Genomic DNA, 123,540 nt, shown 5'->3' with positions numbered 1-123,540 from the left:
GATTTAAAAAACCATTAAGTATCCTAAAATACTGGAAACAATTATTTAAATGAAACATATCTCCCACCTATGTAATAATGCAAAGAAAATACTTTTCCTAAAATATCCATCTACAAGGATTAAATCAGGGCAAAACCAAGCAACAAGCTCCTCTAACTGAAATCCTCTAAATAATCCTCAAAAAAGATACCAAGAGCATAATAATGTCAATGTCCTGTGATCTTTAATCAACTTTTTAGTATCGCCTTAAGGGCTAAGAAAGGGCTTTTAGCTTTCTAGTCTGGCTTATCTCAAAGTCCTCTTCTTCATGAAAGCATTTTTTAATTAATGAGATTAGGCTCAGATATGACCATTATTCAATTTACAGATTTCAGTGTAACATATTATTAAGAGGAATTCTACACATAGACAACACACAAACACAATTGTCTACATTTAGAAAACTTCCAAAAGTAAAACCAACTAAATATTTCTTACTAATATCATCATTAGAACATCTTTTCTAGCACAAACTCTAAAGTTGCTGACCTGATTTTATTAATATTGATTTTACAAGCTAATGCAGAGAAAAATTACTTCATTAGCCTTAACATAAAATGAAAACTCTAAATTCCGGAAGTCATCTTTCATTAGGAGGCTAAACTCTTCTGACTCACTGAGCCAATGGCAGGTATACACAGCATCACATTTATCTTCCTAATCTCTAGAACTTTCAAAATTTAGGATATACAAAATAATACCAGGACTTTGTCTGTATCCCACTACCTTCCACTGTTTCATTTTTCCTACCTGAATTATGAATTTTTAGAAATTAAATAAATTCTTCTGAAAGTCATTTGGAAGCTTCTGTATTTGCCCTTGAATGATAGCTCTTCATCACGTGAGTTTATTCCACAAATTTCTCTCAGCTTAGAAAATTCTCTGACCTGTTCTATGTATGACCTTGCCTAGATTTCAAAGTACTACAACCACCTATTCACTGCCTAGCACTTATTTGAATGGACAAATGAATGAATGAATGCTCACAATAAATTGTAAATACAACAAACTATTTCAAGGGTACATTCCAGTGTTATTTGAAGACACTTGAAGCAGCAATTAAAGCTCTCATTCACCAATTCTTCTGAAATTCCAGTTTAGCAATGCAAATAGTTGTCTTCTTACAAAAGGATATACTTCTGCATGGTCACAATTTACTACTACCTGGTGGTGGCTAGTAGTAGCCACTGGCATCAATTTTAAAACTAATCCAGATTTCAAAATACTACAATATGAAAAATTCTAAGACTTCAGTATTAAAACTTAATGATTTTATAACTAAATAATCTAAGAGTGAGCAGGGAGGAAGGGAATGACAGAAAATTGACCACATTTCTTTAAAGACAAAGTTATCAAACTAAGAACCTATATGGCCCAAACTCTTAACATAACACAAGAGAAAATGAAAAATATGACACAAATAAACAAATCTTCCATGTCATGTCTTGAAGGTGCAGGGAATACTGGTCTTTAAACTTTCTTGTATATTAGAAACTTTTGATCTTGATCCAAAGAATCTGAGTATCTAGAGGCTGGACTGGGCATTTCTTTTTAAAGCTCCCCCTATGATTTTTAAATGCAGCCAGATTTAGTAGGTTGGGAATCACTGCAATAGTGTCTGCCTAGTGCTATTACCTTTCTCCAACACAATACTGTTTTCTTTAAATTAGCCAACAATTATCCTTTGTAAGAGTTAAAAAAAAATCCTCATTTGTGAATATTCTCATTAATTTTTCTTTGCTACAGAACCTTGGTTGCTATGTGGTCTTTACTAATTATAACCAACTAATTAGCAAGAGATGCAGGCTCTGGTCCTAGATCTATCCCTATGTCATCCTGCTGCTGTTACTCCCCCACCAGCCAGGGCTGTGTTTTTGTCTATGAAATGCTGGTGTTGGATTAAATATCTAGGTTTTTTTCTGATGCTCTATCTTTACAAGCAGAATGTTTAACAAGTTAAAAACACATCAAAACTTATCCATCTTAGTTCCATTTTCCTAACTGTTGGCAATAGCCAGAGAAACTGCACTAAATTCTAGGAAGGTTTTTCCTCACCAGGAACAATTTTCAAAATCATTGTCAATAGCATGAGATGCTGATGAAATGCTAAAGCCAATATTATTCCGGCTTCATGCTACTATAGCAACAAACATATTCATGGGGAAAATACATTTGGTTTCATGAATACAACTAATTACCAACTTGAAAATTCAGCAAGCTGTGTGGTCCCAGACAAGCTATTTACCCTCTCTGTGCTTCTGCTCTTTCTATTATGGACATAGTTACAGTACTGGCTTTCATAGGGTTGTGAAAACTAAATTAAATGCACTTAAAGCATTTGGCAGATACTTTGAAAACATGCTCAAAACTTCAAAAAATCTTTTTCTAGAAACCTTAAGTTATAAAGCCCAACCTGTAAATCAAGAAAAAGAAAGGAACCATTATTTTATTTCTGTTATCCACTAAGAGAAAGGACTAGGAAATGCCTTTCCCATCAGATCATTTGGGGATGAAATAATCCTCAACGATATGGCAGAACTGTCCAGGAAAGTCCAAACTAGTCTAGAAACAAAACTTAACATTTGTTCTTTCAGCATGTCAAGGAATACAATATAGGATAAACTCCCCACAGACTCAAATTCAGCTAGTGTTTACCAAGTGAATGAAACTGACCAGACAGCAACTATGTAAATTCTATTTTATTATTCAGAGTTGCAGAAACATTAAAATAAACATAGGTAAAAATAGCAATATGCAAGGGTCTGCTTTTCATTTTAACATATCCACAAGAAACTAACATAAAAGTAGGCATTTACAAATTTGCAGAAGTCACAAATTGAAGCAATCACCTGTATATAAAACAGCTAGAAATCTACTAGCCATTGTAACATCCCCATGAAGAATCTGGAACATGTTCTATATTAAGAACATATGAAATCCACCAACAAAAAAGTCTTGTTCAAGTGTGTGTTGGTGGTACAGTGGTGAGCATAGCTGCCTTCCACAAAAGCCTGCTCATTAAAAGAGGACACTTCCCCCAAGAACTGTCATGATATAAGCAATTCACTTTCAAATTGTTGCTTAGCAAAAAATTTTTTAAAAATTAAATAGGTATGAGACACAAAGAGATAAGGCAACTATGACAAAATAAATTATTTTTTTTTAAAAGATTCTATTTATTTATTTGACAGAGAGAGAGATCACAAATAGGCAGAGAGACAGACAGAGAGAGAGATGAGGAGAAGCAGGCTCCCTGCTGAGCAGAGAGCCCTATGCGGGACTCGATCCCAGGCCCCTGGGATCATGACCTGAGCCGAAGGTAGAGGCTTAACCCACTGAGCCACCCAGGCGCCCCGACAAAATAAATTATTATGTGATCAACTAATTGTTAACAAGACTGTTCCTTATTGAGTGGAGGATGGAAGATACCGGCTATTTTCTGTACTGTCTTTTTCAGCTTTTCTATGTTGAAAATTCTTAGAATAAAAAATTCGGAAAGGAAGTTTACATACCATTCTAAACTTAGAAGTATAACTGATGTCAGTCTCTTCTTCCCTTAGATATTAAATATATTTCAGTAATAGTCATATTTTATTTGAGGTTTTTCAATGAACTATAAAGCCAATCCACAGATTCAGGATATATATAGAATTATCTTTGAATATGATAGAAGCTCCTGAATGTAAGAGGAAGGGCTTCTAAAATTTGTTTTAGCCTGAATTCATTCCACCAGAACCCATGAGAGTATATAAACCTTGCAGATTCAGTTATAGCTAGTCAACTTAAAGTGAGGGAAGTTAGTTCTTGGCTTTTCCTTTTTTTACAGGGAGTTGACCTGTAGCTTCTAAGTACTTATTGATGAGGTCTTCTTGTGTGGACGATGAACAGGGCTGATATCTGCAGTACTCCATTGTGTATTCTCCCTTTCCCTAAGGAGTTAAAAAACAACAGAGATTTTGTTTGTTTGTTTCGGTACATCTACCAAGACAGGATTTCACACATTTGAGCACTGTGTAGGGCGGTTTCTTAAAGAGCACCTGAGTAAAGTATAAAAATATCTGCTTACCTCTGTGCATGACCTAAGTTCAGTGGAATAACCAAACATATCATTTAGAGGGACCTGAAAACAAACACAGGATATTCTGGTATTGCTTACTGAAAAATATTTGAGTAAAGTACAGAAAAGCCTTAGGCATTTAATTCCTTTAGTCTTAGGTTTCTACTAACTACTCTTGATTTAAAAGAATTAAAAGCCAGAGAAGTATATATTTGTTTTACTGAAAGTATAAATCTTATTTAAAAATAATTTAACATGGCAGTCACAACTAGAAACCAAATCTTTCTGTTTCACAGGGTGGACACCACTCATACCCACTCCACACACTGGCTGCAGCTCAAACATGGAGAAGCGTTTCTTCTGTGAAAATGTTAATATAACTTTCCTCTGGACACCTCAATAATATGCTGATAGTAGTGTCTTTTAGGAGGCCTTATGTAATGTGATATACACTTTCTCCCATGAGATTTAAGTAAAGCACAGGCAATGGAACTCAGTATTATCCAGTAAATAAGAGCTAATGTGATAAAGCAGTTATACAAATGAAACTTATAACAAGAAATAAAGACAACTTCTATACATCTAAGAAAATGATATACTCATCATAAAGGCCCACATAGATCTTATTTTTAGTTTTTGCATTTAAGAGCTGCTCTAACAGCAAATTATAGAAATTGCCACAAATATAATACCCGAATAGCTAGGAAAATGTGTCAATTCGCTCTACATTCTCCAAAACCAAAAACTAGCTCTCATTTCTATCTGCGGTTACTAAAAGCAAGATTGTCAATGATCAATAGTACTTACATCGGCATACAGCGTAAAATAGTCCTCAATCCCATCTTGTCCTGTGATTACCCCATGGCGTCGGTTAATTCCCGCAATCACAGGTCCTTGAAATTCATTTGGGGCTATGATTTCCACAGACATAATAGGTTCAAGAATACATAATGTTGCATTTGCCAGAGCTGGGTTAAAAAAAAATACACAAATTAGTTTATTAATCTTTAAATACATGGGAACTCTCCCCTACCCAGATACACAAAAGAGAGAGTGCTTCCAAAGGTACACGCAAGTGATGAGGCTCAAGTATTTGATCTGGACTCTCCTAGATGGAAATTCCAGTAAGACAACACATGATTACAGTATTAATAGTTCTAAACTATGTTTTTATCCTTAAACATCACTAAGCTGCAGAGAATATAAAAGGGGTATTCAAATGACATTCAATCAAGTTCTTTAGCATCAAAATTATCCAGCTGAGGGTTACTTATTCTCTTTCTCTGAATACTTTTGGGAGTAAAACCTCTCACTGTTAATTAAGTCTTTGTTTGTCCAGGTAAACCAGTTCCTTCTGGTTGGTCCCTGGAAGACAGTTATTTTTAACTGTAAGAGAATAACTTTTATCATATATTTGGAGACAATAAACAAGTCACACCTGAGTTATGTCTTTCCTTTCCTAGGCTAAACATTTTCAACACGTGATTGAGAATCAGAAGACCAAGTTTCTAGTTTCTGCTCTGACCTCAACAAGTTATATATGCCTTTTAGAAAAACAAAATGTGTCTAGCCCTCAAGTTTCTTCACCTATAAAATGACACTGGATGTGAAGAGACATTTAAGCACTGAAACGTGTGTGTCCAAGCTTATTTTTATTCCCCTTAATATATAACCAGAACACTTCTTAAAGTGACAAATGCTGACTGAGGGTTATATTTAACAATGTGGAGAGAACAGAATAACATTTCAAACATTCTTATCGAATTTGTATGTTATGACAGTGTGGAATAATACTTCAGCTTCAGACTGGATGAATCATCTCTAAATAAAAACTTTAAGCAAAACCTAGAAAAGATGACAAAGAAAATATTTTAAGATAATCACAGCTTTCCAGGCATCAATTTGTTTAATCAATTAATTAATTAATTGGCAATCATTCTCATATAGTCATTAAAGCACTTCTCCTAAAGCCACTAGTAGCTTAAGTGCAATAATTATAAGAACAGCAACTTAATATGCTTGGATTTCTTTGAATTATTCTCTAATTCAAATCATAGCTCAGACCTACCTTTGACTAATTAGTCCTCATTAGTGAATTTTGTTCTAAAAAAGAGAAGCAACTGAACTTTGCAGACTCCAAAGCTTCTTCAGCTAAGCCCCCCAAAACCCCGCACAGACGTGGAACGCAGCTAACCGTTTGGGACCGTAGAAACGGCTCTAGCTCCTGCAATGTCTGGGGTTAATCCAACAGCAGAGCTTCCCTGGCTCTAAAGAAATGCAATCCATGCAGAAGAAGACACCCAGAAAGACAGATATGAGCAGATGTATTAAGATTTAGAACACGTTACCTCATGCTTTCAATAGGTCAGTAATATAAAAGAGCGAGATTGTGAAAGGGTCATATTTTAAAGGGAAGAAAGGGCCAGGTAGACAGTGCCCATCACTTAATTGCTGAGGATGTCTTGTCCAGTTCTCAGTTTCATATTCTCTCATCCTGCTCCTTTCCCTTTAAGTTCCTCTTTCTTCCTCAACTCATCTCCTGACTCACTTCCAAAGAAATCATGCCTTCTTCTAAGCTGCTGTGGCAAGACTCTGGAGTGAATTCACCCTGCTGTATTCAACAGTCACACAGCAGCTCACTCCTAAAACCTATGTTTCCTCAAGCAGATCCGTGTGGTCTATGGCTTTTTTAAGATAGCAAGTAAAAATACCAACATCATCACAGGTACTTTTAAGCCTGTGGTGGTGAGAAGAGATGGTAATATTTTTATATCAACCACTAGGAATAATGCTGATAACACCATGCCAGGTGTTGAAGAGGCCGTACGAGGTGGTGTTCAAGGGCTAGGACTCTAGGCTGGTTTAGCTCTCAGCTCCACCACTATCATGTAATCTTGAGCCATTCAATTAACTACTCTGAGTCCTATTTTCTCAACTGTAATGTCACTGTGAACGTAAGATACGATAATTCATCCACTCAGCATAAAACACCACACATAAAAAATGTTGTTATGAGTACTCAGAGACAAGAAGCTAGGGAACAGTGGCATGGCACAGTACCAGGTCAAAGGCAATCTGAAGAAAAGCGTGACTAGCATTCACTGCCCAAGTATGCACGTGCAAGTTTTCAAAGATGTTCCTGTATGGAATTACTATTTCCAAGCAGCCTGCGGGAAGTTTCCACACAGTAAGTATGGAGCAGAGCTGGGATCTAATCCCCAAGTCCATCACATAATGGGGCAGGAGCTCAAAGAAGGGGTGCTGTCAAGTTAATTGAGCTAACTTTTACTTCTAGGGCTTTATTTCTCTTGTTGGGTGGCGACAAGTTTGCAGTTTCTGGGAAGACCAAGCATAGTGCTCTAAAACCTGGCCACAGAAGAAGATGGCAATGGTCGCATTTGTAAGGGGAAGCACGCCCAAAGAGAACATTCAATTTTAGATTCGGTTTTAGTTATATCACTGATTCATCTCAGAGGCAGTTTAAACTGTGACCCAACAGTTCCAGTTTGCATTTGTTTTGGAAAAAATGACAATCCAAACTATTTTTCTTCCAATTTTGAATAGAGAATGGCTAATACACCTAAGCTATTCTGATACTGGGCTCATTTCACAACATTTTTACCCCAAAACTCTCATATGGGATTCAAGAGAGGTTTGCATGAAAAGCTTATTTTCTTACTGAGCTAAGGAAAACTTCCTTTTACCCTATACACTTGTCCTTCAATCATGGATGACTGAATAACAAATGAAGAAACAGCCAAGTAATTCATTTTTCATGCTAGCATCCTGATTTGTACATGATTATCTGGCAAAAAAAAAAAAAATCTCAATTACTATCTAGTGTTTTTCCTTTGCACACCTACGAGGCAGTTTTCATACTTAATGTCTGTACACTTAAATAATTAAAAAGTAAAGCTCACATATTCACCAGTTTAGCTAATATACAGATATACAGGCTGTTTTCATGGATGCACATGTGTAAATTATGTGCATATATGTTCCATTTAGTTATATCTCTTATAGGAGCAATTAAAAAAGAAGATGAGGCTTTTTGTTAACTGAGAACCATACCAATTATCTGGCTTTGTTTAAGCTCTATCTCCAGGAAAGCTACTAATTTCCAGTCAAGAAGCCACATAGAATAATTGGTGATTTCTAATTTGACTATTCTTGTAGAAGGTATCGACATGGATGGAACTGGAAGAGATTATGCTGAGTGAGATAAGTCAAGCAGAGAAAGACAATTATCATGTGGTTTCACTTATTTGTGGAGCATAAGGAATAACATGGAGGACATTAGGAGAAGGAAAGGAAAAATGAATTGAAGTAAATCAGAGGGGGAGATGAACTATGAGAGACTATGGACTACAGGAAACAAACTGAAGGTTTCAAAGGGGAGGGGAGTGAGGGGATGGATTAGCCTGGTGGCAGGTATTAAGGAGGAGAGAGCACAAGCATGTGGAGTGAAAGAGGGAGAAGCAGGCTCTCCTCTGAGCCAGGAGCAGCAAGTGTTTTAATGTGAATCATGCCTTAGAAAATCTTTGTGACTTAATTTCCCTTTTTCCTATTAACACAATCTTCAGATTACGACAAGATTTCCAGATCACAGATTTCAACTGCATTTTTAACAGAGCTGGCAAAAGAAAATGAAGGGCTTTCTCTCCCTTTCACAACTGAGAAACTAATACTCAAATTATTAATAGCTGCCATTAGTTTAAGTATATAAGGAATTAGCAACCTAGTCAAGAAATGAGCAATCTTTTCCAACGACTGCCCCACACCTGGTCACAGATGTAAACAGAAAAACAAAATGAAGTCCAAAATTCATGTAGAATCAACAAAATTGTGATTTACAGAATGCTTAAAAAATATTATGATCAATCTAATCTTTACTGTCCATTTTGACTGCCTCTGATAAAAATGTTTCTGAAATGTTTCATAAACCATAATATAATTCTCCTGTCTAAAGATACTTATGGACATTATTAATAATATGGAAGAGATGACAAAGAGAATACATTTTCTGGGTCCAGGACAGAGGTTTCAAGTTCCTTTGTTGAATAACCCTGATGTCAGATTGCTGTGTTATTTGCTCTTCTCTCTTAAAAGCAAGAATCAGATACACTTGCAATTGTTTAGGTTTCTGGTTCATCAGGGTTTTTAATACACCAGTTATTCTGTGTGGAAAAGGTTGACAATTCCAGCAGTTTATCAAGAGGTCTGCACTGTGAATTAAGTTTACTGAATTCCTTCAAAATATGCTGCCACCCACAAAATGCCTAAAAGCCTAAAATGTCACACTTTACAAAAATTACTTAAAATTTATGGATTTCCTGATATCTGAGTAAGTCAGTAAAAGAGCATGACGGCAATGTTTCTATAAAATATCTCTTAGTACTCCAAGCACATCTATCTTCTTTATTAAAAACACAACAGCCAAAATATGGAAAAAGCCCAGATGTCCTTTGACAGAGGAATGGTAAAGATATGGCATGCATATCTCTATCTATCTATCTATCTATCTACACACACACACACACACACACAAACACACACACGAATATTACTTAGCCATCAAAAAGACTGAAATTTTGCCATTTGCAATGATGTGGATGGAACCAGAGGGTATTATGGTAAGCAAAATAAATCTATCAGAGAAAGACAAATATCATATGATTTCACTTATATGTGGGATTTAAGAAACAAAACAGATGAACACAGGGGAAGGGAGGATAAAATAAAGTGAAATCAGAGAAGGAGATAAACCATAAGAGACTTAACTCTAGGAAACAAATTTGGGGGTTGCTGTAGGGGAGGTGGTGGGCGGATGAGGTACCTGGGTGACGGGCATTAAGGAGGGCACTTGATGTAATGAGCACTGGGTGTTAATGCTACTGACGAACTCTACTTCTGAAACTAATACTACACTATATGCTAATTAATTGATTTTTAAAAAGCGGCAAAAAAACAGAACTTACAGGTTATCTTTAAATTTAAGCATATGACAAATATTAGGTAATTTAGGAGAACAGGTAGGCTTTCAGTTTTGTAAGGAAGAGAATACAGTAAGCTACCCTCACTTCAACTCTAGATTTGCCCATACCTGCCAAGTGCCCCGGTGGGCTGCCTGGGATTCTGGGGCACAAGACTAAAACACAGCACTACACTCAGAGTCTCTGACGATCTGTCAGGGAAACAAACACCGTGCTGCAGCAAACACAGGGCACAGTACCTTGTTTAAGAGCACCTTCTCCTGCACGGATGAAAGAGATTTCATTGGAATCAACCATGTGGTGCGCCCCATCTTGCAGGACAAACCGGAGCCCAGAGAGCTTGTGTCCAGAAAGAGGGCCTTTCTCACAGGCATCCAAAAACCCCTGTTAGTGAATGAATACAACTTATGTAGTCAGTGGATTTCACTTCCAGGTGAATTATCAAAAATACTCACACATTTTACTGTTCAGAAATTGAACATTTTTATGAATACATTTTACTCAGAAAAATAAGTTTTAAAAAGCTGAATAGCTTAACTACTTAAATTTTATTATTGTGGCATCTAGATGAACAATCCCTTGGAAAAGCGTTATCACTTAAAAGTGCGAGCTGGTTTGAAAGTGATGCTGAGAGTGCCGACACTTAACATCTTCAGGAATTACTTACCTCTTATAACCCATTATACAGACAGCCTGCTCTTAATTTTATAAGGAGGAAACAGAGGAAAAGCAAGGAAGAATACTTCCATCAAACTTGGCATTGATTCAACAGCTATGTCCTGAGCTCCCATTATACACCTATCAGGGCTTTGCCTCACTGGCAGATCACTACATTATGGCTTTGGTGTTATACATGCCAGTAAGAACTGGAATTCAAAAGTAAATTCATTTTTCCTGATGCAGTTCTTTTAAAAAAACCCAAAAAAACCAGCTTATTGACGTATGACTGATAAACAATAAACTAAACATATTTTAAAAGTATAATGTGATAAGTTTGCAATCCTTTTTCAGCCACTTCAACATTTGTAGAGCTCCCACAATTCAAGTTAGTTTTTCCTGACAATCACATTGCTGCACATATAGAGTACAATATATTTCTGACTCTGCAAAACTATAAACTCTATATGCTGAAAAAAACATAAACCCTCCTTTACCTACATTAATATTGAAGAATACAAGATAACTTAAAGGTATACGAGTGACAAAATACTCTCCTGAAATAAAGTACAGTGAACGAAATACAGTAATCACAAAATGCTACCACCGCTAAAGCTGAAATTATAATTAGCAAAGATTTCTAAGCTAAAAGGGTAAATGAAAACCTAAAAATCTCAATATAGGAGGACAGTTGCTGAAGGTTTACAACAGTCTTTTTTTTTTTTTTAAAGATTTTATTTATTTATTTGACAGAGAGAGATCACAAGTAGGCAGAGAGGCAGGCAGAGAGAGAGGAGGAAGCAGGCTCCCTGCCGAGCAGAGAGCCCGATGTGGGACTCGATCCCAGGACCCTGAGATCATGACCTGAGCCGAAGGCAGCGGCTTGATCCACTGAGCCACCCAGGCGCCCGGTTTACAACAGTCTTAAAGCCAGTGACCTAGAAAGCAAACAAAACACTAACCTCTTACATGTGCAAAGCACTTCACACTTTACAAAGAAATGTCACAGAGTATTATCTGACCCTCAAGTTGGTAAGGGGTTCAAGTTTAGTTTTCTATTTACTTACACTTTACAAATGAAGAAACTGGCTCTGAACACCATGATTTACCAAAGGGTGCATTAATCAGTAGCAGAGACATTGGGAGAACTCAGATATTGGGAATCTTGGCAAAAGATCATGCTACTGTAACAGTAAACTTAAAGCCTTCATAAAACCCTACTGACTGCTACAAAATTTTAATTGTTGATTGCTATTTACAACATAGGCTCAATTTATCAAAAGAAATAGAATAACTATGATTAAGAAACAGAATGAGGGATACTTGAGTGGCTCAGTCGGTTAAGCATCCAACTCTTGATTTCAGCTCAGGTCACGATCTCAGGGATGTGAAATTGAGCCCTCTATTAGGCTCTGCCCTGGGCACAGAGCCTGCTTAAGATTCTCTCTTTCCCTCTCCCTCTGCCCCTTAGGAGAGTGCTTAAATATGAAAAGTGCTTAATATATATTTGCTAAGTGCATGTCTTTGAAAAGCTGGCTACAATCTGGAGACGGGTGGACTATGAGAAGGAAAATAAGTCCTCTTAGAGAAAGAACTACTGCTTTGTTTTAGAAAAAAGATATAAAGGAAAAGAAACAGAATGAGTTCCCCCCTCATTCTCATAGCATATATTTATAGCTCTTCATCCTAATGAACTAAAGTTCCTAAATCAGATGGAAAGCTTACCAATCAGGTAAAGAAGCAGCACTGTAAATGAAATGAACCACAGAAGACAATGTGATAGAAATAGGATTTGAAGGGCACCTAGCAGGCTTAGTCAGAAGAGAATGAGACCCTTGATCTTGGGGTCATAAGTTTGAGTCCCACGTTGGGTACAGAGATTACTTGGATAAATAAAACTTAAAAAAAAAAAAAAAGAAGAGGAGGAGCATGGTGCATAAACAATGACTCTTGGAACACTGAAAAAATTAAATTACAAATATAAACACACAAACAAAAGAAATACGATTCAATACCACCTAATAAACTGGTTGAAAAAAATGTAATCAAGTCATTTTTGTTGTTACCTTTTCTACTGCAGGCACAAACTGCTTTGGAACATTTGCCCCGAATGTTTCATCTGAAAACTCCAACTTAGTGTAGTTCTCTGGGTCCAGAGGCTCCAGTACACCTATCACTCTTCCAAACTGGCCTGCACCACCCGATTGTTTTTTATGTGTAAATTCAAACCTGAAAGTGATTTAGGAGGGGGGAAAAAAATCAACATGGCATTAACATAATTAATTACCAAAATGAAATAATTCCTACCGATTTAAATGAAAAACCACATTTTACCATTTTTACTTACTTGTTCCTTTGAATTTACTGCCATAAAATTTTACTGTAAAATTTATTTAAAAGGTAATTCTCTCTTTCATGGTTTTACTTGGAGGTGAGGGTGAGGTACAACACCAAAATAATCCATGGTTTTCTTTCATTCTGCCAATTCTTTACTTCACAAGTAGAAACGTAAAAGTGTTAAAAGTCAGTCTAAGGTTCTTGCTCTAGTAACCTACATTCGAAGAGTTCAGCCTCTTCTTTTGGAATGCCTCCCTTCCCTGGGACACAGCGTTCTCTTCTTAATTTCTACAGCCAGAGACAGTTACTTGAAAATGGGAGCTCTGCAGTTAATTTATTCAGATAGTTCCTATCTAAATTAATTTACCACTTGGACTTTATGGAGTGACACAATACAAGAGAAGGGAGTTTCAGGTGGATTAATACCTGAAGAGAGTAATGGCAAAACGGTGACTAACATAAGTCACTCATATAAATAGATACATATACAGAAAATATACAGACATAGCAGTGTTTACTTCAAACCACTAATGGCCACATAAACAGAGTAAGCACTTTCTACATACTTATTAAAACATTAGTAAACATACGCTATTTCCCTGAAAAAAAAAAAAAACAACAAAAAACAAAAAACCATTTCATGAGTATCCACTGCCTGCAAAGCATTTCTTCCTTTAAAGTGAAACCTTCCTCAAGACCTCAAGATGAAAGAGGCCACCTGCTTTCAAAATTATCTCAGACAACTGCAGGTAAATGGACGTGAATGAGCGTGTCCCTACATACAGATGTGTGGTGGTTTGAAATTACTAAATACTCATTTTTGTAGCAGACACCAGCTTGGAGTATGCGGTTTCATAAGAAGCCTAAATGTGAATATGCCTGCTGAACTGCCTATAAACAGTCTCTCTGCCACCAGGAGACTCGGGATGGGCTGAGAGAAACAAAATACTGACAGAGACACTGTTCTGGGAGGGAAAAAAACAGCTATCAGAACTAAGAGAATGAAAGGACTTGCTGCAGGGATTCCATAACCATGGGCCCCTGACAAGTCTTGGGTATGCACAAGTTCTCTGACATGTTTACAGTTTTGTTTTCAATTTGACAATAATATGACATCAATACAAACATACGCTCTGTTGTCTGTAGGGTAATCACTAACCAGGGATGTTTATAGTTAAGTTAAAATTTTTTAAAAATTTAAAATTCAGTTCCTCAGTTGCACTAGTCACATTTCAAGTGGTCAACAGTCAAATGTGGGAAATGGGTACAATATAGGACAGCACAGAGAACACTTCCAGCAGTGCCCTGCAGGACCAGTTTACAAACCAGTAAGTTTCAGGGCTCACGTCTGAATCATAATCAAGTGAAGGCCAAATAATGAAACATGGAGGCACCAGGCTTGTGCTAAGCAGATTTTACGGATCATTTTATTTGTTCTTCCTCACAAACTACGATTGTGTACTACTATCACCATTTTACAGATGAGAAGTAACTTGAAAAAGTAACTTGCCAAATATGATGCAGTTAAATAGCAGAGCCAGGATTGTACTAAAGCCAATGCTCTTAATTAAACATTTTTCTAGAAGGCTAATAAGAACATAAGCTGACATAACCTGCAAATGATGATTTCACTGAAAAAGCTGTTAGATGGCGGTACGTGAAGACAGACTACAGCAGCTTACAAGAGGTAAAAGAACTAAGACATCACTTGGTAGGCAGCTAACAGGAGTGCTGCAGGTAAAAGAACCCAGGCCCCAGTCATGTTGGGGAGGCAATTTTGTTTCGGCAAAACATCATCTCTCACGATAAAATTAATGTTAATTAGAACAGTGTTGGGGTTTTTGTTTTGTTTTTTAGATTTTATGTATTTGAGAAAGAGCATGAATGGTGGGAAGGGGTAGAGGGAAAGGGAGAAGCAGACTCCCTGCCTAGCGGGGAGCCCAGTGCAGGGCTTGATCCCAAGACCTCAGATCATGACCTGAGCTGTAGGCAGCCACTTAACTGCCTGAACCACCCTGGCACTTCATAACTGTATTGGTTTTATCTCTATTTTGCACATTTATTTTGATTTTATAGTTGTGCCAAAATTGCAAGATAGAGATCTTTTTACTCAGTTTTCATTCATATTAGTTTTCATTATCAACCAAAAGCTCTTTCAGCATCATCAGAATGTACTCAGCCACTCTTTCCTGGACACGATCAAAGAAACACATGATTCAAACAATACACACACATACACACACAATGACAACCTAAGAGGTTGGCTGATACATATGAATGACTCAACCTCTCAAGCCCAAAAAGAAAAATCTTTTTTTTTTTTTTTTTTAAGAAAAAAGCCTTAAGGAGAGAAACCCTGTCATCCTCAACTCACTTGACAATTGGTGGACTAATGTAACTAGAAAAGACAGAAATGCTTTATTCCTTACATTAAAATATATATATACTTACTGCAAATAAAGACTGAGTAAATTAAGGGTATTTGAGGGAAAGAACACATTACAAATACATTTTTAAGTTTATTTTTTAAAGCACAACACATATGCCCACCCAAGGAACTTTCAAAGAACCTTCAAAAATCCATTTTGAGGGAAAAAAGCAAAGAATCTCTATTTTCCAAGCCAATGAGCTTGGAAAGTTTGGCCATACAGATAAAAAGGAACCTTTGCTTCCTGAGCTAGAGCAAATCCAAAGCCTAAATTATAGTCCCTTCAAAGGTAAAACAAGGTAATTAAGAAATCTGGAGAATGAAAATGCACTACCTACTAAAAGTCTGTGCTTGCTTAAGCAGCTATAAAAACTCTCATCTTTGTTAGAAGTTTCTTCAATGCAGTGCTTGAAGTTCAGTTCTTAAATGTTTTAATTCTTAAAGTAAAAATTTCAAAGTGATCAGAAGGTCAGAAGCATGGTTTTACAGCAAAATCTTATTTTTCTAAGATCAGCAAAGGGAGAAAGGGGTGCAGGTGTTATTTATTTCTCTTGATCTAAGAAATTACATAGCCCTCCAAATTAATGCTAATTTCTCATATGCTGATTTGAGCAGCATTGGTCCAATTCCACAGAAAAGAGGATTAACCAAGAGGGCTCCTGGACCTCAGAAGGGGAAAGAGAAAAAAGTAACCAACCCACTCGCTACCTGGAGCACCTTTTGCACTTTGCCCTGGGCCTGACACTGTGAGTAGTGTCTGAGGAAGGTGTGCTCTGAAGGGCATGTGAAGCAACCAGATTTCTTCCATGAAGAGGAAACTGGAGGCCCGAGAGGCACGCTCCATAAACGAAAAGGCCAGAACGCCCCTCCCTGCACTTCAGTAAAGGTTAATGAAAGGAAGCACAAAGTCCCAGCCAGCCTAACCCACCAACTCCCTCCCCACACCTCCACCCTCGCCAGCCGGAAAGGCCACCGCTCTCCCCTCGCAGGAACAAGTCCGTGCTGTGGGTGGCAGTGGGGCGGGGCCCCAGGAGCAGCGGCGGGAGCCAGCGCCCTTGCGGCTGCTTCCTGAATCAGAAGGAGGGAAGGAGGAAGAGAAGAAGGGTGGGAGCTGGCGATCCCGCCCACACCCGGCAGACCTCAGCCTGCGACTCTTCCGTCGCCGCAGCTCCCCGGCAGAAGGCTGAACCAGCGGTGCGCTGGGAGCGTCTGGTCCCTGCAACCTGAGCAGCCGTAGGCTCCCACCAAGAATGGAAATCCCCCCGACCCATTTCCCAGCCTCCAGGGCAGCCTCGGTGGCGGAGAACTGCATCAACTACCAGCAGGGGACCCCCCACAAGGTGTTTCTGGTGCAGACTATCAAACAAGCCAGCATGGAGGTGAGTCCGACAGAGGGCAGTGGGCGGGGGCCTGCACCTACTTGCTTTCCCTCCACTCCCGAGGGTCTCTGCCTCGTTCTTCCGGAGATTTCCCTTCCACTCCACCCTTGCCTGTTTTTGGACTAGCTGTTGACGTCAGGTCTAGGGAACTTAACATTTCTGGGGATAGCTGACACTCCAGGACAGTCACAGCTGTTTGTTTTTTCTTGGAAAGTTAGAGACGTCGATACAGGTTTTAATGGGCACTTACAAAGAAATGGAAAAGCGTTCTAAATGTGGGGCAGCATTTAACCATTTTCTGAATGAAACCTGTAGAACCATTCAAAAGAATCTCAAAACTGTTACTGCATTTCTCATCTGCTACTCCAATCTGAGCCAACAAAACATCCTGTCTTCCAAACAATACTTCTTTGCTGAAATTTTAGAACAATCTTTATCAGACCCTTTGACCAAAATGAAAGGGGAAGCAAAGAGCAAAACAAACTGACAACCAAAGTCAGAGAACAAAAGCATTGTGGGCTGAAGCTTTAACTACCCAAACACACTACCGCTGATTCCTGTAAAAGATAATGCTTTCACTGGCGAAGGATTAAATTAAATGCTTAAGGCCACAGCTGTCACTAACTAGGCTTGTTTCTATTTTACTAAAATGTAAGATTTGAGATTGTCGCTTAGTTATCTGACATAAACTTAACAGTCTGTAAGAGCTGATAGGGAGTAGATGTTGCTTCAAAACTGCACCAGATAATTAGGTACACACTCTTAACTCTATCTTGATTCAAAAGTGAAATACCTACACAACTGTCTTACAGTTATAAAATTTGTTAAAGTATCATTTTGCAGGTTCACTAATGGACAAATAAAAACAATATTTAACATCTCTAACCACTTCACAGTAATCTGTCCCCAAATGGACAGTGTTTGGAGGGTACACAGGGCTTTTTGAAAATGTTTTCAATGGTATATCCTGTTTTTCATCTTAGAATCAAAAGGTTTCACAATTTCTTTTGTAGAGAATTCAGGATTACAGATCCAGAGGTTGAGGTCCTCTGATGAATGAAAGTGAATTATAGCTTTTTTTTTTTTTTTTAAGATTTTATTTATTTGTCAGAGAGAGAGAGAGAGAGCGAACACAGGCAGAGGCAGAGGGAGAAGCAGACTCCCTGCCGAGCAAGGAGCCCGATGTGGGACTAGATCCCAGGATGCTGGGATCATGACCTGAGCCAAAGGCAGCTGTTTAACCAACTGAGCCACCCAGGCGTCCCAATTATAATTTATTTTATATATGCTTTTATCCCACTCTTCTATTCCCATCCAAAATAAATCTCTTAATGGACCTCCTAAATTAGATGTTACATATATGGTGACATGCCTTTTTCAAAGTCAAAGGCTTTAATCATTTACCCTCACCAAGTCAGCCTTCTGCCCCAACCAAATGAGAATGTATTTTTCTAAAAACACAAAGAATGGAGTTATTCTTATAATAACTCACCACATTTTCTTAATAGGATATTCCGGGAAAAGGACACAAGTATTGCCTTAAATTTTCTGTGGAAGAAATTATCCAAAAAGTAAGTAAAATGTCCTTTATTATAAAATAAAATTTGACTTTATAAATATTTTAGATCACCTTCCCTAACCAAATCATAGGATTAACTTGTATTTTTTTTTGAAGTTGTTGTGAAATTCCTGCCTTGAAAAAAATAATGAGCATTCAAGGGTCCAATTATACTCTTTTAAAAACATACTCTGAGATACATGAAGTAATTCTATTCAGCTACTTAGAAGAGACTACCCATATCAATTCAAATAAATTCTCTTAAATATATTCTTAGGGCAGTCTGAACTTATGCGTGATATGAACAGATAAAGTAATTTACTCTCCAGTCATTATCACTTTCTTATGTTTGCCTTTCTCATTCTATTTTTTTATTTCTTCCATTTAAAGAAAGCTGGTGCATTTAGATATTCATGAGCAATAAAATGATCAAATGATACCAGTATGTTCATAGGAATCTTTCAGTAATGTGGCAGAGAGATTTTTAAATATTACATACCTGCCAAATTATTAGTGAGACAAACTTAAAAAAAAAAAAAAAAAAAGGAATTGCAGTTTGTACCATAACCATCTTTAAAACTTTTGTTGAGCATAATTCAGAAGAGACACAGGCTAACATAAGAGATTTATTAAGATTATCTGAGCTACTAGACAGCCATCTTTCAAAGCAGAACCAACTATTACTAGCTACTATTTGCTACTATTTTCTAATTTTACATCTAGATACAGATTAATTTATCTGGGCTTGAGGATAATTCTGTTGTTTCAGAAGCAGAGGGTAGAGTAAGACTTAAAAAGTAACCGAAGTCTAGAGGTAGTACATAAAGTCTGACTAAAATCTGGCCTCACAAATGGGATACACCATTAACACTGACATAATAAAGTTTTAAGATGAATTGTAAGATTATGATACTTAATAAGTTATAAAATAAGTTATCTATTTTAGATACCTTCAAGAAAACTGTAGGCCACACCCAATTAAGATAGCTCTGTAATAGACACTCTGAAGTCAAGTTTGAAACATGACTGGGGGCCAACACTTTAAATGTTGCATCTCAACAATGACAATTAGGAATGGATGGCCATTTACATGTAAAGGTATTTTGCAAAATGTTTCAAACAGCAAGTTACACTGAACTGTACAGCGGAAGTACTTTACCCTCTAATGGGACAAGATACTGCACCAGAAGTCAACTTCACATTTGAAGGAGAAATTGGAAAGAACCCAGATAAAGAAGATAACACATTTTATCAAAGACTCAAGTCCACGAAGGAACCACTTGAAGCACAAAATATTCCAGGTATATAAATATGGCATGGAAAATTTTTTTTTCAACTTTAAGATCAGTATAAATTATCTGTGCTCAAAACCGTTAGATGTTAACAATATGTTGGAAATATACTGGCTTTTTGAAAAATATTCATTATCAATCTAATTCAACAAAAAGGGACTTACTTATATTCTGTACACATTTGAAAGAAACTAAAACATGATTTAGAATTTAGATTTCTTAAAGGTTAACACTGTATGTATAAATAATCCTATTTACCATATAATTGTTTCCTCACCAGACAGTTTTGGAAATGTAGCTCCAGAAATGAAGCCAGTTCGACACTTAGCCTGGGTTGCTTGTGGTTATATAATATGGCAGAATTCTACTGAAAACACATGGTATAAAATGGTAAAAATTCAAACTGTCAAGCAAGTGGTAAGTGATTTCTATAAAATATACTATTAACAGGGTTGTATTTTACTGAAAGTGTGATCATTCATAATTGGATAAATAGTGCCCCTTCGGTCATTTTATATTTAATAGTGATGCTGGTATTTTGAAGGAGTGGTCAGTTACAACTGAGGTTTAAAAAGTTGAAGCTACAGTTTCAAGAGAGTAAAGTATTGAGTTATAAATAATTTGGCATTCAGTTTTTGTGCTCAGCTTAATACAGAGTATACCCTTTGGTGATCTAAATTTGGTATTGAAGTCTTTATAGCTATGCAAATGAAACTGCCTCTGTTTTTTTTTTTTTCTCTATTGAAATGGTGGTGCCAGAGCTCCTCAGAGACATGGCTGGCATTTTTTTGCCCCAAGAATCAGCTAGAACATATATCTTAGCATCTTTTAATCTTTGTGAAATTTGCTGTATATCATTTTCTTTTCTAGTCATAATCTACCACCTCATATCTAACTGCTAGCCTGCTAGTCTTTTAAGTCTGATAGGACTAGAACCTCCTCTTTCTAGTCTTTAAAGACATAAAGTGATCTTCACACTTTAGCTTTATTAAGAAGTTAAAAAGAAAAAAAGTCAACTGTTGATATCTAATGGATATGAAGAAAAACAGTACAAAGAAACCACAACAGTTTTAGTTCTATAAGAGAAAAGGACTTTCAAAATGACTTGTTTCAGCTTGCTGGAAACAAACTGCAAGGCAGCTGGAGCACCTTTACTCCACAGGCTTTTGCAACCACCTAGTAGACACCTACGGGCACTGGCGGCCAGGACACCCAATTACAATAATTAGAATATGATGTCAATATCTAACATAAATACAACTACATTTTAAGAAACAGAGCCTTTTTTTGTTCGTTTTTAAAATTTTTAATTAGGCTCTGCACCCAGCGTGGAGCTCAACACAGGGCCTGAACTCCTGACCCTGAGATCAAGACCTGAGCTAGATCACAAGTCAGACGTTTAACCCTCTGAACCACCTAGGCATCCCAACAGAGGACTTTTGTTAATGCATTTCTGCAGACATCTACTTTAAGTACAAATTCCTATTGGGGTAACAAGGCTCAAATAATTGAGTAAAAGGTCCAGGTTACAGAGGTTATACAATCATAATCATGGTTTTCAAGGCATGATCTTATAGCAAAATATGCTCAAGACAGTGCTAGAAGTTTGATGACAGAAAACTCCTATAACCCCTCATCAAAGTTTTAAAGCATTATTAAAATTTCATTAGAAAGGTTGACTGCACATTTATAATTGCTATTAACCGAAGAGGCCAGAGCAGCTCATGCTGCCTCTTGGAGGCCAGGGATGGTTTCAACACATTGATTATAAACCTTAAAAAGCTTTGTACAGCAAATCTCTGGTGAATGCAGTTTTAAACGATGTGGATGCAATATTTCTGGGTAGCTGGTGGTCTAAATACTTTATATGTCCAAAACAATAAGCAGCACAGATCAAGGCTTTAATTGCAAAATCATTTAACTACATTGTTTTCCTATTTTCAGTTTTTATTTTTTTAAAGATCCTATTTTCAGTTTTTAAAAAGAGAATTTCCATTATAAAATTGGTTTCCTTTACTGTAAACACTCATTTCAGTAGTTTATCCCCTAAAGCAATGCTTCTAAAAAATAAAAACATTAAGGAATCAATCTTTGACAAACTTTAGATCGTAATGTTTCTGAAGTAACTATCACAACTCAGGGAACACAACTTTTAGAACAGGTGAAAAATCATGATTTCAAAATGTAGTTTGAAAGACAGCTTTTTTGTAAGAACACAGTTTTTCTTTTTCTTTTGTGTGTGTGTGTGTGTGTGTGAGAGAGAGAAAGAGAGAGAGAGCAAGCATGCAGGCATGGGTATTGAGTAGTAAGGGCAGAGGGAGGGAAAGGGAAGCTCCAGCATGCTCCAGGCCAAGTGCTGGCCCAGTGCAGGGCTCCAGCTCACAATCAGGAGATTGCGACCTGAGTTAAAACCAAGAGTTGGGTACTTAATGGACTAAGCCACCCAGGTGCCCCAGGAACACAGGTTTTCTGATCAGGCTAAATAAATTATAACATTCAATTTTTGTTTTTATGTATTAAATGGAAGTATTATCATCTAGTAATGAAAGCTGAATTTTAAAATGAAAATACCATTTTTGCCAAAGATACTGTTTCAAACACCAGATTTTTATTTTTTATGATAGCAAAGAAATGATGACTTCATTGAGTTAGACTACACTGTTCTACTTCATGACATTGCATCTCAGGTAAAGTATCAGCTACTTTTCTTTGATGAGACTTTGAAAATTGAGACTTGTTTTAGAGCCACAGTGTATCTATGCCTTATTAATTTTGACCCTAAGTCAGAATTCCTGTAAATTAATATAGACACCAGGTTAAAGTATATTATACTTGTAGCCAAACTTTTTTTTGCTATTCTTTATAAGGACTGTTTTGTCTCTAACAAAATCTAAACCAACGTTGTTTTCTTACATGTTTTCTGAATTTTATCACAGCATTAGTTAGTTTCCTTTACTTGCAGGAGATTATTCCTTGGCAAATGCAAGTTCTCTGGCACCCGCAGTATGGTACTAAAGTCAAACATAACAGCCGTCTGCCAAAGGAAGCACAACTAGAATAACGGAAGACCCTCACACTGACGTGTCAATGTACTTACTGATGATGTGTGTATGCCTTCACTGATACCTAGTTTATGGGGTCAAGCAAATCCCAAAATATCACTTTGTATAAATGTCTTCATGACAGTATAGAACTACACAGATTCCATAATAGAGACTCACATGATGTAAAAGTGTCCCAACACTAATAGTGGTATGTATATCCCATAATAAAAAGCTTCAATTCTGGCCTCACAGTATGTTTAATTCTGCTGCATACTTACGGGACGGGGGCAGTAATGGTCTCTCTGAAAGCAACTTTTGGCTTTCCTGTGACACAAGGACAGCCATATTCTCTTTCCATCCTCTAAAAAGAAGAGAGGAGATAATTTTTTGGTATACTTAAAAAACAAACTGAAAGAAGAAAAAAGAATCTTAACTACATTTGAAGCATTCATTTAAATATGATAAAAATGATAAATCTTAAATCATTTAAGTATCTTACAAAGGTTAGATACATGATTTAAGTAATACAAATGATTCTTAAAGATTTTATAGAAATGAATTCTAATTTAGACTGTTTAACTTACACTTACCTCTAATTAATCTATACACTAAAATGTCACCTTTATTTCACATTATTATATGTTCTCTGGAATAGCCTATAAGTCTGTTGTCAGAGTTTCTACTACCTTAATTTCAAAAACAGGATCACAACCAGAATTTTCAATCATAAGTCAAATAGCTTTTGTTTTCATTCATAGATACAGAAGACCATTCCTAGGGGAAAATATAAAGCAATTCTAGTACTGTATCTATCTAAACCTTCAAGTACTGACTTCAGAAGAAAACAGTTAAGAAATGGTTCCAAGAGCAGGTACTGGTGGGCTAACTGCCTCAGCAGGTCTCTCCCTGCAGGTTGTCTCCCTAAGGCTGGCACTGGGATTTGCAATGACCCAACTAACCATGACCTAGTGTTGGATGAACGATCTTACTGCAAATACTTGGGAGTCTTGATTCTAGGAGTCTGCAAATGTTTTATAAATATAAGGATTTAGAAATAATTAATTTTTAAGAGATGGTAACATTTATAACATAGTATACCACATCTGGATACAAACCAGAATGAAGTCTGAAGAACCACTATTAGTTTACAGTCATTAGACTGAGAATTATTGACTTGTAGCAAAACAGAGACATAAATAAAATGAATTTAACTTAACTTCCGTATTATTCATTACCTGAGCATAGATTTCTAAGTGTAATTCTCCCATTCCAGATACAATGGTCTCTTTGCTCTCATTGTCAAAGTGGACTTTAAATGTGGGATCTTCTCTTGTAAACCTGCCAATACCTTTGGAAAATTTTTCCAGATCATTCTTAAAAAAAAAAGAAAGTCATTACACATTTTAGTAAGCATGATAAGCAATAGGATTGTTGAAAGAACTTTACTAAATGAAATCAAATACACAAACAGTTAAGAAATAATAATGATCCCCATCTAGTTCCTAGGCCAGACCCTTTCAACATGTAAGCTTGGACACCACACAGTCAACAGAGCAGGGAATGGTTGGCTGACAGAATTTTCTTTCCATAAGATACAAAACAAGAGTCTAAGGCTTAACTATACCCTTTCCTATTTTATTCTTGGATATACATAGAAATTGTCCATTTGTGGAAAACTTTCTCCATCAAGGGAAAAGAAGAATCTGTGTTACTCTATCACATTTTAGAAATTCTACACATAACCAAAGGAATCCGCATGTTTCCCAAGACCTGATTGTAGAATCAAGCAGGACAGTTAAGACCAAGAGTAAGGCAAATGCCACAGTGAGACTTCTTCCTTTAAAAACAGCCTGCTTGGATGTGATTGCATGTATCTTTATTCTCCTTAGATATAATTCCATGCATGGTAAATAGAATTATGGTCCTCTAAGGATATGCCCTAATGCCCCCAAACCTGTGAATGTTACTTTATGTAGTGAAGGGGATTGTGCAGTTATAATTAAAGTTACAGACTTTGTGATGGGAAGATTACCATGAAGAATCTGGGTTGGCCCAATGTAATCACATGGGCCTTAAAAAGGAAGAGGAATACAGAGGGTTAGGTTAGAAAGACAGAATGAGGGAAGAGGCAGAAGATATCTGAAGCACAAAAGTGACTGATTTCATGGTTGAAGGCACTGAAGACAAGATGACAGGGCCACAAGCCTAGGAAAATGGATAGCCTCTCAAACTAAAAAACAACAAACAAAAAAACCCCCAGGCCCCAGGTGACAGTCATCAAAGAAATGGGGACCCCAGTCCCAACAGCCACAAAGAGCTGAATTTTGCTAACAATTTGAGTAAGCAAAAAATAAAATGTCCCCAAGAGCCTCCAGAAAGCAACAGTCCTGCCAATATCTTGATTTTAGTCAAATAAAAACTTCGTCAGATTTCTAACACTGTATAATAACACATTTGTGTTATTTTAAGCCACCAAGTATGTGGTACTTTCTTCTTATGGCAGTAATAGAAAATTAACATACCATGAATCACTAGTATTTAACACCGATAGGTGTGTGCATGGAACTGTGCTATATGTTTTGAATATGTACCTCAAATTCTAACCAAAATGCTGCAAGACAGAATTACCCACATTTCACAGGTGAGGAAACTAGGTATAGAAAGGCTGAGTGAACTGCTCTAGGCCACAGAGCTAGTGCATGGCAAAGCTGAGACAGAATCCTCAGTCTCTCTCCGAAGTTTTTTGGTCTTTTCCCTACATTAGCCAAGAACCCCCAACTTACTAGAAGATCATCTCTGCCCCCACTATCGAGATTCACAGCTTTATGCAGTGATTTCATTATTTGATTTAAATTTACTCCAACAAACAGACAATCCTGAGATACCAAAAACCTTTTAGATATTGATGCCTTTGATTTTCCTCCACTGTTGTGAACTATCAACAGTTAAATATCTTTAACTTCTCTCCCTGAATATTCAGAAGGGAAAAGCAAGCAATTTTAGCAAAGCACCTGGAACTGTGGCATTTCACTGTATGGTAAGATGACCTGCTCTAGGCCACAGAGCTTTCCTCAAATTTCTGAGATGGAATGACATAATGTTTCTTGCTCCCTCAACATTTTTTTCTATACTGAGAAGGGTCTGGAAAACCTCATTTCCTCAAAACAGAGGAAGAAGTACCTGTTAATGTATCCACAAGACAATACATCAGAGTATGTTTTGTAAATAATAGTTCCCAGATGACATGAGATTATAAAATATTCACTCAATGCATGAATGAGTTAATTTCAATTTACCATATTAACATGACTGTTATGAATGTCAAACCAACTTAACTCAATTATTTGAGCAATGCAAACTAATTCCAGTGGTAGTAATACAAGTAAGAAACTATTCAAGAAATTCTGGTTTCATAAAAAGCTAAATGACTTCAAATCCAACCATAAAACTATTCTATTTGAAACTGACAAAGAGGTGCCTGGGTGGTTCAGCTGGTTAAGATCTGACTCTTGATCTCAGCTCGGGTCTTGATCTCAGGGTTGTGAGTTCAAGTCTCACATCCACACCTAGCATGCAGTCTACTTAAAAAAAAAAAAAAAAAAAAAGTGATGCAGTGCCTGGTAGTTCAGTAAGTTAAGCATCTGTCTTCGGCTCAGGTCTTGATCCCATGGGCCTGGGATCTGCCTTGCATCAGGCTCACTGCTCAGCGGGCAGTCTGCCTCTCCCCCTGCTCCTGCTCCCTCTCCTTCTCTATCAAATAAATAAATGAAATCTTTAAAAAAAAAAAAGGGGGGGGGGAGTCTTGTTTGCAGGCTTTCCATGTTATAATGAGATATATACTTCATAACTACCACAAATCCAGAGATGTATTATAATCCATGAGGCAATTAACCTATGTAGTAATCTAATGTAGTTCAGTGAGGTTTCACTATAACTTAGGATAAATGTCCTATTTCCCCTATTCCGTTCCTTTATGATCTGTATATAGGAAAATATTCTTACCACTTTGGAGCCAATGATACTGTAAAGAGTTAGAAAGCACAGTCTTGTGCCTACTTTAATACCATCAACTTTTTCAGGTATAATGAGAACTAATTACTACCAAGAGACTGGTAGTTTTAGAAGGTGATTTCAATACCAAAAGAAGAAAGAGAGACCATAAGATTGCTGGGTATCACAGGATACTATGTGCGTTGTGTAGAAAGATGAAAAAGGGCTCAAGTTTTTATTGTGCTATACTGAGATTGAAACCAAACTCCTACCTTGTTAGAAGGCTTCATTGCTATTGAAATGACAGGATCAGGAACATGAATTGACTCCTAAAATATTTTTTAAAAGAACAAAGAAGAATTCAAGTACAGTACTATTTGGGTCAGGGATGGATTAATTTTAATGTGCTACTTACAAAAGAACAAAGGACAAACAATAGTCATCATGTTTATGCTAGACAATACATCTCTTTGGTCTGTTTTGTATTAAATATATTAATGCAATACATTAATAAATGAATGCATATACTTACATGATCTCCTCCCTCCCAAAATAACAAAAAAAAAAAGATTATTCACTATTTAAAACCCCTAAGTTTATTGACACATTCATTTTAAATATAATCATAATGAACCCAAATGCCAAAATTTGAAATTCTTATGTAGGCTAGTGGCTACACGTGCTGTTGCTGTCTTTTGCTAAGTTACTTTATTTAATCAAAAATATACCATGACTGATAAAACAGAGAAAGGGCACTAGATTCTTTATGCATATGATATCTCATTCAGTCAGTCACAACTCTGACAAGCAGATATCCCCATTTTACAAATAAAATCATTAAAGGCGTGGAAAGACAAAATAACTTGACAGAGGTGAGACTCTAATCAAGGTCTATTTGCTTCAAAGCCTAAGCATTTCTCACAACCTCCAGTCCCTTACATTACTAATTATAGGTATTTAGAGAAGGCCTTATCAACACTATTTGTTTACAAACTATGCCCCTTCTCTAGATCCCCCAAAACCTGTACAGACTTTGATTTTCTGTAGTATCTTAAATCAACATGGAAAGCCATGGACATTGGACATTAGAGAATATCTTATACAGAAAAGCTAAATTATAAAATTATGAATTCATCACATAATACAGGGACTATTATAGTGCTCATCTATTAGGGCTGGATCAGTTCTTAGGTAAATGACCCACTGTAAATTCCTTCACAGCAAATTACCCAGGTGTACTAGGTCTTTCTTTACTAAATTCAGGAGAGGGACCGCCCTCATGAACACATGGTCATACTGTCGGAGAGCCTACTCAATAAAGGGAAAAGTGAGTGAAGGGGGATTCAAAGGCAGGAAGTGCCCAAGTATGCTCTTCCCTCTGGGATCCCTCAGTCATGAAAAGGGACCTCTGAGTTCCACAGGACAGGCTGTGTACAGTAAGTCAGACTGCCTAGTTGCACCCTGCCTCTGAGCAACGTTCCAATCTCTTATACCCTAGTCTACATGTTACAGTTCTCTGGGACTGAGGCAAGGGCCCTGGCTGGCTACTAAGTTAATAAGTGGCTGCCCACTGGGACTAGCCGGATTCTGGTGATAGGCAGTCGAGAGGCATCTGCAAAGGGGAAGCAGATCTCAGAGTGCAGGAGTCAGTGCTTCAAGTTCAGGTGTATCTGGTGAAGATTTTTCCCTCCATGCTAAATCTTAGGGGACTGTGGAATTATTTAACTAAGAAAAATCAGATAAGTTAGGTCACATAGAGCACTTGCCTAACTGACATCCAAAGAGCCACGAGAAATCTACACTGATGCCTGTGGCAATAAACGAAAACTGTCACTGTTTTTCTTAAGTATTAAATATACTATATAAACACAGACTTCTAAAAAGTGATAACTTTGAAATTAAATCACGTACCATAGAAAGGCCACTATTATTTCTGTTTGTGAATGTGTCTCCACTAGCACAGTCAATGCCAAACAATGCACAGATGTCTCCGGCATATACTTCCTCAACATCCTAAATAAAGAAATAAAACAAAGTAATACTTGCAAATAACACACATCAGGACATGGTAATCACACGAACACACTGGATATAAACAAACATGGCAGAATCTCACCATGAATTCTACAGAGAATGAATTAGCTAGAACCAATGTAATACCAATAATAACCAAGGCGAGATATACCTTGAATAGGGCCTTTATTAAAACCACATCTCAACTGACAGGACTTGACTTTACATGGAAACTCCAAGCTGTGACATCATGAGTTGGAAGATCTGTATTACTGAGAGAACACAGAGCTTCACACTTTTAGAGTTATTTCTATGGATTCAAAAGAATGTATTATGTATGCTGGCACAGTCCAACAATGAGTATATGACAAAGAAGTACAAGGAAAAACTGCACAGGAAGTTTTGAAAACAAAGGCAGGCGAGTTCAGCCCATTGTACTTAAAATAGTCTTAATTTCTCACAGATGCAAGCCATCAAATAAACACAGGAAATCTAAGAACAAAGCACTGGTGCCTCTTAAGCTTCCTAGTTTTTGTCCATTTATACTGACAGTTCATTCATAACAGATGTGGCTATGAATGACCAAATGTGCCTGAGTCTTTAACAGTTCCACAGATGTAAACCTCTCATAGCCTCTGACCTATAAGAATATCTGTGACAATCACTAATTCCTGTATCATGCCCCCTGCTGCCTATCTCACAAAACAGCAATAACATCCAATTTTGAAAGACTGCCTATTCAAGAGACAGTATGGCTACACAAATTTCTGTACGTCCTAAGCTTTTGTTCAGAGCAATAAACTTCTCCAGCAATAGAGCTGACTGGGGAAAGAGTGTGAGCAAGAGACAACCCCACCCACATGGCATTTCTACTAAGGCCTAACCCTAAAAGACCACATAGAAGGCTAGAACAGATTGAGACCCAATTAAAAAATACAAGCTGTAAGCCAAAGTTTATTTCCCTAATTAGACTTTGAGAGGTTCTAAATCTTCAGAGGGATTCTAGCACTAATATAGTCCTTCTGGGGGGAGCTGATTCTATAACAGGAATAATAAACTCTAGGGCTAAACAGGGCTTTCACACAGGGCCATCCCTTGCATTAGAGAAATTTCTGATCTGCCAGGAAGAACCTATACTTGCCTCCATCATGTCAGCATGCAGGCGAACCAGCCGCTGCACCCGCACCTTCTTTCCTGTCCTCGTGTTATAGATGGTGTCACCCTTCTTCAACTCTCCTTGGTAATTGCGGACATAAGTTAACTGTCCAAATCGTCCAGCCTAGAAGTCAAGATTGGATAAGGTGGAAAGAAGAAAAAAGAAACATAAGAATCAAAATTAAGGGGCGCCTGTGTGGCTCAGTGGGTTAAGCCTCTGCCTTCAGCTCTGGTCATGATCTCAGGGTCCTGGGTTCAAGCCCCACATCGCTTCCCCCATGTCTCTCTGCCTGCCTCTCTGCCTACTTGTGATCTCTGTCAAATAAATAAATAAAATCTTAAAAAAAAATCAAATTTAAGAGAAAAACTTCACAACAACCTCCAATCGTTCCCTACCAATTGTGGTAGTATTCTTTATACACGTTTTGGTTTATTGTCTAAAATACTTAAATACTAGGTTTGACTATAAATGAGTTAAATGGTTGTTGTTGATCTTTTTGGTACTACTTCTGATTCTTCTGAAATAAAAATTAGAAAATAATTTTAAATTGCATATGCAATAAGGAATTATCCTTTTGCCTTCTATTATTTCATAAGTTTGGTTTAATGCAATTAAGATATAAAACACAAATATAATTATTGGAAAGACAACAAAAATATAATTAGAAATGGTAAGACTGTCTCATACATCTAAAAAAAAATCCTTCAATAAGCACCTGCAAAGCTATATAAATAAGCATTCTTTAAAGTAACTGAATATAGGGGGTGCCTGGGTGGCTCTGCCTTTGGCTCAGGTCATGATCCCAGGGTCCTGGGATCGAGCCCCACATCGGGCTCTCTGCTCAGCAGGGAGCCTGCTTCTTCCTCTCTCTCTGCCTGCCTCTCTGCCTACTTGTGATCTCTGCCTGTCAAATAAATAAATAAAATCTTTAAAAAAAAAAAAAAAGTAACTGAATATAAAATAAATAACCAAGGATCAATTCCTCCTCAATACTAACACTAACAAACTGGGTATGTTTTAAAAGTTGCCATTTAACATTTAAAAGTTCCCATACTGATTTATAGGTTTAGCACAATAACAATAAAAACCCCAAAAGGAATTTTTAAACATATTATTGATTTTAAAAATTAATTTTGAAAAATAAATGAGAAGAAAAAGCAATTTCTTAAAGTATTCTGACAATGAGAAGCTTTCATGACTGATATAAAAACATTTTAATACTCCAAACTTAAACTCAATAGAATGCAGAGTAAAAAAATCTAAAATGCAGAATAGAACACATCTGTCAACAGACAATGATGACAGAAGACATGACAATGGATAAGCTGGACAATTGGTCCTCTATGTGAAGGCAGAGGAGATACATTTAGAGTCCACCTCACAGCACACAGCAAAACACATTCCAGCAGAATTAACAATAAAAAAAAGGGTCACAAAAATAGAAAACATTTATAAAATATATACAAAGAAGAGGATGTCTAAGGTTAAAAATGAGAGAAGTAAAAAAGACGAATACATTTGACTATAAATTTAAACTGTTTTTTTTTTTTAAACTGCTGTTTTAAAAAATAAGATAGCATTCAAATAAGTAAACACTTTGACACTAATTTTTAAAATAAGAAATGAGACAACTGCAAAAGAGGAATTATAACTGCATAATCAATATATGGAAAAATGTTCTGTACCATTAGGAATTAAAGCAAGATGTAAAGCAAGAAGAATTACTAACTTTCTCTTATAAAACCGGTAATAATTTTTAAATAATACTCAATGCTGATAAAGATTCATTGAAATAATTTAATACATTAACTCTAGGAAAGAAATCTGATAATAAACCATTAATATTAATATTAATATTAAAACATTCCATTCCTGGGGCACCTGAGTGGCTCAGTGGGTTAAGCCTCTGCCTTTGGCTCGGGTCATGATCTAAGGGTCCTGGGATGGAGCCCCGAGTCAGGCTCTCTGCTTGGCAGGGAGCCTGCTCTCCCCCCACCCCGACTGCCTCTCTGCCTACTTGTGATCTCTGTCTGTCAAATAAATAAATAAAATCTTAAAAAAACAAACAAACAAAACAGTGTTAAAACATTCCTTTAATTCAGTAATCACCATTTCAGGAATCCTAAGAAGATATTCCTAAAGGTATATTTTTAAAAGCTTTACCCATAAAAATTGTCACAATTGTTATTTGTACTTTTCAACTTAAGTTTTCCAGAGTAAGTATATTGTAAAAATTTTACAATAAAAACTAAAAGCCCCCCAAATAGAATCCCATCCCAGAAATAACCACTTTAACACTTCTAACTTAACCACTTCCTTTCCCTGTTAAAATAATATGAACACCAGCAACAACAACCTAACAAAAAGTACCCAAATCTTGGGTTTCTAATACCATTCTCGGTTAAAAGTAATGGAACCAAGGCACCTAAAAATGGTTGACTCAAGGGTGGAGACAGGGAGGATAAGCCTGGAGGATCCTGGAGTGCCATCAAAGTCAGGAAATACTCAAAAGAACAAAACACTACTCAATGTCAAAAGGACACAGGAACAACTCAAAGAGCTCCAATGGCCAAACTTGACCAACCTGCACAACAAAATAACGTACTACTCATTGTGACTCAAAATACATATCCATGAGGCCATATTGACATAAAGATAGACTGAATAAAAATATAAATGGGGAGCAAGACAACTCTCCCGTATAGAAGAATCCCAAGTAACTTAACAGTAGATACTGCTCCCTCAAGGAGGTGGAACATGATTTCTCACAGCTTAAGTGTGGGCTGCTTACAGCAACCCAACTTCCTTCTGAAGATGCAGTTTGGAAAGAGAAGGGGGAGTAATTTTCAGCAGAGCAATTTGTAACACAATCATTTTGTAATAGGAAGAATACCTTAGAAGAAAATTTCCACCTACAGCAATTACATACATTAGAAAACAACTTACCTCCAGTTTAAAAGCCAGGCCTACAAATGGGTGGGAACTGCTTCTCTCGGAGTTCATTAAGATTTTGTTTTTCTCTCTTGAGTCACTTAAAAGAAATATAAATCAGTGAGATGCATTATTTGATATCTCTCTTATATCACTTTATTTTATTAAAGAAAAAGCATCTACACGTTAAACATTTCTACCTCATATAAGGGAAATTTCACTGAGATTGATAAGAGTAACTTCTCGGGGCTTAGTTACTACATTATGACATGACCAGAGCAGACTAAAAACACAAAAATGGCAGAGAAAGAAAAGAAAAATAATCAATGAGAGCTTAAAAAAAAATGCTTGCATTTCAAACTTTAAGGATTTTTGTTTGTTTGTTTTTGGTTGTGGTTTTTTTGGTGTGGCCGAAAATAGCTGGTCCCAAATGAAAAAACATTGACTAATGAAGAAAACCTTAGTAGATAATAAACCATACTTCTAACTCACAAACAATATGATATGGCAAGTGGTATAATAGTTTTCTACATGTCAAAAGTGTTACCCAAATAGAAACTGGCAACTGATTTTTGTAAATTATGGGGGGAAAAAAACCGATAAACATAACTTAATCAAAAGAAACATTCTTAAATTCTTTCACAGTGCATAAATGTTATTTCTGCATGGACTAAGATTCAATTTCCAAGACTTACTCCTCCTGATTGAGAATAGCATAATTTTGGACTTCAGATGGATTTGGGAGGTATTCTAAAACAGCATCTAGAAGAGGCTGAACTCCTTTGTTCTTCAACGCACTTCCCAAAAGGACAGGAGTAAATGACCTATTTAGAGTAGCTCTTCGGATTGCACACTAAAAAAGAAAAAGAATTAACAATTAACCTTAAAAAAAGTTTTGTGTTTCAGATCAGTTACAAACCAGCAAGTGAGGGGCACCTGGGTGGCTCAGTGGGTTAAAGCCTCTGCCTTAGGCTCAGGTCATGATCCCAGGGTTCTGGGATCAAGCCCCACATCCGGCTCTCTGCTCAGTGGGGAGCCTGCTTCTCCCTCTCCCTCTGCATGCCTCTCTGCCTACTTGTGATCTCTGTCAAATAAATAAATAAAATCTAAAAAAAAAAAAGAAAGAAAGAAAGAAACTTCAAACCAGTAAGTAAATAAAAGGAATTGACACTCTTTGGAGTACAGGCTATAGTGGAGACTAGAATGAGGTCCTCTATACATTAAAGGTCAAAATACAAGGAAAAAAATCAGTTCCTTCTCCAGGGCTAGGAAGCAATTTACTGTATAACTGCTTTTGACACTCTTGGAATGTCACTAATTTCCAATGTGACAAAAATACATACAGACACACACACACACAGAAAACAGGCACACACCGAGAGAGGTATAAACAGTATGCTAACAATTATGTAATAATAAGGAAAAGTAACACACACACACACACGCGCTGTGTCTGGAAAAATACAGCAAAAACTATTAACTGGCAACCTGTTTGAGGGAGGAGGCAGAGAACTAGGCAAACAGGAGACACGTGGGAGATTTTTTTTTTCTTTACTGTGTACCTTTGTGTACTTTTAAATGTTTAAAACCTATGAAAATATCTATTAAAAAACACATTTAATTAAGAGATGTTTTCTTTCTTTTAAACAACATACATACAGGAAGCCAAATAGTACAAATCACTCATAAACTAAGAGCCATGAGAGTAACAGGCTATGATGTTACTCTTGCTTAAGGTGCGAGAGCTATGAATGTGTCCCAGCTGTGTGCCACAGGCAGCCCTCCGGGCTAAGCAGGTCTCTGAGAGTAAGCAATGGAACTAAGTCTTAGCAGCTAGAAGATATCAACAGCAATAGGGAAACCAGTGTACAATTATTCTTCTAGAAAACTAGTTATCGTAAAAAAAAGAAAAAAAGCTTAAAGCAAAAACTTACAACCGTAACTTCTGAACATCACTATAATACAAGTCACTAACCACTTAATAAGCTACCTTAAGCCACAGGACCAAAACTCTGACTTACCAAACCTCCTGTATATGCAAGTAGGGACGTAAATAATCTTACCACATTTACTTTACAACAGAAAAACAGGAAGGTGGTAGATAAATAGAAAAAAAAAAAATTAGAACCATCCTAATACCAGCCTAACAAAAGCTTTATTTTTCAAAAATTTCCCTTGTTTTCATACTTCAAAGGTGTTGCCTTTCCACTGTCCTTATAATGTATCCAACAATACAGAAAGTATACTCATGTATCCTCTGCAGAAAACAGTAAACAGAGCAGCACTGAATTGGCCATGCTTAGAAAGGCCTGTTTACAAGGTTGGCTCCTGGCTGGTGTCTGAGAACTTGGATTTCAGGGGGGTTCCCAGCATTCCCAGAACTGAGAATGGGTCACTATGGCTACAGTCTGCACAAACAATGGATGGATGCTAAACACCTGCTTTCCTCCTGCAAGTCTGGAATTTGGATAAATGCCAGGCAGAGGATGTCTTTCAATAGCCATTAATAAAACCTCATTCTAACAGATGAGATTCACAAGTATAGTCACAACTCACTGCTATAGGAGTGAGGCAAACCCTGCCATGACTCCACTGTGAGAGGACTCTTGGAAGCTGATACATGGTTTCTTATGGACTTCACCTCATGTGCCTTTTCCCTTTGTTGATTTCGTTTTGTATCCTTTTATTGTAATAATCAGAGCCACAACTATGATAAGGTGTTGAGAATTTTGTGTGATCCTCCTAAATCACTGAACCTGGGAATGGTCCAGGGGACCTCTGACACATGCCCTTTAACAAATAAAAACCTAACTCTGTATTGTGGTTCCCAGGACACAGTGCTTGACCTATACCCTCCTACATAGTTTGTGAAAACTAAAGGACTCAAGTTATGAGATTAGTAAGCGTCCTCAGCTTCGACAGGGTTCTTTCCTTGTGCATTTTGCCTACTATCAACTCCTGTGCCAGGTCTTAAACACAGTAATCATTTATCTGATCTCTGCAAAGTGTACCATGTGGTTTGGTAAAATAAGTACCAGTTTTTTTAATGGTAAAATAAACAAGATTTATCACTTTAACCATTTTTAAGTATACAGTTCAGTGGCAGTAAGTACATTTACACTGCTATGCTGTCGTTACCACTATCCATCTCCAGAATTTTTTCATCATCTCAGATGGAAACTCTGTACTTCTTAAACTCTCTATTCTGTAACCCACCCCTCTGCCACCACCCCTGGTAACCACTATTTCTGTCTTTAGGAATTATGACTGTTCTGGGTACCTCACATAAGTGGAAAAATATGTCATTTGTCCTTTTGTACGGTTCATGTCATTTAGCATGTCTTCATGGTTCATCCATGCTACAGCATGCATCCGAATCTCCTTCCTTTTTAAGGCTAAATCATAGTCCATTGTATGTATATACTAATTTTGTTTGTCCATTCATCCACTGATGGGCATTTGAGCTGTTTCCAGCTTTTTGCTACTCTGAAGAGTGCTACTACCAACACAGGGGTACAAATACCTATTTGAATAATTCTTTCAGATATTATCCAGAAGTGGAACTGCTGAATCCATATGGTTGTTCTAGGTTTAATTTTTTGAGGAATGGCCGTACTTCTTCCACAGTGACTGCATCATTTCACATTCCCACTAACAATGCACAAGAGTTCCAATTTCTCTGTATCTTCGCCAACACTTGCTATTTTACTAGCTATCTTAATGGATAAAGTGAAATCCCATGATTTTGACTTGCCTTCCCTAATAATTAGTGATGCTAAGCATCTTTTCATGTGCTTATTGGCCTCTGTGTGTCTCCTGTGCAAAAATTATCTACTAGAAAAATAAATACCAATCTTAAGCAGAGATCTTTTTTTTTTTTTAAGGATCTAAATGACCAAGTGAAGAAATCTATACAGCCTTCTAAACAGTACAAGTATCAACATTTAGACTGTAACCATTTAGCAGCCTCATCACTTAATCTGTTTTATTGCTGTAACACTTGTATATTTATCTTCTCCTTAAGAAGATATACCGAAGAAGTTGATTTATTTTCTAAGATTTTATTTATTTATTTGACACACAGAGAGAGATCACGAGTAGGCAGAGAGGCAGGCAGAGAGAGAGACGGAGGAAGCAGGCTCCCTTCTGAGCAGAGAGCCTGATGCAGAACTCGGTCCCAGGACCCTGGGATCATGACCTGAGCTGAAGGCAGAGGCTTAACCCATTGAGCCACCCAGGCGCCCAAGAGGTTGGATGTTTAAATATCATCTTTTCTTTTTAGAACTATTAACTCCTTTCCCATTGTAAGATGTTATAGAACTCATTACTTAAAGAATAATAAGAAATAGCAAGTATTTTTTGAAAAAACCAGTAATATTAAATAAATTTACTCAGATTTCATTAATAAAACCCATGCATAAAAGCATGTCTCTTACCCACAAAAAACCCCACCCTATTTTTCTTGTTATTGTAAGACTTATTTTGAGAGCACTTGCCTTTAAATCAGAAACTGAGGGGATTTTTTCCTCCAAGAACATCTCACCAAGCTGTTCATCTGAATTTGCAACACATTCAATCAGCTCTTGCCGGTGATCAGCTGCTGCTGCCCTGAATTCAGCTGGAATTTCCCCATATCGAACAAACTGACTAAGAAAAGAAATGCTTTATTTTACTACTATAAGAATATTCAATTATACAATATAAAGCACCAATGAAAAACACAAACCCTAATGGCTAAAAATTTTTTTTTAATTTTTTATTTTTTATAAACATATATTTTTATCCCCAGGGGTACAGGTCTGTGAATCGCCAGGTTTACACACTTCACAGCACTCGCCAGAGCACATACCCTCCCCAATGGGCTAAAATTTTTTTAAATGAAAAAGAGCTTTGATATATTTGCATTAAAATGGCAAGACCAATGTAGATCTTTAAAATTTAGACAGAATAGTGGGCAAAAATACTTAAATAAGAAAAGCAAACTGCCAAGGCTGTACTACTTACTAATAAATACAAGAGCCAAGCTTCAAAGTCATTCTGACTCCAAAGCTCATATGACTCTTGAAAATTCTATTAACCAAATTAATCAGAATATCACAGTCACTAACAAAGAAGAAAAGAGACCTGACTCTATTCCTTCCACTGATAACAAACCCAATTACACAATTTTAACACAGAATATAGTAAAAAAAAGGTTACTAAATACGACAAACTCTTCAACCTTAACCCCAGATCGCCATTTCTTTAGGGGCTGGATAGGAAAGAGTTATAAATATACACAACTGAGAAACAGATATACATGATATTCAAAACATCAGTCTCAAAAGTTTCAAAGTACTTCTTTAAAAATGGAAACTAGCGTCCAAAATATCAGCTTTTCAGAAAATGTGTTCCTAAATTAAAAAAGTAAAGGAAGTCAACCGCATATAGTCAGAAAATAATTCTTATCTCAACAAATGCTCTTCACAGCCTTCAGCTCATAATTTCATCCTTCCTGTCAAGCTCCCCTGGTTCTTAGCCAGAATCAGCTGTGGGTCCTTTCAAAATTTATATACCCAGAGGTCTAGGGCTGGGAAAGAGGGCAGATATAATAAGAAACTCCATCTGTGGTAGGGGCATAACAAAGTTTAAGAGCCTTTACTTTAGAAGACAAATGTGTGCCCTGGTAACTTTGGGAAAGTGGATTTATTAATTCATTTACAAATATTTTTGAGTCCTTATTGTGTACCAGAAAGTGCTAGGGCTTGGGACAGAATTGAATAAACATGATAAAATATCCCTATCCTCTTGGGCCTTACATTCTAAGAAATAGTAGATAAACCACAGTCACTACTGTCATACAAGAAGGGAGAGAAACGCCTCATCTACTAGACAGCCTATATCCTTCCCCTGCCTACAAGACAGCTGATGAGGATAAAGGATACAGTTAACTGAACACAACACCCTTCACCCACCCGCCAGACTAGCAATCCCAGTTTCACAGCAGAGAAAGAAAACCTCTCAGGAATTACTTCTAAAGAAACTGCTAGGCTATTGGGGACCACTCCTCATAATGAAGGGTCATTTATGTCTTCCCACATTGTCCAAAACAGTGCCACTCAAAATGTGGTCTATAGACCTCTAATGGCAGCATCACCTGGGAGCTTTCCAGAAATGCAAATTCCAGACTCCCCCCAGACCTACTGAATCAGAATCATCTGGAAGTGGATCCAGGAATGTGTTTTAACAAGCCTGCACGTGATTTTTCTGAATGTCAAATTTTGATTAACAGTTTTGTATGTAGAGGTCACTCAAAATTGATTGATGGATCAAATACCATGTCAAAAAATCACCAATTTGCTTCTTATGTTCTCCAAACCACATCTGCACTATTTTTAACTGCTTTTATGTATTGTCGTTTTATCTCTGTAGTCTCATAAATAGAGCAAACATTCATGATCCATATTTTCTTCCCAGTTTTTATCATAATACCCAGGACACAGCAGCTACTCCATAAAAGTCCATAGGATGAATCAATGAATAAATAAACAAATGGAAAACGAGATACATTACTAGCCCAAGCTGATGGCCTGTTACCATACCATGCATATAACATGATATAAATTACCCAAAAAATAACATACTCTCCCTTGGAAAGAATACTAAGCAAAATGGGAACCAACTAGGATTAAAGGCATTAAAACAAAATCATTTTGGAGTATATTCCTCCAGCCATATTTTAAAAAGTTTTCTCTATGTTTAAAGAAATCATCCTTTCTTTTTTCTCTTTGATGCTTTTTAAGGTATTAATAATACATTTTTAACTTACCCAAAGTCTCCATCAAAATAGATGGCTCGTTCCTCAATAAGGTCTATTATACCTCTAAAATCACCCTCCAAACCAATGGGTATCTGCATAAATGCTGCATTGTGACTCAGTTTAGACCTGAAAAATAAAAATATATATGTTTACCAAATAAAAATACATATGTCCTCCCTAAATCCCTTTGAAATGACAAAAATAAATCAATGGCAGATATTGTGGAACCGAGAAGGGTATCATCAGAAGCTCAAAACAGAAAATATATTGGGTCACCTAGATGGCTCAGTTGTTAAGCATCTGCCTTGGGCTGGAGTCATGATCCTGGGGTCCTGGGACTGAGTCCTGCATCAGGCTCCCTGACCAGTGGGAGGCTTGCTTCTTCTCCCACGCCCCCTGTTTGTGTTCCCTCTCTTGCTCTGTCAAATAAAATCTTGAAAAGAAAAAAAGCCAAAAAACTCAGAAAATTTAAAACGCTTGGGAGTAACCAAATTCACCATGCTCAGGAAGCCAAAATCCTATTTAAGCAACAAGAGAACTCTAAAATAAGTGTTTCTCCATCAGCTCCCCAGAATATCCTGGATCAAAAACATAAGGGGGAAGAACAAGTCAATGGTGGTTGATCAGAAAACTAAAGGATAGTGGGATCACCTTGCCAATCTCCTTAGATCAGCTGACTCTAGCAAAGCTGAGTACAGTTAAAGAGGAAGTTCTTACAGGAGAACTTTTAGCATGCATGTTAAAAATCAGATATTCGGGACGCCTGGGTGGCTCAGTTGGTTAAGCGGCTGCCTTCAGCTCAGGTCATGATCCCGGTGTCCTGGGATCGAGTCCCACATCAGGCTCCATGCTTAGCGGGGAGCCTGCTTCTCCCTCTGCCTCTGCCTGCCACTCTGTCTGTCTGTGAGCTCTCTCTCTCTCTCTGACAAAAAAAAAAAAAAAAATCAGATATTCATTATCAGCCTATACCCTCAATCAGGCACAACCACTGAAGGGAACGGCAGGTATTCTCACTGAAAAAGAAACATGCTCTGGCTACCATAGTGTAGTCTAGACTCTAGGCCCCTATCTATAACTATGGATAGAAAACTAAGAATCACCAAATATTTGAAGGTTACCAATAGCTTGAAAGAGACGTGTGAGCTCAAGAAACAGTATTAACTTCCAAGACAGAGTTATCCAAAGAAAATAAAATGCAAAGATCTGAGAACTACCTTTCTATTAATGAAGACGATGCAATAAAAGACAAAGTTTAGGAAATTAATTACATAATTACAGAAATTAAAAAGAAAGAAAAGGCTAACATAACAGAAGGGACACAGATGACCTTCAGATTAGTGAGCTGGAAGACTGACATCAATTCTCTCATAACCCAGATGAAAATGAGAAGAAACAAATGTATGAAATGGTAGAATGAATAGTAGAAAAGGTAATACGCGGAGATGAGATCCAGAAGTTCTAAAATCTGTTTAATAGGAGTTACACAATGCAGATAAGAGGGAGCAGAGCAGAAAGAGAACTGCAGTAGTCACATAAATGCTAGAAGAGAATTTTCCTGGAATTCACACAACATGGTAGAAATAGTCCATCCATTGCCAAGTACAAGTAAAATATAAGTAAAAAGGACAAAAAGTGAAAAGGCTTTGTTTTCAAACCTAAGTAAGTAAGAAATTACTAAGTAACTAAGTAAGAAATGACTACAAATACCCAATAAAGAAAACTTTCAAGCTCATATTCCCAAATATATCACTTCCATCAGTGCGCACAGCAATACTGTCTTTTTTTGTTGTTGTTGTTGTTTTAAAGATTTTATTTATTTATTTGACAGACAAGAGATCACAAGTAAGCAGAGAGGCAGGTAGAGAGAGAGGAAGGGAAACGTGTGGGGCTCGATCCCAGGACCCTGGGATCATGACCTAAGCCGAAGGCAGAGGCTTAACCCACTGAGCCACCCAGGCGCCCCGCAATACCGTCTTTTGAAGCTCTTCAACACCGTATCCTTCATGATCAGACACATCGCTCTTGGTGTCTCCACTACCAGAAACTTTACTATTTTCATCAGCTCTGCCCTAGGATATTTCAATAGGAAGTTGATAGCTCCATTTACACATCCACCAAAGATGAAAGTGAAACTTCCACTCTTTTCAAAGGCTATGTGAAATATACAATATTGAGCAAAGTGTAAAATGCCAGGACCACAACTTAGTTACATCTGGTACAGAAAGGAAGTGTTACTGTTATTTTAGCAAGTATGTTACCATATGAACCCAAGGGAATACACCATAACTTCTTAAGGGCATTAATTAAAATTCCTTAAGTTGGGGTGCTTGGGTGGCTCAGTGGATTAAAGTCTCTGCCTTCAGCTCAGGTCATGATTCCAGGGTCCTGGGATTGAGCCCCACATCGGACTCTCTGCTCTTCAGGGAGCCTGCCTCCTCTCTCTCTCTGCCTGCCTCTCTGCCTAGTTATGATCTCTGTCAAATAAATAAATAAAATCTTAAAAAAAAAAAGGATAAAAAATTAATAAAAAAATAAAGTTCCTTCAGTAAAGGTTAAAACAGACAATTCTCTAGGTTTGTCTAAACATATACTTATAGAATCCACACTAGATTATTACTTCTCTAATCACAGCAAAACAGTGAAATGCCAGATTGTTATCTGAATTCACCTTAAACCTCCCTATAATTTAAGTCACATTTTCCCCATTTTACAGCAAATGTAACTGATGAGATCACATCACAAACCAAACTACTGACTTTGATGTTTCTTTTACTAAGATAAGTACTCACATAAATTTTAGGGAAAAAAACTTTTTTTTTTTCCTAAAAATTTTTTTAGGAATAGAGCTTAATGACATTGAATTAATAATTATCCTTCTATGTCAGGTTTCATCACAGCCCCTCCTGTTCTAAGGTTCAGTACCTCATTTGCTGCAGGGCCCTGGTGGGGTTGGAGCCCATTCGGTCCAATTTGTTAATAAAAGTTAAAAAAGGAACGTTGTAGCGCTTCATCTGACGATTAACAGTCATGGTCTGGCACTGCACCCCTCCAACAGCACAGAGAACGAGGACTGCACCATCCAACACTCTCAGGGCCCTTTCAACTTCTATTGTGAAGTCCACATGTCCTAAATTAGACAAAGAAGTGTGGGTCTTAAAGTATGAATTTTTCTAACATGCACGATTACAAGCTTTTGTATCTCTCCTCGTGATGTAAGTCTTTTAATTAGAATGTGGATTTCTTAAACCACCATACTGTTTACTCACCATAAGGTCCAGGGGCCCAACTCTTCAAAAAACTATGAGGTAGGTACCTAAGTGGCTCAGCTGTTAAGCACCTGCCTTCAGCTGGGGTCATGATCCCAGAGTCTTGGGATCAAGCCCCGCATGGGTCTCCCTGCTTGGCGGGAGGCCTGCTTCTCCCTTTCCCACTCCCTCTGCTTGTGTTTCCTCTCCTGCTGTGTCTCTGTCAAATAAATAAATAAAAATCTTAAGAAAAAAAAACAAAAAAACACAACAAAACTACAAGGGCCTGGGCACCTTTAAATCAGATACAGCTTTCAATGGACAAGAACCTTCCTACTCAAAATTTATTTGCACTGGAGATTTTACTTATTTATTTGATACAGAGAGAGAGAGAACAAATGTGGGAGCTGCAGGCAGAGGGAGAAACAGGAAGCCTGATCCAGAACTCGATCTCATGGATTATGACCTGAGCTGAAGGCAGTTGCTTAATCAACTGAGCCACCCAGGCGCCCTATTTGCAGTCTCTTTTAAGGAAACCACATAATGATGAAGAGCTCTAGGTCCCAGATTTCTCTAACAAGAACTCACAATCACACTTTTGAATATCATTTGACACTTAAAAATGAGCTGGGACATAATAAAGAACTAAATGTGCTTTTGTCAAAACAATCTGCAACAATTAAACTAAGACTTCAACTCACCAGGAGTATCTATAATGTTGATATTGACATCTTTCCACATGGTATAGGTGGCTGCTGACTGAATAGTGATTCCTCGTTGTCTCTCTAGTTCCATGGAATCCATGACAGCACCAACTCCATCTTTACCTTTCACCTAAACACAAGCACAGCAATTCAGAGTCCCCCATCCCTACATCCCAAGAAGGAAAGAAATCTTACTGAGCTGGAACTAGAACACAGAAAGTTAACTGATGCAATTTTCAGAGAAGTCAGACCATATCATATTGTGAAACAGAGAAATGATTACAAGTTTTTCCCTCTATTATCTGTCTAACCCTCTTTTCATTGCTCTTCCCAACAACGGCTAAATAGAGCAATCACCTCAGTCTTTGAGCCAACCCCGTTTCCTCTGCACTGTTCCTGCCCACTAGCCTTGTGGTAGTCCATGAGCAGATGCTCAAAGCACACATTTTTCCCTGCTCTATGACATGTGGATTTTGAGGCCTGAGTGGGAAGGAGTCAGCTTGCAAAATATGTGACTTAACAAGATGACCTTCATCTGAAGAAATGGAGAGTTAAGTTACCCAATAATATGGTAATTTCTTTAGAAGACATTCAAGTTAAAAAAATTTTTTTCCTGATACATGTATTTTGTAACTATTAACATTATACTATATATAGTTTTAAACCCTTCTTAAACATCTCTCCATAACGTTAAAAAGTATGTAAATACGACTTTAACAGCTGCTTAAGAATATATCATGATGTATTAATTGAAGTATAATTAATAGTTGTATTAGTTTTAGGTGTAGACTTAACATTCCTAAAGGACAATCTACCGAGGATACTCATAGTGATGATTTCTTTCTTTTTTTTTTTTTTAAGATTTTATTTATTTATTTGACAGAGAGAGATCACAAGTAGGCAGAGAGGCAGGCAGAGAGAGAGAGAGAAGGAAGCAGGCTCCCTGCCGAGCAGAGAGCCCGATGCGGGACTCGATCCCGGGATGCAAGATCATGACCTGAGCCGAAGGCAGCAGCTCAACCCACTGAGCCACCCAGGTGCCCCATGATTTCTAGAAAGATTCCTCACAACAACACTGCAAGCCAGTTTGACCTATCTATCCCTTTGTGCTAGGACTTCAATAAAGATCCACTGTAACCGTTCTTTTAATCTTTCAGGTTTTGTGATGTTTATTAAATCATAACTACCAAGCTCAAACTAGCTTTGAATCAACCAGGAACTCCACACCTCATGCATCTTTGCAATTCTGCCAGTGTAGTAAAGCACTCGTTCTGTTAATGTAGTTTTTCCAGAATCAATGTGAGCTGAAATTCCAATATTTCGTATCTTTTCATTAGGAATCACTCCTGACGAACTCCATCGGCAGACTTCCCAATTAACCTGAAAAAATAAGAGCTCAAATCAATGCACTTTTTATGAGAGATAATGGGCAACTAGAATTGGTTTGGTTGGTATCTTTCCACCAAAGAATCTCAATGGAAAAAAAACATTATGTGAGATTATGTGCAACTCCTTTAACCAAAGGAGAAACTGCAAGAGAGGACAGAAAGGGCATACACATTCTTATAAATAAATCAGAAAAATATAGTCAAATAAGCTAGTTAAATAAAGGGGGACAGATACTTTTCCAAATGTCCACAGGTTTGAAAATACATGCTGAGGCTAATAAAACCAGTAAGACAGCTTCCAACAATTTTAAAAGGAAACACAGTTTTGCGTTTAAATTTTACTTATATTCCCCCTTCTCCCTTATTGTAGTTGACAGCTAGCAAGGATGTTTTCCAACACATATGCTTTGTGTTGTGGTACGGATAGTTCCAAGGGACCCCACAAAACGTTTCCAATTCCTTCTGCACGGGAAGAATTACTTTTTTTAAAAACTTCATTTCATTTTGGTGGAGGTGGGGGTAAGGGAGAACCTTATATTTTACCGAATCAAGACAATATAAACCTCTCCCTATAGGACTGCAAATCCAAAAGGTACTGCAGCACTTCTGAGGAAAGGGAAACAGAAGAACTTAGAAAAGCTGGGCAAATACTAAATGGATTCTGGTGGACAGGCATTTAGATGAAATCCCATGAATATCAGCAAGCAAAGCAAACGACGTCTGCATACCAGGAAAAGCTCAACTCCCACCCCAACCTACTCCACTCTGCAACCTCCGCAAAAGACAGAAATAGGATCAAAGTACCGGGAAGTTCGAACGACAAAACAAATAACCCAGGGTCGGCCCGAAGAGGGCTGTCCACAGCCCAAGGACTCTGGCCAGAAAAGAGCACTCGATAATGAGTCAGAAGCCCTGGGTTCGAACCCTGAACACACTAATTTTTCAGCTGTCCTGGACCGGCACTCCAGTCACTTCCCCCTCCAAAAGAGGCTGAAACATAAATCGGTGGCCCGTCCACTCCCCCAGGGTACCGAGACGCAGCTCATGAATAACGAGATGTTCAGGTACCGAAAAACTTTTCAGCACTGAGGCACGACACCTCGTACCCGGAGCTCTCAGGAGGTCCCAGAGAAGGCATTACTGTTCCCTAGCCCTGGAGGGACAGCAAGGTCCTTTATGCAGTCCCTGGTTTGGTTTCGCCTCGCCGGGCTCTAGTACCTGCTTCCTCTGCCATCCCAGGGTAGCGAGGACCCGCGGGAGCGGCCCGCGCCCCAAAGCCGTGGCAGCGGCTGCTCCCACCAGTCTCATGGCAAGCGCAGAAGTGGCGTAAAGGTGGGGCAGCTGTAGGTCTACTCAACAACCTGACCCACATCAAAATGCGTTCAAAGTCACGCCGGCAATCAGTGCCGGAAGAGCACTTCCGGGTCGAAGGATGCGGAGGAGGCGAGAGGAAAGAAAAGAGGAGAGACTTCCGGCCCTCAGAGCCGACCAGCCCCGTCTACTTCCCTTGCGCCCTCTATGGACCTGGAAGAGAAAGTGCAATCGCTCTGCCCCTAGGAAGATGCAACATTTATTTTTCCTTTTTTTTTTTAAATTTTTATTTATTTTTTAAATTTCTTTTCAGTGTTCCAGAATTCACTGTTTATGTACCACACAGTGCTCCATGTAATACGTGCCCTCCATAATACCCATCCCCAGGCTCACCCAACCTCCCAACCTTTTGAACGTGGTTATTTTGCGTGTTCGGTGTTGCCGTCATGTTTACTGTTGTGTAGGTTTAAAATTTTTCATAACTTTTTAAAAAGTTGTGAGGGACGCCTGGGTGGCTCAGTTGGTTAAGCAGCTGCCTTCGGCTCAGGTCATGATTCCACTGTCCTGGGATCGAGTCCCACATCGGGCTCCTTGCTTGGCAGGGAGTCTGCTTCTCCCTCTGCCTCTGCCTGCCATTCTGTCTGCCTGTGTTCGCGCTCTCTGTGACAAATAAAAAAATCTTAAAAAAAAAATAAAAATAAAAATAAAAAAGTTGTGAAACTTTAAAAGTTTAAAAAAATTTTAAAAAGTTATGAAATAGCCTCCACTCTCCTTTAAAGGGCCTAGAAGGCCCTGCTTGAACAGCCACACCAATATAACAAGAAATGTGGAGATGTGTTTATAACAGAATAAAGTAAAAAACAAAATGCGAAGTTGCTGTTTGTTATTAAAAATAATAATTATAAGACATGACCCGAAGGGCGCCTGGGTGGCTCAGTTTGGTTAAGTGACTGCCTTCAGCTCAGCTCCTGATTCTAAGGTTCTGGGATGGAGCCCCGCAGCGGGCTCCCTGCTAAGTGGGGAGTCAGTCTCAAGTCTGTCTTCCCCTCTGCCCCTCACCACTAACACCCCACCTGGCTCATATTCTCTGTCAAATAAATAAGATCTTTAAAAAGAAAAAAGACATGACTTGAAAAATGAACTGTCAATTATGTTTTTTCTCATTTCAAAAAGTTCACTGTTGGATGTTAAATGTTACATGTTCAGGCCGTAGGGAAGATGGCATCTTTGATGATTCCAGTTAGATCTCTTCGAAGTGTTTTGAGGGTGGCCTGGGTGGCTCAGTGGGTTAAAGCCTCTGCCTTCCGCTGGGGTCAGGATCCCAGGGTCGTGGGATCGAGCTCTCTAGTTGGCGCAGAGCCTGCTTCCTCCTCTCTTTGTCTGCCTTTGCCTACTTGTGATCTCTGTCAAATAATAAAATCTTAAAAAAAAAAAAAAAAAGGCATTTCGAGCTCAGTATGTCCAAAACGGAGCTTATCTTCCTCCCCAAAACCTTCTCCTCCAGTATTTCGAAAATGGAAACCCCGCTGAAGTTGCCCAGACAAAAATATCACTTCACCACTACTCTTGGACACCTCTGGTCTAACCTGTCAGCATATGTTCTAGGCACCACCTTCAAAAATAGATCCAGGATCTGCCCTTTCTCCCCGCCTTTCAACACTGCCATCTCTCCACCAGATTATAATAGATTTCCTAAAGAACTCATTGCGTTGCCTACAGCTCAGCTTATTCTCAACCCTGTAACTAGAGGGATCCTTTTAACCCAGACCTTGTCATTTCTCTGCTGAAAATACTCCATCCAGTGAGTTCGTCCTTGCTGTTATCTCTACTTTTGTATAGGTTTGAAACTTTTCATAACTAAATTTTTAAAAAATTCTAAAGTGGCTTCCCATCCTCCTCAGAGTAAGTGGCTGCAAATGCCCTACTTCAGCAGCAAAACCAACATAGCCTTACTTTCCCTCACTGGTTTTGCTCCAGCCACATTGGCCTCCTTACTGATCCTCATATAATCAGAGACTTTGCTCTTCCCTAGATCCTGTGGCAGCCCTTTGCTTTGTTTTCAGTAGCCTCATCAGTGAGAAGTTCCCTAACCAACTTTTCTGAACCAGCAGCCTCCTCCCTTTCTATCTGCTCATGCTGTTTAATTTTCCTTTGGAGCACTTCTTAGATAGATCCAGACATTTCACACACCTGCTTATTATCCAGCTCCCCCAATGGGAATGTAAGTTCCATAAGGAAACCAATTTGGTTTTGTTAATTTCTGTATCCCTTTGCATATGGTAGGTGCTCAATAAGTATTAAATGAATGTACAAAGGAGAATAAGTAAATAGAAATCAGAGTAAATTACAAGGGACAAGAAAAGAAAAATCAAAGTTTCAATGATGAATTTCAAATTCACTTTTCATATGCCATCCATGTATTAATTTGCAAGAAAGGATTTGTAAACTGATTAGAAAATAAATCCATTAATGCTGAGTATAACCAATAAACTTTTGTTTAGACTTTCAAAAATTCAGTCTTTATAAGCCTTTTATGTATTTGCTTAAAATACATAAATATGTAATTATGCAAATGATAATTAAATTAAGGTTACTTTAAAGATATAAATTGTTAAATAAAACAGCATATCTACAACACTAAAACCACTTTAACAAACTAAGCTTAAGTAAAAATCCATGCTCATTATCTTGTGTATTCATATTTTTCTGTAACTATGCTGATGTTTTTAAAGATTTTATTTATTTGACAGACAGAGATCACAAGTAGGCAGAGAGGCAGGCAGAGAGAGGGGGAAGCAGGCTCTCCGCAGAGCAGAGAGCCCGATGTGGGGCTCTATCCCAGGACTCTGGGATCATGACCTGAGATGAAGGCAGAGGCTTTAACCCACTGAGCCACCCAGGTGCCCCAAGATTTTATTTATCTGATAGACAGAGATCGCAAGAACGCAGAAAGACAGGCAGAGAGAGAGGAGGAAGCAGGCTCCCCCCTGAGCAGAGAGCCCAACATGGGACTTGATCCCAGGTCCCTGGGATCATGACCCAAGCCAAAGGTAAAGGCTTTAACCCACTGAGCCACCCAGGCGCCCCTGAATATATTATTTTTATTAATCACTTTTAATCAAAATAATCAACTTTTCTTTATTCCAAAAGGAAAACTGGAAGACAGAAAACCAAGAACTGTCTAGCTAAATTTTTATGTTATTATAGATTATCTCTGTTAAGGGGTGTGTGTGTGTGTGTGTGTGTGTGTGTGTTTAGAGAGAGCAAGCTTGTTGGGGGCAGAAGGCAGAGATAGAAAGAGAGGATCTTAAGCAGGCTCTACGGCCAGTGCAGAGCCCTATGCAGACTGGATCTCACAACCCTGAGATCAGGACCTGATCCAAAATTAAGAATTAGACACCCAACCAACTGAGCCACTCAGGTACTCTTAATTCCATTAACTTTTAAAGTGGCAAAATACACATATACAGTATCATCCAAAACATTTCCACGGTTAATTCATGGTCATTTTATAATCTCTAAGAAATTTGAAACCATCTTCAGTGACCAAAATCTTGTATCAGTTTTTACTTAGAAACTATCCAAGTATGGGGTGCCTGGGTGGCTCAGTGGGTTAAGTCTCTGCCTTCAGCTCAGGTCATGATCTCAGGGTCCTGGAATTGGGCTCTCCGCTCAGCAGGGAGCCTGCTTCCCCCTCTCTCTGCCTGCCTCTCTGCCTACTTGTCATCTCTGTCTGTCAAATAAATAAATAAAATCTTAAAAAAAAAAAAAGAAAGAAACTATCCAAGTGTCCAAGGACTAATTTAATATTTTCTTAGCTCTGGAAAAGTTAACTAAAGATTTGGAAAATTACAATTTTAGCTAACACTTTCAGTCATTATAATAAATAGTATTATAGTAATCTTGTAAGATTAAAACCCCTTTAAAAGAGATCTACATTGTAATTTTATTTAGATAAATACCATTTTGTATTTTGCAATCTTACACAATTGATGGAATCAACAATAAATTATCTGACCCATAAAGTCAATATAGGAAATTTGGAAAGCTTAAATCATGAGAAGTTCAACCTTGGTTTTATATAAACTAGAAGATTTTATTAGCATTAATTTATGTAATAAAACCTGGAAGAAGACTATAGTTGAGCATATTCATTCCTTTACACAAATGCACCTATTTATCAGAAATATTTCATATAACTTTTTAAAAAGTACTTCATAAACCTTATATTCATAATCATTAAATCATATTTAAAAACTCCTCTTTTATCTTGAAAACTTTCTTATAATCATACTAACAAAAGCTATTATTTAAATGCACTTGTCCACATTTTTTATGCAAAACAGCACAAGTGGTTAACAGACTTTTTGTCTTAGACATTTTGAACTATTTGGACTAGATATTCCTAGATTACACATATGCCAAAATGACTTTTTTTCTCAATTCATCTTTAAAAATTTTCAAGTGCTCGGTGCCTACGTGGCTCAGTGGGTTGAACATCTGACTCTTGATCTCTGCTTGGGTCATGATCTCATCGTCTTGAAATAAGTCCCATGTCAAGCTCTGAGCTCAGCAAGGAGTCTGTTCATCCTTCTCCCTCTGTTCCTCCCCACCGGCCTGCACATACTGTATTTCAAATCAATCAAAAAATAAAATCTTTAAAAATTTTCAAGTGGGAGGAAAAAATTGGAATAGGAGAAACAGTGAGCTAGATGGCATATTAAACATTTTGAGTTTGAGGGTCACATGGCTGGGCTGGATCAATCAGTAGAGCAGGTGACTCTTGATCTCAGGGTTGTGGTTCCAGCCCCACACTGGGTGTAGAGATTACTGAAAAAAATTAAAATCTTTAAAAATAAGTTTGAGTTTGAGGAAAAATCAATTGCAATAAGGCAGTGGCCAAACAGGAAGTGGTTAGGAGGTCTCCACCAACCAGAGCTAAGGGAGACTTTTATAAAGAGGCAGAAGCAAACAAGGAAAGTTATTCGATTGACTGGCGTTAGCTTAAATGGTTGCCGTCTATGAAAAAGTCTAGTTGGTTGTTAGTGATTGATGTCTTTAGGCTTCAATTTCTTAACCTTGAGGCATAAAAGGCTTATTTTGATTTGGTTAAATGGGCTACTAAGACATTAAAGCCATCTAAGTCTACTAGCTTCCTTGTTTAATTAATAATACAAATATTAAAGTATTCCTATAGAAGTATAATTACTTTCCCTCTTCAAGAAGGGAGGAGAAAGTTTAAATATAAACCATACAGTTACAAATCTCTTAAGTATGGGGACATCTGGGTGCTTCAGGTGGTTAAGCTTCAACTCTTAATCTCAACTCGGGTCTTGATCTCAGAGTTGTGAGTTCAAGGCCTGCATTGGCCTCCATGCTAGGCATGGAGACCACTTAAAAAAAATAAAAAAGCTCTTAAGTATGGAAATAAAAGACAGAGAATCTTTTACATAAAGTGGTCTCTTTTAGAGAAGTAACACATAGACTCCCCTGAGGTTTCGTTAGTTGTTTTTTGGTGTCATTCTTCCAAGGTTCCTCTCAAGGCAAGTGCCTTGTTCAAGTGCAAGTTCTTTCACATCCAAATTCCCTAAAATTGTCACTAAAATTCCTTGCTAAAGGTATGCCAGGAGGTAGTCCAAGTCTATTAGTAACAAACCCATGAAAAACTGCCTATGATCTATCAAATGTAAAACACTGCTGTCTGTCTCAGGCTTTAATGTTAAGCCACATGACTACTGACCTGAGACACATGTAGTTAGAAGGCAACATGGGTAGATAGAAGGGCTCTCCCAAAGCAAACTTTTCATACAAGCGACAAGACTGAGGAAAGTTTTCATAGACAAATAATATAAGATGGTGGGCAAGTAGCCAGAAGATAGGAGATGGTGCTTAAAGTCAAATTCACCAGAAGACACCAAAGTCTGATCAGAACCCCCAATCCCCAAGAGACAATAAGCACGACTCTGGAGACAGAGAAATCATCAGAATGCAGATTTACTGCAAATTCCATGTAATCGGGGACAGAAGGGACTCAAGAGGTCTCAGATATGTACATTATTACCAAATTGAAGATCCTAATTCACTGCAGTGAGGGTCTAGGTCACACTTCAGTAGAATCTCTAAATTGTCCCAGCCCTATCAGCCTAAGACCACTATCTTAGTCTATTCAGGCTGCTACAGCAAAAATACTATAAACAATATAGTGGCTTAAAAACAATAGAAATAGAAAGGGTAAGGGAGGGGTGCGTGGTTCAGTTGGTTAAGCATCTGCCTTTAGCTCAGGTCATCGGGGTCCTGGGACTGAGTCCTGCACCAGGCTCCCAGGTCGGCGAGAAAACTGCTTCTCCCTGTCCATCTACCTGCTGCTCCCCTGCCCGTGCTCTGTCAAAAGAGTAAAATCTTAAAAAAAAAAAAAAAAAAAAAAGGCAAGGGAGCTCTCTAGTGTCTCTGTTATTAAGGCACTAATGCTATTCAGGAGGTCTCCACCCTCATAAGCTAATCACCTCCCCAAAGCACCATCTCTGATTACCATCATCATCATATTGCCATATTTAGGGCATCATCTGATTACATTTTTTTAAGTTAACATATAATGTATTATTTGTTTCAAGGGTACAGGTCTGTGATTCATCAGTCTTACACAACACACAGCACTCACCATAACACATACCCTCCCCAATGTCCATCACCCAGCCATGCCATCCCCCCAGCCTCTTCCCCTCCAGCAACCTGCAGGTCTAATGTGCTCCTGCCCTTGCCTTGTGACAGTAAAGGAGAATGGAGTCATAAAGGCAGAGTAATGGAAACCTATCACTGAGACTGCCAGGAAGAACTCTAATGTAGCAAGGAAAGGAATCCAACTTGGCCTCATTGCCAAGGCCACATTCACCAAACTGTTACTATCTTTCTAGTCCCAAAAGATCCAGGGTTTCAGAAACATCAATGGTTATCCACAAGGGAAAAATAATATGAACTACAAGCTACAGAGAATCTTCTTTCTTATATGGTTGACTTCAGCAGCATGGTAAAAATAATTCTGAAAAGAGGACATTTCAGCAACATGTGAATATAAAGAATTGACATTTACTCACTCTATGTCACATAGTTTTATGAGTGGCCCCTTATGAAGCTCTGTGGCATAAGAAGAAATATATATTTAATTCAATTTTTATTTACTTTCTATGATAAACAAATTGGGAGAAAAAATAGCTGTAAATACTGTAACTGCTATATGTTGCATAGAAGTTATATAGTTTTAATATTCTTTTTTTTAGATTTTATTTATTTATTTGACAGACAGAGATCACAAGTATGCAGAGAGGCAGGCAGAGAGAGGGGGAGGAAGCAGGCTCCCTGCTGAGCAGAGAGCCTGATGCGGGGCTCAATCCCAGGACCCTGGGATCATGACCTGAGCCGAAGCAGAGTCTTAACTCACTGAGCCACCCAGGGGCCCCAGAAGTTATCTAGTTTTAAATACATTTATTAAAGTGTGTTTTCATATTTGAATATAATGATTCAAGTTATCAGTGTAATGATTTAGGCAGAAGAATATTACAGTGTCTATTCTATTGGGATTTTGCTCTATCAAGTAAATTTATGCAAAAGTGTTATTTAGAATTCAGGCCTTATGACGACTTCCCAATATGTTATTAGTATACCAATGTACACATAAGAGGAAAATGTTAACATCTTTAATTAATACATGCTCAATTACTTTTTGTGTTATAAAAATGAATTGACATGTATGCATCTTATCTTGTAACTAATTACAGGCATGAAACACACCAACTAATAAAATTAGTAGGATACAATATGGAAAATAGGAAAGGATAAGCTCAATCACATAGTTCTATTTCAAAAGTGAAAAAAGTAAGATATTAGGATTACAAGGTGATAGTGGATTTTCTGGTCTTTATTCCTCTGAAACAAAAACTTAAGGTTAAGATTTAATATTCTCATAAACTTCAAACTTTTTCTAAAAACAGATTAATGCTTGAATTCTAGAATAAAAAAAGCTAAAGCTGAATTTTTAAATGGTATAAAAGGGAACAACTGAATTATTAAGTACCTTGCTCAAGAACACATATCACCTGTCAAAGAAATTTTGAGACAATCAATCATTCAGGTTTACAGAATACCAAATGCATTTTTCTAAATGTCACAAAAAGGCTGAGCAGAGTTTCTCCAAGGACATTCCAACTTTATAATGTTAACTGTGGAGACAGATTAAGCTGTTTGTGGGAAAGGAGAGCAGAAATATGCTACCTTAAGAAGTTAAAGAGAAAGGTCAATGTAAAGTCTAATGAATGTTAAGAATGTGATGTGGAACAAAAAAGAATACACTATATAATGAAATTATAAGAATAAAACTCATATATTAGCGATTTAAAATCTCCTTAAAATTCAGAATTCTTTGATTTTAAGGTAATTTATCAGAATAATTTCTCATAAAACAGTACTATATAATTTTGCTTTATTTTTAAAATCTTAAGCTAGCTGGCTATATAACACATGAAATCTGATTTAAATTATTGTACCTTTCTTAGCATCACTGTGGTGGTGTGTTAGTGAAAACTGAGACTATTTTTTAATATTTTACTTTCTTATAACTAATACATATGATAAAACTAGCTCTACATTCAATATTGATTATATAAAAGAAAACACAGCCAATAGGAAGATAAATGGGAAAGCAAAATCAGCCTTAAAAATTAGTATGTTTTAAAGAAAAGAGTTTATAGAATGTTTAGCAACTTGAATTGTTGAAAATTAAAGTTTTATTCCTAAAGTATGGACAATATAAAGCTAGCACTTCCAAGAACATTCAGATATCAGAAGAAAGTTAAATACAGTACTGATTTAACAAAAGATTGGTCTTATATGTATTACCCAGCACCATTACTTTCTCTGTTAAAACAATCAAAACTAAAGAAATCAAATGCAAGGCTATTTATTTTTTGTTGATTTTCACAGGTGATCCTTTGATGTTGAGTTTGTCCACAAAAACATTTGATCTTCTTCCATGTTCAATGGCTGGACTTTGATGAGGTTTCTCCCTGAGAAATACAATATGAACATTAATACCATTTTTCAAATGGTAGTTTACAAATCAATACAAACATGAGTAAAAAATACTTTTAAGTTTTATCTAAGACTTCCACAATAGCTTTGAAAAACATATGGGAGATTATTTCATTCACATTTAAGAAAGCAACAGCTGCTTTCCTGAGATAGATTTAACTGCTTAACCATGCTATCCATCTGACTGGCAGCCACTAGCCACATCATTTACATTTAAATCAATTAAAATAAAATGAAGTTTAAAATTCAGTTCCTCAGCTGTATCAGCCACATATGAAGAGTGGATCAATAACCACATGTGTCTAATGGGTGCCATATTGGACAGTATAGATACATAACATTTTCACTATTACAGAAAATCATTCCAGAAAGGGCTATTGGACAGTGCTGGTTTATAGGAAATGCCATGGACAGGGCCACAGATTTATGGATCATCTATAAAGAGTATGCTTTCTCTAACAGGGACCTTATTTCATAGTCAAACTTAGCACTGTATTTTTTTTTTTATCAACAGAGTTTCCAAACTGAGACAAATATTGCCGGAAAGTAATATGGGAGCTAATTTTCTACAGAAAGTATTAGGGCTCTAAATTCCTAAATAAGTATTTAAAAATAAAAGATCCTAGCTCATGAAATTCTGCACAAGGCTTCTGATTTACTTGATACCCGCTTGTCCACCGCTGGTTCTGTGAAGCCTTCCACCTTCTGCAGCAATCCTCCACTCTCTTAAGGCCTAGAATAGATTTCTATTTTAAGGCCTGGTGAGGCCTCCCTCTCTCTCAAGTGTAAATTTAATAGGAACTAGGTATTGTTTTCCATTTTTTCCCCCAGAGAACCAAATTAAATTCCAACTCTAGAATATACACAAAAACCTCTATAATCTTTTTAATTTTTTTATAAACATAAAATGTATTTTTATCCCAGGTGTACAGGTCTGTGAATCGCCATGTTTACACACTTCACAGCACTCACCATAGCACATACTCTCCCCAATGTCCATAATCCTACCTCTGTCTCCCGACCCCCCTCCCCCCAGCAACCCTCAGTTTGTTTTGTGAGATTAAGAGTCACTTATGGTTTGTCTTCCTCCTGATCCCATCTTGTTTCATTTATTCTTTTCCTACCCCCCAAACCCCCCATGTTGCAACTCCACTTCCTCATATTAGGGAGATCATATGATAGTTGTCTTCCTCCGGTTGACTTATTTTGCTAAGCATAATACCCTCTAGTTCCATCCACGTCGTCGCAAATGGCAAGATTTCATTTTTTGAAGGCTGTATAATATTCCATTGTATAGATATACAACTCTTCTTTATCCATTCATCTGTTGATGTACATCTAGGTTCTTTCCATAGTTTGGCTATTGTAGACATTGCTGCTATAAACATTCGGGTGCACATGCCCCTTCGGATCACTACGTTTGTATCTTTAGGGTAAATACCCAGTAGTGCAATTGCTGGGTCATAGGGTAGCTCTATCTTCAACTTTTTAAGGAACCTCCACACTGTTTTCCAAAGTGGTTGCACCAGCCTGCATTCCCACCAACAGTGTAGAAGGGTTCCCCTTTCTCTGCATCCTCACCAGCATCTGTCATTTCCTGACTTGTTAATTTTAGCCATTCTGACTGGTGTGAGGTGGTATCTTACTGTGGTTTTGATTTATATTTCCCTGTTGCTGAGAGATGTGGAGTATTTTTTCATGTGTCTGTTGGCCATCTGGATGTCTTCTTTGAAGAAATGTCTGTTCATGTCCTTTGCCCATTTCTTGATTGAATTATTTGCTCTTTGGGTGTTGAGTTTGCTAAGTTTTTTATAGATTTTGGACACTAGCCCTTTATCTGATATGTCGTTTGCAAATATCTTCTCCCATTCTGTCAGTTGTCTTTTGGTTTTGTTAACTGAAAAACCTCTATAATCTTAATGGTGTGGTTTCAGCACAGCTATTCCAAAGGTAATCCCAAAGGAGGCTAAAGTTTTGGGAAAAGTCTTCCAAAATATCTAATACCTAATATAGGTGCAAATAATGTTAAGTATTACACAAGTATCTAAAAATGCTTTTACCATTGACTTGTACGGGGAGTTTTGTTAAGCCTTTCAAATACAGCCCCTCCTCCCTTATAAGATCTCTAGATACCAATATCTTACCTGGCATGAAATGTATAACTCCTCCTACATCCAGATTAAAATTTGTTTTAAGAAGAACTACATTATATTTCACTTTTTCTTAAAAGGATTTTAGCCTCTGTCTTCTGAAGCATAGTTTGCTAGTGAGTTACTAATTATGCAATCTTAAAATATTATTGGTTTTTAGATACAAATTCAAATTTGTGTGGAATGCTCAGATATAATATAAAGTCATTACATCCTTCAAAAAAGATACTGTTGATAGAAACAACGGATGTTAATCAAAACTTCCTGACAGAAGTAAAATTACATTACTTTTCTTCTAATTCTTGTTAAAAAAATATATAATTTGTTTTAGAAATAATTTTACCTTCTTTTAAGTTCTCGGCAGCCTGAATTCTCATGACCAACACTTCTCATCCTAGGGTTTTCTATGTTGCGCCACTGTCCCACTGGTTTGTATTTCAAAATCTCATTTTGCCACTCATCATCAAAAGCATGAGCATCACCTACATTAAATATCAAAATAAAGAGGCAAGTATTAATATATGAACTGTCAGTAGCTGCCTTGGCTCCCACATACTTGATTCTGGCCTTGTGCTTCCCTCAGCCTAACCTCAAGACAGAGGCAGGGAACTGCCCCAAATATAAAGGTCTTTGATTCTTTTCCTTTTTTTGCCTATTCTTCTTTTATTCCTATTCATAATTTGGTTATTGATGATCTGGCTTTTCATGTATTTGCCTGCATATCATGTTATTCTACCCAATGAACCCTTTGACTCAATTACACTGAACTTATACTCTTTCTTCCTGGGTCATCTTCCTGGTCTGTACTTGGGCACTTCTATAACTAGCACTTCCTATTAACCTCACCGTTTTCCTGCATAACTTGGCCTACCTCACAAGCTTCTGTTCTCAGTTTCCTAAGACAGGTTACTCATCTCAACTGTCAATTTGTTATAAATTAGGCAATCTAACTTCGATTAACAATAGGTAAATGGTAATACTTGTTCTATCAGATGGCGTTTATAATAATAATGTGTTCCCTCACTAAATTTTTCTTCAACATTTTCATTATTGTTAAGTACTCTCTATATATTTAATTATGACAAACTATAAAGGTTAAAATTAAAAGTTAAGATGTTGTAGCTTCCATCTCATTGCATAAAAATAACTTTGTCCAAGCCAACCCTAAGAGAATTTTTTTCTGAATTGATACGATAATAAACCATTTCCATTTAAAAAATTTAAAGTGACAAAACACTTTTACTCAAAATACTTTTGGAAAGTAGAAGATGAATTTAACCTAAAAACTATAATAAGAAGAGTTACGACACTGGAAGGACTTATATGCATTGAAGAATGAATATAAAATCCAGAAAATGGAAAGATGTACTTGAAATATACATGATATATTATCTAACAATACAAGAAATTAAAATCTTATCTATACAAAAACTGAAGTGCCCAATAATAATGAATGTTTTAAATAAATGATGGCCCATTCACAAAAACTTTTAGGTAACCATTTAGAATGTTTTTGAAAAACATCATAGGTAACTGTTTTCACAATTATAATGGTGAATTAAAATAGGCACAATATAAACTACATAATAAAATACTAATTTTTAGAAAAAGTGTATGTGTTTACATATACGTAAAACTACTGGGAAGAAATATACTAAAACATGAATAGTTGTTTTAGATTGGGATTATGGATAATTTTAGTTTTCTTTATTCTTTTTTATACTTTTCAAATATACCTTAGAAATACATAAAAACTCATTTTGCCTACTGGCAATCTTACTAAATGACAATTCAAAAGATTCCATTTTCCAAGTATAGAACAAGAAATAAATAACATTACCAAAAATCAGTATAAAAAACAAATCTCTATGAAACAATGAAACCCCAATTTTATTAGTTTGATAAGATCGTCCCTGGTAGTCCCCACACATATTATTCATAAACTACCTCAAAATGACACCTTATGGAATGTTTCTACAAAAAAAATTCATCAAGTTCTACCAGTACAGCTGCTATTTTAAGAAGAAGAATACTATTTTCCGTGACAACTTACTTTCATTCATATTGATGAACTCTTGATTGACCTCTTCATCTCCAGTCTTGTTATTCTTTGACTTTTTAATGACATGAGCTCGGTCATGAAGATGATGACCAACAGCCATTTTTTCTAGCCCACTATCGGAATCTCTCATTGCTTTCCTAGTTTCCTTTATCTGAAAAAATGAAGAAAATAAAAATTAAAAATTATTATTTAAATATATAGAGAATGGATATAATTCTCAACTCCTCAGGACATATTTACTAATAGAGGTTAAGACCATAAATCTATAGCTCTAAAAACACTGGGTATTACTTAGTTCCACTACCAACTTGCAGTAGAATTGTGGTAATAATTCTCTGATATTTTCTGAACTGCTTAAAATTAATGTTTGGGCAAATAGAACCAATACAATTTGAACTCTTTCTAAGTTGTAATCAAATAGTATAACAAATAATTAATTATATAAGACTTAGTGCCTTCAACAGTGTCTTAACAGTTTCATAGTTGGGAGTACATCCCTGCAAGTAAGAGCAACTGATTGATTATTCAGCAGTCATGTTGATCAGCTTGAATCTCATGGCTCTTACATATCAACTCTATGGGTTATAAGAATATTCATGATAGCCAAAGACTATTAATATTAGCATGGTTTGCTAATACCAGGCTTTGTGGGAGCCAACTGTTTACTCTCTGTGTGAGAGTAACTTAGTAATTTTTACATAAAGATGAAAGCACCCACCTCCTACAAACCAACAATACTGTTCCTAAAATATTTGCACAAGAAGACATGTATAAAGATAAGTAAGTGAAAAATCAGAAATACTTAAATATCAATCAACAGAAAAATAGTTTAAAAACTGTGGTATATTGATATTTTGGATAATACAGAAAAGTCAAAATAAATAAATAGAGTTGCATATATCAAGCTGAATAAATCTCAGAAGTATATGCCTGAGCAAAGTCAAGTTGCAGAGGACACATTTAGCATGAAACTACATAAAGTTTAGAAACCCATAAAATAATTCATTATATTATTTACGAAGCATACATAAGTAATAAAATTACAAAAACACACATGAGAATCATAAGTTTGAGATACAAGAAAATGGTTCTTTTGTGGGGAGGGAGTGAAAGGGAAAAGGAACCAGGGAGGAATAGTGTACTGAAAGCTTTAACTGCATCTAGTATTTTTGCTTAAAAAGAAAACAAAACAGGAAAGAACTTAAAGCAAATAGAGAAAAATGTTATGATTTGACTAAACTGGGTGGAAGGAATATGGGTATTTATTATATTATTTTCTATATCTTTTCCGCATTCTTGAAGTATTTCATGAGTTAAAAAAAATTCTTTTGCTTCAGATATAAATTGAAAATAGATATTTATTTCATGAGACAAAGACTTCTTTTAGTGTCTACTTACCCGCTCAACATGTAAAGGTAAGAATAAACATCAATAGATATTTACATGAAAAAAGGCTCTGAGGTGGGGGTGGAAGGGAGGACAAAGAATGCCTTAACTAAGTAAATACAGTTAGCATTACTGTTCTTCACAGTGATATGTGTCTTCTTCCCTCATCTCTAACCCCAGAATACCAGATCAAGCTTTCGTAATTAAAATCCAATACAGGTGACCTATCATTCCACAACTTTATAAAGCTCTAAGAATGCTCAGAAAATACTTACTCCTCCTGGAGCCCTACGGGTTTGAGTTGAGGCCTGGAAAACCTTTGGTGGTTCATTTCCTACTTTGGAATAAGTCATAACTGAGGAAGAACTAAATGAATGTCCATTTGGATCCACTGAAAGGTGACCCTAGAGGTAAATATAAATTTTAAGTCCAGAGAGTTTAGTCAACTATGAAGAATTGACATCAGATGATTCAAATAAGTAACAACACTAGTTAAAGTACTACCAAGGATACCAACCATATTATCAGGATGGTATATCCAAATGGCACCCCAGGAAGGACCTCATTTCCTTCCATTTTAGGTACTGATTCTAACTCTGCTTGTGAGGAATAGTAAGTGACACACTCAGAGATCCTTAAGTCTTTGTGATCAAAGACTTGCAGCTTAGATTTAAATACAGATGCTAAGCCCTGAAGCCTATGAAGCTTTTATAATCAGTGGTTGACCCCTGTGTGAAATTTTGCTAACGCTGAGGCAATTAGCCATACACCAAGAAGTTTCATACCTCCTGTGGGTACCAGATTGCTAGATTATGAAGATCATTAATAATGCCCTACATTTGGACATTCTGAAATGGTCCTTAGATTCTAAACTAGATGATTAAAATGAGTCTTCTTCATATTGAATCAAGTTAATTTTTTGATTAACTTGATTCAATATGAATATTAATATTGAGTAGAAAAGAGTATCAGTACTAGTTTATAAATATTTGAACTCTATTGATATAATCCAATGCCTAAACATATTTCTGAAATTTCTGTTTTCAGCTTTTTAAAAGAAAATACTAAAACTTAATTTCCTAGATGCCACAAAGTATCTTTAAGTAGACAAACTAAAAATAATTAAAAAGCCTAAATTCATACAAAAATATTCATTTACAATAGTGACCTTCAGCAAGATAAATGTTTTTGAGGTGGTTGTGTTTTTCAAACTCATAGGTTATGAAATCAATTTGTTGGATTGTGAGCAGGATTTTAAAAATATGATCTAAAACAAAAATATAAGCACACAGTCTAAATAGTATGATCATTTTGTCACAAAACTTTTGTTTCAGGTTTTTTAATACAGTACACAAGTATTATGTACTGGGTCATACTGTTAAGATATATTTTTTAGTCACTGTGGACCATGATTAAAAAAAGTTGAAAGCCACTATAATATAGGATACCAATAACTGAGAATAACATTCTCATCAATTTTTTAGTACTTACAAAGTTTCTTTGTAATTCCTGCATACTGTTTCGCATATTTAACATCATTCGGTCCATTGCCTGAAAAGGGTTGACATCTGTACGCTACAGGACATTAGGAAGTATGTTATTAACTATAAGTACAACACAAAAGAAGCAAATCAATCTTTCCAAAACAGCTGAAAAATTTTTTTGTTGATTTACGCAGTGGGAGCCCATGCAGCAATTGGCCAGGCAAAGATAATTTAAGAACTATACAAAAAAGCAAATTGTTAAAGAAAAAATGGAAGCATATACAAAATCTAAAGAGCCAACATTTAAATGATTAGGGGGTTGCATCACTGTAAATACATGCATACATATATGTGTATACATACACACAGGAACATATAAATATAAACACACATTTACCAACTTTCTCATAACAAATTTAGTTAATATTTAAATACTGAGCAGTGTATTTTGGGCTGGGACAATTCTAGCATAGACTAGTTTTCAAGTTTTTCCTTCTTTCCTCTCAATATCTCACCATGCAAAGCAGTAAAACTTGGGTATAAGATACCAATGTCACTTCCACCAGTACAACACAGCTGATAGAAACTGCCTCTGAAGTCTCCAGCTCTCTTTTACATCGTAAGAGGTTCCAAGTAATAAAGGTTAATTCCCTCTACTGTAGGCCTGGAATTTGCTGCCTACCACAGAAGGCTCAGTAGAACATTCGCTTCAGGCATGGTATATACTTCTTTAGAAGAGTAGTTCATTCCTCTAGCACTGATTTCCTAGTCAAGACTGATTTTGACTCGCAGGGGACATTTGTTAATATTATATTCATTTTTGTGTGCCACAACTGTGGAGGGTGTATAACTGTAATCTACTGAGTAAAGGTCAGGGACCCTGTTAAAATCCTACAAAGACTAGGACAGCCTCCCTAGAACAAGAATTATCTAGCCTAAAATGTCAGTGGTGTCAGGGGCTGAGAAGCTCTGCTCTAGAAAAATCTGCTGATGATTTTAAGTTTTACTGTTAGAACACTCACAAGAAATTTAAAAAGTGATGCACACATTTTAGTGCGTCACCTGATGCATTGTTTACTATTATAAAACAGAAGGAGTGTTTGATTCAAGGAATTCCTCCACTCAAACAGCAGTCTTTTAAATCCTGTAAGGCACTATAGTTCAATGCCCGTATTTCAACTCCTCTAGAGATTCTTTTGCTGTATGCCAAGCTGGGACTCAATAAAGAATTATCAAAGGCCTGTCTGTGTCCCTGCCTTCCAGTGGGTTTTATTACTTGTAACAATGGGAAACAGATGGGAAAACCAAATTCTTCTTTAGAAGGGCACTTAACACCATAGGGAAGAACAAAGGCACATTTAGGAGATACTGATATCTTTGGATACACAAAGAACTGCAATAGAATAAATCTGCATTTCAGAGATTCAACACAATTCGGGAAACATTCTGAATGCTTTGTTTCATCATCAGGTTGAGAAATCATGGCTATAAAAGAGATACAATTCACAAGAGTTGGAAGGGCTAGCCCAAATAAGAAGAGGGAGAGAAGGAAGAAAAGATAAGATGTTAAGGTATATTCAACCCTTTCCACAATTCACTGTCAAATCAGCCATCCCAAATCCCATTTGTACTTGCTGTGGGGTGGCCCAACACCTTGGAGTGACAAAAAGTATCGGTACAATTTAGAGCTAAGATTCCACTGGGCTCCTAAGGCCTTTGGGAACTTTGTACACAAGCTCTTCTCTCTCCCTGGATGTTTTTTATCCTGACTCTCAGCATAGTTTCTTCTCATCATTCCAGTATTACCTCCTTAGAAAGGCCACCTGCAAAAGTAATCTCTGCTTCACTTCCCATCTCTCATTATATCATTACCCTGCTTCATCTCCTTCATAGTACTTTGAAGTACTTCATCTGAAATTATTTTGTTGTTTATTGCCTGTCTTCCCACTCTAGAAATCATCTTTGTGAAGGTAGGGCTATTTTTCTGTCTTATTCACTACTATATTCTCAATACTTTAAAAATAAGTCCCTTGCACATAAGGAGGACTCAGTAAATATTTGCTGAATGAATGAACAAATCATCTCTAGCTTGGCTTAAACACATATATCCAATTGTTCACCAGATAAATCCACCTGGACATACTACAGATTCCTCAAATACCAATACCCCAAACCAAAATGATCTTTTGACCGCCCCTGCTCTCATATCTGTATTGTATGAATGCACTGTTCCTTACCTCAGTGGTATTTTCATGTAGCTAATTCTTCATGCCAAAAAGTAGGCGTAATACTTTCCTTTTCCCTCTTTACTGTCCTTTCAACCCAGTAAATCCCCAAGTTTTACCCATTTACCTCTTTAAGTCTCAGATGAGACACCATAGCCACTGCCTAAATAGAAGCCATTACTAATATTTCCCAGAACACTTTAACTCCTGCGGTCCCTTCTAATCTTTCCTTCCAATAATCTTTCAAAAATGAGAATGTGCTTCTACTACCATTTTGGTGAAAATTCATCAGCTGCTTCCGCTATTCTTAAGATAATGTCTAAAGTCCTTACCAGGCCAAAAGAAGTCCCTGGTTACCATTCTATCTCTATCTACTCTCCAACTCATGCTCCAAAGCCAAGTGATCCAAAATATCTTTGAGCTCCCTAGCCACTAAGTCTATGCATGTGCTGTTTCTTCTGTGTTGAACACTCTTTTTCCTCCTCTCCCTGCTTTTCCTGGCTAACTCCTATTCATTCTTAAGGTTCCAGAAATCTCTGATAAATCTCCACACCATCACCCGACCACCCCAAAAGGTCTGGGTAAAAGGCTTTCTTCTATCTGTGCTTCCACAGCATGCTGAATTTCCTGATCATTTTACTGATAACTCTGGCTATAAGTGGTTTTTTAATTTGTCATTCGTCCCACTGAAACTCTGGTCAGAAAGGACAAATGTGGTTCATCCAACTTTAAGGAGACAAATGATTCAAGTCTAACACAGAAGAAACTTTTTCATAAGAGCACAGATGCATCCACAGATAACTTTGGAACATTTCCTATGCACCCATGGGAGCTCCAAAGTCATGCTATTCTCTGCTACTCCTCAGGCTGCTTTTCAGTGATTAGAAACTAGCATCACAGAAAAGAAACAGGAGTAGGAGAAAAGCTGGTTGTAGACTAGCCATACTTGGATGTGGGAAAGGAAAAGCAGTACGCACAAACTAACTTTAGAGTCCTAGAAAGAGCAGACAATCTGAGCTTCTCCAAATGTGCTCCTCTAGCTATAGTTTGGTGCTTTTTCATCTTTTAGAAAGTCATCATAAATATGTGAAAATGTCCAAACTTTCAAACAAACTATGGGGATCCCTTTTGTAAATCAAGTAAATATTTATCTATTAAAATGTATTTTTTCTTTCTTGGAAGACTGATTTTGTCTATGTTGATATGACTTAGTTCAGAAAAAACATGCCTGAATACTCTAAGATTAATATATAAAACAGGTTTCAGTACAAATTCCAAAAAGCTATTTTGAAAATAAGTGAAACTGCATGCCAATTCACTTTTGCCTGAGTTAATGAAAAATAAATATTTGTCAGAAAATATTGTTAAAATGGTTTGTGTCTCATGATACGAACCATACCGCCAAAACTGCCAAAAGGCACAAGAGAATTCATTGCCTAGAAAAAAAATCCAGTTAATTTTGGTTGACTTTTATTATATAATAATTCCTGAAAAAGAAATATACTATATAATCACATAGTTCATAACTTAACAAAGTTTTAAAACCATTTAATAAAAAAATCCTCAAAATATATTTTAAAAAACTAACCACTTATTATTCATCATAAAGCCTGATAGGAGCATGGCAGATAAATAGGGAGACCATATACTACTTTTAAATATGACTACTGTAGTATTTACTAAAGGCAGTTGAATTTGCTACAGATTAAAACAAACATTTGTCAAAGGAAATACAATTTCACACTAAAATTAATTAAAACATAAGGTACAATGATTAATATCTCATATTTCCTTTGCTCAACTGTTCTGTATTTTTAAGAGATGAGTTAATCTTGCTCATAACTGATTAAAAATAAGCAATTATTTAAATTAATAACATTTCAAAAGTAGAAACACTGGGCAAAAAAATTAATAAATATCTCCCAAGAACTAATACACATAATAAAAAATATAGACTTCAGAAAGGATCACACATGGATTTAAAAATATGTAGGGTCTTTGATAGGCAAAAGAATGTTAAGTATAATTATCTAATAGTTCACAAATTGTATTCCTCAGTAGGTAACAGAGAAGTAAAAATAAAATTTTAGACATACATATATACATATTAAAAACTTTCATTACTTGGAAGTTTCAAATACTGAAAGTAAAATTTAAATTTTGGGGTAAAGGGTATATATAAGGTTTTACCATCATTCAGTGATACTTTTCTCCTTTGTAAATTATGCTGAAAAATAGAGAAAACTGTATATATATTAAATTTTATAATAAATTATATCAAATTATATATATCTGTACTATATATTTAGAACAGTAATCTCCAAAGTGTATTATTATAAGTGTATTATCATCAATACTATTTCTTTACTTTCTTTTCACTGAAAATAAAAACATTGTAGATTCTCTCTGGCACCATCACTCAATCTAAATGTTAGATGGTCACATGTCATACCGTGAATTAAACTGCTTAGTTAAATATATTTACAGATGAAATTATCTAGTTTCAGGGATGCTTGGGTGGCTTAAGTCAGTTGGGCAGTTACAGAGTCTGCTGTAACTCTGCTATAAATCTTGATCTCAGGTGGTGTCGTGATCTCAGGGTCCTAGTATCAAGCCCTAAGTCGGGCTCTGCACCGAGTGCTCAGTCTGCTTGTCCCTCTTCCTCTGCTCCTCCCCCCGACTCCCACTCATGTTCCATCTCTATTTCTAAAATGAGTAAGTAAAATCCAAAAAATTTTTTTTTAAAAATCAAGTTTTAAATAAAACTAATCCTCCCAAAATGGAAAAGTGGCTTAAAAAATCCCCCATAAAGAAGTCATGAACTGAAGAAAATGCTAATAATATAAACAAGAAAATAAGAAAATAGCATAACTGATGCTTCCCCTACTTTTGTAGGAGTCTCTGTTTTCCTTCATAAAATGGCTGATAAAGATGACAAATGTTGGAGGGCCTAGGTGGCTCAGTTGCTTGGAAGATTAAATTTATAGATTAAATTATCTAGTTTTAGGGGCACCTGGGTGGCTCAATCACTTGGGCAGCCAACTCTTGATTTCAGCTTAGGTCATGATCTCAGGGTCATGAGATGGAGCCCAACATCAGGCTGTGCGCTCGGCATGGAACCCGGTTAAAATTCTCTCTCTCTCAGGGCGCTTGGGTGGCTCAGTTGGTTATGCATCTGCCTTTAGCTTAGGTCCAGATCCCAGAGTCCTGGTATTGAGCCCTGAATGGAGCCTTGAATGGAGCCCCAGATAGGGCTCCCTGCTTAGTGGGGAGTCTGCTTCTCCCTCTGATCCTCCCCCCTCTTGTGCTTGCTGCTCTCCCTCCTTCTCTCAAATAAATAAATAAAATCTTTAAAAAAAAACTTCTCTCTCCCCCCTCTGTCTGCCTCTGCTCCTTCTTCCCTAAAAAAAGGACAAATGTCAAGTAATGGACCAAAACTAAAGAAAAAAATTATCATGATGTCTATCTGAAATACAGGTTTTCATCCACTATGCTTAAAAGCAGCAGCATAATGGCTCACTGCTTAATGAAAACAATCATTTAAAAACTTATAGTTTAGGGGCGCCTAGGTGTTTCAGTCCGTTAAGTTGCAGACTCTTTCATTTCAGCTTCTTCATATCCACTCAGGTCATGATCTCAAGGTCCAAGGGTCCAGTCCTGCGCTCAGCACAAGGCTCCATACTGAGTCATTGCTTAGGATGCTTAGGATTCTCTCTCCCTTTCCCTCTGCCCCTCGCTCCACTCATGGGCGCATGCACGCACTCTCTCACAAATAAATAAAAAAATTCTTTAAAAAATAAAAAAAAAACTTTACAGCTTCACTAGAGACAGAGAAGCTTTCTATGAATTTTTATTAAAGTTTAAATGGACTAGAACAGCTAGCATGCTCAGAAAAGTCTACCGTTCTCTTGGCTGTGCTCTTTTCAAATAGCAGCAGTCTTTCCCATCTTCTGCAGTCAATTTTTAATTTCTGTTTCTACCTTCACATCTAACTGAACTTAGAAAAGTTCAGGTTGGCATAGAGGTCTTTTGTTGTTATTGTTTGTTTGGCTATCTTTTTTTTGTTTTATTTTTGCTATTACGTTAAGTCTTTCACATTTAGACATACACATATCAAATATATCATACCTATGGAATAAAAGGAGAGCCATTTCTCACCAGTATAAATTATAAAATGAGTTTGGCTAAAAGAGGCTGAATGTTCCTTGGAAAATCTGCTGTAACTCTGCTATAAATCTATTTTTTTTAAATTTTTTATTTTTTATAAACATATAATATATTTTTATCCCCAGGGGTACAGGTATGTGAATTGCCAGGTTTACTCACTTCACAGCACTCACCATAGCACATACCCTCCCCAATGTCCATAACCCCACCCACCTTCACCCAACCCCTCTCTCCCCAGCTACCCTTAGTTTGTTTTGTGAGATTAAGAGTCATGGTTTGTCTTATAAATCTATATTTTAAAAATTATTACTGCCCTAGGACAATACTCAGTACTCCTGGCTGGTAAAGGGTCTTCATACAGTTTGAAAAAGAAAAAAGTGCACTGATGTTAGCATTTTAAGACGGTTGATACGATATAATGTCTTTTTCCATTGGGAATAAAATTGTCACTTTTTCCTTCTTCCACAAAAGCTATAAGTAGCTCATTTATGCACATAAATACAAAGTACTATATAGAGCCCTACTTCTGCCTTGCTATGCTTATAGCAAATAGACAAGATATTTCAATGCTCATTGAAAGACAAAATGTCAAAATGTCTTTATAATTGGTATTTCTGCCCTCGATAATTTTTCCTTAGATCTTAATTTTAGACTTTTATGGAAACTGATAGTCCTAAAAGTACAAAAATACAGATATAAATACCACTATTTACTAACTGAAAGAAAACAAACTGAAATGTGAATAACCCATACTGGAATAATAATAATGGTAAATAATATGGTAAATCTAATTTTATCCATCAAACTTCTTAGGACTATTTGAAACATTCAGTCTCTCTTTTAGCCAAAACTCATTTTTTCTGTATATTTATAATTTATACTAGCAACATATGGCCTCACCTTTTCTTTTCTAATTTGTGATACATGTGACATATTTATGTCTAAGTATGAAAGACTTATGTAACAACAAAATTTAACTAATTAATAGAAACCAAAACCAGAAACTCCTGTGGATTTTTATTCTAGAACTGCCACTTCTGAGACTAAAGAAGCAATAGAAATAAAATAAACAGAGAAGAAAGTAATTAAGATATATAAGCATCTGGGACTTTTTTTTCTAGTTGAATATGTTTGTAACCTCCTAGTTTTGCTTTCAGATAAAACTTATGAAAATATTCTGTAGTTATGCAAGTTAAATATAGTTAAAAGTTAATCTAAGTTTTGAAGGGCCAAGGTAGCCATGCAGAACAAACTATAGACACGTAAAATAATGCTTTAAGTTTGGCTTATAATATGATCCTAAAGTTTTGGTAGCATCGTGGAATTTCATACAGCTAACAATTCATTTTTAAAGGATTCAGCTTTCCAACAGGTCCATCCTTTCATACAATAGTTATTTCTATAACAAGCATTATTCATATCCTAACATCAAAGATACATATATTCTTCTGTAATAATTTTCTGCAAATCCCATAGGGCCTTCTCACTAACTTAAAATAAAGAACTTACAGTCAAGGAATTTTCACCATCATCATGTCTCTCATGATTATGATGAGCTCTTCCTCTACCATCAGAGATGCTGAGCAAGTCTCTTCCAAAGGGTTCAGAAAAACTTCTCATCATCTGTCGCATACTTTCTCGGTGTGCAATAAAAGAATCACTGTTGAAAATACATATCATCCAAGAGTAAGTTTTGGAATTTAAGTCACAAGTAGGTAGCTAAATACTACAAAGAATTATTTTGTGTTGATAGTCTTGTTAAAGAGACAAAAGAATTTAGGCAAATGGAATTATCTCCCAAAGATCCATTATTTATGAATACAAAAACTATTCCATTTCTTATCTACTATAATTAATCTATATATAATAAAAATTCATCTTTATTTAACCCTTATTGTATGAAAATGGCAAATACAAATTAACACATCTCAGGTAGCTTAGGCCAGCACTAAGGGAAATGGCCAAAAAAAAGGACTGAAAAATACTAGTACCAGGTAGAGGTCATCTTAGGCAGCCAAAAAAATATAAATTCTAGTAAGAACCAATAAAGAATGCTGGCTTATTTTTTTAACTCTTTATTTATGAAATATGAGCACTGAGAAATATAGCTAGGTTATGACTACTGTAAATATACATTATTCTAATAGTCAAAAATAAAGCTACAGATCACCTTTATGAGGCTAACTTTTGTTTCTAAGAACTCTTAGTATCAGAAATCACCACACAGAAAAAAATATCTCCCATGTCTTAAGATAGCTGTTCTCAAACTTTTTTTGAAATTACCGAGCAACCAATGAGCAGGTTAGAAATGCATATTTCTGTCCCCCCAATGATATCTCAATCTAATTTACTAGTTCTGGGTGTGGTTTGTGGACATGCATCCCTGGTGATCTTACTTCAAGTAGTCCCTTCACCAACTTTTGAGGAATAGTATTCCTTCAGTATATGTAGTACGTGAATTAATTAGAACTCAAGCCTTTATCCTGAACCTAAATTTCCACTGCAATAAAATGAGAATAATATTGCCCATTCCTGTTGTTGAGATTAAAGCATGTAATCTGAAGGCACAAAGCACAGTATCTGGCCCACAGAGTATGTTGAAACTTAATTTCCCTTAAATTCCCCTAATTTCCCTTCCTTTAAAAGAAACTTTTCTTCTTAATTCATTTATGAGTGCCACTCCCTATTATTCTATTATTAATATTAAACACCTATCATTGAAAAAAGATTTGTGTTTTATTTAAAAATACATATAACAATAATCGTGTTTTGTATTTTTATAAATACCAGTGTTCATAACATGATGTTATCCCATTCACAAGTTGCATTCAAGAATGTAAAATTCTGTCTCTGTCAAATAAATAAATAGAGTCTTTAAAAAAATTGTTTGATATTATTAAACTTAAATTCAGTCAGGAACATTATAAACTTGATTATCTAGTCTCTGGTAAACTAATGAACTCACTAATTTATATGTGTGGTAGGCAGCTTCTAAGATGGCCCCCAAGGATCCCTTTCCCTTAAGTATGGGCTGGATTTACTGACTTGTCTCCAACAGAATGTGGTTTCTGCTTGGGCATTGTCTTAGCAAGATGACTCACTGTGGGTCAAGCAGCTGCTTTGCTGTGAGACAGCCCTGTGAGGGCTACATAGGTGAGCTTAGATGTAGATTTTTGAGACCAGCCAACAACCATGTGAAAGAACTTGGAAGTAAATTCCCCATCAGTCAAGCCATGAGATGACCACAGCCTTGACTCACAACTTGATGCAGCCTCCTAAGAAGCCCTGAGTCACAACCACCCAGGAAAGCTGCTCCTGGATTTCTAACCAACAGAAATTATATAATAAATGTTTCTTGTTTTAAGCTACTAAATTATAGCAGCAATATATTACTAATACATATTATATCTCAAGGAACAGTACATAATACATCTAAAACTGTCCCCATTCTAAGTCTTCAATTATGCTGGTTTTTATCTAAAGACTGAGAGGGAAACTGATGTAAATCTATAAAAATAGTTTGTCTGTAGGTCCTTTTCTGCATTTTGAGAAAATATTTTTTAAAAATTTCACCAAATTTTGAGACTATGTTTGGGATGGTACAAATTAAAATATGAGCTTAAAATAAAATAAAATTAAAATAAAACCTCAGGAGGATGGAGTTTCTCAGACAGGTAGACTTATTATAGAGCAAGGCACAAGAAGCCCGTGAAACCATTGATTAGAAGATATCTCATGTACTAAAACACCTGAGCCAGAGAAAACCAACTAGTTGAAATGAGTACCTCTTCTCTAATCAAGTCACTAAGGAAGAGGTTCAGAACTAGGTATTGATTGCAATGCAGCTGCTACTTATATATAGCATGTAGCATGTACCCAGGTGAGTAGAGAGAGCTGGGCAAATAACTCTCCCCCAAAATAATGGAGAGAACGTGTAATATATAGAATGGTTCAAATTCAATAAACATTTATCATGTATACTGTGTGTCAAGCACAGAAGTTGATTATTGGTCTAGAGGAATTTACAGTCTGACAGAGAAATGAGACATATGTTTTAAAATTAGAAATATAAAACTTGGATATTAGTTTAGTTAATGTAAGAAATTGCCATAAATTTAGTGATTAAAACAATAAATTTATACTTTTACAGTTCAGGAGATCAGAAGCCCAGAATAGATATAAGTGGGCTACAATCAAGGCATTGGCAGGGCTGGGTTCATTCTAGAGGCTGTGGGGGAAAGTCTGTTTCTTCCTTGCCTTTTTTCAAGCTTCTAGAGATGGTCCATATTCCTTGGCTTGTGATCCCCCAGCCCCATTTTCAAAGCCAGCAGCATAGCATCTTCAAGTCTCTCTGACTCTTCCATATTTAAAGGACCCTTGTGATTAAATTGAGCCTACCTGGGTAATCCAGGTTAATCTCTTATTTTAAGGTGATTAAAATTTTTAGTTTCATCTGTAACCTTAATTCCTCCTTGTCATTTAAAATAATATATTCACAAATTCTGGTGATTAGGACATGGTCATCTTTGGGAGAAGGGGCATTATTCCACCTACTACTGATATATTCCTAAAATCACATTATTTAAAGCAATTTCCAAGTATTTCTCTCAGTCTATAAAAGTCTTAGAAGACTGAAATGCTATTAAATAAAATGCCTGTGATTAACCTGGTGCTAGGAAACTAAATGGAATTTCTATGACTGATAATTAAATGTTCTGGCATATTAAGGTTGGCTAGGCAAAGCTATCATGTTCAGTGGGTTAGGTGTATTAGATGCATTTTCAAATCACACAGTTTTCAGTTTACAATGGGTTTATCAGGATGTTAACTCCATCTTAAATTGAGGGAGATCTGTACTTCTTCTGGGCTCTATCCTTCATCTGTTCTTGTTTTCCCTGGCCTCTGTGGGGCTATTCCTTTCAACCTGAACATGTTTAAAAATCACTGGAGGTACTTATTAAAATACAGATTCCTGAAACATACAACCAAGGATTTTTGATTCATTATATCTGGGGCATGGCCCAATAATCTGCATTTAAGCAAGCATTTCTATCAACCCTAGTGAAGACATTCCAAGAACCTCACATGAATAAACACAAATCTAAACTCTTCAACCATTTAATCAGGGACCTCTGTTCAATTTCAGCTTGTTTTGATACAAACTATCTCCATTTGGGGTGCCTGGAGGGGTTCAGTGGGTTTAAGCCTCTGCCTTAAGCTCAGGTCATGATCCCAGGGTCCTGGAATCAAGCCCCGCATCTGGCTCTCTGCTTAGCAGGGAGCCTGCTTCCCCCCTCTTTCTCTCTGCCTGCTTCTCTGCCTATTTGTGATCTCTATCAAATTAAAAAAAGGAATCTTAAAAAAAAAAAAAAAAAACAACTATCTCCATTTATTTAACAAATATTTACTGGATACCTATGTAAAAAGCACTGTGCCAGGACGTGTAAATAGCGAACCGATCTTACAATAGAAGCTGTAATACTTTCTAAAATACTCAGAGTATAAATTACAAATAATAATAAAGTAATTTTGGGACATTTGCCTATTACTATTGTAGTAAGTCTTTAACCTAACATTTCCCACACTGTCTTTTTCCTTAGCCAGCTCTTCCTCTTTATGGCACAGCCATTATTCTCCAAGTCATCCAAATTCAAAACTTCAGAATGGACTGCATGTTAGTTGGGTTTTTATCTGTCCTGCTAACTTCAAGAGAGGAAACAGGTGAACTGTTTCCATGGAAAGAATAAAGGAGATGGCAAGTGCTCTAGTTCAATCTCCCTCTATCAAGAAATGTTGGGGTTAGTTTACTTCTGAATGATCATTACTTCTTATATCTTACTATTTCTTTTTTTTTTAATATTTTATTTTTATTTATTTGACAGAGAGAGATCACAAGTAGGCAGAGAAGCAGGCAGAGAGAGGAAGGGAAGCAGGCTCCCTGCTGAGCAAAGAGCTTGATCTTGGGCTTGATCCCAAGACCCTGACATCATGACCTGAGCTGAAGGCAGAGGCTTTAACCCACTGAGCCACTCAGGCGCCCCTATCTTACTATTTCTTTTCTGGATTCTAACACCTAGTAATTTTGAGCACAGTAAATTTTTAGTAGTCATGTCTAAGTTTTCTTCACACCCAAAGTGAAACAATGGCTTATCTGGGCATAGAATCTGGATCATTTCTCCTCACTATTTTGAGAATCTATATTGTTTATCTTCCTTACTTAGTGTTAAGAGTGATGACAATGTGGTTCTTATACTTTCTAAAAAAGTCTACACTCTCAGAGCCCCTGGGTGGCTAGTTGGTTGAGTGTCTGCCTTCAGCTCAGGTCATAATCACAGGGTCCTGGGAGAGAGCCCTGCATTCAGCTCCCTGCTGATTGGGTAGTCCTCCTATCCCCACTACTCATGCTCTCTCACTTACTCTCTCTCCAATAAACAAAATCTTTAAAAAAAAAATCTGCACTCTCTGAAAGATCTATGATTCTTTTCTGTATATATTTTTAAATGTATCAAAATTACATTATTATGCTTCTGGACATAGAATTTTAAAAAATCCTGACAACCCTCAAATTTCCCTTTTCAATCTGTGTTCTAAGGATTTAGGTCTTTGTTTAGTTTTAGAAATTGTTCTTAAAATATTTCTTTGCATATTTACTATTCTTTCTGTTCCTTCTTTGTAGAACTTTGAACCCTCTGTGATTTTGTCCTACATATTGGAAGAAATTCTTTGGTTCAGTTTCCCAGGATGCTAATTTAGTCTTTGATTGTGAAAATCCTACTTAGCTAATTTTTTTTTCATTTTAAAATCAAAATTTTAATTTCTCGTATCTCTGGTTAGTTTTTTCAAAATGAATGCACTATCTTCCAACACCTCTATAAAGCTTTTCACATTCAACCCATTTCAATCTCCTTTCTTTTTTTTTTTTTTTTAAAGATTTTATTTATTTATTTGACAGAGAGAAATCACAAGTAGATGGAGAGGCAGGCAGAGAGAGAGAGAGAGGGAAGCAGGCTCCCTGCCGAGCAGAGAGCCCGACGCGGGACTCGATCCCAGGACCCTGAGATCATGACCTCAGCGGCTTAACCCACTGAGCCACCCAGGCGCCCCTCAATCTCCTTTCAATGTGCCTTTCTATACTGCATAAAAAGAAAGGTTAAGATTTAATTTCCTAGACTCTACTGCAGCAAAGTTTCTGGGTTTAAGTTCTGCCAATTATGGGCCATTTATTTGAGAACTAGAAAGCAGAAGTGTGGCAGTCTGTATGTACTATTACTTCTCTTATTTGGTAAACATGATCACAGAGTAACATAGTCTTTTTGTTGCAGTGTTACCAGAACTGCGAGTGTGATCCCTAGAGCTTATTAGGGGCCAGGGAAGGGAAATTCATTTTGGTGGTATGGGTCCTCACAGGTACCATGACTTTAGAGCCAGGAGAAGTAGCAACAGCTTCCCAATTCAACAATTCCTAGTGTGGGAAGTGGCCACTGCTCCCCAACCCCTGGTCTGGACCTCTGATGTGGCTTTAGGAGTCATTCTTCAAAGTTCAATTTCGAGTTTGTTTCTTAAGCCATCACAATCATTCTATAACCTGTTTAATGCCCTGTAATAAATTCTTTTCTGCCTAAAGTCAGTAAATTTTGTTTTCTGTAACTGAACCAATCTAAGTAGGAAAGGTCAGCCTTTTGAAGCTTTAATCCCAGTCCAGTATTTCTAAGTAGTATTGACTATTCAAACTATTTTATCATTTTTCTTTTAAGTACTCTTCACTATCTTCTTTTCTACTTTTCTTTCCTTTCCCACAAAAAGAAGGCATAGGTTACCATTATTGAGAGTCAAAGGAGAAATTTTTTAAAAGTTGAAAATAGTCTTGCTATCTGTGTTAGGCCTCTTTATAAGTAAAGACTATTGATAATAAAATAACATGTAGAAAATATTGTCTTTTCTGCTAGATTAAAAACTTCTTAAGGAAAAGGAACATATCTCTCTTGCTCACTCCACTATCCAAAATTAGCCTGAAGATTTTTCTTTACTGATTGATAGAACAATAACTAAAAAAGGATAGGAAAAGAGCTATTAAAAGCTCTTCGGTACTTTTAAAAGAATTTAAATGGATTATTATGCCACCTTTAAAAGAGCAAGGCAGATGTTTATATGCTAACATGGAAGGATTAACAAGATATATAGTATATGTCCATCTGTATAAAAAATTCAGATATATATGCTTATAAATGTATAGAACATATCCCTAGGAAGCTGCACAGCAAACTGGTCACTGTGGTTGCATTCAAGAGGGTAACTAGATGGTTGAGGGCCAAAGGTGATAGGTGAGAGGGATTCTTTTAGATTTGGGGTTTTTTTTGTCTCAATAAGCTATTTTATTGAAGTATAGTACATACAGAGAAGTGCACAGATCATTACTGTATAACTGACTGAGCTTTTTTCCCAACTTAAGCATTTTTAAATGCACAGTTTAGTATTAAGCATACTCACATTGTCATGAGAAGTGAGTCTTTTAAACATGTACTCTTCTGTACCTTTTGTTTTTGCCTAAGCATGTATTACATATGACAAAAATACACTTTTGAAAATGTAAAGCACCTTAATACCTTACGTTATTACCAAATGTTGGATGTTACTGAATTTTAAGATTAAAAAAAAATTTAAAGTCTCCTAAGGCACATGTAACTATGGAAAATTGATATGGGAAGAGTTCTGCAATTCCAAATCTATGCACATGTTCACTCCAGGCTGTATAAATGTGTTTTTTCTTCCTTAATAGTAATAAAGCTGATCTCTCAGCAAATCCCATTAAAATGTTGTAAAATAAAGTATGCCAATTTATCTTATCATGTGAAAACCCTAAAAATATATTAGCTTGTCAAAGTCTATGGTGAGAAGCTTCTAAATGTTATGTTTTAATAAAGTAATTTCCCAGCTGTTATTACTTAGGCATTAGTTTTAAAAAATATGCTAGGGCAGAAACTGCACTTCAAACACATCGTATAGTTCTGAGGCCTTATTGCCTTAATTAAACTTGGGACACAATTCCTGAAAATTGAATGCAGAAATTTGTTATATTGTTTTGAATGATTGAGACTACCATATATGGTGCAAATTATTTTTTTAAACTATTAAGAAATAAAAAGATGAGTAGTCTCTAAATAAATCTAATATAGAGGCTGTATTAAATTTATTTAGTGTATGAGAGTGTTTCTAGACTGTTTTATTCCATAGATCTGTTTATTCTTGACCAATATCAATTCTTTTAACAGAAATTGTTGAATATAAAAATAGAGTTAATAATGACTTAAATAAAAGTAGCAGGTTACCTGCATACCTGACCAATGTGATAATTTCCAACTACATCCACATTAGGATCACCGCTGGTCTGGATGATTGATAACCACTTTACAAATCACTCGTTTGACAAATCCATACTCTAAAAAATTGTGACATGTCAGTACTCTTAGTTCTCCATTTCCTCTCCTGCCATGACTCTCTTGTCCTTTACATACTGATCTGCTTAGGAACACTACTGTACCGTCTCTTTCCTGCTCACTGACAAATTTTATGTAAAGTCATAAAAGGAAAGTGCTCTCTCCAGTGTGCACAGGTTGAAGATACTCCTATTGCAACTGAATACAAAAATTTCTACAGGAAAATTAAATTATTCTTTATCAAATTAGTAACTAAGTCTCTCAGAATGAAGAGTCACTTTAGATAAATGCTGGGTATTAACTGGAAAAATGTGGGGCACCTGGGTGGCTCAGTGGGTTAAAGCCTCTGCCTTCAGCTCAGGACATGATCCCAGAGTCCTGGGATCAAGACCCACATCGAGCCCCACATCGGGTCCCACATCGGGCCCTCTGCTCAGCAGGGAGCCTGCTTCCTCCTCTCTCTCTGCCTGCTTCTCTGCCTACTTGTGATCTCTGTCTGTCAAATAAATAAATAAATAAAATCTTAAAAAAAAAAAACACATAATTGTACTAAGTCCACTCAGGAAATACAATAAAATGAAGACACCAGACATTAGATTTATATATTTTTTATATCTCATTCTTCTCAACTGAAAACAAACTCTAACATACTAAGAAAAATACAAGTAAAGATATTATACATACAGTGCAGAAAAATATCATAAACAAGGTCAGTTTTCCATGAATACTTGTGGGATTTTTAGTCTGGGATTTTTGTCTTATTGGTAAGAGTGACAGGCATAGAAAATTTGACAGACTACTATCACTACTCTAACAGAACTGTAGGCAACTAGCATTATAGGGAAGTTATAACAATTTTAAAAATTAAATGGATCAATCGCACACAAGGAGCCACTTAGGTTTGAACACACTGGAAAGCAGAAAGGGAGTTGGTTTATGCTTCTGAAATCAAGAACTGAAGATCAAGTTAGTTTAATATTAAGGAATCAGAATTTGGTGTCTGGATATCCTTCTTTATACTTAAAGAACATAATTTCAAGTAGTTCTAAGACCCATAAAGAGTTGTCTAAGAAACAATTTTTTGATTGTTACCTCAAAAACTAGATTATTTCAAAGTATTTCATATCTTGATGATACTTATGCCAAATGATGCCAAGCAATTATAATTATGTTTTATTCCATATGATATGGTACTGTGGTTATATAAGGAAACCATATTTTTCAGAAATGTATTTGGAAATAGAGGTTAGATGATAAGGAATCTGGAATTTGCTTTAAAATACATTTGAGATATCAGCAGAAATAGAGATGGATAAAACAAGTATAAATTTTGAAATCCTGGGTGACAGATACACAATTGTTATACTTTTGTAGTATATGTTTGAAATGTTTTATTAAAAATTTTTTAAACAAAGAAAATAAAACTATGTGGAGTTAGAGGATTTCACACTACCTGATGTTTTAAAGTGGATAGTTCAAAAGACAGTCCTTTTGCTTAGAGCTCCATTATTCACTGGACATTTACAGCTTAGAATATGGGTACTGGTGTAGAGATTAAAATGTTTATTCTTATTAACATGCATCACTTAAGAAAACCAGTTAACTTTCCCTTTAGATATATGGATGAAATTCAACTGCAAAGAAGAAAAATACTTCAGAGAATACTAGATTTTGTTCTGTTAATAAGTGAGTATTCAGCAGCTATTATTTTCCCATAGGAATATAGAATTTAGTGAGATTTATTTTTCTAATTGCATTATAACTGGGCTACAAATTCAACAACTACATGGGCTCATTTAATATGCTGCCCAGGTTCCTCTTCATTTAAATAGAAGGTATATTTATATATAGAACAACTGTTAAAAATGTATTTTTTGAGTGACATGAACAAAAGGCCGCTTGTTGGAAAAAGCATTAAGACAAAATTGTGCTCCCAGTCTGGCTTTTGCACCTGTCTAAACCATTCAGGAAGAAATCCGGCTGGGCCCTGAAGTGAGTTCAATTCTTGTCTACCCAGAACAGCAGCTGCTCAGAGATAAGACTTTAAAATTTCTCTTGTTCAAGCTTGAATTCTTTTTTATTAAAGCCAAAAATCTCTTGTCGTAGCAAGGAACTATTCTATTATTTTAAAAATAAACCTAATGCAGAGTTTCTTTTCTCAGGTAAGAACTTAGTCATTTTTATATTTTTCTCCCTATTCATATTATTCTCTTGAAAACTAATGTTTCATTCTAGGAAAGTAAATTGGAAATATGACGAGGCTTTATAAACTTCATACTTTATAAACTGGTCATTTCATATACATAAGCTATTCTAAAGTAATAATTTGAAATGTGGCTAAAGATTTATATGAAAAAATATTCTCCATACATCCATAGGATGCAATACTTTGCAGACACTAAAATCACACTTTAGAGAATAAAGCTAGGAAAGTGATTGTGGCATATGTAGAGGAAAAACAGTGTATTTGTGATCATAAAGCTTTGTTCTAATTTTGGAAAATATTTTTCATATATGGAAAATGGAAACAAAATACACCAAAATGACAAAATCTTGGTTGCATGATTTCCTTTACCAAACTTTCTATATTTTTCAGATTTTCCATAAAGATGCATTTTCATTTAAATCAAAAGATTTACTTATGCTATTATGGTAGCCATACCTCTTTTAGGATTGCTGACACAAACCACAACCATACGGAATGATATTTTGCACAAAATGTACCTTTTCTACACCATATTATTTACCTATCACAAGCTATGAAAAATAAAGTTTGTCCCTCCACTACTAAAAAAAAAAAACAAAAAACCTCTTAGATTGGGAATAATTTCAACATAAAAGGTGTTTTTTTTTTGTTTTGTTTTAAGGGACAGTAAGTTTTATTTCCAAATAAGGTCCTGTTTTTAAGACTCTCACATATATAAATACATTGATCAATTTCAATTTTTATTTAGCCAGTACAATAATATATAGTAAAAATCAATTTATTCTTTATACATAAGGGTCTCAGATAATTGACATCGCAGTCCCAGTTAAATATATTAGGTGATCCAAGTTTTGACACTAGAAATAACGCATATTACATTCTTAACAGAAACTTGAGGGCATGGGGCATGACTTCTACAAATTAATAATAGAGTCCACAGCATTAGGCATATAATAGAAACCTAAGAAATATTTGAAGAATGAATTACATTTCCATAGGCAATTCTTCATTTCCCTGCTGTTTAGAAGCACAGTTTAAAATGGTGGTATGCTGAGCTGCAGCAACTTCTTCCGAGACATTGCAAAAGGCAAGGGAAGCAAGGGCAAAAATGAACTATTGGGACTTCATCAAGATCAAAAGCTTTTGCACAGCAAAGGAACAATCAACAAAACCAAAAGACAACTGACAGAATGGGAGAAGATAATCACAAATAACATATCAGATAAAGGTCTAGTATCCAAAATCTACAAAGAACTTACCATGCTCAACACCCAAAGAACAAATAATCCAATCAAGAATGGGCAGAGGACATGAACAGACATTTCTAAAAGACTAAAGACTTCCAAATGGCCAACACACACATGAAAAAGTGCTCAACATCCCTCAACATCAGGTTAATATAAATCAAAACCACAATGAGATAATACCACCTCCCCACCAGTCAGAATGGCTAAAATTAACAGTCCAGAAACGACAAATGTTGGTGAGGATGTGGAGAGAGGGGAACCCTCCTACACTGTTGGTGGGAAGGCAAACTGGTGCAGCCACTCTGGGAAGTTCCTCAAAAAAGCTGAAAATAGACCTACCCTACAACCCAGCAATCGCACTACTGGGTCTTTACCCTAAAGATACAAATGAAGTGATCCGAAGGGGCACATGCACCAGAAAGTTTCTAGCAGCAATGTCCACAATAGCCAAACTATGGAAAGAACCTAGGTGTCCATCAACAAATGAATGGATAAAGAAGAGGTGATATATATACAATGGATACTATGCAGTCATCAAAAGAAATGAAAACTTGCCATATGCAATGATATGGATGGAACTAGAGGGTATTATGCTGAGCGAAATAAGTCAATCAGAGAAAGACTTTTTTTATCATATGATCTCTCTGATATGAAGAATTTGAGAGGAAGGGTGGGGGGTCGTGGTGAGTAGGGAAAGAAAAAATGAAACAAGATGGGATCGGGAAGGAGACAAGCCCTAAGACAAACACAAACCCATGTTAATCTCATGAAACAAACTGAGGGTTGCTGGGGGGATTGGGGTGTAGGGATAGGGTTATGGACATTGAGGAGGGTATGTGCTATGGTGAGTGCTGTGAAATGTGTAAGCCTGATGATTCACAGGCCTATACCCCTGGGGCAAATAATACATTATATGTTAATAAAAATAAAATAAAATAAAACAAAATGAAATAAAATGGTGGTATGGCAGAAGCCTTTTATATTAAAAGGACTGCAGGAATGACCATGGCCCCCTCTCATCCTTTAAGTACTTTTATGCAAGATATTTACAATGTTCAGTGATAGAACTAAGCATTATATGATTAGATGCTACCAAATGGCATTTCTCTTTTTTTTTTTTTAAGATTTTATTTATTTATTTAACAGAGATCATAAGTAGGGAGAGAAGCAGGCAGAGAGAGAGGAGGAAGCAGGCTCCCTGCTGATCAGAGAGCCCGATGCGGGGCTGGATCCCAGGACCCTAAGATCATGACCTGAGCTGAAAGCAGAGGCTTTAACCCACTGAGCCACCCAGGTGCCCCCAAATGGCATTTCTTGATCCAGCAACTATGTCATACTCTTGTTGTGCATCTTGGCTCCTAATTCAATAGTTTAAACTTACTGAACCACAGAAAGTCCAAAGTCTACCTTAGAAATTCTTTCAGTTCAAGGATCATAGTGCTTCATTCTATCAAATATGATGTTGGAATCTGCAAAGTTCATTTATAAGAAATATCTATCTTAACATATTGCTGAGAACAAATTTTTAGGTATCAAAAATCACAGAAGCTGTTGGGTGTCTTAACATAAAATGGGATCCAGAAAATTAAAACCTTAAATGTTAGCGGAGTACTCTCAAGCCACCTCTATTAAATGATTAAAATTAGAGGTTTATTAGGCAGAATACTAATTAGCACCAAACTATGTCATCTTGATGAAGACCCTACCTCAGACTTTAAGTCTGGAAACAAGTATGTGTGTAACCCTGAACATTCATTGTTCACGAAAGCTTATTTAGAAAGGTGATTTTATTTCCTGTTTTATGACAATATTCTCAATCAAGAAAATAGCAGTCAAGGCCTATCTTGTACATGGAATATATTCACCTTCAACTCAGTGTGTAAGTCAAAGCCAGTGTCCTTCAACTACTTCCAAAGTGCAAAATAATTTTTTTAATTTAAAAAAATTATAGATATATGTTTCAGTTCCTGCTAAGACCAAGGACATGGAAAAAGTAACACCCTGTGAATATACATAGGGGATCTTTGACCAAAGACTGGTCATCATACATAGGATACCCTTAAGGAAATGCTAACGATTTATAATTAAAAATAAGTCTGATGGATTTGCCGACCTGCTTCTAAGCCTTTAATATCTAATATCTGATATGTGGTAACATAGCTATCCTTTGTAGACTTGCATGATCAGCCTCTCATTTCTGCAGCTCAGAAGATTCAAAGTTCATGTTTCTGCACAGAGTAGAAATTTTCAGACTGTACCGGATATAGGTAAATTTTTATATTAAATAATCAATGTTTCTTAGGATATAGGATGGATGCCAAAATCATGTGGCCCTCAAATTGATTTTCCTGTCCATACGTATGCATTTCTATTTCTTCTCAAGCAAATATAAATGGGAAGGGAAAGTAGTATTCTTGAGAGTAAATTGCATGCAGAAGTGCCAGCTTTTAGCTTTCGTGTTTTTGATGAAATTACAAGTGTTATTTACTTAAGAAGGTATATATGAGAGTATATTGTATAGCAACTTTCACTGAATTTCAGCTCTGCAATATCAGGTACAAAAAAAAAGCTCCAAATACATAATAAAACACTAAACTTCAACATATCACTTTTTTTTTCAACATATCACTTTTATAGTTTCCTTTTAATTTTCTGATGAAACATTTAAGGTACAACATTTAGGGTAAACACTGAAAATGAACATTTTTGAATTCAAGACTATAGATACTATTAATTTTTTTTTACTCCAATCTTTTAAACATCAACAATTTGATTACAGGATTTTACCAGCCTCATATTATTTAATAATTCTAATTTTATATCCAAAAACTATTTGCCCACTTTTGAGTAATTAGTAAATTAGAAGAGTGTGCTTATTATACTGATATCCTTGATATACTGAAATAATGGTTATTTAGATGATGTTAGTGTTCAAATTAGAAAGTGTCAACAACAACAATAGCATATGTTGAATGCAAATGCTTTCAGCAATCAACTAAATACCAGATTAACTACAATACAATACAAACTACAATACATATTAAATACAATACAATACAAAGTCCTTTACAAAGTGTAAAGGACACCAGATTATCATTAAACAATATTTACTGAATACTTTCTACATGTCAGGTATTAAGTTAGCAGTAAAGGAACACAGTGACACATTAGGTTAGCAAAAGGGCTAATTTTTATACAAAAGATGGTGGGCATGGAACCCTTCTGTGTTCTTTAAGGTGTCTACAACCTTTAGGAATTTCTTATGTAGAACTTATATAAGTAATGGATACTCATTTTGTTTGGGGTTAGAGTAAAAGGGGTGGGTTAAATGACAGAGTACTTGAAATAAATAGAAACACACATTCTTTTTCATCTTTACTCTCCCCAGCCCGGTTGTGTTTACATTCTAAACAGTTATTTGTGGAGAAACAAAATTATAAGGATGAATGTTTTATAAAGTTAAGTACAAGAAATTAATCCTAAATTTTTATGATATGGCTGTCTGCATTTGAAGAAGGTTATGGAAAGTGATGACCGAAAGACCCACTGACATGTAACCAATGGTCCTTTCCATCCTAAGCACAGGGAAGAGTGTTCTTTGATGTATGCCTACTATTTGTGGTCTGTTACTATTTCTGACACTGACTCTTGGGTTCATTGCCTTTGCTCAGACAGCAAGTTACCCAAGAGTTTAAATTACACTTTTGCTAGACGTTTTATAAAAGGTACTAATTATACACTCACAGTTTAGTTAAGGCCATTGCTATTTTTGATATAATTGCGGACATAATGCAACTTAAAAGTAGTCATAATCTTCTTAAATACTACCCATTGTAGTGATGTCACAATTACATAAGAATCATTTCAACAGCACAACAAATCTATGGATATACTTAGTTAGTCCCTACTCTTCAGAGACTTTTAAAAGAGCAAATCATATTAGAGCACAAATTTTAAAACTTGTCAAGATGGCATTAATTGTAAATGTTCCAAAAGCTCCTAAACAAGTTAACTAAAACAGCACTATACATTTTTCTGAATCCATACACCCCTTAATTGTAATTTATAACCTTTAGAATGAAATGTTAACCATTTTATTTTTCTATATTAATCATTTCATCCTTTTTTAACCAATTATTCTTTCAATTGTTACTTTCATGTTATTTAGTTTAAAAATAGTACTAACACATAAGCCAACATAATATTTCCCTTTAAAAACAACAATACTATGTAGAAAACTGTTGACATTTTAAACTTAAAAAAGAAAAAAAAAGCCTCCAAGTTGCAAAGAGGTAGAATTTAATCGATCAAAATAAATTAGGACACCAAGTCAAAATTCAAACTGCCAAAACACTTGGGCAAAAAAGTATCACAAAGAGCTGCCTGGGTGGCTCAGTGGTTAAGCCTCTGCCTTCAGCTCAGGTCACGATCCCAGAGTCCTAGGATGGAGCCTGGCTGTCTGCTCGGTGGGGAGCCTGCTTCCCCCTCTTTCTCTGCCTGCCTCTCTGCCTGCTTGTGATCTCTCTCTCTCTCTGTCAAAAAAAGAAAGAAAAAAAAAAGTATCACAAAGCCTCCCGTCTTGGGAATCCAACTGTTACCATTTTTTTTATCATACCCAAAGGAAGAACTAAAACAAAACAAAACAAAACAAACACACAAAAACCCCCCAAACCCCACACACCCTCACCCAAGAAAACTAACTTATAGTGAAGCAATTAATTAAGTTCTGGATCCCTTCTTCCTAAGGCATCACGTTAATTCATTTGGAACTGTCCACAGGTTTGACATTTGTTTACCTGAAGTGTTAAACGCACCCACAGTCTGCGTCCCTGCCCTATTTGTACTTCTGACAGAGGAGTCCCTTTACAAACAAGACTAGCTTTGTAACAAAGCAAGCAAAGAAAACAAACCGTGCGCCTGGCAACCTCCAACCACTCCGACGTGAGAGACAGCACAACTCTCCGACTTTGCTGTGCTCTCCGAAACGCGTATTTATGAAAACCCTGTTTTAAAAATGTGTTCCTTTTCAAACAACTGTCATCTTCTAAGACATTCTCTGCCTCTCATTTGGAATTGAAACAGGTGTGGGAGGGGTCCCCTAAGCCTAATTCTCGCCACAAGTTCCACCTAGAGAGGTTACCGTCACCTGCAACGCTCTGCGGCTGCGAAGGCGGGCCTCGGAACGCGGGAACCAACCCGAACACCCCAAGTCCGGCCAAGTTGAGAGCAACGGGCACTTGGGTTTGTGTGCGGGGGCCGGGGGGGGGGTGCCGCCCGCACCTCTCTTCACCTCACGCTCCCAGACCCTTCTCTCCCCTCCCTCCCAGACCCCCAAATCTTCCTCTCTCTCAACCCCCTCAAGCCTTCTCCCCTCTCCTTCCCACATCCCTAAGTTCTCGACTCCCTTCCCTCTCACGCCCTCGAGTCCATCTCTCCCCCAAGCCGCTTCCTGAAGTTACTCAGATTCCCTCTCGCCTTCCTCAGCTTTCTCGCACTTTCCCTTACAATAGCTCCCTTCAAGATCCCTGAACTTCCGCGCGACCGCGGGCTCTCGACCCCAGACACTTACGAGAAGAAGGGATCATCCTCAAAGCTGCTGCTCAGCATCCCGAACATACTGGCTCTGTCACCGGCGGCGGCGGACGCGGACAGATTGGAAGACGATGTAACTTGCCGCGGCCGCGACCGGAGCCAGTGTTCCCCCACGCAGTCGATGCTACTCACCCGGCTAAGAAGGCGGTGCCCGCCGGGAAAGGCGGTGCGTGACGCCGAGCTGCTTTCCCATTGGACACCGGTCTCTCGACGTCACTAAGACGAGGCGGGGAAAACGCGCCGCTGCCATAGCAACTGCGATCAACAGAGCGGAAGCGAGAGGTTTGGTTTCCCGCCAGTCAGGCAACCCTTCTGAAGTCTTCTGAGGGACGAGATAGCTTGTTCCCAGGACTGCAGGAACCCCCAAATTAGACCACCCTCTGCGTGACCTTGGGCACAGCGCCCTCGGCCTCGAACCCTAACTCACTTTTCGGGAAAATGGAAATGGGTCAAGATTTGGGCTAGATGGCTTCCAAAGATCTAGTCACTTGCAGCATTTTGTTATTCACGGGAAAGAGTCTTGTATCCAAAACACTCCGTGGTACTTGGTCCAAAGCTGTGCACAAATACTGAGAATAAACATGCAGCAAGTTTTTGAGTACAGTTAATAAATAATGTACTCCGTGCTTACTTGAAGGAAATGAGCCTTATAAAATTTCACAACCTTCTTTGCCTTATGTGAGTCTAAAATTCAAAGGAATATTTCCCAAAGTGGGAATGCTTAAGTTTTATGTAGACATGATATTTAAAAGCAAGATGAGCAAGTTGCTCTCTTTTTGGTCCTCTTTCCAGTCTCCCCATTTCAAGGAAGAAGTCTCACTTCGATGCCAGTATGTCTTTAATACTTCTCCAGCAGTCCTTAACCTAACAGAATAGGACTCAGACAAAACACCTGCACCATATCCAAGATTTCACTACTATGTAGTTTTATTTTAATTATATTTATGCGTGAGCCTTCTGTTTATGGCAAGTGAAAATGGTTTTAAATTTAAAGCAGTGCTATACATTAATAACTAGTCTTTGCAAATGTAAGTGAAAATATGAACTAAATTAAGGATATAGCACAGGTGGGATTTGGACATGATGCGGGGGAAGGATATATGACAGTGCTACTCATATTAATAAGTTTTGGAAAACACTCTCCTGAGGCCTACTGCTAGTCTAAAGGTAGGTGGAGGAGAAGGTAGAAGAGAGGATATTAAAGAAAGAGAAGAATGATGAGTATAAGAATAGAGAAGATGCACTTTGTATGTCTACTTTAATACAGTGGGCTCCCCAGCCTCTCTAGGAGGCTGTCCTCTGGAGACAGAGAGCCATCCAGGGCTCCACATGGCCTCCTGGGATCAGACCAGAGAGGTGGCACTGTTCCAGCATGAAGAGCATGCAGGACCTGATTTGAGGTGACAGGAGTACTCAGGGGTTATTTTGGGAGTTGGAAATTTAATCCTTTGGACTTCTTACCTCCCAACCTTTAGCCAAGTTTGCTGGCAGCCTCCTTTTCCTGAGACTGATGGTGTGAGGTAAGGGCAGATTTTACACTGTCCAAGTTCAGATAGCACAGCCTTTCCAGGGAATAGGCTATTTTCTTCTCCTCTGGCATCAGAATGAAGTTCAGAGGGTATATATACATATATGTACATATATATATGTATATGTATATATAATCTCAGGGATTTCTAAATTAGTTTCAAGGCAATTTTTTTGTTTTAGAAGACTTGTAATCATTTCCTCTTTAAAATAGTACAGTCCAAGATGTTAAGGAGGGCCACATTGTTTAAAAACTAAAAACAGGTGTGCCTGGGTGACAAAATTAGTTAAGTGTCCAACTCCTAGGTTTGGCTCAGGTCATGATTTCAGTCAGGTTCCTGAGATTGAGCCCCACCTCTGGCTCCATGATGGGCATGGAGCTTGCTTATTTAAGATTCTCTCTCCCCCTCTCCCTCTGTTCCTACCCCTTCCCCACCCAAAATCCTTAAATGAAATGGGGTAAATGTTTGGTGTAAATGATAGTATTAAAATAGTTTTGGATTAACATTGAATAAAGCACCTTGTAAGAAGAATTTCCACCTTGTTCCCATGGGGATTTTTCTTAGACCTACAGTGCTAAAACCTGAAAGCTTTAGTCTGGGCACAGGTTAGTCACAGAGTTACCTGGAGTTCCCAAAAGCAATTTGGGCCTAATAACAAATGCTTTTTTTTTTTTTTAAAGGTTAATGGAAGAAAGGGGAGAGTTGAAGCTGAAGAAACAGCATAGTTTCAAACTGATGGGAAACGAAAGAAGAGGTAGGAGAGGATGAGTATCCCAAAAGGGAGCAATAGGAATGGAGATCAGGATTAAAGGGGTTAAGGTCCTCCATTTGGCTATAAATAGAATCACAATAGCTGATATTTATTGAGTGTGTACCAGGCACTGTTGTAAGATCTTCATATGCATTGACTCATTGAATCCTCCTAGGATTTTGTGGAGGAGAGATGGTTTTTATCTTCATTTATAAGTGATGCAAACAAAACACAGAAAGGCTACATAAATTGCCAAGGTTTGCACAGCTAGTTATTGAACAGGGCTGGAGACCTGGAGTTTTCCCCAATGTGGCTGGTTGCATGGAATGTGGGTGATGGGCCACACTGAAAGAAGCAGGATAAAAGCAGGTAATCATTTCTCAAAATCTGCTGACCAACTAAATAATGGGTCCAAACTAAAAAGCATAAAATTCTGTGGGAATATATTCAACCAGCAATTCAATTTTACAAATATTTATTGAGTGTCTACCTTGGGTCAGGCACTGATCTAGACATTAAGGTGTTGCTGAACAAAACAGACAAAAATCCCTGTCCTGGAATTTATGGTCTTGTGAGCACAGAATAAAAATAAGAGGCATAGAACGTACTATGTTAAAAGGTGACAGGTGTTGGGGGAAGAAGTACCAAGCAGGGTAAGGGGGTCAGACTTGTGAATTATGAAAGGGGAATCCTGTGTAGGCCACTTTGAAAGTAAATCTGAGGAGATTCACTGGAAGAAAATGGACATCTGCTAGAAAAACATTCCAGGTCAATGCAAAGATCCTGAGGTAGCATGTGCCTGGTGTATATAATATAGAGTCTATTCATATGTCCTGAAATTTACCTTCAGAGGAATAAGATGAGCTAAGTGAAAATTATATATTGGGATAATAGCTCCTATTTATACTTCCTATGCCCCAGGCATTGCATTGTGTTTTACATACATTTTTCTCATTTAATCCTTATAGCAATCCTGTATGCTAAGATGTTTATCCCCATATTACATGCAAAAAAGCTGAGGCCCGTCCAAATTTGGTGAATGTCCATTCAGTTCAAATCCAGATTAACCTTCTCTCTCAAGATATCTTTATCAGTGGTAAAATTGTTTCATAAATACACTAATCTACAGTGTGTATGATAGGACTGGTGTCCCCATGGGTGTTACACATTTGCCCATGGCAGCCCCATTCCCCAGCCTGAATGCTTCCCACCAGACAGGAGTTGATGTGTACCAAGCTCCGGCCACTATCTTGTTAGTAAGAAATGTCAATTTATTTTCCTGCAACCAAACTTCATTTATATACTGGGTTCCCATTCCATTGGTACTGATACCCTCACCCCCAGAGAGTAGATGTCAAGCTGTAGTTGGTCACCGACCATGCCACTTCCCTGAAGGGGGTCTGTATTTCCCCTCACTGCGTGGAGCAAAAGCAGAACCCTGCAGGGAAGAATTGTCTTACCCTAAATGCCCATAGCACCCTCTCCCTTTGAGAAATATACCCACGTTTGTCTTCCAGTGATCTACAAATTCAGAGCAAGTTTGAGTTTACAGAGAGGCTTTTCCAATATTAACTTCTTTTTGGTGCCTGCTACTGAGGCTAGGGCCTAGAGTTTTATTCACAACTGAAATATGAACAAACAGCAGACTTTCTCAGTCATGTTTATTTTCCATCTTTTTGGACATGCATATTCATGTCTGGCTGTTTATTTTTCACAAACTGTAATGGAGTTGTTTTATTTGAGAATATATAGAGAATATGTCATCCAGGATTTTGGTCACAATGATGTGCCTTTATGGAAAGATGCTTTAGGCAGTCTCCTGGGGCAGAAGTGCAGGCTCCAGGCCCTGGAGTGGGACTAACCTTCAGATAGCTGACAGGGAGTTAGTTCCCAGGAGAAAAGCAAAGGAATGTTCTGTTGTAGTTAGTGATGGAAGGTCAGAGAGGAGGAAGATACTAGAATAGGCTGGGGGAGGGAATGAAGACTCACCTTAGGGTCAGAGCTAAAACAAAGATTATACTGTTCTTAATAAAAATGGGCAAAAGGTTTGTCTTTACCTACATTTCCTATATTTAGGTATAAGTCTTTGGGGCTTGGATACTTTGGAGCACGTGTCATGCTCTTTTTAAAATAAATACTTAGAGGGGCGCCTGCGTGGCTCCTGGGTGGCTCAGTCGGTTAAACGTCTGCCTTGGGCTCAGGTCATGATGCCAGGTGGGTTCAAGCCCTGCATTGGGCTCTCTCTTGCTCAGCAGGGAGTCTGCTTCCCCCTCTTTCTCTGCCTGCCTCTCTGCCTACTTGTGAACTCTCTCTCTGTGTCAAATAAATAAACAAATTCTTTTAAAAAGTCCACTAATCTTAAGTGTACAGCTCAGTAAATTTTTACATACAAATAAACCTATGAAAATACCATCCGGCTGAAGATATAAAGCATTTCCAATGCCCCAGAGAATTCCTTTATGCTCTTTCCCAATCTCCCACAAAGGTAACCAGTATTCTGAAGTTTCTTTTGCTTAATATTAGGTCTGTAAAACTCATTCATCTTGTTACATATAGCAGCACTTTATTCTTTTTCATTGCTATGTAGTATTTTATTGTATGAATTTACCACAAGTTACTCATCTATTATTGATCAATTTTTGTTCCTTTTCTTTCTTCCTTTTTCTTCCTCTCTCCATGTGCTCTCTCTCTCTTTCTTTCTCTCTCTCGGCTTTTAAGAATAAAGCTATGATCCTTCTTGTCCACGTCTTGATTAGTTTTAAAAATTGATTTAACATTCAGCTATTTTTTAATCTTATTGTCATTGAGATTCAGAAAACTTTTTCTCTACAGGGAATAATCTCATAAGGAAGATTTTCCTATTGAGTCAACACTTTGATATTCGTGACTGTCTCTATTTCTTTTGTGGATAGAACATTTTTTTTGCTTCTTCTAAGAAATGAAAAATTTTAGAATCATTGAGCCTAAAACAAGTTGAGGAGGATAAAGTATTCTTTAAGAAATACTGTTGAGGTCATCTGCTCTCAGACACTGTTTAATGTGACTGTCTACAGTGCTATTTTAAAAGTTATTTTTAAATCTTTGATAAGATTTGGAGAGAATTCAAGCTGTGGATGGATGTCCAGCTGTGAAGGCAATGATTTGAGAAGCCTGTTTTGGGATTAAGGGATTATTTTGGAAAACATTAAGAACTTGAAATTCCTTCATCCCTTTGTCATATATGCTTAGATGCTTTTATGACTTGAAATGTAGAAAAAAATCTGCTTCCATCTTAGAAGAATTGTTTTTAATTTCAAGGCAATGCAAGTTTTATTGCTATCTTGGGTATATATTTTGGGGTAACAAAATAAAGGGGTAACCAGGGATTAATTATGAGTGGCTCCAAGCTATATTTGGATTTCTCCTAATTCATATCTCCCTCACCTGGAGACCCCCTTGGGAAACAGCCTCCAGCCAGGCTCATACTACTGGCACTGGCAGCCCACTGGGAGGAACTGAGTGACCCAGGCCCAGGGAGATTTGATCTTCTTAATAATAAAACCTGAAAAAGCTGAACCCTGCCCTGTGCTAGGCTCACTGATTCATGACCATTCCCCATGACTATGTTACAGACGTAAGTAAACATGGGCTTTAGAGAGTTAAGTAATAGAAGGACATATTGCCGGGAAGTAATAGAGCTGGGATTGAAAGCCAGCTTGTCTGACTACAGACTCTAAGCTCTTACTAATACACCCAGTGAACCTGTGCTAGCACTTAGTAGGACTGTCTCCTTTCCCTCCGATTGAGGGCGGGGCTATACCTAGAGCCGGAGTCAAAACAATAGAGGCCAGGCAAATACTAAAAACGAAGGAAGTGGGATTGGTAAGATGTTAAGAACTAATAATTAACCAAAATAACAACAGACATGTATTGGTTGCCGCAGTTTGTGTGGCACATTCTAAGTGTTTTAATGCCCTCAATCCCCTGAACAATCTCATGAGATGGACACTATTATTACACCCATTTTACATGAGAGGGAGCTGAGGGTCACAGGAGAGAAAGCACTTGCTCAAGGTCACACATGCAGGAGTGTGGCACTCTTATCCCGGTGCCACATAGCTATGGGCTCCTGGAGCGGTGCACAGTGGGGCACTGGACAGGCTTCCAGCAAAAGGGAAACTGCTATTCAGCTCCAGATGATTACCCTGCAGAAATTCATGCCTGCTGGTAATACAGAATTTCAGAGGAAATCTCCCAATTTTTAAAAGTTAGCAGTTAATTAAAAACAAAATACCTGAGCAGGGCAAATAAATCAACCCTGTGGGCTCAATCAGGCCCCCAGGCTTCGAGTCTGTGATCTAGTTACAGTGTGAGTTTTCACGGTATGAAAGGATACCTGAGCCCAGTAACCCCAGCATGCTGGCTTCTGAATGTAACTCAGAACTGTGTTGACAGCAAGTCCCGAGTGATGAGAGCTGAAAAGTGTCCTGACTCTTCACAAAAGGCCTTTGTGAGTGGACACCAGTCACCATCACATCGCTGGGTGTCCAGATCTTAAAATATCGGGGCCATAAGGCAGTAGTTTCCTTTCTACAGGATATTTAGATAACAAACTAATGTTTTCATCTGGTTTGCAAACATCTAGTATACATTTATCAGGTTCTGGGTATTATATTACCTTTCTAATTCTGTTCAGTCTTAAAGTGGACTTGAAATCATCTTGTCTGTGCCCTATCCGTTTGTATTCCTATTTTTTATTTATTGAAGAGTGTCCTCCCTGTATAGCTTCGGAAAAATTAGAATATAGCAGTGTATGTAATAAAATTTCAAAAGCCCATTTATCCATATAAAAATAATCTGCTAAACTAAATGCGATTGAATGCTTCCAAGACTTTTTACCCCTCTTAATATTTGTCACTTGTTTACTTGATACTTGTTTTGTCACCGGCCAAGATGCATAGGGGAGCCATAGGTTTTATTTATTTTCTTATTATGAAAGATTTTATTTATTTATTTGACAGAGAGAGAGAGAACAACCAGGGGGAGGAGGAGGGGGGAGAAGCAGGCTCCCTACTGAGCAGGGAGCCTGATTCAGAACTCGATTCCAAGACCCTGAGATCATGACCTGAGCTGAAGGCAGAGGCTTAACTGATTGAGCCACCCAGAGGCCCAAGCCATAGGTGTTTTTTTTTTTTTGTTTGTTTGTTTGTCTAAAGACTTTATTTATTTATTTGACTGACAGAGATCACAAGTAGGCAGAGAGGCAGGCAGAGAGAGAGGAAGGGAAGTAGGCTGCCTGCTGAGCAGAGAGCCTGATGCGGGGCTCGATCCCAGGACCCTGGGGTAATGACCTGAGCCTAAGGCTTTAACCCACTGAGCCACCCAGGCGCCCCCGAGCCATAGATTTTAAACAAAAAGTTTAGATAGGCAACATTTTTAGAAATTTTGTTTCTTTTACTTAATTTTTTCTCCTTCAGGCCTTTATATTCATTCTGGGCATATATTCTATGCTCTTAAGGAAACACCTTTATGTGCTGTTTGTTATTAGCTTCTCAGGGCGGCCGTCACGGAGGACAAAAAACTGGTTGGCTTAAACAACAGGAGTTTATTCTCTTACAGTTCTAGAGGTTCCAAGTCAAGCTTCAGCAGGGCCATTCTCCCTCTGAAGGCTCTAGGGAGGCATAGGTCCTGGCCTCTGCCTGGCTGACAGTCCTCCGTGCTCCCTGGCTCATCCGGGTATCACTCCTTTCTTCTCTGTCATCACATGACCTTCTCCCCTAAGAGTGTCTGAATCCAAACCTCCCTGCCCTTACAAGGACAAGCAGTCACTGGATTTAGGACCCACCCTAATCCAGAATGACCTCTTCTTGACTTGATTACACCTGCAAGGACCCTATTTCTGAAAAAAGGCACCACAGATTTGAGGTGAATTTTTGTGGGGGAGTGAACTTTTTTGGAGGGGAAGATACCCTTCAACCCAGCACATGCATCTATTAGTAACTTGCACAAAAGTAATCAGAAGAGGTATAGAACAGAATTCTTAGAATTAATCATTACATAAGACTTGAAATACTAAGCGAACAATCAGCTGGCAGCTTGAAAGTGCATACCTTTATAAAATTTTACAGTATGCTTTTTGGATGTTAACTTGATTCCTTCTAACTTTTTCCCAAATTTTCTACTCTCATTCTTTCCTTTGCCCTATTTTCTTCATCGACTTGTTAAAATTTCTCTTTTATCTTGCCATATTCTATGCATTTTTTATAAAACACCTGATGCTTTTCTGGAAAAAAAAGAATGGTAGCAATAAAATAATAAAATAACCACTGTTAATTTGATGGTAGTGTTGAGATATTGGCCTCCATTTGAGAACAAACTCATTATGAGATGCTTTCTAAAGTGATAAAATGCCAGTGTAGATCTCAGAGTGATGTCTCTAATTGCCCAGACCTTTTTACATGAGGTATCTGCATGAGTTATAACTCCTTTGTGAAGATAAAAAGCCTGCTGCAAGAAATTGCCCCAGTGCTGTGAGAGCTGTCAGACTGGAGGGCATCTCAAATGAGATTAATGATGTCTGCCTTAATATAAGAAGATTTAGCATAACCAAGATTATGGATTCTGCAGAAACCTGTCAGCACTCATTTATTTGGAATAAATATTATTTTTAATTAAAGTCCTAAGGTAGGTTATTCCTGAACTAATGAGATCTATAGTGATTTCCTTCGGGAATTAATTTTCTTTCTTAATTCTCAGTCATTTTGATGATTATGGTTCATTCAATCTTGTATGTGGCAGTCAGTTTTATAGGACACGCTGATTTCTAGCTAAGGGCCCTAAATAACTCTGTATTTGTTTTTACATGGCACTCTCATTTTCTAATTATATTTATCATTTAATCCAAACACTCTTATTGGTCTGTCTGTCCAACTAAGCTGTATATGGTGACTTGGCTTTATAGAATAAGATCACTCACATTCTAAGTGAAATGTAGAGAACCTAAAATCAGAAAATTATAGCATTGCAATTCTCAACTATTTTTTAATTGATTCTGGCTCCTTGGTAGGTCCTGTGCTGGGTGTTTTACATACATAACTCTAATTCAATCATTTCTTCTAACAGAAACACCAGTCATTTCTTCTAACAAGGAATTCTGCAAGATGGGAATTACCTTTTTTTTTTTTTACATTTATGTATGCATGTATGTATTTATTTATTGAGAGAGAGAGATGGCTCATATGTGTACAGTGTGGGAGAGGGGCAAAGGGAAATGAAGGGACTCTCAAGCAGAATCCATGACCTTGAGATCATGACCTAAGCTGAAACCATGAATCCTCCCCCTGAATGGACTGATCCACCCAGGCGTTCCCCCTACCCCCAACCTTGTTTACTAGATGGTGGAACAGAGATTCAGGAAGTGGAGTCTCTGGCAGACAAAGCATGCTCATAGCACAATCCCTGAAGCCTTAACAGTGGCAGTCAGTCAGCTTCCCGCAGACCTGCAGGTAAACATCGGTGTATACTGGTGTGTGGTTCAACCAGATTTTCAGTGACTCCATAGGGTTGGTGTTCTGACTAGTGTTGCTGTACACCAAACCACCCCCAAGCTTTGTGGTGCGGAAGAGTCCTTTTATGACACTCATAAATTCCACAGGTGAGGAATTCAGATAGGGAAGTGGTGATGGCTTACCTCTGGGCCTCAGCTAGGGGGACTCAGAGGTTGGAGATGTCTTCACTCACTTGCTGGCTGTTGGCTGGATCCTCAGATAGGACTTTCAGGCAGAACACCAACACGTGGACTCTCCCTGCTGCCTGGGTTTTCTCACAACAGGGCAGCTCCTGGGTAGCTGGTCATCTCCTAATGGCTGCTCTGGGCTCAAAGGGTGAGGATCCTGAGAATTAGGAATGGGCCTTTCCTGAACCGGCTTTGGAAATTATGCTGGGCCACTTCTGATGCATTCTTTTGGTTAAAGGCAAATCACTGAGACTGACCCAGATTCAAGGAAGGGGACCTCCATTCCCACCTCTCCATGGGAAAAGTATCAAAGAATTTGCAGACATGTTTTAAAGCTATCACAGCGTATAAGAAATATGCTACTACCCACTGCTATCTCTGTCTTGCATGTTGGATTTGGGCTTCTCATCTCTCTCTCTCTCTTATTGGACCCCATCCCCTTCTGCTGGCTCCTTTGGTTCCCAGAAATATAAGCAAGGCCATGCTCCAGGCAAATGTACCTCTACCACTAGTTGGGGCTTCTGCCCCTAATTTCTAGCTGATTTGCTACCTTGATACTAGCACTAGGAGGCCTCTTTTCAATCATTTCTTCTAACAGAAACACCAATCATTTCTTCTAACAATTCACCTCTCATTTACCTTACCTCATTTCTCTTGGCTTCTCAGGAGTAAGAGCAGGCTAAAAAAATTCAAATTTATTGGTTCACTCACATGCAATCATGCACCTGGTTAATTCAATCTCTGGCAAATTAAAATACTTGTTGACAAGCCCCTGCTGGTGAAGACAGAAACCATTGATCAAAGGTTGCTTGCTAAATACAGAATTAGAATTGAATTCAGCATTTTCCATGTGCTTACAATGTAAGATGAATGAAAGGGTCTTTAAAGGAGAAAAAGTAGAATAAAGACATGGAAACTCCTTAAGTGTAAAAGCAGGTGGGTATGCACCTGACTTAAATTGATGATTTGGTGCCTCCTTTCCCTGGGATCCTCACCCGAGAGATCACACCTGTGCAACATAAAGTCAGGCTGAAACATCCGTGCCACATTTCTTTAAAGGTGATACATTCTGGCTCAGAGAACTACTCTTAACTGAATAGTATTAGCCTGAAATAAAGTTAAACAACAACAGCGATTAGGAATTCTTAGGGCCTAAATGCCACTTATGCGGTGTTTGAAATGTTTACATATAAACTATTACTGTTTATATGAAAAGGGTGTCTAGTCGCCTCTGGAGGGCTGGGAAAGGGAGCGTGCTGCCAAGCAGTATTCCTCGAAATCGTTTTCTGAATTAATGAAAATTTGAATGAGTAGATGGGCTATGTAGCTGGATTTCTTTGGGATTTTGCTAGCTATATCTTTATTTTTAATTATGTTTTCATTTTAATTCCAGTTGAAGGAGCAGGAGGCTGGCTGAGGACAAAGCAAAGAAGGTGGGGGTAATATTCAATTGGCATTTCACAGTATAGTTAACATCCAGTGTTGTATTAGTTGTGGGTGTACAATATAGTGATTCAGTAATTCCATATATTACTCAGTGCTTATCGTGGCAAGGACACTCCTTAATCCCCATCACCTTTTTCATCCATACCCCCACCCGCCTCCCCTCTGGTAACCATCAATTCTTCTCTATAGTTAAGTCTGTTTCAGGATTTTATTGTATTTTTAAAGGAAATATTTTATTATGATTGATTCATAATTATCAGGGTATTTTCTGATAAAGACATGGAAACTCCTTAAGTGTAAAAGCAGGTGGGTATGCACCTGACTTAAATTGATGATTTGGTGCCTCAAAGGAGGAGCTAAAACAATTCAATACTTCATTTCTCAATCTTCCTTGCAACAGGAGAGCAAGTCATTTGATTAAGTTTTATTTGGTGTGATATAAACTTGCAGGGAGGAAACAAACCATAAGAGACTCTTAATCTCACAAAACAAACTGAGGATTGTTGGGGGGAGGTGGGTAGGGACAGAGTGGTTGGGTTATGGCCATTGGGGATGGTATGCAATATGGTGAGTGCTCTGAAACGTGTAAGCCTGATGATTCACAGACCTGTACCCCTGGGGCAAATAATACATTATATGTTAATAAAAAATTAAAAAAAAAAAAGACAGGGAGGACATCCTTTCTGCCACCTGGAATATGAGAATACTAGCTACAGCCTCAGTCAGCCTGAGGCGTGTGGTGGAAGCCACCAACCCAAGAGCCCAAGTCTCTGACATATGAATCCATCGTAACTGCCTTTAAATGTCTTTTCTTTGAGAGAGAAACATTTTTCCTCTTTAAGCTATTGTTTGTTGTTTCTATTGTTGTTATGCTATTGTTATGGAACAGATATACTTAATTAATCCTAATTGATACACTGCCCTTGAAGACAATTTTATTAGCTTTGGTCTCAGTAGGAAACAGAGGACATACACAAAAGTGTTTAATGAAGGTATTAAATACAGGGATGTGGGCAGGATTACAGGCCCCAATCAGGGAGTAGAAGCTACAGGAAACTCTTCCAGCCCCCAGGTCTGAAGGGGCAGGAGGAAGGAGCTGTTATTAGAACATGGTGAGAGATGCACCCTTGGGAAGGGGGCTGGCCTCCTAGAGCTGTGACATTAGGAAAGCAGCCACAATTGAAACAGGGCCCAGCAAAGGTACAGATACCCAATTCTCTCTGCTCCTTCCTTTGACTTGCTGCCAGTGCCTCCTATTGGCTGAACCCAGTCAAAGGCTGGAGGGCAAGGGAAACCAGGCACTGCAGTCTATTAAGGTCTGCCTCCAGGAGCATTGTGGCCAATGATTTTAGGGGGAATATGGAGATTATTTAGCTGCATAAAATGTATCCTAATTATAGAGTGACTTTTTAGTTCTTTTTTTTTTTAAACTATTTATTTATTTGACAGACAGAGATCACAAGTAGGCAGAAAGGCAGGCAGAGAGAGAGAAAGAGAGAGAGGAGGAAGCAGGCTCCCCGCGGAGCAGAGAGCCCATGCAGGGCTCCATCCCAGGACCCTGGGATCATGACCTGAGCTGAAGGCAGAGGCTTTAACCCACAGAGCCACCCAGGCGCCCCGTGAGTTTTTAGTTCTTAAATGATTTGAAGAAGAGAGTGATAACAATCTTAATTTGCATAAAATAATCTTATTTGAAAGTTTCTTTACTGTTGCTATTATAGTATAAATACAAAAGGTACATACCCTATGGCTTAGCAGTTTCACTTTTAGGAAATCTTTGCAGCCATTCATGAGGCACAGAGATGTATGGCTTCAGAAAGTTATCCAAGGCATAATATCAAGGGAAAAAGTTAACTGCAGACCAATCTGTTTCCATGGTCTGAAAAGACAGCCCATATGTCACTATCTCTACAGAGATGTATTTGTTTAAACATAGGGCAGGGCTGGGAAGGACTGTTAACAATGGTCACTTGGCAGGGAGAGAGAGCAGCAGTGTAACAAAAATTGGTTGCTTATGGATGACTTGACTTTCCTGTTTTAAAAAAAAAATAATGAAAGAAAAATCTCAAGTCACAAAAATGTTGAAGATACCACTTAAGAAAAATGCTAATTCTTGATCTAATTTTCGTTATGTTATTCTTTTATAAGGCTGATGTTGCCTGTATTGATACAAGGCTAGTAAATGAACACATTTAATAAATTAGATGTGACCATTTGCTAGCTGGCATATTTAAATTATATAATTTATAGAAAACATATATATGAAGATTGAGTACACTTTAAAGTACTTAGAAACAGAATTAGTTTAATAAAGTAGTGGTCATTCACATTTAATATATACATTCTGCATTTGAACTAGAGTCCAATATTCAAATCTCCCAGTGACATTAAACATTAGATTGATTTTTTTAACTTCCAAAGTAAAAATACATTTTAATGCTATGCTGTCTTTGCTGGCAAAAGAACAGAGATTTTTCTCATAGATTGTGAGAATTTTAACGTATCTTTTAAAAAAATAAGAGAAAAAGTATATTTTTATAACTTTTTCAAAGCTCTTTAAGGTCTGTTTAAATGCCTTTCAAATGGATTTAGAAATTAATCAAACAATGTCTCTTGGGAATTACATTGCACAGTTATTATAGCAAGATGAGAATACTTAGAAATTGGAATTTCAAGTTTAGGACAAGTAAAAACGGAGTCTCTGGTAATTTCTAGGCTATGGTGAATGCTAACACATTCGTTATTCTTTTATTAATTATAAAGAAGGGAAGTTAAAGCCTCATAACATCTTTTTCTGAAAGCAGCCCACATGACCTCTGCAACACAAGCGTGGATGTAGGAACACTTAATGTGAATAGGTTATTTGCCTGGAAGCATTTCTGGTGGAACAGCTGTTAAGTAACATGGGACTTAGGATGCTGATTATGCTCTATGTAGGTCCACAAATTTTAATGAAATATTTTAAACTTGGAGAAAACTGTATTTATGGGCGATGATCATTTTGGATGACTTTCCATTTTCACCTCACATACTTAGAGTGCAGGGGATTCAAATACACAGCATTTTGAAAAGAGTATTTTTACAAACTATTAATCAATTAGTTATGCGTTATCTTCTCCAGGCCAATTAGATGTACTACGGAGAGAAAAGCTACAATGGTGCTAAATAAATAATCCAATTACAGAATTTGTTTAAACAAACCTGGGAATCTTTAACAGTAGTCAGTCATTCATCCATTGGGGTGGTATTTGGAAAATATTTATTTCTCAATTATTTATGTTTTCAATTCCATTTTAATTTTATGACATAATTCTTGTGTCATTCGCAGGTAGACTGTAGTTACAGACTTTACGTAAGACATGGGATTTTGGCAGCTCATTTTAAAAAAGATTAGGAAGGGAGTCTGCACTCTACTACATTTCTTACACTGTAGGATTTCAGCCCAAGTCTCAAGTTACGAGATGCTGAAAGAGGGTCAGTTCAGTTCATCATCCTGGGAGTTGTCACAGGATCATTTTGCCATTCCTTCCCAAGATCTAAAAATAAAATGGTACACTGTTGAGTTTACAGTGGTGTATTACTATATTGGTAGCCTTTACTTCTTTAACACTGGCCTATAGCTCCCAAGGACAGCAATCATAGGAGCCAGCGGTGGACCCTGAATAACCACATCCACATCACTTGAAATATTATTTCAGCAATAAAAAAATTACACTAGAAAGTCTGGTGTAGTTTAGAAATAGTAAGATTCTTGCTTTAACTCCATCCCACTGTTGTAGCCCCAATTACAACAGAAAGGCACTATGTACTCTGTACTTACCCATGACATTTACTTAGGGTAGATTTTCTTTTATTTATTTATTTATTTATTTTTATTGTTTTTAAAGATTTTATTTATTTATTTGACAGAGAGAGAGATCACAAGCAGGCAGAGAGGCAGGCAGAGAGAGATGAAGGGAAGCAGGCCCCCTGCTGAGCAGAGAGCCCCATGCGGGACTTGATCCCAGGACCCCGAGATCATGACCTGAGCCGAAGGCAGTGGCTTAACCCACTGAGCCACCCAGGCGCCCCTAGTTATTTATTTTTTAAAGATTTTATTTATTTACTTGACAGACAGATCACAAGTAGGCAGAGGCAGGCAGAGAGAGAGAGGAGGAAGCAGGCTCCCCGCTGAGCAGAGAGCCCAATGCGGGGCTTGATCCCAGGACACTGGAATCATGACCTGAGCCGAAGGCAGAGGCTTTAACCCACTGAGCCACCCAGGCGCCCCAATAGATTTTCTTTTTTTGTGGCAAGATATACATAGTAGTTACCATCTTAGCCATTTTAATATCTACAGTTCAGGGTTCTTAAATAGACTCACAGTACTGTGAAACTATCACCACCATCCATCCCCATAACTCTTTTCACCTTATGAAACTGAAACTCTTTACCCCTTAAACAGTAGCCCCCCATTTCCCCCTCCCCCAGCCTGGGCAATTATGGTTATGCCTTCTGTCTTTATGATTTTAACTAATCTGAGTAACTCATATAAGTGGAATCATAATAGTTTTTGTCCTTTTGTGATTGGGTTACTTCACTTAACATAATGTCCTCAAGGTTCATCCAAGTTGTAGTATATTGCAGAATTCCCTTCCTCCTTTTTTAGTTTAACATACAGTGTTATAGGGGTGCCTGGGTGGCTCAGTGGGTTAAGCCGCTGCCTTTGGCTCAGGTCATGATCTAAGGTTCCTGGGATCGAGTCCCGCACCAGGCTCTCTGCTCAGCGGGGAGTCTGCTTCCTCCTCTCTCTCTGTCGGCCTCTCTGCCTACTTGTGATCTCTGTCTGTCAAATAAATAAATAAAATCTTAAAAAAAAATACAGTGTTATATTAGTTTCAAGTGTACAATATAGTGATTCAGCAATTCCATATATCGGCTGGTGCTTATCACATGTACATTCCTTAATCCCCATCCCCTCACTCTTTCCCCTCTGGTAACCATCAGATGTTTCTCTATAGTTAAGAGTCTGTTTCTCGGTTTGTCTCTTTCTCTTCTTTTAATCTTTGCTCATTTGTTCTGTTTCTTAAATTCCACATATGAATGAGACCATATGGTATTTGTCTTTCCTTGACTGACTTATTCTGCTTAATATTTTCTTCGTCTTTAAGGCTGAGTAATATTCCATTGTGTGCATACGCCACATTTGCTTCTCCATTCATCCATCCATAGACACTTGGGGTTGCTTCCATGTTTTAGCTATTGTGAACAATGCCATTATGAACACGGGTGTGCAAGCATTTCCTTGAGACTGTACTGTCAGTTCTTTTGGTATACACATAGACACCTATTTATTTTTTGTGCTGGCTCCAAACAGCTTAATTTAAATAACCAGACTGATAAATAGATGGCTCATCTGACATGGGCAAATTCATTCTTCTTTCACTGAAAAATATTTATTGAGAGCTTTCTTTGTGTCAGGAATGGGCTAGATCCTGGGTGTACAATGACAGCCAAAAATAGCTTGGAAATAGAGAGAAGAGTGTTTTGATTTAGAAAAACCCACCAGTTAAATATATTGATCAACGTCTACCCCTTACAGGGTCCACCCCTTACAGGTCTTTTATTACATAAAAGATGAAGATGATTAGAGAATTCACAAAATGTTCTTTCTTACCTTTATTTTTACTCCTGTTCTGTGGTAAAGACTCAAGTATTTTCTTATGAAGATGACGTGCTTTTTCATTATTCCAGAATGGAGTTCCAAGGAGTTAAGCTTACATTTAAAGGATAGCATTTAAACATTGTCTAAATAATTCGAGTACTCTATCAATTGAGTAATGGCCAAGAGCTTGTTTAAAACTCCTTCTGTCAGGGCACCTGGGTGGCACAGTTGGTTAAGCATCCGACTCTTGGTTCTGGCTCAGGGTCATCATGCTCAGCACAAAGTCTGCTTAAGACTCTCTCTCCCTCTCTCTACTGCTCTCTCTCTAGAAGAAATAATTCTTAAATAAAATTCCTTCTATATTCAAAAGGAATTTGGGGATAGGGAAATGGGGGAAGGAGTAATATGGGTACAAGAATTCCAGATCAATTCATCCATAGTTCAGTGACCCAAAATGTCACCTGTCTTGTTCCGTTTCCAGCTTTTATTACTATCTTATTTGTACACTTAAAGATTTTCACTGGATGCCCAAATGAAAGGAAAATTTGGGGTAGGATCTAACCAGACAAGTGGACTCTATCTTTTAGTTCCAAATAATGCTTTCTATAACAGTACACAGTGGAAAAACAAAGCGTATCGGGGGAATGCAGAGGGATCCACATGGCCGTGCAAGGCCTTACCGCCAGACATGATGCTCTCAGAGGTACTGGAAGTCTCCTTTCAGTTTTCTTTGCATATCTCGGCTCATGTCATCTTGGTAGTGATACAAGACTGTTGATACCAGTGGCCAAATGAAGGCTTGGCTTATTTATCCAATTCTCCACTGAAAGGTAGAAATGGTCAGGAAAAGCCGAAGGGTATACCAGGAACCTCAAATTTTTCATAAAATTGAGAGGCAGGGACATCTAGGTCTTTTGCAAGAGGGATTCTTCTCTGGGTTAGAACTTCCATGGGTTAGATAGTTCCCAACCTTCCAGGGCAACTATTAGGAAGATGGAGGTGGATGGCTGGCTGAGAGACCTTGCGGCTCCAGTGCCATCTTTCTTCAAGTCTTCACCAGTTGTGATTTCCTTTCATGAAGACTTCCTTAATTTTCTAACTTGGAATAATTTCTCTTTTCACTGCCACCGTGTTTTCTGCTCTGCCACTAAGTATTGTATATCTTATGTCATATACATGTCTGAGCTTCATAACTAAACCTTTTGGAGGCAGGATCCCCACTAGACTCACCCATGTGTACTCAACTGCACTTATGGTGCCCAGGACAAACTAGGTATTGAAAAAAAAGATTAATGAATAAGTGGGTAAATTTGACTGAAGAAAACCTGAGATCCCTCAAGTAAGTGGATGGTATAGGTCATTAACTGCAGAGCAAATAGCGTTTCCTGTGTTCTTGGCAGGGAGGGAGATTAGGGAGAGCTGGGGACAAAGCTGGGATGGAGTCCACTGACCATGGCATTTCAAGCACATACATAAGGAGTACACCGATGTTGGAGTGCAGCTTTTCACACCATTACTCATGCAACTATCTGTTCCATATTTCCTTAAGCTGGCTAGCATGCTAAAATGTTATTTTGGCACACACAGGAAACTTTTTCTATGAAGGGCATTCTTTTATGTTACTTTGCCGAAAAATCAAAGAAGGCAGGTCCACTCTTAGCATCCTCATTTTATCGGTGAGGATACTAAAGTGAAGCAGAGGAATGACGTGATGCTCTTATTCCACTTTCCCTAAGAATGTAGTCAGAAATGAAAACCCAACTTATATTACGAGCACTCATCATTCTGTATGAAATCAATGTTTCAATAAACACCAAGGTCTCATGTAAGTCCAAATTGTTATCATTACTCAAGTGACATGAAAGGGATTGTTGTGTTTTATAGACTCATTACATTAGGATATTAAAGAAGGCCAGGATGCATCACCTAGCTTGAGTATGGTGATATATTTGATATTGTTCTCTGAAGTCTTTCTCATTAAATTTGATTTGGCTTATGTGGTAATATTGTAGTCTTCAACAGGAATGTAGGTAAATGAAGTTAATAATACATTAAAATGAATCATACTGGAAATCAGGAAGGAGGAGAATAGTCATTGAGTTCCTGCAGGGACTAAAGTTTAGTGAATTAAAAAACAACTTGATTCTCCATGTCTTTGAAAAATTTAGCTTTAAAATACAAATCAACTGTAATTTAAACTTCTGTGTTTGGGGTTCTTGCCATAAAGGAACACTGGTGTTAAATATAATTAACACAGATCACAATATTTTCACTAGTTATAAGTATGGAGCGTTAGGCATACTGGAAAAAAATGCCTAGTCCAGGTTCTCTGGAGAATAAACTAGTGGACCAAATGACAATCCATAGTCTTGTAAAATATACTTTCCAAAGGAGTGAGAGTCCTTTTACTGTTTACAAGTTATGCAAGGAATGAACTACAAAATATTTCAAAAACTGTAATCCCTCCTTTAGTCACTAAAAATGTATGTATTTTTACTAAAGATCACATGAACCCGAGTTTATGCTGCGCACTTTCACTTACAGCTAAATAAAGAAGAGAAAAAGACAAGAAAAGACCACTAGCACCAACTTAGAATGTGAATCATGTTTATATGAAAACAAGTATTTTGTCATTAGCTTATTTTCCATACCTTTTGCAACTGGGATCTTTATATTTTAAAAATCTATTTATTTATTTAAAGATTTCATTTATTTATTTGGGAGAGAGAAAGAGAGAGAGAACATGAGAGACCGGAGGGGCAAAGGGAGAAGCAGGCTCCCCACTGAGAAGGGAGCCTGATGTGAGACTCCAGGATCATGACCTGAGCTGAAGGCAGATGCTTAACCAACTGAGCCACCCTTTATTTATTTTTTAAAAGACTTATTTATTTGTTTGTTTGTTTGTTTAACAGGGAGAGAAGAGACACAAGCAGGGGGAGCAGGAGAGGGAGACGTAGGCTGAGCAGGGAGCCTAATACAGGACACAGATCCCAAGACCTTGGGATCATGACTTGAGTTGAAAGCAGATGCTTAACTGACTAAGTCATGCAGGCACCCCTATTTTTACAATTTTTATAGGAATTAGAGTTTTAGTAGTTTCAGAAATACAACAAAGATGGCTTTACATATTGGTAATCCTCGCCCCCAAACTTTTCCGGTTTATACTGTATTCTGAGGCACAGTCTTCACAGACACCAAATTAGAGTGAGACCAGACAACAGAACAAAATAGAAGGGAAATATTCATGTCAGCTGTTGAAAACTAGTTTTGTAAGGCAAGGCCTAGAAATCCTCATCTCTGGCATGTTTAGTATGGAAAGCATGGTTGATTTTCATTCAGCTACTGGAGAAAGGTATTCTACAATGACAAATAGCCTTATCAAAATTACAATTAGCTGGCTTTCTCTGCAGGGACTAAAAGTTGGGTAAGTAAGACTGAAGTGAGAGCTCTTACCAGTTTCCTCAGAAATGATTTCCCCATCATGGGTATTTGGTCAACTGATGAGGTCTAGTATGAACATATGTTTCTAGGAGAATGAGCCAGGATCTGCTAATATTTTTAAAAGGAACACTTAGTATATGCTGATCTCTAAGTAATAAATTTTCAATTTATTTAATTTTCAAGAAATGTTTTAAAAAATATGTTTTTCCTTTAAGATTAACATGCTCATTCTGCTTAGATTGTTTAGAGTGCTTTTTATTCTGCCTAAATGTTTGCAATAATGTGAAAAAAAAAGAGTCAAAATGGTTTAATAATACATGGAAGATGAAATCTCACATGGATAGCATATAGTTTGATTCTTACATATGCATGATTAATCAAAATTGTGTCTTTAAATGATGACTTGATATTTTCCAATTTTACTCAAATACTACTGTGTATCATTTATTTTACCACTGATATTTTTATTAACAGTATGATATTTTCATGCATTGTTAAATTTTATACTAGTTTTAATATTCACAATGTTTGGTTAAGTTCAAATCAGCAAATATTCAAGCCTACATGAGAAATGAATGAAATAGTACCTTTTTACATTATCAGCTAACTGCTTTTTAAGAGTAAAAAGTTAATATTGGGATTTAAAAACCGAAATTTCCAATGTTACTGTTAATTCGACCATCTGTATATTATTCAGGCCACAGGACTACCCATTAGCCTTTCTTGTCGGAGGGCAATTAATCTCTTGAACCATTTTTCCTCAGCATCAGCTTTCTCAATAAATAACTGAAATAAGAAAAAGAAAAAGAAAAAATGTTACTGTTTGCCAATAATTTGGATTTGCCCTTATGCAACATAAATTACCTTTATAGAATACATCTTTTAGCACAAGATTTGGATGCTGTTTAAACTTTTGGTGACTTCTCAACTGAAGATAATCTATTTGGAATTAATAATGTTCAGAAAGTTCTGGAGAAAAGGACTAATATCAACATTGTCTGTTAACAATTTTATGGTGCATTTTGTGAAGTTTATTTCCTACATACTCTCTCAGAGACACAGTGGAATGCCACGACTTCAGAGCAGAGAGCAAAATATGTTGATGACAGGCTCAATTCAATGAGCCAACTAGAGCTCAGGCAGAATTAGATCTTTAATGCTAGATTTAAAAAACAACCAAACTTCTTATTTTTTTTTTTTTTGCTTATTTTTGTTAATTACAGAAAGAATACTTCTAAAAGTCAGACAAAATGATTTGGCTCATACTGGCTTCAAATCCATGTAACTGCTCTAAGGGACAGGGGTCAGCTGCCTATTTCTAGCCAACAGGAACATATAAATCCATTTCTTCCAACAGGCTTCTTGTCACCAGCACAAAATAACAACAGTTTAAACTCATTTAAGTCAACTAGACTTCAGTGGAAATTGTTCTGATCTAAAGATCTTACATTTGGATGGGCCAGAGAATTGTCATCTTGGTACTTGATGGCCGTGGGGATGCTGCTGGGATCTATTTCTTTCTCACTACTGGGAGGGTCAGCAGCTCCTGGTGCTGGTCCTGATGTCACAGCTGTGTGCTTCACCTCACCAGGTTCCACGGACTGAAACATCATACAGAAATAGTTCATTAATTAGATCACAAGATGAATTAAAATTTTGCCTTAACAATATTTTTTATTTTGAATAGCAATCGTTCATTTAGTCTATTTGAGATACTGCTAATCATAAAAATACCCTGGGTGACTGAATAAGAAACAATTCTTAAAACAAGACCACAAATACAAAAACATGGAGACAATGTTGATCATTTTTTTATAATCAGCGTATTTTTCTTGAGAAATTGGGACGTATGAGTCTATCTATAGAGAAACATATTTCATAAATCTAAATTCTATTAGTCAAAACAAGCAACAAAGCTCCAGCATTCATCTGGTCTCTTTAGAGGTGAAAAGCAAATTCAAAGGTTGTTTAGTTTTTGCTTTTTAAATAAAAGCCTCAGTGAGATATAATTCACATATCACAATTCATATAGCTTTCAGCATATCCACAAGAGTTTTGCAACCAATACCACAAGCAACTTCAGAACATTTTCATCATCCTCCCACAAAACCCCATACCCATTAGTACTCGCTAATCCCCATTTCTCCCAGCCTCCCCATCCCTCCGCAACCACTCATCTCTTTTCTGTCACTATGGGTTTGCTTATTCTGGACACTTCACACAGAAGATCATACATTAGGTATTTTTTTGTTGGTGGTGGTTTGTTTTGTTTTCTGTGACTGGCTTCTTTCATTGAGTATGCTTTCAAGGTTCATCCATGAAAGGCTGAAGCATGTATCAGTACATCATTCCATTTTATTGCTGAATGATATTCCATCATTCAGGGGCCATACAAGGGGCCAGGCACCGGGCTCAGAGCTGCAGACATGAGGACTGGTAAATCACTGCTGCTGCCTGGAAGAAACCAGCAATGTTGCGCTCTCTTGGGTTAAATCCGATGCCTCCCTATCTGAGAAAGGAAAAGGCCAGGAAAGTGGCTAACTAGCAGCAAGGCTGCAGGGATAACATGAAATGGACTAGACGAGAAACTGAAATCGGAAGTTAAAATAACCCAAGATGACTGAGAGATTAATTCCACCATTCAACCTTTTTTCTACACCCACTGGTTCTATATGTGTAGTTTTTGAACCACTATTTTCTTTTAATTTAGCTACTTCTGAATATCCACTTCTCTGAGTTAAGGGTAAAACAGATGTCACTGGGAAAAAACACCTAGAAAATGAAATCTATATGAATTAGTTAATCATTTCTTAGAATGATTTATCTTAGAACTGGATTCCATGTTTTCAGTATTTATTGAGTGCTACTAACTGCTAAGCACTGGGTACACAGGGAGAGTAAAATAGGTAGGTTCTCTGTACCACATGGAGATTACATTTTGCTAATGGAACTACAGATTACTAACAAATAGATATCAAAATAAAGATAACTGCAAATTTTAACAAGGGACATATAGATACTTAAAGAAATAACTGTTATATTTGGCAGTTTTCTTCTAGTATTTTGAAGCCAGTACTCCCCCACACCTCCATCAACAGGTGTCAAACGTTTCTGTCTTCAACATACTGGGCCGAGAAGGTCTACAGGCCTGTGTGATATTATACTGACCCTTTATAAAACCAAGGATGTAGATCAGTAAAGCCCAACATTCTGCAGCAGGGAAAGGTGGGAAGTATGCTAATCCAATGAGGTCCAGACATCATTTTTTTGGTAGTCTATGCTACAATCAGAGAATAGAGGAGCATGTCATTCTGCCTGTCTTAGCTGTGCTTTGATGGGGCTTAGACTGGCGGTATTGAACTGCCTCGAAGAATTGTGGAGTGCTGTTATTCTTGTTGTCAAAGATGTGGATCACACATATTCAGGTGGCAGAGGTAACGTTCTCTTATATCAGTGAACTGATCTCATTTTGTTTTTACCTACAGTACATTAACATTTTCTTTCAGAAGTGCTTATAAACATTTCAGGTAAAGTTTTCAGAGATTAGGATCAGAGCATGGAAGTTATTATTTAAATGGGTAGTTAAAAAATATATGACAAGAATCATCAATTACTTCTTTAAGTGAGGAAAACTGCTGGAGAAATTTCGACTATAAAAAAAACTCAACAACAACAAAAAACCTCAACAGAGCCACTATGAAGTATCTGGCTTTGAGTAGCACTGCCACCTGGTGGTTTGGATTGGAAAACTTGTTTTAAAACAGACTTCCAAGGAAAAAAGAGTAAGTTAGACCCTGCTGCTTAAGGTTATTTACCCTCTTTCTGAACATCTGCCAGCGACAACCATTTCAGGGTTGAATTACTGGCAATAAGCTTGTCTGCGACAGCAGTTTGGAAACAAACTGCATCTTGGTTCCTGAAGCTGATGATCTAGCAGAGGCTATCAGATTATCTACTCACACAAGAGAGAGATGATTGCAGAGAGTTAACCTGTTAAATCGATATGTGTTGACAGAGACACAATGTCTAGAATGTTGTTGGTAATAGCCACTTTCTGGTAACAGCTCTTTAGCTTAATTAGTGGAATTCACACTGGTGAAGACTATCAGTTGAAGAGGTTGTGAGTACAGAGAAGCCTTTTTCAGGGATACAAACTTTATGCCAATGTACATAGAGCTATCCAGAAGAGAAAGATGTTGAAACCTGGGTCATCAGTAACTTAGTCCTCAAGAGAGTTAGACTTTGCTATGCATCAGGGATAGCCCCTATCTCCCCATGATCTGGATGAAATGGTCCTTAAGATAATTTACCTCCCTTTGCTAAGTAATCTCCTGATAAATAATTCAGCTTCTTGGGCATCCTGAATTGCTACCTTATATTGCAGACACAGACATTTTAGAAACTGGAAAGGGATATCATTTTCTAAACTAATAAATTGGCCTTCTGTTTTATATTACAGTTGAGTGTAAATTTATTCACTGTTGGCCCATCACTGCTTTTCTGATCATTTTGAAATGCAGTGACTAACAAAAGTCCAGTGTTGGATGGCTAATACTTTAGACTGTTGTACATTCACTAAGGTAAATGCCATTTTTATTTTAAAGCATATTCCCCCATTAGTGAATGCATGCATGCTTTATACGTCAATAGGAATGTGCACTGAGTTCACAATTATGACACCGAATGACTAAAAACAAACATGGGGTCTGGGGTTGAATCAATTTTGTGTGAATGTTCTTTCTTGTCATTTATTAGTACTTTGACCATGGGTTCTAAAATTTGTTGAGCCTTAGCTTGCTTAGTGTTAAATAAAGGTTACTGGGATTTTAGATAAATATGTTAAATGTCTAGCATTAATGATAGCCATTATTATTTTCATCACTTTAAATTATTTAAATATTAAAAAACAAAGTGGGGCTATGTTACAACATTGTTTTACATCATTTGGTTAGTGTTTTAATGTTTCTGAATGCTGTGTTGAAACAAACTGGCCCGAAGCTTCTGTCTGTACACTGAACCAGTAAGCTACTACGTAAGCTGTGAAGTAAATTTTTTAATTATTTGCTTAGTAATACAATAGGTCACCAAGGCTCCAATGAGAATTTTAGGGTCTATAAACCATAAAAAATTGCATAAAACAAGCTGTGACCTAACCAAAATGAGAATCTTTGCATCTCCAATACCTTTTAAGAACGCCATAGCCAGGGGCACCTGGGATAGAGCCCCGTATTGAGCTCTCTGCTCAGCGGGGAGCCTGCTTCTCCCACACACTCTCTCTGCCTGCCTCTCTGCCCACTGTGATCTCTGTCTGTCAAATAAATGAATAAAATCTTAAAAAAAGAAAAAAAAAAAAAGAACGCTATAGCCAAATGCAGCCCTCAGCATTCAGGAAGAGGAAGAGGTGGAACAGAAGCAGGGAGAGAAAGAATAATAACAGCTTTTATTTCCTGAGTGTCAGGCACTTGGCTAACTGTTTTATGTAAAGTATCTTGCTCATCCTTATAAAAAACTTCTGCTAGGGCTATTACCTCCTTTTAAGATAAGAGAGCCATGGGGTTCTCATGTGGTTTAAGGACACACAGCCAGTCAATGGCAGAATCAGACCTGACCCCACTTCTGTCTGACCCTACATCTCATGTTTTTGACCACTGCTTCCCAACGGCTAAACCCAAGATTTATTTTTATTTGGTTTTAATTTTAGAGGAAAGAAATAAAGATGTTGGTAAAATATTTTAATTAAATACATTTTTAAAAATTAATTAATTTATTTATTTGAAAGACAGAGATCACAAGCAGGCAGAGAGACAGAGGGAGAGGAAGGGAAGCAGGCTCCCTGCTGAGCAGAGCCCGATGTGGGGCTTGATCCCAGGACCCTGAGATCATGACCTGAGCTGAAGGCAGAGGCTTTAACTCACTGAGCCACCCAGGTGTCCCTAATTAAATACATTTTTAAGTGGCCCAGCTCACAGTGCTGCATTAGTATTTCTAGGCTGCGTTTGCTTCTCCATCACACTAGCCAGCTCAAGACTTTCCAGAATTGATTTTATTTCTTTGTGTGAATTATTGTTCAGGGGCACCTCTTTCAAAAGACAGCTAAAACAGTAGATGAGTTGCTCTCACACAGATTCATGAATGTTCCTTTTGAAACTGGGAGGATTTATTTATTTATTTTAGAGAGAGAGAGAGCACGTTCGAGGTGGGAGAGGCAGAGGCAAAGAGAGAGAGAATCTCAGACTCCCTGATGAGCATGGAGCCCTATGTGGGGCTTGATTTCATGACCCTGAGATCATGACTTGAGCTGAAATCAAGAGTCAGATGCTTAACCAACTGAGCCACCCAGGTGCCCCAGGAGGCCCCTATTTCATCTTAGTCTTCCCTATCCCTTATGGTGGCATCTGAATTAGAAGTGCAAGAAAAGCTATACTGAAGGTGAGAGAAAATTCCAAATTGGCAATGAAAACTAAAACAGAAACTAATTATTAAAATAATTAATAATGATGATCCCTTTGATCAGAGATATAGGTGAAATTCCTTTATACTGGTCTGATGGAAAGCCATTTAACTATACTGGGTTTAGTTAGAGATTTAGGAAGAAGACTTTTTCCCTTGGATTTAGTCAGTTAGCTTAAGATAAATAACCTTCAGATGTTATGGGAAATAATCTTTTAAAACTTTTCTAGTGGCTGCAGTGAGGTGAAAACATTATTCTGAAATGGAAATATACTGATATTATTACATTAACACTTTTCAAAAGACTTTAAAGGTAAAATCAGATCTAAAGATTTTCTGTGTTTTTCAGCAAGAGGTCTGCCTTACTGGTGAGCATGGAAACTTGGGGAAGATTAAAAAATGTAAATTGGGTGAGGTGTTGCTACTTAAGACAGAATGAGCACCTACAGTAGAAGTTTTTAAGCACTGCTTAGTTACAGAATGTACGTAGATATAAAACAATTTAGATACTAGAGTATGTTATCTAAAAATAAGCATTTATTGGATCAAGAGCCAGGTTAGATATTTGATACTCATTATATTTATTCCTCAATAACTCCAAAACGTAGGTGTTTTTGGTTCTATTTTATGAATTTGGAAACTGAGGACTGAAGAGGTTGAGAAACTTGCTAAAGACCATAAATCATGGCAGGAAGTTTGCAAGTTAAAATTCAAACTCTCCCCTTGAGTCCTAAGTTCCACCCTCTTTCCTCTATATCAGGTACACTTCTGATCAATTTCCTTGCTCATTGCTGGTTTCGCTAGCAATTTGCTTGCTATTGGAAGAGCTGCCAGTATCTTGGAGGGAAAATAATTGAATTAAAAATAAGTTTATTATTATTTTTTAAAATAATTTTTTAAAAAGATTTCATTTATTTGAGAGAGTATGAGAGAGATCACGAGTGGGGTGGAGGAAAGGGTAGAGGGAGAAGCAGACTCCTTGCTGAGCAAAGAGCCAGACCTGGACTCAATCCCAGGGCACTGAGATCATGACCTGAGCTGGAAGCAGCCGCTTAACTGACTGAGCCACCCAGGCGTCCCCAAATAAGTTTATTATTAATAATTACTATCAAAAGGGGAAAGGTTGTTTAGTGGAAAACCTGGTATAGTAACTAGAGAGGAATAAGTATTTCCACAGAAAGAAAATGCCGTTTATCTTCAGTGAGTCCACTGAGACCTGGGAAGTCAGGGTGAACCTCAGAAAACAAATATTACAATTCTTTTAGGACATATGAATGACCTTTAAATATGTAAGATATTCAAGAGTAAGGTATTAAATAAAATGAGCAACTATACTTATGGATGTCCATTTTACAGTTCCACCATTTTATAGGAGTCGTGGTGGTACACTACAAAAAGTTCAAATGAAATTGGCAAATGGAGGCGGGGACCACGGCTAACCAGGGCTGGCTGGTGCTGTGCACCCAGGCACGCAGCACATGCTCAAGTCACCTCTCCAGGAAGATTTAAAATGTGTATGGTAACTGAAAAGATGTTCATGTCACTAGCAATAAAAGAAATGCTAATAGAAAAACAGAAGGTCAATTTTTGCCTGGCTACCTATCAGGTCAGTAAATGGGAAAAAGGACTTGGAGTTAACCAGGGTGTGAGAGGCAGACATCTCCTTGTACTTGTGGGCAGAATCTGTATTGGGACAATGTGGGCGGAGGATGACTTTGGGATCACGTGTGAAAAGAAATAATATGAACCTTAAGCAGATAACTCCATCTTGAAAAACTTGATCTTAAGGGGCTAAGAATGGATATTTACAAACATGTATGTCATACCTTCAGGCTTACAACTACTTAAATATCTAGTATCAGAGAAAAAAAATAGATGAATTAAGATAAATTTGTCAGCAGGATATTTTACAGTCATTAATTCATTTACAGATACAGAATATTTTTGAATAAGTGGTAATAATACCATGTCTTCATTACATGCATGTTATTAAAGAATACATGCAGATTACAGTGAAATGCCTTTTCTGACTAAAGGAACAGATTCCTTAAGGCGGCCCTGATAATAACTGAAAGAATATATGCAATATTCAACAGAAATAAAATGCCAATCAAAACTCCTTTTGAGTTTTGGAGCTGAATAAGTGATACCCATCTGGGCAAAGAGTGTAGATACGTGTTACTATTTGGGTAATAATCTGATTGTTAAAGCTCTCTTCTAACTTTTCTCTAGCAGTGTCAATTCAAAAAGTCGATGCAGACACTTGAAAAGAAAACTATATGTTCATGAAATGCATATTACTGCTTTAGAACTGTTGACATTTTACTTTGTCTTCTCAGTGAATTTTAAAATAAAAATGGCATCAGATATATTTTTACAAGTTAAACTTGAACTGCTTCTCACTGATTCATTCTCTCTCTCTCAATAACACGCTGACACTCGCTCACCCTACTTCATCTATCTGTTAGAAGAAGCACTTACATTTAAGTAAAATCCATTAATAAAGCATCTCCTCAGTGGGAATCTAAAGGCTTATTCATAATGTCTGGATGAAAACTTACCTTTTTGACTTCTTTACTTGATCTGAATGTCTGCTGAACAAAAGAATCACTTTCAATGGCTTCAATTTCTTTTACTCTTTTTACTTGTTCGACCAGGGTGGCTTGGTCTAAAAAAAAAAGGGGGGGTATAATGTCAGTATATTTTGGTGTGTAAGCTTGTTAACAACACTATTCTAAGCAAGCTTCTTTCTTTCTATGAAGTAATTTTTATGACTTCTGGAATTTAACTGGATGAAAAGATGTTATAGTTACGCTCTAACAAAAAAAACACTTTCCTCTTGAGATCCACAAATATCACATTCCTACACACCAAGAAGGCTCTCACCTAAAACCTAATAACACATTGCTGAGAAAGCAATGTTATAACGATCCAAGCTAATCTGGGCTAATCTTGGGGGAGGGCCTTAAATATAAAAAAAAAATTATCATGGAAATACATATAAAAGGAATTAGCACAATGAATCCATTTGCACCTATCACCTGGCTTCTATAGTCAGGAACTCTGTTACTTCATATTTATTCATCCTCACTTCATTTTTTTTTTTTTAAGATTTTATTTATTTGACAAAGAGAGCGCAAGTAGACAGAGCGGCAGGCGGAGGAAGAGGGAGAAAGCAGGCTCCGCTGAGCGGGGAGCACAAGGGGCTCAATCCCAGGACCCTGGGATCATGAGGCAGATGCTTAACCAATGAGCCACCCAGTTGCCCCTCACTTCATTTTCTTGGGTAGACCTGGAGTACTCAAAAGTAACTTCCAGATATCGTACTGTATCACCCCTAAATATTTAGTAGGAATTTCAGATAAAGACTTAAAAAAACCAAACAGTAATATAATTACAATACCATCTTCACATCTGATAATATTATGAATAATGCCTTAATATCATCTTATACAGTTCATGTTTAATTTTCACTGATTGTCTAAAACAAAAGTCTTTTTTACAAATAGTTTGTTTGAAACAGGATCCAAACAAGGTCCATACCTTAGACCTTGTTGATAAGTATCTTAAATCCCTTTTAATGACTGACTGTCTTCAGTTTGTCCCTTCCATTGCCATTTATTTATTGAAGGGAATAGATTATTCACATTTGAAAATTTTCTACATTCTAGATCTGGCTGATTTTATTCTCATGATGTCATTTAACATGTTCCTCTATTCCTCAAATTTCATTTAAACCAATAATTAGATCTAGAGGCTGGATTACTTCAGGTTCAATTTCTTTTGGTCAAGGATACATCATAGGTGATGTGTAATTCTCATTACACTGTATTGGGATGTGTTTCTCCCAATTTTAAGGATGTTAAAATTGATCAGTGGGTCTAAGGTGATGTTGGCCTGACTCTATTATAAAGTTCTTCACCAACCTCTCACTTATTGTTTTCAGCAGACATTAATGTTTGTTGATTAGATCCATCATTTCATGAGATGTTGCAAAATGGGTGATTTTTCTAATTCTATTATTCTCCCTGCATTTATTAGCTCTGATTTCTCTGTTATGAAGAACTTCCCTTACTGACTGTGAAGTAGTCTGTACAGGAAAGGTAGAATAAATGTTTAATTTTCCCCTTTACTTGTCGATTGTGATCCAGAGGTAAGCATTATGAGTTCTTGAATATTTATATGCTTAATATATTTTATTGTATGTAATCATTTTCATATTTTGTTGCTCAGTTATTCTACCTTTGGGCAGTGGGGACCTCCTGAAGTTGGTCCTTCATCCTTTTGATATGACTGCTTATAGTAAAGGGGTGAGAAGATGTTCTAGGCTCATCTTGCACAGTTCCTGCCTGAGACCTCAACTTAGCCATTTCTCCAAAGGGCTCGGACTCCTTTGAGTGGGAAATGATATTTATTTAAAGACAGTAACTGGGGCACCAGGGGTGTTCACTGTTCCTGGATTGTCACTGCTTCTCAGCTTTTTCAGTGGGTAGGACAGGAAATGCATACTTTAAGGAAAAAAAAAGTGATATGAGTTCATGCTGATATTAGCAATCAAATTAAAGATTAGAGGACTTTTAAGGTCTCTGATTTTATATATCTTTGTCTTTTCTCTCACTTTCAAACTCTTAAGTCTTGGGGCACCTGGGTGGCTCAGTGGGTTGGGCCTCTGACTTCAGCTTGGGTCATGATCTCAGGGTCCTGGGATTGAGTCCCGCATCGGGCTCTCTGCTCAGCGGGGAGCCTGCTTCCCCTTCTCTCTGCCTGCTGCTCTGCCTACCTATGATCTCTCTCTGTGTCAAATAAATACATAAAATCTTTAAAAAAAAAACTTAAGTCTTAATGATATGATCAAAAGTATTAGTTGTTTCTCTCTCTCTCTCTCTTTTTTCTTAAAGATTTGTCACAGAGAGGAGGAGATCATAAGTAGGCAGAGAGGCAAGCAGAGAGGGGGAAGCAGGCTCCCCACTGAGCAGAGAGCCTGATGTGGGGCTCGATCCCAGGATCCTGAGATCATGACCTGAGCTAAAGGCAGACACTTAACCCACTGAGCCACTCAGGCACTGTTAGTTGTTTCTCTTAATATAAGAGTTGAGTATGTATTAGTTTCAAAGTAAAAAGATTAATATCACGATTAACAAGATGAATTAATACAGTTTAAAATTTCTTTATGATTTTTTTAAAAGATTTTATTTATTTATTTGACAGACAGAGATCACAAGTAGGCAGGGAGGCAGGCAGAGAGAGAGGAGGAAGCAGGCTCCCTGCCAAGCAGAGAGCCCGACGTGGGGCTCGATCCCAGGACCCCGAGATCATGACCTGAGCCAAAGGCAGAGGTTTTAACCCACTGAGCCACCCAGGTGCCCCTCTTTTTGATTCTTTTTGATGTTAGGAATTATTCCACTGATGAAATGTCAAAACTGTATACTCTAGAGTTACCTGAAATAATTCTCCATGTATTTAGGCTACCAACAAGATACATAGCTAGGTTCAATTTATTTTAATTCATTTTTTATGGAGTTCTTGCTTTCTGTTTTATTGTTCTTGTGATTAATATTAATAAATTTTTAAAATATTTAACTTATTTATATGTCAGAGAGAAAGAGAGAGGGCACAAGTAGGGGGAAGCGCCGGGAGAGGGAGAAGCAGGCTCCCCACTCAGCACGGAGCCCAATGTGGGACATGATCCCATGACCCCAGGCAGACTGAAGGCAGATGCTCAACCAATTGAGCTACCTAGATCTCCCTAATATTAGTATTTTTTATTTGAGTATAGTTGACACATAATGTTACATTAGTTTCAGATATACAACATAGTAATTCATATGTTATTACATGTTATATACTACTAGATGTAATTATATGTTATATACTATGGTCACCACAAGTGTAGCTACTATCATAATAAAATACTATCATGATACCATTGATTATATTCTCTATACTATACCTTTTGTTCTCAAGACTTACTCATTACATTACTGGAAGCCTGTACCTCTCATTTCCCTTCACTCATTTTGCCCATCTCCCAACCCCTCTCTCCTCTGGCAACTGGCAGTTTATTCTCTGTATTTATAGAATACAAATCTGAATCTGCTTTTTGTTATTCATTTGTTTTGTTTTTTTAGATTCCACATATAAGTGAAATCATATGGTATTTTCCTTTTTCTGACTTATTTCCCTTAAATAGTCTCTAGGTCCATCTATGTTGTTGCAAATGGCAAGATCTCTTCCTTTTAATGGCTGTGTAATATTCCAGTGTGTCTGTGTGTATGTATGTACACACCCCACATCTTTGCCCATTCGCCTGTCCATGGACACTGAGGTTGCTTCCATATCTTGGCTATTGTAAATAATGCTGCAAAAGACATAGGGGTGCATATTATCTTTCTGAATTTATGTTTTTGTTTTCTTTGGGTAATGCCTAGTAGTGGAATTATGGAATTACTGGACCATGTGATATTTCTATTTTTAACTTTTTGAGGAACTTCATACTGTTTTCCAGAGTGGCTGCACCAGCTAACATTCCCACAGTACACAAGGGTTCCTTTATCTCCATGTCCTTGACAACAATTGTTATTTCTTGTCTTTAATATTATTTTTTAGTTGCATAAAACACATGATTCCAAAGTCAAAATGTAAAATATCATTCAGAGAAGTCTAAGTTTCCTTTCCTATCCCATTCTCTCAGGTCTTCCTCCAATCCACAGGTAACCAGTTTTATTAGATTTTGGTTTTTATCCTTCCTTTTTTTCTTTCTGAAAATATAAGTATACATATTTACTTCTTTCTTACACAAAATTAACATACTACACATTATGTCTTTAATATAATTCCACCCTAGTACAGAGACTTTCCCATTCTATTTTACAGCTGTATAGTTATCTGTTTTATGATTTTTTTCCCCTACCAATGCCCTATTGGTGGACATTTGAGTTGTTTTCAGTCTTTTGCTTTTCCAATTAGTGCTTTAAGAAATGTATTGTTTCATATTTTTCTTTTTTTTTTCACAAGCTAGGCTCCGCAGGAAAAATGTAACATTTATGATTCACACACTCTGTTTAAACTCTTGCTCTAAGCTGATATGAATACATAGCTGAATTAGGAGCTCCTGTATATTCAACAAACACCTAAAAATTTGGCGGATTTTAGACTTTCTGGACAATAACTAGATTTATATCCTAAGAAACAACCATAAAAAGTGGTTTGACAATAAGGTAGTTGTTTGCATCAAAGTAATTTCTATATCCCTACAGATCTAAACAGAAAATACTAAGTGTTACAAAGAGTATGAAAAGAAATTTGGTTTAATAATTTCAATAAAAATTAACTATTTATGAAAAATCTTTGTTTCAACTTTTGGCCAATTGTAAATTGTAATTATACGAAATTATGCAACCTCTAGTTTATTTCAGGGAAAGATAGTCTTCTGGAAATGTGTCCCTGACAGCTCTAACCAGTCATTTCTCCTGTGAAAAATAATGCATGGAATGTTTGGAAGTAATAGCTGCTAAAGCCCACACTCCCAATTAAGAAGACTATATTTGCAACATAAAAGAAAGTACTGTCACTGTCATGGTTGAGCAAATAGCTCCACATGCTTTAGAATAAAAGCTCCTGTGCATTTTAATTATACAATATACTGAGCTTATCAAATGAGGAGATTCTTTGCCCAGCTAATTTATTAATATGAACATATATATTCCAGTGGATGATATTTTTATTACTTGCATGTATAATAGTGTTAATATAGCAGAGAAAAGTCATAATGGGTACCATTCCATGTGATCCAACTTTAATTTGTCAATGTGAAAATACACTTGTTTGTATAGGTCTTAGTTAATCTCACTATTATTTCACCATCGTTAATTCCCAATCAAAAGACAGTATTTCAAACTTCAGGATGATGTCTCATATATATCAACTATTTGAAGCCTTGGGTTTTTTCTCTAACATATTCTCTCATTTGGATTTACAAAGCACATCATTAGTATTAAAAGTCAGAGGTGAGCTCACAAATAGTACTTGATGTCTAAAGCTTATAGTGTTTGCAGCTTCAAATATAGACGTACAACTAGCTCCTAATACAAATAAAAGTATTATCACAGAAGCTGGCCCAAGGGCCAGTATGTTTAACAAAATAGCATTGGAGAAATTATAAAGGAAGGAAGGAAAAAGATTAGAGAAAACCAGAACGTTATCTTTGTGTTTCTTTAAAGATCACTTCAGGCCTAACAAAGTGACAGGGCAGCTAAGAGAAAACCAGTTTGCCTGACTTACAATATGAAAATAAACCAACGTAGCTTTTACCTTTCAATATTATTTAAATATCATTTTATCAGTGATATTTAAATTAAAGAGTAAGAGAGAGTTATTTAAGTTAAAATTTGAAGAATTCACGGGAGAGTTACATTTTTAGTCTTGTAAATAGCTAATCTTCATGCTGTTTGAAAACAGGCATAAAACATGTTTTAAAGGGCTTCATACTCAAAATTTAAATATCAATGTCCGCAAATATAGGTCTTGAATATAATCCTGTCATTTTGGGAAGCAGAATAAAACACATCAATAAGATACAATAAATTGCTTTAAATTCAGGTTCTTAAGTTTTACATACCAATTTGTCACTGAAAAATTCTTTACCAATTTTAAGAACAGGAGATATGTGAATTACAACTACTCATCATTTATATGCTTGGAACGAATGCCTAGCATACGAAGTATCTTTATTCACCAGCAGTGAGGTAAAAATAAAGACAAGGTACAATGTTACCGAGAGAATCAAAATTATAGGATGTTTTAGATATTAACATGGTAAACATGAAGGAAAGATATTAGCATTTCATCCTATTTTATAAACACATTACTGGTAAATAAAATGACTTTCATAGGTAGTTTGTAAAATTTCAGTAGAAGGGATACATATTTCATGTTAAAAAAAATACCGGAGTCAGAAAGCAAAGTCACTACAGACTAAAGACAATCAATACTAATTCACCACACACATGGAAACACACACCACATGGAAAATCATTTTGCTCCTTTTGTGATAAAAAATTAAAATCAAACATTTTATTTGTTACGTTGATGTTATATTATACAAATTAGGCTCACCAACCACTTCAAGTTATATTTGACAATTTTACACAATTTGACACAACTTTCACAGAATTAGAAAAAAATTATCAAATGATACACAAATTTAAGATT

The 123,540-nt window shown here is 37.1% G+C and overlaps 4 protein-coding genes across 12 annotated transcripts in view; 1 reads left to right on the top strand and 3 right to left on the bottom strand.

The window, feature by feature from the left end:
- Positions 1–3,488: 3,488 nt before the first annotated feature.
- GFM1 (G elongation factor mitochondrial 1) lies at positions 3,489–46,461 on the bottom strand. Its single transcript, XM_082687191.1, has 18 exons — positions 46,229–46,461; positions 44,850–45,002; positions 43,620–43,752; positions 42,596–42,800; positions 39,683–39,799; positions 37,371–37,521; positions 33,570–33,727; positions 32,890–32,974; positions 29,929–30,066; positions 28,686–28,787; positions 27,047–27,103; positions 24,020–24,157; positions 23,063–23,145; positions 12,813–12,975; positions 10,329–10,473; positions 4,904–5,064; positions 4,106–4,159; positions 3,489–3,968 (listed from the first exon to the last, which is right to left on the bottom strand). Exons 1-18 carry the CDS (start codon positions 46,316–46,318, stop codon positions 3,837–3,839), a joined length of 2,265 nt encoding a protein of 754 aa, XP_082543317.1. The 5' UTR covers positions 46,319–46,461; the 3' UTR covers positions 3,489–3,836.
- On the top strand, positions 16,396–23,035 carry LXN (latexin). Its single transcript, XM_082687464.1, has 6 exons — positions 16,396–16,890; positions 18,399–18,461; positions 19,572–19,749; positions 20,021–20,157; positions 22,365–22,427; positions 22,703–23,035. The coding sequence occupies exons 1-6, from the start codon at positions 16,762–16,764 to the stop codon at positions 22,799–22,801; spliced, it is 669 nt and encodes a 222-aa protein (XP_082543590.1). The 5' UTR covers positions 16,396–16,761; the 3' UTR covers positions 22,802–23,035.
- Positions 46,462–55,080: 8,619 nt separating the features above from the next.
- MLF1 (myeloid leukemia factor 1) lies at positions 55,081–87,514 on the bottom strand. 5 transcript variants are annotated; one of them, XR_014300432.1, is made up of 9 exons: positions 87,333–87,492; positions 70,386–70,536; positions 66,104–66,145; positions 62,492–62,575; positions 61,276–61,404; positions 59,606–59,765; positions 57,896–58,034; positions 56,062–56,135; positions 55,256–55,377 (listed from the first exon to the last, which is right to left on the bottom strand). XR_014300432.1 is itself a non-coding variant. In XM_082690019.1 (8 exons), the coding sequence occupies exons 1-8, from the start codon at positions 87,377–87,379 to the stop codon at positions 55,272–55,274; spliced, it is 858 nt and encodes a 285-aa protein (XP_082546145.1). In that variant the 5' UTR covers positions 87,380–87,508; the 3' UTR covers positions 55,081–55,271. The 5 variants fall into 5 exon arrangements, 3 of the variants coding, with proteins under 3 accessions (XP_082546145.1, XP_082546143.1, XP_082546144.1); XM_082690019.1 differs by lacking the exon at positions 56,062–56,135 and having other exon boundaries at positions 55,081–55,377; positions 87,333–87,508; XR_014300431.1 differs by lacking the exon at positions 66,104–66,145 and having other exon boundaries at positions 87,333–87,514.
- Positions 87,515–102,037: 14,523 nt separating this feature from the next.
- The window catches only part of RSRC1 (arginine and serine rich coiled-coil 1), a 377,694-nt gene continuing 356,191 nt past the window's right edge, over positions 102,038–123,540 (bottom strand). For 4 of the 5 annotated variants that reach the window (XM_082687409.1, XM_082687407.1, XM_082687408.1 and 1 more), the window contains 3 exons: positions 116,892–116,998; positions 109,329–109,481; positions 107,300–108,666 (listed from right to left, as the gene is read on the bottom strand). In XM_082687409.1, the coding sequence (XP_082543535.1) occupies positions 108,574–108,666; positions 109,329–109,481; positions 116,892–116,998 (353 nt within the window). In that variant the 3' untranslated portion in view covers positions 107,300–108,573. Of the gene's footprint in view, positions 102,332–107,299; positions 108,667–109,328; positions 109,482–116,891; positions 116,999–123,540 lie in introns of those variants that run through there. The other variant, XM_082687410.1, reaches the window with a different exon arrangement.

Source organism: Mustela nivalis (assembly GCF_964662115.1).
Source record: "Mustela nivalis genome assembly, chromosome: 1".
NCBI classification, from domain to species: Eukaryota; Metazoa; Chordata; class Mammalia; order Carnivora; family Mustelidae; genus Mustela; species Mustela nivalis.
This window is presented reverse-complemented; position numbering and strand designations above follow the sequence as displayed.

Bases quoted from the DNA above. Each gene is read 5' to 3' on its own strand.
- GFM1 (XM_082687191.1), bottom strand. From the start codon at position 46,318: ATGAGACTGGTGGGAGCAGCCGCTGCCACGGCTTTGGGGCGCGGGCCG. The intron at 28,788-29,928 runs GCAAGTATAGGT...TTCTTTATTTAG, and splicing joins TGCATGCTGACATGATGGAG to GATGTTGAGGAAGTATATGC. The intron at 24,158-27,046 runs GTAGGAGTTTGG...TTTTTTTTTAAG, and splicing joins CAATGAAGCCTTCTAACAAG to AATGATCTGGAAAAATTTTC.
- MLF1 (XM_082690019.1), bottom strand. From the start codon at position 87,379: ATGTTCGGGATGCTGAGCAGCAGCTTTGAGGATGATCCCTTCTTCTC. The intron at 70,537-87,332 runs GTAAGTGTCTGG...TATTTTCAACAG, and splicing joins GAGGATGATCCCTTCTTCTC to TGATTCTTTTATTGCACACC. The intron at 58,035-59,605 runs GTAAGTTGTCAC...TATTTAATGTAG, and splicing joins GTTCATCAATATGAATGAAA to GTGATGCTCATGCTTTTGAT.
- LXN (XM_082687464.1), top strand. From the start codon at position 16,762: ATGGAAATCCCCCCGACCCATTTCCCAGCCTCCAGGGCAGCCTCGGTG. The intron at 18,462-19,571 runs GTAAGTAAAATG...TGTTTCAAACAG, and splicing joins TGGAAGAAATTATCCAAAAA to CAAGTTACACTGAACTGTAC. The intron at 22,428-22,702 runs GTAAAGTATCAG...CTTTACTTGCAG, and splicing joins TTCATGACATTGCATCTCAG to GAGATTATTCCTTGGCAAAT.